The 136,408-nt window shown below is 44.0% G+C and overlaps 1 protein-coding gene across 13 annotated transcripts; it reads left to right on the top strand.

Annotated features, from left to right (window-relative positions):
* The first annotated feature begins 63,805 nt into the window (after positions 1-63,805).
* Positions 63,806-135,805, top strand: ZBTB38 (zinc finger and BTB domain containing 38). 13 transcript variants are annotated; one of them, XM_080674615.1, is made up of 6 exons: positions 63,806-63,979; positions 64,479-64,641; positions 65,958-66,032; positions 81,674-81,739; positions 97,834-97,938; positions 129,489-135,805. In XM_080674615.1, the coding sequence occupies exon 6, from the start codon at positions 129,489-129,491 to the stop codon at positions 133,077-133,079; it is 3,591 nt and encodes a 1,196-aa protein (XP_080530741.1). In that variant the 5' UTR covers positions 63,806-63,979; positions 64,479-64,641; positions 65,958-66,032; positions 81,674-81,739; positions 97,834-97,938; the 3' UTR covers positions 133,080-135,805. The 13 variants fall into 13 exon arrangements, with proteins under 13 accessions (XP_080530741.1, XP_080530742.1, XP_080530740.1 ...); XM_080674616.1 differs by lacking the exon at positions 63,806-63,979 and adding an exon at positions 128,773-128,982 and having other exon boundaries at positions 64,337-64,641; XM_080674614.1 differs by lacking the exon at positions 63,806-63,979 and adding an exon at positions 82,321-82,676 and having other exon boundaries at positions 64,337-64,641.
* Positions 135,806-136,408: the final 603 nt, after the last annotated feature.

Genomic DNA, 136,408 nt, shown 5'->3' with positions numbered 1-136,408 from the left:
GTGAGAAAAACAACCTTTGAGGAAAACAGCTTTGTTTTTCTGAATTGTTGCCACGGCCTTTCACAACATGGCAGCCCTGCTCACACCCAGAGTCCGGACACTTAGGTAAGAACTTGAGCTTGGGACGCCCATCGTCAGTTCCCGCTTTCCTTTTCCATGGCACCTCTGAAAATAACCGCTTAGAGTTAAGCCTGCAAAGGGTGAGTGGCCCCCGCCCCAGCCACCTTATAAGCCATAGGTGTTTGCTCCGCTGCTCTCTGCCTCCTGCTGCACATGACCCGGATGGAGGACTGCCATTCCCCCAGCTCAGTGGCATCCCCCTAACTGGGATCTGTAAGTAATAAATCTTGTGACTACTTCCTTTGTGTGGATGTATTGAAACTGCGCCTTCAATCAAAACAACCCGTGGGTGGGTTTCACTTCCCGAAAGTGGGCGCTTGGATGCTGGGGGAGCTACCTGCTGCCTCCGTGGGGGTGGCTCGTGCTTCCTCATTCAACAGATCACAATCTGTGTTCTTCCCTCCCCCTCCCCCAGATTTTTAAATTTTTATTTTTTAAATTATGGTTCACATACAATATTACACTAGTTTTAGGTATACAACATAATGATTACACATTTATATACTATTCTTTCTTATTTTTACTAGAGAGAGAGAAACATCAATGATAAGGGAGAATCATTAATCGGCTGCCTCCTGCACGCCCCACACTGGGTATCCAGCCCACAACCCAAGCATGTGCCCTGACCAGGAATTGAACCGTGACCTCCTGGTTCATAGGTCGATGCTCAACCACTAAGCCACCGCGGCTGGGCTATACCAGTGGTCAGCAAACCAAGGCTCGCGAGCCACATGCGGCTCTTTGGCCCCTTGAGTGTGGCTCTTCCACAAAATACCATGGCCTGGGCGAGTCTATTTTGAAGAAGTGGCATTAGAAGAAGTTTAAGTTTAAAAAATCTGGCTCTCAAAAGAAATTTCAATCGTTGTACTGTTGATATTTGGCTCTGTTGACTAATGAGTTTGCCGACCACTGGGCTATACTATTCTTAATATACAGCTCCAGCTTCTCAACACAGCCTCCCAAGACATTGTATGTGCACAGCATTAAAATATCTTCCTTCGGATCAAGTTCTAAGACATTTCATTCCATAAACAAACACTGAGCATTGAGCTGAGCTGAGTGGATTTCATTCTTGGTGTCTGGGCAATGGGCTCAGTGCCTTAGTTCATAGCAAGTGTGTGTACATGGGTATATTCAGCTTTCTGTTTTTTATGATTAAAATTAACACAATGCACATTGGAAAACAATCAAATAATGCTGAAAACTTCTAAGTGAAATTCTCTTCTAATCCCTCCTCCAGAGGGAACACTGTGAGAGCCTGGCAGATATTCTTACAGAAATTTTCCATGCAGATGCAGAAATGTATAATTTTTAAATAGGAATCATTTTATATATATTCTATGACTTGCTTTCCTTAACAATATTTTTATCTGGTTGTTTCCTTTAATGATGTGCCTTATTAACTTGCTCCTCTTAATCTGGGAGATATTTCCACATTGAGATAGATGATAGATAGATAGATAGTAGATAGATAATAGAATAAGCTCTTTTATAGCCACTGTATAATATTTCATGATAGAGATGAAACATTTTTAAATCTTTAAAGATGTATGAAATTGAACCTTAAAACCAAGGCACCAAAACAGGATGACAAGACTTTTGATCAAAGTTACACAGAACAAAGCAGAGGCCAGCAAATGTATGAGTTGATTTTCTAGCTTACCTGAGCAGTTAACCCCTTTCCAGTGTAGCTATAGGTATTAACTAATATAAGCGGTGCATTTTTCTAATTTCACTAGTAAACAGAATTGAAGAACTTAATCTGATATTGCTATGAAGCCTTTTTGAGGATCTTCGCAGCTATAGCAGAATTAGGCTTTTGAAAGATTTGAGGGAGTCCCTTCTGTAGAGCTCATAAAGACTGCTGCAGGAGCTGCATGGATGCAGGCTTCTGTTTCTCCGAGTCTTCGGAAGCCTTCAGAATGGACTGAGCCGCCCAGGCCATGGTGGGTGTACCTAGTGTGCTTAAACACAACCGCAGCAGAAAGCAGAAAACAGGTGGGGTTTACACTGCAGTCCCGGCTTTGATAGTGGCTGGCACGGAGTTCTGGCCTGGGTATCAGCTAGCTCCCACTGCTCAAGGCCACTGACCTGAGTGTTGGGGTTGTACGCCTGCGGAGTGCCTGCCCGGTGGCCAGCTCAGATGATTAATAATAGCTTCTGTTTAAGAGGAACCAGCTGAATTCATCAGAGTGGCTGGCCAGGCCTTCCTGGTCTCTGGAGCTGAGAGTGGCCTTGAGGAGGAGGAGAAGGTATGTCCCTGAGGGGCCAGCACGGAGCTGCAGGGCCCCAGCCCCTGGCAGAGTGAGGGCCGGAGGCCTGGCCTCCAGATAACTGTCAGTAGTAAAGGCATGTCTATCAGTTTAAACAACTTTCTGAGGAAGGTCCTGTTACCGCTAATACAAATGAGGAAACGGGCTCAGAGGTGTGAAGTCACTTTCCTAAAGGAAAAGTCAAAGCCCAGAGAATAACACAAATTCATTAATCTTCCCAATAGCCATACAAGATACTGTATTTGCTGGTGAATATCAATGAATATTAAAACATAGTAGGGCTGCAACAGTTATAAATTTAAAACTAAATGGTTAGGACAATATCCCTACTCTGCTTCTTAACGTCAGTGGTTGCTGTTTTTTGAAATATATTTTTATTGATTTCAGGGAGGAAGGGAGAGAGAGATAGAAACATCAATGATGAGAGAGAATCATTAATAGGCTGCCTCCTGCACACCTCCTACTGGGGATTGAGCCACAACTGGGGCATGTGCCCTTGACCAGAATCGAACCAGGGACCCTTCAGTCTGCAGGTCGACACTCTGTCACTCATTGAGCCAAACCGGCTAGGCTAGTGGTTGCTGGTTGTTTTGTTGTTGTTGTTGGGGTTTATTTTTTGTTGCTATTTTGTTTTTTTTGGTTGCTGATTTTAAGAAAAAACTTATCATGTAAATCTAGCCTTTTCAGTGGTGTTATATTATATTCAGCCACTAGGGGGCAGCATTAAATATAATTTTTAGCCTTCAGGACCCAGTCTTCCACGTAAAGGAGGTAGGGTAGTTTTATGACGTTTAATAGGGCAGTCATCTCGGTTTGTCTGGGGCTGAGGGATGAAGGAGTTCCAGTGCTAAAAATAGTAAAGTTCCTGACAAACCGGGACAAGTTGATGACTTTAGTGTTGACATGCATTAGATGCCACTGTTAGACTTCATAGAAATGGGGAAGCTTGATGGAGTGACTAATCTGAGGTTTCACATAGCTAACTAGTATGCATCAGAGCTTGGACTCAAAGCTGTTGTCCATTAACTTGAAGGACCATATTCTTAAGCAAGATATGAGAACGCCTCTCTCAACCATTTGGGACTGTTTGGTCACGTGCAACGCCTGAAACCATGGACAATACTGAGTCCTCTATCTTTTTTCCTACACATTCAGACCTGTGATAAAGTTTAACGTATAATTATGCACAGCAAGAGACTAACAACAATAACTAATAGGACAATTATAGCAATATACTACTGTAATAAAAGTTATGTGAATGTGGTCTCTCTCTCTCAAAAATGTAATCTTTTAAAACTTTCCACCCACAAATATAATGCCTTTTCCATCTTAACTACGGACTTACCATGCACTGTGGCTACAACTTTTGAGTTTGAGGTGCGACAGCAAAACTAGTATGAATTTCTTTATTACCAGAGATCTTAGCAACCTCAGCATACAATTTTTTTCATTCCCTATTAAGTCAAGAACTTTCACCTTTTCACTGAAAGGAAGTATTTTACGGCTTCTCTTTGGCATTATCTGAATTGCCAGCATCACTACTCTTGCACTTTGGGGTCATTATTAAATAAAATAAGGGTGACTTGAACGCAAGCACTGTGATACCACGACAGTCCATCTGATAACCGAGATGGTTACTAAGTGACTAACAGGCGAGTAGTGGATACACTGGACAAAGGGATGATTCATGTCCTGGGTGGGATGGAGCAGGTTGGTGCGAAATTTCACCATACCACTCACAATAGTGGGAAATTTAAAACGTATAAAGCTTATTTCTGGAATTTTCCCTTTAATATTTTCAGAGCATGGGTAACTGAAACTGGAGAGTGAAACCGCGGATAAGTGGGAGACTCCTGTCCCATTACAGTAAACATTTCTCACAGGGCCAAATTTAAGGACGTATGATGGCTTACTAATACATACTAAATGTATACTCAATATTTCTATCCAACATATATAGGTTGTACATTTGTGTCGGCACAAATCAAATCATGCCACTCCTTGTTAAAAATCCTTGGCCCTCCGCTGCCTTCTAGAGAAAATCCATGCTCCCTCAGCTGACTCACAAGGCCCTTCATGACCTGGCTCCCACTCACCTCTGCAGCTTCATTACCTGCAATAGCACAACGCGGAAGGGGCTGTGCCGAGACGGCGGTGTTGCATTTCTTGCTCGCCTGGGAGAGAGAAAAAGGGGTGTCAGTACCATCACATGGCATATGGGGATAGGCCTATCCAGAGCCACCTCAGGACCTAGATACCTCCCCAACTTTCCTCCGCCTCCCTTTCCCATCCGTGTCTGGAGTGTGGTATCCAGGCAAAGGAAAGAACTTGGGAACTGTGCAGACTTAGTTCAAATCCGGTTCTGTGCCCTCCCAGCTGTGGGAGCTCAGGCATGATAGCAAGCCTAGGCCTCAGATTCCTCCTCTGTAAACCAGGAATGACACCTCTCACAAGAGATGGTAGATAAAGTGTGAGGCACACGGGGTGCCTCTACCATGGCAGCACTCATTGTGCCCCAAGTTACTCTTTTCTTTTAACTGCTCTGAGTCACAAAAACCGGCTAGAACCAGAGTATGTTCCTGGCCACTTTTGTAAGCCAGGAGGCCCCCCTGGAGGCCTAGCATTACGATCTAAGCATGACTGGGAGACACTACTTTCTGGCCTCATGCACTTCCCTTTGCGGGAGAAAAGAACTCAAATTTTCTGATTCTTGCCTTTGTGCCCAGTGGCATGTTTGACACCTTATGAAAATACTAGAGGCCCAGTGCATGAATTCATGCACAGGTGGGGTCCCTCGGCCTGGCCAGTGATCGGGCCTGATCCGGGCTGGCCGGCCACCGGGAGGGACCTCAGGAGGCTGGCCGGCCGCAGGAGGTCGGCTGTGGGAGTGCACTGACCACCAGGGGCAGCTCCTCCATTGAGCGTCTGGCCCCTGGTGATCAGTGTGCGACATAGCTACTGGCCGGTTGTCCGGTCCTAACGGTTTTCTAGGCTTTTATATATATAGATCTGTGATTCCCAAGGTAAGTGAAACTCACTGTGTGTCCTTTCCCCATGTTTCCTTCATTGTCGGTAGCTAACCTCCAAGCTCCTGCTGTAGTTAGACTTGCCATCCATTGCAAAAGCAGCAGCTAATCATGGAATTCAGCCAAGGAATGGGAGTCTGGAGGTTTCAGGCCATTGGTCTGGCTCCTCCTTGGCCCCTAGAGATGCTGAAGGAGATGCAGCCTGGGAGGTGATAGGTCCTGCCCTCCATGCCTCAGCTTCAGGGAGCTGCCCCCCTCCTTGCTCCTGGGACAGACTGGTGAGGCGCTCCTCCCACTCCGTTCCTGCTCTTCCCCGGTGCTGGCGTGCCCCTGGCCGCAGCAGTGCCCAGGAAAGGCAAGTCCTCCTCCTGGTGGGCAGCTAACCAGTTTCCTCCCAGCTCAGAGCCAAGTTTGTCTTCCTTGGTTAGGCATTCCTCAGATGAGAAGTCCTTTCAGGAGCCTTTCTTCAGAGGCTAGCCGGAGACTGGAGCTCCAAAAGCCTGAAGTTGAACCCCCAGTGTGTCCAGCGTGGAAATTAAGGGACGCCACACTGCCCTCTAGTGACAGCTCGGCCTGGCCCTTGCTCTGCAGCTTTTCCTCTTTTGTTCCCGGCACCAGTTGAGCCTTATTTCCCAGCAAACTAGAGCCTCCTCTGGTGGCCTCAGAGTCTGTTCCTCTCTCCACCTTCCTACATTGCCTTCAGGATGTAAAAGTAGAAACACTAGCCAGATGTCCTCACCCCAACTGCCCTTTTGTCTCACTGCTGAACCAGCTGTTTAGCGTTCCCAACCACTGGCTCCCTGATGGACAGACGAACCACTAAATTGACTGATGGATACTGTCCATCTGAAAAATTAATCCTGAGTGACTAACAGGATGGTTGGCTGATTAAGTTTTTAAACTACAAGTGATTTGTTTGATCTACTGGCTCTCTAATTGACCTACTAACCCTAAATAACCAAACATCTGATAAGTCTGAACTGCTTGCCCGGCCGACTCTCCCACTCACCCGCTGAATGACAATGCCCAGCAGAGGGCTGCAAGACTGACAGCCTGGGTGCACAGCTAAGAGTAACATAGATGGGAAAAGAAGGTGCCCTTTTCTCACACCCCGACTCCTCTAGGTGCTTGGAGCCCTCCTCTTCTTCCCTCTAGAGCCACCGGAAGGCTGCAGAGAGGGCAACCAGGAAAATGCCTTCTGACCTACCTCTGGTGAGGTTCTAATCAGAGCCTCACAGATGGGTTTTCAGAGTATGGATATGAAGATGTGGTTTACCTGGGAAGAGGGCTCAGAGCTTTCAGCGGACTCTGAAGAGTCCAGCACATACAAATACGTTCAGAACTACTGCTCTGGGAAGACTCGCAGCAAATCCATTCAGATATACAAAACCTTTGCCTGAATTCAAGCGCCATTTCTCCCTCCCATCAGGCCATGTGGCAGGACAGTGACTAGGAAGAGTCAAAGTCTTAGTGGACATGGATGTAGTAGGAAGGACAAAGGCTGAGCTCTATGTGACATTTCCAGAAAGAGGCCCAAAGAAATCAACAACTGTCCTTTTGGGCAAACACACTTAGCCCAAGATGGCAGGGCATGCTCAGCTCTGGGCAGACTGTCTTTGAGCTGAGATGAAAGATACATTTACCAGGACCCGTGTCTGAGGCAATAAGTATGTGTGTGTGATCATGAGTAGCTATGTGGCTGTGTGTATTGTCATACCAGTGTGCTCACAAGGGTGGGTATAGCTGGGAGTTGTGTAGCTCTGTGCATGAATGCCCTTTGGGTCAAAGTGTGCATCTCAGTAGTTTTGTGAATGGATTTGCACATGTGTGCTCAGTCCTTGACCCCTCAAGTGTTTTTTTGGAGGGGAGGGGTTGAGACAGATTATGAGTAAGAATTTCACTAAGTGTAAATATCTGCAAACATGCAAATATTTCCAGAAATCTGGAAATCCTCAACATGTCCCTCTCCCTGAGTCATCGTCACACTGCCATTGCCACGGTTGGCTCTTATCTCCCTGGACTAGTAGTGATAGGTCCTCAATGCCCTCCCCTCCCGACCCTGCGGAAAACAGCCACAGTGACCTCAGTAACATGATGTTAGGGTCACAGCGCACCCCTGCCTAAACCAACAACATCTTTACAATTTCGGGGGATAGCGCCCATCTCTACAGTCTGTGTCTCAAGGGTCCTTTCAAGGTCATAGCCTTGCTCATTGGTGACTCTGCAATCTCGAGGCCCCAGAATTTGGGTGTGTCTCCCCTCAATCTGGTCCTATGCCACCAAAATTTGGCTCAGATGCCTCTTCTGACAATAACACGATGCCGCTAGGTCCTGCATCTCGGAGTTAGCACATGCCGCTGTAATTGCCCAATTACAATTGGCAATTGTAATTGACAGGCACCCAAGTCCATCTGTCATATTCCACCCCGGGTCCCCTCCCCAACGGACAAGGAACCCGAAGAGCAGACGGTCGGAGGCCGGGTGGGCTTGGACGCACAGGTCTCTTCCCTTTCCCTGGCCCCCTGCCCCACGCCCTGGAGCAATAGAACCTCTGCCGTAAAAACGGAAATGAATGAACAGTGTGAACTACGACTCCCAGAATCCTCTTGACCGAGACTCCATTTCCCAGAAAGCTCCTGGAGTTCCTACTCCGGAAGTACGCTCTTTTTTCCAAAGCGGAAAATGAAGCAAACCTTACAGTAGAGACGGTTTCTGAAAGGGGTAGAACGCTGCGAGGTGCCGCGGAGTATTACCTCCAGGGGTCGTGCTTGAGTCAGAGAGACCCGAGCTCAGGGGAAAGGACCGGGCGCATCCCTTCCCGCGCTTCGCCTGGGAGAGATGAATACTTTCCTGGTTCCCTCAGCCGCGCCAGCCGCCCGCAGTCCGAAGCTGCTCCGGCTTTGTCGGCCTGAAGCCGCTGCAAACTCTCTGCCCACCTCCGGGTGTCTCTGGAGACAGAGGCCAATAGCTAATGCACATGTTTTCCTGGGACCCCTTGTTCCCACCCCGCATGGCCTGTTTTCCAGAGGGAAGAAGTGAAGACCTTGGCCCTAAGGGCATGACCCACAGGGCTCCACGTGTGAGTCCTTCAGCTCTTCTGCTACTTCCAGCCATGGCCGCGGGAGTGGGAGCTATGGGGAGTGGGGGCGGTGTGGACACTAGCGGGGAGGGGGAAGATCTATGGTTCCTGACTGCCGCCTCTGTACTCAAGAAGATGACTTCCTGTGACACTGGCCCTGTGGCTTTATACAGCCCGTCCACCACGTTTCAAATGCCTGGGTTCTGGAGAAAGCCTCCTTCCTCAGACCCCAGCAACGCCTGGGGTCCTACTGCCTGTTTCTCATTTCCCCCCTCAGAGGCCACTTAGGTCACCGACCGAGAAATGAGAGCAACTGGTGGGATTGGGATTGGGATTGAGATAGGGAGTCTGGAGCATTGGAAGGAAGGAGTGGGCTGAGAGGGAACAACTGCAGGACATTTGGACTGAAAGTTACTGGGTCAAAATAGGAGGGTTAGGGCACGGGGGTGAAGGAGTGAGGGAATGTGACCTACCATCACTGTATATCCCAAAAGGAAGAAATATAGGCAGGCAGAGGATGAACACATTTTTCAGAGCTCTGTTTCTTTATGAGAGACACAAGTCAGTAATTTAGTTTTGTTCCAGACATTTTAAGTGAAGTAAACACTTGCCCATGGGCCTGTGGAGTTAAAACCACTTCCCCCACCTTCTGCTAGTAATTCTAAGTTTCTCAATATTGCCACACTCCTCCATGCTAGCTGTGGAGGTCCCAGAGACCCTTTTAGGGGACCTGCAAGGTTAAAACTGTTTCACAGTAATACAAAGATTTATTTGTATTTTTCATTGTATTGACATTTACATTTAAAATGGTGTGTACCCCCCTCCCCAATAAGGGGCGTGCAGGAAGCAGACAATTTATGTTTCTCCCAATCTCTGAAATCAATAAAAATGTATTTTTTAAAATTAATAAAATGGTATGTAGGCCCTGGTGGGGTAGTTCAGATGGTTAGAGCATTGTCCTGATACACTAAAGTTGGGTTTAACCCCAGTCAGGGCACATACAAGAATCAACCAATGAATGCATTAATAAGTGGAACAATAAATTTCCCCCTCTCTCAAATCAATAAATAAGAAAACTTTTTAAATAAATAAAATGGTATATAAAACTGCTAGCACCTTGGCATGAATCAAGGCAATGGCATTGAGCTATATTTGCAGTTATTGTGTTTTTCACCAATGCTCTTGGAGGGAGGGAGAGCCAATTTCACCTAAGAATGTCCTTAATGAAGCTGTTGAAAGCAGTCATTATACTAAATTTTGAACCTTGAGTACATGTCCTTCCATATTCTGTGTGGCAGGATGAAAAATAGGCGTAAAGCGAGTCTGCTGCATACCCGTGTTCTATATTTGTCTTGAGGAAAAGTGCTGGGAAAAGCAATCACGTACGCAGTCTTTCAATCCCTGTACAGTTGCATAAGAATATGCCTTGTGCCTAGAGCATTTCCTTACAAAGAGAAAGGGCTCTCAGAGCCCGTGCTGGCCACCTCTCTTTTGGGGACATCTTTCCCTGTTCTGGACTTGATGTGTACTTCCTCCTTCTGCTAAAGCACGTGTGTCATATGGCACCTGACCAGCCCTACTGCTATATCTGTTCCTAGCAGGGAGGGAAGGGGGGTCCTTCAGTTGCAGCCAAAGAGGAGTACATGCAGTTCATACATGCTGGCCCAGGGGGAAACTCACTATTGAAGTTGATCTTGCTCTTTCTCTTCTCTAGGTGAGTGAAGTGTTGCTCCGTCTAGTGCCTGTGTGAGTCTTGCCTTCCTTGGCAACCCCAACACCTGCAGACTATGGAGTGGGTTGATGTCCTGGGACTGCTGGTCCTGATGGCAGGTATTGTTAAGCTATTTGCAGTGGGATTCCTCCTCCTGTGGAGGTAGTCATAGGTATCGCTTGGTTGGCAAAAAGCAGTCCTGTGCTTGTTCAATGCGCTAGCTGAACTAGACTCCCAAAACACACCTCTTTTACTTGGATGACTGACAGTGTGATTATTTGGACTTGGTGTTTGGTAGACATTCTCCACCAAATGAACAAAATGAGATTGTCACTTCAAGGGAAATAACTGACATTATTTGTTGCTAATGATAAAATTTTATCTTTCAAGCATAAATTAGAATTTTGAAAACCACATCTGCCACATAACTTGACAGTTTCCCAATGTTTAAAAGATTCTTCTGATGAGCTGGGTGATGATATCTGCAAGTGTGATTTTTTTTTTCTTACATTGAATAATGTGTCAACATTTGGAAGATCTGCATAATTCAGATATCTGTTGTTGCAGAACAAATTACTCCAAACATAGTGATTTAAAACAGCAAACATTTATTATCTCTCCATTTCTTTGGGTCAAGAATTTGACTTAGGTAGACGGTTCTGACTTAGGGTTTCTCCTGCAGCTGCAGTGAAGATGTCTGTTGAGGATGCCGTCATCTGAAAGCTTGGCTGCATGCAGCTCATGTGCGTCCAAGAGGCACACTTACATGGCTGTTGGCAGGTGGCCCCAGTCCCTCACCACCTGGACTTCTCCATGGGCTTTGTGTATCCTCACAACATGGCAGCCAGCTTCCCCCAGAGCAAAGTGACCCAAGAGAGAGGGAGGAAAATAGAAGCCTTATGATCTACTCTCAGAAGACACACTGTGTAATTTCCACCACATTCTGTTCATTAGAAGTGAGTCCACACGCAAGGAGAGGAAAAATAAGCTCTGTCTCTTAAAGGGAGAGGTACCAAAGAATTTGTGGACATGTTCTAATAACACTTCACTTAGTGATCCAGTGTTTTCCAAATGACCTTCATGAAATGACAGAACCAAGATGCATGGATAAAAACTATATTCCAATTCAAAATGGCCCAGTGGATTTTTATTGTAACAGCTTGAAAAGTTCGTTGATATAGTTTTAGATTCCACATTGCTACTAACCAATAAGAAGCTATCATTTTTGTGTTTTGGTATAGTATCAAAAAAGAGTATCCATACTTATCTGAAAAGGCTATTAAAACACTCCTATCAATTCCAACTACATATCCCTGTGAGGCCAAATTTTTTTCATGTACTTCAACCAAAGCAACATTAGAACAGACTGGAATGCAGAATCAGATATTGAACCAAACAGAGATTTGCAAAAATGTAAAACTGAGGCTCTTCTCACTAATTATTTTTTGCTTTGGAAAATATGTGGGTGTTTTTTTTTTTTATGTGGGGTATGTGTGTGTGCATGCACATGTGTATTAACATGTATTGGATTTATTATTGGATTTTTTAAATGAATTAAATATTTTTAAATGTTCTGTTTTAATTTCTAATATGGTAATTACTGCTAGATATAACCAATCCTATATAATAAAAGGCTAATACGCAAATAGACCAAACAGCAGAACAACTGGTTGCTATGACATGCACTGACCACCAGGGTGCAGATGCTCAAACAGGAGCTGCCCCCTGGTGGTCAGTGTGCTCCCACAGGGGGAGTGCCACTCAGCCAGAAGCTGGGCTCACGGGTGGTGAGCGCAGCTGCGGTAGCAGGAGCCTCTCCCACCTCCGTGGCAGGGTTAAGGATGTTTGACTGCCAGCTTAGGCCCGCTCCCTGCACAGGCCTAAACTGGCAGTCAGATATCCCCTGAGGGCTCCCAGACTGTGAGAAGGCACAGACCAGGCTGAGGGACCCCCCGCCCCCGAGTGCATGAATTTCATACACTGGGCCTCTAGTATAAACAGAAGCTCTTTGGGGTCCTCAGTAATTTTTAAGAATGTAAAGGGGTTTGCAAACCAAAAAATTTAAAAACCTCTTGTTTAAGCAATCCTGATGGTCCTGTCACCATTGAAATAATATGTTTTGGTATGGGCATGTGGTGCAACTCTGCCGATGACATACAAAGTGAAGGTGTGGTGTTCAGTTTTCAGTTTAGAGTATTAAATAGAAAAATATACCTGGGTCTTCAAAGAGATTGATAATGTTCTGTCTCTTAAGCCAGATGATTGATGTTTATTAGCCTTCTTTATCTCTTACATATTAAATTATTTGAGGTGTGAAGATGGCGGCATAGGTAAACACCTAAACTGCTGCCTTGCACAACAATTTCAAAACTACAACTAAAAGACAGAACGGACACCATCCAGAACCACAGTAAAGCTGGCTGAGTGAAAATTCTACAACTAGAAGGAAATAGAAAAGCTCACATAGAATTGGAGGTACGGCAAAGGGTCTTTGTGCGCGCAGAGAGGAAGGGCGGCTGAGAGCCTGGCTGACTTTCTCTGGCGGAAAGGGGAAAGAAGCCCCCGACCGCACTGAACCCCAGTTCTGACTGCACTGAACCCCAGTTCCGGGCGAGCCCCTGGGGACCCACACTCTTACGGGGGGAGTCTGGACTCTCGGGCGGAGACTCGGGAGCCGGGGAAGGCGGAGGACTGAAAGCGCACACGCGCCAGTGCGCACAAAGGCTGCAGAGGTTGCCACAGGCTTTCCCTAGTGGAAGGGAGTCAGAGGCTCCTGAATGCACTGAGCCCCAGTTCTGACTGCAGTGAACCCCAGTTCCAGGCGAGCCCCTGGGGACCCACGCTCTTGTGGGGGGAGTCTGGACTCTCGGGCGGAGACTTGGGAGCCAGGAAGGCAGAGGTCTGAAGTCCGCAAGGGCAAGGCTGACGGGAAGCCAAGACTGAGACTCCACCCCATCCAAGCTGAGCACAGAGGCTATTGCAATTTGGCAAGTCTAATCCTATAAGGCTGTCTCCAGCACCGAACTTCTCCCAGCATAGACACAGCTGATCCTTACAGCCAACTGGCCTGGGGGTCAATTCTTCCCAGTGATACCAACAACAATAAAGACTTAATTACAACAAGGCTGTACACACAGTCCACAAAGGGGTGCACCAAGAGTGTCCACCTCAGGTTAACTGGGGAGGCAGACCCACTGGGCCATATTGGAAACCTAGCACACAAATCTACCTTACCAACTCAGGGAATCAATGAAAATGCGGGGTCAAAGAATCAGATCACAAACGAAAGAAATGGAGGAAAACAAACGACTGGATATAGAATTCAAAACCACGGTGATAAGACTTTTTAAGAATATCCTAGAAAAGGCCGATAAATATAACGAGACCCTCGAAGATATGAAAAAGGACCAACTAGAAATTAAACATACACTGACTGAAATAAAAAATATTATACAGAGACCCAAAAACAGACAAGAGGAACACAAAAATCAAGTCAAAGAATTGAATTACAAAGAAGCAAAAAACACTCAACCGAAAAAGCAAAAAGCAAAAAAAAAAATCCAAAAAATTGAAGATAATGTAAGAAGACTCTGGGACAACTTCAAGCGTACCAACATCAGAATTATGGGGGTGCCAGAAGAAGAGAGAGAGCAAGATACTGAAAACCTATTTGAAGAAATAATGACCGAAAACTTCCCCCACCTGGTGAAAGAAATAGACTTACAAGTCCAGGAAGCCCACAGAACCCCAAACAAAAGGAATCCAAAGAGGACCACACCAAGACACATCATAATTAAAATGCCAAGAGCAAAAGACAAAGAGAGAATATTAAAAGCAGCAAGAGAAAAACAGTTAGTTACCTACAAGGGAGCACCCATACGACTGTCAGCTGACTTCTCAACAGAAACTATGCAGGCCAGACGGGAGTGGCAAGAAATTTTCAATGTGATGAATAGCAAGAACCTACAACCAAGATTACTCTACCCAGCAAAGCTATCATTCAGAATTGAAGGGCAGATAAAGAGTTTCACAGACAAGAAAAAGCTGAAGGAGTTCATCACCACCAAACCAGTATTATATGAAATGCTGAAAGGTATTCTTAAAGAAGAGGAAGAAGAAAAAAGTAAAGATAAAAATTACGAACAACAAATACATATCTATCAACAAGTGAACCTAAAAATCAAGTGAATTAAAAACCTGAGGGACAGACTAATCTGGTGAATATAATAGAATCAGGGGCATAGAAAGGGAGTGGACTGATAATTCTCAGGGGGAAAGGGGTATGGGGGGTTCATGAAGAGAATGGACAAAAATCATACACCTATGGATGAGGACAGTGGGGGGGAGGTAAGGGCAGAAGGTGGGGTGGGAAATGGGTGGAGGGGAGCTATGGGGGGGGAAAAGGAGAAATAATTGTAATAATCTGAATAAAGATTTATTTAAAAAAAATAAATAAATTATTTGAGGTGTGAAATATTTTATAAGAAAAAGATTAAAAGAACCTGTGGAAGAAGAGTCCCCACCTTCTATGTAAGCATCGTGTCTATTTTGCAGCATATTCATCCGGTATATTGGACCTGAATGTGCATTGTTTGGCTCTAAAGAATTTTGTGCACATTTCATGGCTCTCTGAATCTGTGTCTGCAACATGTTTGTGATATTTTACTTGTAACCTGAGAGCCAGTCCCCAGACCTCTAGCCACATAGGCAATCTCATCACATTAACAAGACTACCATTTCAAGCCATACAGAGTCCCTCATAAAAAGACGTTCTCCGCTTCTGGCTTAGTCCTTCTCTTCCCTAGGGTCAGGCAAGATACCAACATCTGTCCTATGTCACATTGCATGCCAAGTTCTCTCACCTAATACCCTCATAAGAGTAGATGTCTACTGGGCTTGCCAGTCCACCAGTTCTGAAAACTGCCCCACTCAGAATCCACTTTAGACCTTTTTTAGGAATTTATTGAGCACCTTCTAACTGGAACCACAACAGATAGAAAGGCAGGCTCTCTACACTGTTAAATGTAAACTTCTCCCTGTATGCTCACCCCCGCCCCCCCAATAGTTCCAGGCCCCTCAGTCTCACTGAAGGACCTGAGGCTAGGTTTTTCGGTTTATCCTACCCCTCCCCTTAATGTAACTTTTTCAGAACTTCATAAATCAAATAATAAAATTAGAGAATTACATAATCCAATTAACAAGTTTGAGAGGCTGCCTGAACAAAATCTAGGCTTTACCACCATGGATGAAGGGGGAATGACTATTGGGTAGGCAGAAAGAAATGTCTGTTATTGTCTATACATACGCATATTTTAAATCTTTCCATGTGGCGCGCCGGCACAGCCATGGCACACTCAGCCCCAGGGCGCCTATGTGCTGCACCAGCACGGCCAAGGGTGAACCTGAGTGGGGGTGGCTGAAAGGCTTAGAAAAGACAGACAAGAGAATGAAAGCTGGGTCTCGGTGGGACGCTGCTTCCCTGATGGAGAGACAGCGCCACGGACTACAAGCCGTGTCTTTATTTTATAGCAGATGCCATGAGGCAAAGTAAGGGCGTGGTCAAGATGTTTACAACATTCTCATGGGTTTCAATCCTACTCAATTACATGCACCTGATCAAGCTTTGTTTACTTGCAGTCTATATCACTTAGGCATGTGGGGCCACGTGTTCGGACCATAGGTTCAAGCTTACAACTATAGCTGTTGGCTATAATAGTGCGGGGAGGGGTCTGCCCTCCAAGCTGGGACTTGCATGTGGCCACAAGAGGACTGTGCCAAGGCTTGAACCTGTCCAAACACTGTAGCCGCGCCCCACATTTCCACAATAAAATATATTGCTTGTGTGATTAAAAAAGAAAAGAAAGGTAATGAATATGAGGGGGAAATGCATATATAAAACTAAGAAATGCAGTCCCAAACTGTGATTTTAAGACATATATACTGGAAAGGAAGCAGACCCATTTGTTGAAATCCAATTCACTGATCAATGTACCATATTTACTTGTTTCTTTTACCTTATAAAGTTTACAGCAATTCATACTGGATGGATTCTTTTTTTTTAATATATTGTTTTATTGATTTCAGAGAGGAGGGGAGAGGGAGAGAGAGATAGAAACATCAATGATGAGAGAGAATTATTGATCAGCTGCCTCATGCATGTCTCACACTGAGGATTGAGCCTGCAACCCAGAATGTGCCCTGACAAGGAATTGAACCATGACCTCCTGGTTCAGAGGTCAATGTCCAACCACTGAGCCAAGCCGGCCAGGCTCATTTAATAGCATTTTAAGGAATATTCAGTCTGTCAGCCCAGATAGTTAGAAGACAAGGGACATCAAGGAAAAAATATTCATGAGATATATAAATGATAAAAGTCTAATAATCCAAATATATATATCAATGAAAAAGGCAACCCAATTGAAAAATGGACAAATACGAACAGGCAATTCACAGAATTAGAAATACAGTTAACCAAAAAACATATGACAATATTTTCAACATTACTAGTAAGAAAATTACAAGACAAAACAGCAGTAAGATGTTTATTTTCACAAAAATATTATCAGCTTGTTATAAAAGAGTAATAATGTTGGTGAAGAGGTTTCTGAGATCAAGCGCTTTCATAATTTTCTGTTGATGTGAGCACAAATTGGTACAGTGTTTTTGATAGGCAACTGGGCTTTATTTATCACCATTAAAATGCCTCTGTTCCCTTTGAGGTAGTGGGAGAGTCAAGGACTAGTGGGAGGTGCTAGCAGTGGTCGGCAAACTCATTAGTCAACAGAACCAAATATCAACAGTACGACTATTGAAATTTCTTTTGAGAGCCGAAAACCGACTTCTGCGCATGGGCCACAAAGTTTCAGTCGCGCTGTACATGCACGCCCGCACATGGTATTTTGTGGAAGAGCCACACTCAAGGGGCCAAAGAGCCGCAGGTGGCTTGCGAGCCACGGTTTGCCTACCACTGTGCTAGAGGAATGGATGTAATGCAAGCACGTCAAACTCAAAGGCTAACTCTGGCCAAATAAACAAAATTTAAGTTTATGTGGGCCTCAAAAAAAAAAAGCTTCAACTTTTATAGAAACGTAGATTTATTTCAGTAGAGACATGCTGAATACAAAGAGCTGAAATAAATGAGTAATCATTAACATAAAATAATAGAACATTTTAATAAAAATTAATATTTTTTCTTGAACATTAACTTACCAGACACTGAATAACTGAACAAGATAATAACCGTAACACAAATAAACCTATTTTTCTTGTTCTCCGAAAGCAAAGTATTTCCTGTTGTGCACACCAAACAAGTCAGTCCAAGACTAATGACATGGCAATCGGCTGCTAAAATGTTCGCTGCTAGTATTAGTGGAGAGAAATGGTGTGCCTGTGCGTAAGGCGCGTAAGGGAAATGAATGCAACACAATTATAGTAATCAGTCATTAGCAAACATTGTAGTTCGTTATTAATAATTATGTATAACAGGATATTGTAAAAATTAAGTTATGAAATTCTTATTAAAACGTTTCTTACATACCGTTATATTGGCTGGGCCACAAAAATATTCGTTATGGGTCACATGCAGACCACGGGTTGCTATTTGACATGCTTAATGTAATGGGAGATCCTAGACTAGAGGAAATAGGTTTAATGCGAGGGGCTAAAGACGGGGGTATAAAGGGAGGGCTCTGTGGGGCTGGGAGTGATTTAGGACCAGGATTGATAAAGCAAGTGAGAAAGCGACAAAGGCTTGGAGGAACCCAGAGGTACTTGAAAGGATTGGGGAAAGTGAAAACAAATGGCAATGGGAGGATTAGAAACAATGAAGAAACTTGTTGGGAAGGACAAGAAGGGAAGGGGTGGGGTTGGCCCAGATGACATAGGTCAGTGGTCGGCAAACTGCGGCTCGCGAGCCACATGCGGCTCACGAGCCGAGGTTTGCTGCTCTGTTGACTAATGAGTTTGCCGACTACTGACCTAGACTCTCGATTCCAATAATTAGAGGCTGTTGTTGTTCCTTGTGATTAAGCCCCTATCCCAGTGGTCGGCAAACTCATTAGTCAACAGAGCAGCAAACCGCGGTTTGCGAGCCCCATGTGGCTCGCGAGCCGCAGTTTGCCGATCACTGACATAGGTGAAATGGAAACAACTGGTTTTCAGTAAATTGACTCGGAGCCACTGGCAAACAGGACCTGTTAATGCTGAACAAGGCCCCTTTGGAAGAATGAGGTTTGTTAGCAAACAGGAAACAGTAACTTTCATAGTGCTGCTAACTGTGCCTTGCAGAGTTCTTTTTGCTTCCTCTCCTCTTGACTCTGTTTTCACATTGTAGTTTGCTTATGAAAGCAACCTGAGATCTTTGAAGACTCCTTAGTCTGAAGCCTCTGATAGTCATTGGTTTGTATCTTTCCCATGTGATCCTAAAGTGTAAAATACAGAGACATTTGAGCTGTCTCTAGTAGAAACTGTCAGGGAGATGCCCCAAATCCTGGAAGGTCATGAAAGGAGGTTCTCTCTGCAATATAGTGCAGGTATGCAAAAGGGGGTGCAGAACCCAAGACTTCCACTTCTCTCTTGGTTTGAGGTAGGCATTCTCTCATGAAGTAGAGGGCCCTATGGCCACTGGCTTTCTCTGTGGCGCATGCTGCTTTCCACACAATGAATCACAAGGCAATCAGCAAGAATCTGCAGAGGGGGCTGTTATGGACTGAATTGTGTCTCCCCCAAATCTACATGTTGAAATCCTAATCTATAATAATAAAAGCATAGTATGCTAATTACACTGGACGTCCTTCCGGATGACCTTCCAGAGGAAGCCGGGGCTGCGAGGGAAGCCCGGGTCCCAGGTGCCAGAGGGAAGCTGGTGCTGGCAGCCGGGGGAAGGAAGGCCTACTCTTGCACAAATTTCGTGCATCGGGCCTCTAGTACTTTAGAATGTGACTACATTTGGAGATAGGCCTTTAAAGAGGTGATTTAGTTAAAATGAGGCCATGAGCGTGAACCCCAATTCAAGCTTACCTGTCTCTTTATAAGAAGGGTGAGTTTGAGCACAAAAAGATACACTAGGGATGTGTACACACAGAGAAAAGGCATGTTAGGACACAGTAACAGGACAGCTATCTGCAAGCCAAGGGGAGAGACCTCAGAGGACATCAACCCTGCTGACACCTGATCTTGGACTTCCAGCCTCCAGAACATAAGAAAATTAATTTCTGTTGTTTAAACCTGTGGTATTTTGTTATGACAGCCCTAGCAAACTAATACAGGGCCTTCGGGTATGAAGGCTTAGGCACCAGGGAAAATAAAAATTAATTCAAGTCCCCCCGCTATTACTGGGAACTATTTGGAAGTGCTTCCTTTAAGTGTGTAAGAGCCCCTGCTGCATCCCCATACACATTTTACTTTTAGTTCTGGAAATGTGGAGCTTGCTCTTACATTTCCCTAAAGCTCCCAGGTTGAGCCAGTTACCAATCATAAATTGGTAAAGAGAAATAAGGATGTCTGACCAATCAGGCCAGGTCTCTCAGTTACTATGTCTTCTAATGCTGCTTAAGGATTTAGCCCTTGATTTTGGAGATTCAAAAACTTTTTTTCAGTTCCGGCCCAAGTGAGTGATTTCCATACTGGTTCTAAAAATGAACTGGAATTTTAGTTTAACAATGAGAGCTATACTTGCCAAAAAAAACTGTACTATTCGTGTAGACTAGTTCTTAAACAATCTTTTCCCATTAGGAAGAGCTAAATGGAGATACACACACACACAAAAAAAAATTCCACCATGGAAAAACCCTGTTCTTTGGAACTCTACAGAAAGGTCTATTCCTTGGGAATGCTTTCTTTGACCTTTCTGCAAAGTAAGGATTGCCTACCTTCTGAGGTCCCAAGGAACCTTGAATCAAAAACCCTAATTTATAGTATTTTAATTAGTTGTTTATAAGCCTGCATTACTCATTAGTCTGCGAGCTCCAATAGGGAAGACAATACCTTGTCTGTTGACTTATCTTCTATGGTATCTGGACCACACAGTATATGCTCAAAAAACAAAACAAAAACTAGGGGAATGAATAAATGAAATAAATTATTATATTACATGTCTCTTGTATGGGATATGCCTTCCAGATGGACCAGAAGACCAGTCATCTCCCCACTGGCATAGTATTGGAGACATAATGATAAAACCCTCCTCCTCAGTTTCTCCTTCTCTGTTCTCTTCAGTGATGGTCACCTTTCCACAAGTAGTTTTCCATCCTATATTCTTTGTTTTGTTTGAATTTACAAGAGGTCTTTTTCCCCAATTTTATTTACAAAGAGACCCTTACTCTTACCACTAAAGTATCTCCAAACCCCGGTATAGGATGGATTATTTCCAGGAATGTCTTTCTAGAAGCAACAAGTCCCTACAAATAGATTCCTATGGACTATTCTTACGTTTGGGTTTGCTCACCTCTGTCCCTGGCTATACTCCCTAGGCACTGCCCAGGCTAATACTCCACACTCCAGTTCTTCAGGGCTAGGTTAGGGATTTGAGTGGGATCATGTAGATTGATGGGTATCAGTTAAACAGAGGATGTTGAGTAAATATTGAATCTGGATGTCCAGGAACTTGAACTCAATTTGTAGAAGTCAAAAAGAGTGAAGAAATTAGAAATTAGGGAAGGACTGGAGGCCTGAGCACAGAGGGACCGGACCCTACAGACATGACAGGTCTTGCTAAGCTGAAAGAATAAAAAAAAACGGGGGGGTGGGGGAGACAACCTCAGACTAGGGAAAGGATGAGGGGGTAAGGGACAGCTTGTTACACTGGAAGGTTTTTGGAGCTCTGGTATTCAAAACACTAACCAAACTCAGACTTAAGTTTGAACATCGCCATTTTCCTTATAGAATCTCTACCTAAATTCCAGTTGATTATTCAGTGTGCCTTCCACATGTTGCTGAATTTTAAGGTCCATGAGGGCATTCTCACTGCTGTATCCTCAACACCATAATCTAAAAACAATAGAACTCAACAAGTATTTAATGAAATTATCAATAGATGTATGCATGAATATGTAGAGAGCAATGAATGTCCAGATCTATGATGGTCCAGTTTACAGTGCCTGCTCCTACTTCTCACAGCAATTTGTGATTCTCTCTGTGATGGTTTCATTTCTCCATCCACCTGCCCCCTCATGGCTATGAAAGCCCTTAGTCATTTGGTTCAAATACCCTAGCTTTGGAGACTAGCTATTTATTAACTAAACCGTTGCACCACTCGCTCTTATAGCCTTAAATGAATTTGGGTTAATTCTTAACTGTTTCCTTTCTGTACATGTGTCATTTAATGGCTTGCCTTTATCTGATTTTCTCCAATTTCCTGTGCATTTGTGGTTTTCTACAGGAGCTCTCTACCAGAGGCCTCAAGCAGCCACTCCAAGCTAGTGTGGGCACCTACGTTTTCTAGGAAGGCTCTCCTGCTGCTCTGGGTTTCATCAAACTGGTGTCCATCCAAGTATTCCCACCCAATGTTATTTATGCTAGAAGAGGAGGAATGCCCTCCCCAGGGCCAGTTCTTGGAGAAAAGAAGAATTGTTGATATAGCCAGAGCCCCAACAGAAGAAAGATTACTCTGCAACAGCTAAAGGTTGGTGACTTATTTTTTTTCCAACTCAGTGAAAGCTGCCCATGTTTGCTTTCTTTCCCGTGAATTTCATTAGTGTATTTTCTCTACATGACCTTTGGAATAAACAGGAAGGAAAGGTGTTAAATCAATAAATAGCTTCATGGGGGACAGAGAGTTTATCCATCATCGATTCCCTGCATCTAGCATAGTGCCAGACATGTAGATTCTCAATAAATGTTTGATGAAGGAAGGAAAGCGAGGTAGGAGGGAAAGAGAGAGAGGAAGAGACTTAAAGAATTGGCATGAATGGAAAGGATGTGAATGTATTATTCAGAAATAATATGACGATAACAGTTGTGTTTTCAAAGTTAATCAAGTCCATTGTCACTGACACCTAGAATCAATAAAACAAATAAAGTCACTTTGTAAAATGAAGGGTGTATTTATAAAGGTAGAAGAACAGTAGACAACCAGAATAGCAACAAATATACTCTGTTTTTTTTTTTATTTTTTTATTGTTTAAAGTATTACATATATTAGTACATATATCTCCTTTTTTTTCCCCCATTGACCTTCCCCCAGCCTCCCCTACCCCCTGTTGCATGCCCTCATCCCACCCCCCGCCCAGTGTCTTGTGTCCATTGGTGTGCTTATATGCATGCATACAAGTCCTTTGGTTGATCTATTTCCCTCCCTCCCCAACACTCCCCAACCTTCCCGCTGTAATTTGACAGTCAATTCGGTGCTTTACTGCCACTGTATCTATCTTTTTATTCATCAGGTTATAATGTTCTTTATTTTCCATAAATGAGTGAGATCATGTGGTATTTTTCTTTCATTTCCTGGCTTATTTCACTTAACATAATGCTCTCCAGGTCCATCCATGCTGCTGCAAATGGTAAGAATTCCTTCTTTTTTATAGCAGCGTAGTATTCTATTGTGTAGATGTACCATAGCTTTCTAATCCACTCATCTGCTGATAGGCATTTAGGCTGTTTCCAAATCTTAGCTATGGTGATTTGTGCTGCTATGAACATAGGGGTGCATATATCCTTTCTGATTGGTGTTTCTAGTTTCTTGGGATATATTCCTAGAAGTGGGATTACTGGGTCAAATGGGAGCTCCATTTTTAGTTTTTTGAGGGAACTCCATACTGTTCTCCACAGTGGCTGCACCAGTCTGCATTCCCACCAGCAGTGCAGGAGGGTTCCTTTTTCTCCACATCCTCACCAGCACTTGTCGTTTGTTGATTTATTGATGATTGCCATTCTAACAGGTGTGAGATGGTACCGCATTGTCGTTTTGATTTGCATCTCTTGGATAATTAGTGACTTTGAACATGTTTTCATATGTCTCTTGGCCTTCCTTCTGTCTTCTTTCAAAAAGATTCTATTTAGGTCCGTTGCCCATTTTTTTGATTGGATCATTTATCTTCCTTTTATTAAGTTGTATAAGTTCCCTGTAGATGTTGAAAATTAAACCTTTATCAGTGATAACATTTGCAAATATGTTCTCTCATACAGTGGGCTTTCTTGTTGTTTTGTTGATGGTGTCTTTTGCTGTGCAGAAGCTTTTTATTTTGATGTAGTCCCATTTGTTTATTTTCTCTTTAGCTTCCATTGCCCTAGGAGCAGTATCGGTGAAGAAATTGCTTTGGCATATGTCTGAGGTTTCTCTGCCTGTGGATTCCTCTACTATTTTTATGGTTTCCCGTCTTATGTTTAAGTCCTGTATCCATTTTGAGTTTATTTTTGTGTATGGTGTAAGTTGGTGGTCTAGTTTCATTTTTTTGCATGTATCTGTCCAATTTTCCCAACACCATTTATTGAAGCGACTGTCTTGACTCCATTGTATGTTCATGCCTCCTTTGTCGAATATTAATTGAACATAGTGGTTTGAGTCAATATCTGGATTCTCTATTCTATTCCATTGGTCTATATGTCTGTTCTTGTGCCAGTACCAGGCTGTTTTGAGAACAGTGGCTTTGTAATACAGCTTGAAATCTTGTCTTGAGATCCCACCTACTTGGTTCTTCTTTCACAGATCTGGAACAAATATACTCTGGAACATAGGCATAACGATAAATAACTGGTTGTATTTTAGGATAAATTCAAAACTCTGTGATGTGATAGTAATTTGTTCTGTCTATGCCCAATTTTCAAAAGCAAATTAAAACAACCAAGAACTTTATTTATGGATAGATCCAAGGTGATCAGGGAGGTGATAGAATTGATGGCAACTGGTCGGTTTGGTATTTAGAAAAGGTTAACTTAAACAGAAATGGTGCACTGAGGAAATTTACAAATATCTAGGCTTCCTGCAGTTGAGAGGGATTAACCACATAGTAATTCACCAAACGTTCAAACATATGTAATTATTTGTTAAGGAAGAACATCTTGGTGCAGAAAAATATTAAGGAAATTAGCATCTTCTTAATATTAGTCTTGCAGTTATTTGATATCATATGGGCTACACAATTCAGGTCCAGAAAGCCAACTCTAAATGACACATACATCACAAAAGAAAACACCACCATGGTGGAGGTAGAGAGGAACAAGTAAGACAGATCATTTTTATAAAATCAAGATCTCAAAACTAAGGGATAGATTCTTCAGCAACATAACTAATGTTAGGAATTTTCACTATAATCTTATATTATTTAAATTTGTGGCAAATAAAATGTAGCCTAGGAGGAAATCTAAAAGCATATCCAAAGCAAATGCAGAGAAACCTCCCTTTTTCATACCAACCTTGCAAAGATTGTGTTCATGAGGCATGTGATTTGTTTTCAAGGATTTGCCTGAGTGATTTAGATTCTAGCAATCAGGACAATTGTATTATAAAGGAAAACTGTTGCTAATGTGTTTAGATGATGACTGGTGACTAGCAAAAAAATATAAAGGTACCATCTTAGCTGCTATGGGTTCTTCCCAAAGTTATAATAAGATGATTCAGGCTTTCTGTGTGCATTAAGTTGGACCTGTGAAACTGATTAATGTAAGAGTTCAGTGGGGGAAGAAAACCAAGATGGCAGTATAGGTAAACACCTAAACTGCTGCCTCGCACAATTTCAAAACTACAACTAAAAGACAAAATGGACATCATCCAGAACCACAGGAAGGCTGGCTGAGTGGAAATTCTACAACTAGAAGGAAAGAGAAAAGCACACTGAGACTCAGAGGAGCTGCAGAAGGCAGAGATACAGAGGCGTGCGCACAGAGAGGGCTGGCAACTGAGTATGCAGCTGGCTTTCTCAATCGGGAGGGAGACAAAAGCTCCCGACTCCTCTGAACTCCAGTTCCAGGCGAGACTCTGGGGACCCAGACTCATACGAGGAGAAACTGGACTGTCAGGAAAGAGAAAAGCACACTGAGACTCAAAGGAACTACGGAAAGCAGAGGTACGCAGGCGTACGTGCGGAGAGGACTGGCAACTGAGTACGCGGCTGGCTTTCTCAATCAGGAGGGTGACAAAAGCTCCCGACTGCTCTGAACTCCAGTTCTGGTCGAGACTCTGGAGACCCAGACTCATTCGGGGAGAAACTGGACTGTCTGGCTGTGGGTGAAACTCGAGGGCAGCTTTCTCTCAGAGGTGCTTGCAGCGATTACTACGGGACACTGAGACCCAGGGGCCTCTTAGGGCAGGGCTGACAGGAAGCCATTGCTGTCTTCTCCGCCCTGAGACTCCGCTCCATCCAAGCTGAGCACAGAGGCTTTTGCAAGTCATGTCTCATAAGGGTGTCTCCAGGATAGAACTTCTCCCAGCATAGACACAGCTGATCCTCACAGCCACTTGGCCTGGAGGTCAATTCCTCCCAGTGACACCAACAACAATCAAGGCTTAACTACAACAACACTGTGCACACAGCCCACAAAGGGGTGCACCAAGAGTGTCCACCTCAGGTAACTGGGGAGGCTGAACCACTGGGCCCTATAGGACACCTAGCACACAAAGCCACTCTATCAACTCAAGGAAGCAGCCAAAATGTGGAGACAAAGAAACAGGTCACAAATGAAAGAAATGGAGGAAAGCAAACAACTGGATATAGAGTTCAAAACCACGGTTATAAGGTTTTTCAAGAATTTTCTAGAAAAGGCCGATAAATTTAGTGAGATCCTCGAGGATATGAAAAAGGACCAACTAGAAATTAAGCATACACTGACTGAAATAAAGAATAATATACAGAGATCCAACAGCAGACTAGAGGATAGCAAGAATCAAGTCAAAGATTTGAAATACAAAGAAGCAAAAAACATTCAACCGGAAAAGCAAAAAGAAAAAAGAATCCAAAAATATGAAAATAGTGTAAGGAGCCTCTGAGACAACTTCAAGCGTACCAACATCAGAATTATGGGGATGAAGAAGAGGAGAGCAAGATTCTGAAAACCTATTTGAAGAAATAATGACTGAAAACTTCCCCACCTGGTGAAAGAAATAGACTTACAAGTCCAGGAAGCGCACAGAACCCCAAACAAAAAGAATCCAAAGGGGACCACACCAAGACACATCATAATTAAAATGCCAAGGGCAAAAGACAAAGAGAGAATATTAAAAGCAGCAAGAGAAAAACAGTTAGTTACCTACAAGGGAGCACCCATACGATTGTCAGCTGATTTCTCAACAGAAACTATGCAGGCCAGACGGGAGTGGCAAGAAATATTCAACGTGATGAATAGCAAGAACCTACTACCAAGATTACTCTACCCAGCAAAGTTATCATTCAGAATTGAAGGTCAGATAAAGAGCTTCAGAGATAAGAAAAAGCTAAAGGAGTTCATCACCTCCAAACCAGTATTATATGAAATGCTGAAAGGTATTCTTTAAGAAGAAGAAGAAAAAGGGAAAGATAAAAATTATGAACAACAAATACATATCTATCAACAAGTGAATCTCTAAATCAAGTGAATAAAAAATCTGATGAACAGAATAAACTGGTGAATATAATAGAATCAGGGGCATAGAAAGGGAATGGACTGACAATTCTTGGGGGTAAAGGAGTGTGGGGGTGTGGGAAGAGACTGAACAAAAATCGTACACCTATGGATGAGGACAGTGGGGGGGGGTAAGGGCAGAGGGTGGGGTGGGAACTGGGTGGAGGGGAGCTATGGGGGGAAAAATGAGGAACAATTGTAATAATCTGAGCAATAAAGATTTATTTTTTTTTTAAAAAAAAAGAGTTCAGTGGGTTCCAAACTTTAGCCAGTGTGATCAGTTTTGCCCATTTGTACTGCTATTTAACATGCTTTTTTAAAAATCGAATTACTATTTTTTTTACTTTAAATATATTTAAAAAGCAACTTAATAGATATTTCCATCTAAAATCAACTCTGATAGACATTCTTTGGAAAACACTTCAATTACAATAATAATAATGATGATAAGTAAAGACTATTTTAAAACTAATTCTATGCGATAGAGACATGATGGCAGAGAGAAAATTAGAATCCTTAGAGCTCATGGGAAAGTATTTAGATAAATCATATGCTCAGGTCACAGTTTGCTCTTTGTGGCTTTATTTAAGAAGCTAGTTAATGTTTATATGACATTGAACTTCAAGGTCCCGGCAATAAGGAGGAAAACGAGTGGAAGAGAAAAACGGTTTATGTTTGTTACCTCCTTGCTTTTCCTTACTCTGTGGAGAGGCCCCAGAGGGCAGGAGGACACAAACTCTGGAGGAAACCAAAATAGGGTGGTAGGATCTTAGCTTACCAGAGTACAATAATTTTTTAATTAAGTTATAAAAATTTATTATGCTACGTTTCCTTACTCACATGGCAAATATTCTTGTTGGAGTGTCATTATGTTTTTAAATTATAGTCTTCTTTCCTACAATCTTGGTATAAAAATTTTTTTAATCCTCACCCAACGATATGTTTATTGATTTTTAGAGAGGAAGGGAAGGAGAGAGAGAGAGAAACATTGATGTGAGAGAGAAACATTGATCAGTTGCCTCCCATACATGCCCCAACCAGGTATCAAACCTGCAGTCTATGTGTGTGCTCTGACTGGTAATCAAACTGGCAACCTTTGGTGTATGGGATGATGCTCCAACCATGGATGATTCATCCTGCCAGGGTGAAATTCTTTACCTTACTTTTTTTGTAGTGATATAAAAGTCTCTGATCACATTGTGTGCCCTTATTGTGATGCTCTTGGTTTATAGAAGTGAGTGCTGTTAATGTAATAAAGAAGGACATTATGTGCAAAACACAATGAAACATCCTTATTTTTCTCAAGTACTTCTTTCCGATTCCTCCTCTTTTGGGGGTTCTTAACTTATTCCTGACTTTTAAGTTAGGCCCGCCTCATGCATGACAATTCAGTAGACAACCAGAATAGCAACAGATATACTCTGGAGGGCTTGCCAGATGGGTCCCTAGACAAGACATCCTTCCAGGTTCGCCCCCTACCAAGGATCCAGCCTGTAATGCCATCATGTGCCCTGACTGGGAGTCAAACCGGCAACCTTTTGGTGCACAGGACGATGCCCAGCTAACTGAGCCACACCGGCCGGGGCAAGGCAGGATGAGATTTAGAAAGCTAACTTCCTCCTCCCTCAAGAAGGGGAAAGAAAACTCTTTACTCCGTAAGTGTGGTCTGCACATAGTGACCTTCCAAAGAGCACAGTGTGGGAGGGGGTGGGCAGTAACTGTACAGTGGAGAGACCTGACAGACAGGACTCAACCAGGTGACCAATGTCAACATCAACTGTGATAACTCATGTTGACAGCATGTACCTTGATATGATATGATGAAAATGGCACCTGATCTCTATGTGCTTCCTCTTGATAACTTATAACCCCAGTCTGATAATGAGAAAAACATCATAAAAATCTAAACTGAATGAAATTCTATAAAACTTGACCAGTACTCATTAAAACTGGAAAGATCATCAAAAACAAAGAAAATGTGAGAAACTATCACAGCCCAGAGGCACCTAAGGAGACATGACAACCAAATGTAATGTGGTATCCTGGGTGCTTTCCTAGAACAACAGAGGACATTGCTTAAAAACTAAGGAAATCTGAACAATGTATGGACGTTATTTAATAATGCATCAAAATTAGCGTACTAGTTATGACGAAGGTAGCACACTAAGGTAAGGTGTTAAGAATAGGGAAAACTTGGGTGTTGGATATATGGGAATTCTCTGTACTGTCTTTTCTACTTTTCTCTATACCTAAACTATTTTAAAATTAAAAGACTTTTTTTAAAAAACCAAAACGAAGTAACAGAGAAACCCATGGTTGGAGAACCCATGGTTGACTTCCAACATTTCCTAAAAATCCTAGAGAAACTTTATAATCACATCCAGAACTAAGTTGTGTCTCTCATGGCTGTTAATCCAAGATTAACGGGGACAGATTCTAGTTTACAATCTAGTGCTTGAAGCTACTTCAGGGAGGGAAACCCAGAAGGAGAGGCAGGGATGAGATATACAGGGTGGGACAAAGTAGGTTTACATTTGTTCATATAGAAAATAATACAGCAATTAATAAATAATAACACAATAGTAAACTTTGTATTCTGAGTAGTCACAACTGTAAACCTACCCTTGTCCCACACTGTACTCATTCCTTTATTCATACACCCTGCACCAAAACAGTGACACCCTCTCCCAGTTCAGCAATCCCAGTCTACTACGTGGACTTCTCTGAGTCTGTCCATCCTTATAGGTAGTGTTTCTCATTCACTTTCATACTACCCTACAGCTTTCTGTCTGTGGCTTTACCTACCACTTACTTGCCAATAATTCTCTGATATGTAAATAGATCCACCTGTCTAAAGACATCCCCAGCCCTGGCCGGTTTTGCTCAGTGATTAGAGCCTCAGTCCTCGGACCAAACGGTCTCGAGTTTGATTCCTGGTCAAAGGCACGCACGTACCTCAGTTGCAGGTTTGATCCCTGGCCCCCGGTCGGGCTGCAAGCAAGAAGCAACCAAATGATATGTCTCTCTCTCTCTCTCTCTCTCTCTCTCTCTCTCTCTCTCTCTTCCCCTCCTCAATCCCTCCCACTCTCTCTAAAAATCAATGGAAAAAATATCCTCAGTTGAGGATAAAAAAAAAAAATAGAGACATCCCTAGTTGGATATCCCATGTACATAACATACAGTGGTACTTACTGATTTCAGAGAGGAAGGGAGAGGGAGAGAGAGATAGAAACATCAATGATGAGAGAGAATCATTGATTAGCTATCTGCTGTACACCCCCTTCTGGGGATTGAGCCCGTAGCCCAGACATGTGCCCTGACCAGGAATCGAACCTCGACCTCCTGGCTCATAGGTCAGTGCTCAACCACTGAGCCACATCGATCGGACCCACTGCTCTTCTTTCAGTCCTTCTCTTTATGAATGATGCCACCACCCCACCAGATCAGGAGCTCACCCACAAAGCCCCTCAGCTACCAAACTGTCTGGATTCTACCTTCTCCATGTTTTTAGGGCTGAGCTCTTCTCTCCATTCTCAGGCGCCTTAGTTCAGCTTCTTACCTTGTCTCATTCCAGAGACAGCTTCATCCCCTAGCTGGACTCCCACCTCCAGCCCCATCTACCCCAAACCTGCCCAAGCAGAGGGGTCTCTAAAACACAGACCTGACCATGCTGCTCCCCTGCTGACAGTCCTTCAGGATTCTTCCTCTCACCCCTGGAGTAAAGCAAGTCTTGTCAGCCCAGCACACAAGTCCCTTCATGAAATGCTCTCTCTTGTCATTCTCACCTCATTTCCTGCCATGTTCCCATACTCACCTTCTGCTTCTATCCCACTACTGGGAATTACCTTTCCCATTTCTGCCTCCTACTTGGTCTTCAGTATTCAACCCAAACTCTCTTTGGGAACTGTCTCTAAGCATTCAGGCCTGAATCACGTGCCCTCCATACCTTCTCTTACTGATGTCATAGGCATCCCCCTCCCTCATTCTCCCTTCCACATTCCCTAACCTCCCTCCACTATTAACTCTGGCATTCATTCATTCATTCATTCACTTATTCATTAAGTCATTGGCTAGTCTAACTACAAAAAATACAACAATGAACAAAATAGAAAAAAAAAATTCCTGCCTTCTAGGAACTTTCACTCTTTGTACACTCTTTGATTTTTCTTTCTCTTCTTTAGGAGCTCTTTGTAGGCAAGAAATGTTCTCCTATGCATATTAAGTGCTTCTCATTGTATCTTGCACAGAGTTGGTGTTTGAAAAATAAAGAGGAATATGTAAATGAGGGCCCCTAGTTTTGTTCCTTCCATCCTTCATGATCAGAGTTAGAGAAATACTTTCAACTTCTGAGGAAAAATAACTTTCATACACTCTCCCATCCCCTCCCCAAGTCCTCCTCCCAACTCAGCTGGTTTTATTTCCTCTGGGCAGCACAACTTCAGTGACTTGTCTGCATGTCTTCCTCAGGGTCTCCACTTGCCTCTGGAGGGAGCAACTGGCACAATCAAAATATTATAAATGCTGATTATTGTTGTTTTTTTTATTTTAAGAATCAAGCTCTAGCCTTAGTTGGTTTGGCTTAGTGGATAGAGCATCAATCTGCAGACCAAAGGGTCCCGGTTCAATTCCAGTCAAAGGCACGCACCTCGGTTGCAGGCTCCTGCCCTGCCTGGGCCCTAGTTGGGGCTCGTGCAAGAGGCAACCAATCGATGTATTTTTCTCACAGCAATGTTTCTCTCTGTCTTTCCCTCTCTCTTCCACTCTCCCTAAAAATCAATGGAAAAATAATCTTGGGTGAGGATTTAAAAAAAAGAATCAAGCTCTAGATGAAGCACAAATAGCTATATTTCTAGAACAGAACATAGAAGTTGTAAACCTTGGTGCCATGTAGCAGTGATGGTAAAGAGGCCAGCGATTAGGGGCAGGACAGGGTGGAGGAGAGCAGAAATGGAAGAACACACAAAGCGGGTTAATTTCTTCATCTACAAAAATGAGGTCACATGATGCTGCCTTAAATGGATGCACCGAGAACTAGAAAATTATACTTAAACCCTTGCTTTTCTATTGGACTGCCTTTGGTGCTGTTTGAAATTTTTAAAAACCAGGTATACATTATTGTATTAATAAATTTTGGAAAACTAATTGGCACATAAAACCAGTGAAGGAGAGATGGCATGTTCATTGTGGAAGAGGGCCTCAGTCACCAGGAAGTTGGTTTAAGAGTTTCCTCCTGAGTGTGGGACCGGCGCCGGGTGAGTCCAGTGTTGACAGCAGATGGTGATATCAGAGAGGTCGCAACTTCCCAACAGTGCTGAGTCACTGGCTGAACTGTGGTTGACATGCTCTCCTGACTGTAAGGCCACCACAGGTGCTCCCTCCCCTGGGCCCCCAGAGCCTCAGGAACAGGCTCCTGCGAATTCAGAGGGAGGTGCTGGGAAGTCCAGTGCGACCTCCTGGAAGGCCTTCCTCTGCTGACAGAGGATGTACGGGCAGCTCTCTTCTTTCTGCTTTGCCCCTTTTCTGATGACGTCATTCTCATCCGCCCTGCAGAGCTCTTAGACAGCGTCTGGGACTAGAGGACTGTGACAAGAGGGTGGCCATTCACCACCTCGTCCATGAGCCTTGTGTAGGGCATTCAGACTTTTGATGCCTTATCCCCACCCCAAAATGTGCCCTCTTCATGTTTCTGGGTTCTCAATTATGGAGAGAGGAAGGGAAGGAGGGAAGGAAGGGGAGAGAGAGAGAGAGAGTGAGCTGGCCAACCCAAACGTGTAACCATCAAATTGTGTCTAGTGAGGGAACATCTTATACCATATTCCCACGGAAGTTTGTAGCATCCGGCCCTTCCTTTGGGGCAGGCCGGAAAGAGTGCAGCCCCTACCTTTCCCAGTTCAGCAATGATGCTCATGCCTGCTTCAGGGATGACTGTGTGCACCGGCATGTGTGCTCCACTGTGATGGTTTGGGCCATTTTTCTTTGAATGCTTTGGCTCTAAATGTGTCGTAGTTGGCTCAGGCTGAGGCTGGGAGAGGGTTTGGGTGTTTCCCTTTCCCCAATTTGAAAAGAAGGAAACAGATCTGGGAAGCACGGGTCACAGACTGTTCTCACTGCTGCTGAACACGTGGCTGGTGACCAGGTGTTCTTGTTGGAGAGGATTCTTCTGGGAAGGATTGTGAGTCAGGACCCCCGGAGTCCTCTAATGGGTGACTTCAAATGAGTCAGCTTGCTCTGCCATGCCTGATGAATAGGGGAAGATGATGCAGTTTGCCTTCACCAGTCCAGAAGGCTCGTTACCCTTTTGGGGGGAGAGTCAGCAATGGGGAAATGTGTCATCACCGTTGACCCTCCGTCTTTCAAACACCACATCTGAGCAGCTTCATGTCTGATTTTGGTCTTATCTTGTTTTTCTTTTTTTTAATGTGTTTTTCCTCCTAAGTTGAATCATGCAGGGCTCTTGCTGGTCTCCCAGATGAGTTGGATTTTCCTAACCTGTCATTCAAAATATGGCCCCTTCTCATTTTCCCAGTTGGAATGCCCTCTTATCTGACCTAATTCACAAGCTAACTGGTCCCTTTTTCACCCTTATTGTTGCTTCTCCTCCTGTCTGGATGCACCCATTACCCCCACCCCTCAGTTTACTTTCTCTTTTTATGTAAATCTGTTGAAATCCTACTGAAGCACCACTAGCTTTGTGGAGCTGCCAGCTGCTCTAGCCCTGGCCACTTCTCCCATCTCTGAGCCTGGAGGCCTACCTGTACTTGTGACTGCCTTGTAACTGGGCACAGGCTGTGTTTGCGGGCCATTGGCATCTTATCTACCCCTCCTCTCCTTTGTGTTGGGGACATGTCTTTCATTTCACTGTGTTTCCAGAGCATTTCCAGAGCTTGGGATGGGCTATAGTATGTCTATAACATGTAATGGGTGCCCCTGGGTATTTGTGAGATAGGATGAAAGGATCTGCCACCCTGACAAGTGCACCAAACGTTTGTTCTCAGAGCACTTGGGTTCTAGAAGAACCTTTGGCTGAGAGTGCGGGGAGGGGTGCAGAGAGAAGAAACCCAGCGGTGGTTTGTCTTATATCACTTCTGTACTGAGGTTTCAAGTAACATTAATTAATTTTTAAAAAAAGATTCTGTGCTGGAAATTAAAGAACCATTGGACTCACTATTATTATTTCCATGCCTAATGTGGGGAGGAGAAATTCATGCTCGCCATTAAAGAGCGTGCATGCAGGTAGCACTGAAAAACCATCAGAAAAGGAAGTATTTGGTCCAAAGAGTTGGCATTATAATAGTACCAAGAAAAAAATATCTGTCCCATAGAATGGGATTTCTTAGGCAAAGGCACTTGCCCAAGACCATCTAAATTCTAGAAGTTTTCATTTTAGGTGACAAGTGATTGAAGCTTCACAGTGAATCATCCAAGTGGTTAGAAGACCTGTCTCTTCAGTACAGGCCTTCACAGGCCTTTGAATCCCCAGGGAATAGTGTGAAGTCCAGGCCTCATACTGTTCGCTCCAGTAAAACCATGTTTGTATGCAGGAGACAGAATCCGAGGCCAACCAGCTCCATAACAAAGGGGTGAGGTGGTATAAGGACATAGGTAAAGGAGACCTAGGACAGTGAGTGAGGTGCACCCAGGCATGGAGAACTAGGTGGGAAAGCCGCTCACAGGATGATTGCTCCCTGCATCTCTGCCTCTCTCTGTTTGCCTCTGCTTGTCATTCATCCACCTCTGTGTGCTTATGGTGACCACCAGCCCAGAGACTACAGGTCCTCCTGGCTGCAGAGCCTGCTGCCATCTGATCATCTCTCAGATCTCATTTGAACGAGGGTAATCCTGGATTGACTAGGTGCAGTCCATGCTAAGTGGTTCACTTCCTGCCCAATCAGTGGAGGGGGAGGAGTTGCACAGGGTCACGAAGCACAAATGGGGCAGGCCAGCAGCAGAAGGTGAAGGGTGGGAGCCCTGGTTGTCCAGCACAAGAGAAGTGTGGTGGGAAAACCATGCTTAGAGTGGCAGTGATCCCTTGTCCGGCACTTTCACGGACACAGACACTGGTACTGCAATTTGCTTGGGTTTTGAGCACCTCTACTGGGCAAGTACAGTGATGTCGCAGCCAATATTTTCACTGCCAGATTTCATCAACGATTGGAAGGCTCTTCCTCCAAGCCTTCATCTCCTCCTCACAGTATGGACTTTGCAGCATAGGTTGGGGCCTGCTGGCTAGTTTCTCTGCTTTGGCAACATAAAAAGTCAGAAAATATGAGGCCTCATCCAAAGTTGCATCTTTACATAAAGGGTAGTGACTCTGGACCATGATTGGAGAAACAGTCCCATGTTCTCATGCAAGAACTACTAGGAATGATAATAATACTCCTCAGTGTCTTGCATTCAGGTTTGTTGTGACAACAAAATGATTTAACATTTGCAAAGTGTTAAGAGCAGTGCCTGATACAAAATAAGTTCCATATAAGTGTTAATTATTAAAGTAACAATAATTTTTGAAATCCCATGCCAGTTACACTCTATTCCTACATCTTCGATTCAAATGAAATCAGCTTCTTCAAGATGTGTGTGAAACCTTGGGTGGAATCAGCTGGAAAATAAAATAAGAAGCAGCATGAATGTTCCTGTAATGAGTTTACAATGAACTGCCCAGGAGCACAGACCACCCACAAGATGTGAGCCACATCTGCTGTCCCAGATGGCAGGATGCCCTGTCTGGGCTGCAAGAGACAGGAACAGCCCCCACAGGCATAAGCCTTCCACAGTGGCCACCCCCTGTACAATTATTCTCCCCAGAACCCAGCCCATGGCCTCAGCTCCCCTCCCAGAGTGGTCTCTGCTGAACTCTCTCATATGCTGTTCCTGCCAGTCTTTGTCAATCACATTACTCATGTTGTTTCATCATAACAATTATCATTATTTAACATCATCTGAGCCCTGGCCAGTTTTGCTCAGCAGATAGAGCGTCAGCCTGTAGACTGAAGGGTCCTGGATTCGATTCTGGTCAAGGGCATATACCTCAGTTGCAGGCTCGATCCCTGGCCCTGGTCAGGGCACGTTCGATGTGTCTCTCTCACATCGATGTTTCTCTCTCTGTGTCTCTTCCCCTCCCTTACACTCTCTAAAAATTTAATGGGAAAAAAGATCCTCAGGTGATTAACAACAACAACAACAACAAATTTTAAATCATCTGATTACATATATCTGTTTATGATGTCTTCGCCAATAGAATGTAAGCATATCTGTCCCATTCTCTGTGTCCCAGCACCTGATACAGTGCTGACACTTAGCAGATGCTCCATAAATATTTGTTGAATGCCTATACCACAGTAGTGTCAGAGAGTATGGAATTGAAAGGGCACATAGAACACATTCTTCTGTTTTGCCTGTTATCACCATTCTATCTCTCATCACTGGGTGCTAAGAGCTGGGGGTCTGAGGGCAGACGGTCCTGTGTGGAAACAGCTAACCACTGGAGAAGGGCCCTCCCAACTTTCTCTTGAAGGCTCTCAGCTTTTGCCTGACTACTGCTCCATGGGACATATGCCTTAAAGTCCTAGCTAAGTACAGAGTTGCTGGATGGTGCCTGGACAACCCTTTTTCTTAAAGTTTTGGCATACTCCTGAAAGGAGGCATGAAACCCAGGCCACTTGGGCTTCCTGGCCAGAGCACCTGCCATGCTTTTCAACTCACTTCTCTAGCCCATTTGTTATGAAATTTTATATGTCCACATGGAACATGGGCTGGCATCTCAGTAGTCAAATCAAAGACAGGAAATTCTTAATTAGGGGTCACAGATGAGTTTATAAGTACAACCAAGCCAAGTTTTTGTTGCTGTGCCTGGGATGCTACCTTGTGGAGTGGAACTTTGTCTCACGCTCGTCCCTGGGGAACTAAATGGCAGCAGCCTGGCAGTCAATTACTGCCAGCAAGCATTCCTATACACCCACTGGGGTGAGATGCCCCATCTGAGGACTGCTAGTTAGGGGAAAGTAAATTGCTTCACTTTACTTTAAAGGTGGTGTTTTGGTATCATCTTGTTTGGGCAGTTTTAAAAATTGGTTACTTATAGAAGAAATACATTCTCTTGAAAAAGTCTGTTTCAGATAAAGCTGAAGCCTTCTTTGATATCTGCTTCCAGTTTTAATAACGGCCTCACTTTTCTGAGGAAATGAGTGTCACTGGTTAGTTTCTATCCCTCCAGACCTTTTTCGGTATGTTTACATACATATATAGAAACCTGTATACAAAACAAGTATAGTGGAGCGTTCTGTGTGTGTGTTTGTACTGTGCGTTTCATCTCAACTCGAGCTTCGTAGCAGCAGCACCGTATTGTACTGTGTCAGTAAGTCTCCTGGTGAGAGCTGCAAAGGAAATGGCTACCCTGGATGAGGTGTCCCCTGAGGTCTAGTCACAGGACCGGATTAGACAAAAGCTGAGGTCATTTTGAATCATTGCCTCTAACCATGCTGCTGTCCCCAGGACAAAGCGGTGACTTGACTTGAATCTGAAGTAGCATCTCCAAGCTCGGGTATTCCAGCTGCTGTATACACCCAGCTCTGCATCTCCTGCACCAAAATGGGTTCATTTCCTGCCCTAGCCTCTCATGTGCCGCTTTCTGTCAATAGGTTCTGGCTCTACGAGTGCAGGTTTGATGATCAGCTTTGTCCCTTAACCAAGTAATGCATAAAGAGGAATGTTTGCTTTCATGGTTAATTATTTGTCTATGAAGTGAGCGCTTAATCTCAGGCACTTTCATCCCATCTCTAAGCCTCACAGCCGTCTTTCCCAGTAGGTATTACTAGCTCATTTTTATAGATGAGAAAACTGAGACAGAGAGAGATTAGGTGATTTATCTAAGTCTGTTTAGTTAGTAAGTGGAGAGCCAGGGAACAAACCCTGGGCTTGATCTCGGATGATTAGTAATGATCCATCAATTTATTTACTTATTCAACAGTATTAATGAGTCTGTATAACGTGCTGGAAATGGTACTCGGCACTAGGAATAGAGCAGTAAACAAAGTAATAAACAAACATGAGATCTCTGTCCTCATAGAGCTTACATCCTAGTGAGGGAGACAATTAAGAAGCAAACAAACACATACTGTAATTTAGGGACTGTTAAGTACCATGAATGAACATAAAGCAAAATAAGAAAATAGTGAGCTGCAGAGGGGGCTTCTTTAGAAAGAGTGTTGATAAGGCCTCCCTGAGGAGGAGACCTGAATAAAGCAAGAGAGTGAGCCATGCTGCAATCTCAGGTGAGCCATGTTGCAGGCAGAGAGCAGTAGGTGCAAAGGCCCTGAGGTAGGGCCTGCTGGACATGTTCAAGGAACATAAGAAGCTGGTAAGACCAGATTGGAGTTGGCGAGGCAGAGAGGTGGAGGGGAATCAGAGAGGAAACTGGGCCCTGATCACTTGAGCTTTCTAGACCATGGTTAGGACTTTGGATTGATTCTGACTGTGATGGGAAGTCTCTGGAGAGTTTTGAACAGGGGAGTGGTATGATCTGGCTTCAGATTTTAGAGAATCATCCTGGCTCTTGTGTGAAGAAAAGATTGTAGGTGGAGTAGACTAGATTCGGGGACATAAGTTAGGAGGCCACCGTAGGAATCCAGGGAAGAGAAGATAGTGTCATGGGCCAGAGTGGTCAACTCTAAGTGTGGTTGGATTTGAGATGTTTTGAAGGTAGAAACTGGTAAGGCTTTTTGATAAATTATAACCTTTAAGGAGGAAGAAGAGCAGTTAAGAATGACTGCTAGGTTTTTGCCTGAGCATCTCATTGGAGGTGGTACCATCTACTGAAATTAGAAAGCCTGGTCTGGGGTAGGGAGTCGGGGAGCAAGTTTGGGGAGGTGGAGAAACAAGAGTTCTATTTTTGACACATTAAGATTATACCTGCAGATTGAAGTGCTAAGATGGCAGTGAGTCCATCGGGAAAAGAGTCCAGGCTAGAGAGAGAAGTTTAGGAGTCATCAACATATTTACAGGTATGGGACTTAATGAGTTTAATGGGGACTGAACAGAACTATTAATTTAGTTTATTGCCTACTGTGTGTAGGTCACAGTGTTTTGTACTGGGAACATAGCAGCAAGAAAAACAGACATGCTGATTATTCATAGTGGCTTGCCCTTAGCCCAGCATGCCACCAGGAGTGGTCTTGACTTTTGTTATTATTAAACTTATTAAATGTTAGAGTAAAAACAAGCTTAGAGATGATCAAGTAGAAACTACAAAACCTCTCTACAACACTCTTTCTAAAGAAGCCCCCTCTGCAGCTCACTATTCTCTCTTCAGTTTACAGCTGAGGAAACTTGGGCCCGGAGAGGTTAGGTGATTTATTATTAAGTAATAATAAATCTATTTAAAATCTACTATTTCAAAACTGCTTACATGGCTCTCACAGTAAGTCCAAAGCACAAAATCTATTTACATGTCTCATTTACCTTCGGACCCCAAGTGTACTTGTATTCTAGTAATAGCGGTAGAGGAGACCTCAAACTGTGGTCAGCTTTAGCCATGTTTTAATCAACTCTGCATTAGTTTTCCATTGCTGCTTTAATAAATCACCATGAACTTGGTGGCTTAAAACACACATTTATTATCTTATAGTTCTATGGGTCATAAGTCTGACATGGGTCCCACTGGGCTAAAGTCAGGGAGTCTGCAGAGCTGTGTGTATCTTTCTGGAGACTCTAGGGGAGAATCCGGTTCCCTCCCCACCCGAATTTTAGAAGCTGTATCCATTCCTTGGCTCATGGCTCTCTTCCTTCATCTTCAAAGCCAGCGATGCTGTGTCCCTGTGGCCCTTCTTCCATAGTTACATCTCCCTCTCACTGACCACAGCTGGGAAAGGGTCTCTGCTTTTAAGGACTCCTGTGATTACATTGTGCTCCCTCAGATCACCTAGGACCATGGTGGGCAAACTGCGGCTCTCGAGCCACATGCGGCTCTTTGGCCCCTTGAGTGTGGCTCTTCCACAAAATACCACGGCCTGGACGAGTCTATTTTGAAGAAGTGGCGTTAGAAGAAGTTTAAGTTTAAAAAATTTGGCTCTCAAAAGAAATTTCAATCTTTGTACTGTTGATATTTGGCTCTGTTGACTAATGAGTTTGCCGACCACTGACCTAGGATAATCTTCCATCTCAAGGTTTATGACCTTAATGATGTCTGCAAAGCCCCCTTCTCCAGGTAAAGTGACATATTCACAGGTTCTTGGGATTAGGATGTGGACATCTCCGGGGAGCCATTATTCTGCCTACCACAGCTGCTTTTGCCAATCCTAGGGAAGAAATAAAGGTAATTTCCCATCATCTCAAGAGGATAGGCAAACCTGATGTATTTCTAGACCCTTCTTGTAATCATGGATCTAGAATTTACTGTATATTGTCAAGAGTTAGCAACCTCCTGTAGATGTGCTACTGAGGACTTTTGCGAAAGAAAGAAACTGGATAAAACTGTGTTTGGCTGAGTTGAAAAGATGGGGCTCCACTCTCGTTAGATGTCTGGCCCTGAAAAAAGCTCTGGTGGTTTCCATGGGAAAGAAAGATGCAATGTTCTTAGGATGGCAGAACATAAAAAAAGGCTTTGGGGAGGTTGGTCAGGGTCAGTCCTGGGGACACAGGTATGGAGTGATAACAGGGCTGCCTGTGGGTGAATGTATGGGCCTGGGCAGCTGGTATTGGACTATGTGTTGAAAAGGTGAACTCTGGCTCAGGGGGGATGCAGGGATGTGAGCATTAAGGAATGATGGATTTCTGCTTGGACTGCAGCTCATGCTGTCCTGTGCATCTAAAATGAAGCAGACCTCATGCTGCAGGATAGATTTTTCTTTTCCCAACCCCTTCCATCTGCATTTGAGATTCACAGGGCGTCTGTTAATTCAACTTTGACCCTATTTCATGTGCATAATTATCCTGGCCTTATTATGCAAGGACAGTGTTCTCTCATCTCTCCCCTGGGTTCCATCTCTGAGCTTCCCTGCACTGGCATATTACTTTCCCCTGAACTTAGAAGAGCTGTATAGTGTGAGGTGTGTGAGTTTGTGTTGGGATGAAGAAGTGGGAGGGTGGACCTCTCTCAAGGGCCCATCCATAGTGCCTAACAAACAATAATAGGTTTCCAATGTTAGTTTCCTTCTGAGGCCCTGCCCTCACCCATTCTGGCAGCTTAGCTTTTCCCCATCCCTGGCCCACTAATTATGGTGGCAACTAAAAACAGCCCCAAGGGGAGTTGCCAAGGCCTCCTGGGGGCAAGATCATTCCTACTAAGCACTTCTGTTCAGAGCACATGAGTGGAAGGCAATGCCAGTCCTCAGCAGGGCTGGGGGTGGCACTTTCTGGCTTACTGAGGGCGCCGTGTGGGGAAAAATTTCCTAGGACAACTCCCAACTGGGAGCCATTGCTCTAAATAGCTATTGTGATCTCTCACCCCCAAAATTCCTGCTACTCATGTTTGGCCACGCTGTACCCAAGTGGGGCTCACCTCCGAGGATCTCTTAAAAAATACTGACACTTGGACCTCACCCTAGAGAATCTGATTGAACTGCTTGGAGCAACTATTTTCATGTTCCTGGTGACTAGTTAGCAGGAGACTTCCTTTGTGAATAGTGTTAAGGCTGGGGTGAGGGTGAGGGTAGCAGCATTGAAATAAACACTTCCCTTTGACTAGCCAAGTTTTTCATTAGCTCCTTCCTTTAATTTATTCTACTCTTTCTTCTTTCTTCCCTTCTACCCATTTTTATTATAATTATTTAGAATTCATTGTACAGGTCCCTTTTGTTCATCCAAGCTATTATTTCATTGCAACAAAAGGTGAATGAAAAGGCAGCACAATCTACAGCTTCTTTAATGTCTTTGTTTCCTTTTGGCTTTAAGTCTAGCCGAGGGAGCAGAGGGAAAGTTGGGGTGAGATGCTCGACTCAGAGTAAATAGGAAATGAGTCAATGTCCAGCTGGGCTCAGCCTGGGCCACTCCACATAGCCAGCCAGCCGACTTTCTAAAAAGCACAGGTTGAAGGCATTTCTCAAACGCTCCAGGTTTCCTTTATGACTTTATGCTCAAATCTGAAGGAGACCAAGACTCAAGACTTCTCCATGTACCCGTATATTTCTGAGTCTCTGAAAGAGGGCACTATCTACTGTGACTGTTTTATTCTGCCATCTGCCAGGAGGAAAGGAGTGTGGGAAAACAGCCAGCTCAGCACTTCTACCACTCGCATTTATAAAGAAGGAATCAAAGATTCTTCTTATTATTTGTGAAAAGTTTTCATTGTATTATTATTTTATAGTCTCATGAAGTTTACCAAAGGATCTTAAATGTAGGTGATGTTGGTTTTAAAAGCCATACAGGCCCTTGCTGGTTTGGCTCAGTGGATAGAGTGTTGGCCTGCAGACTGAAGGGTCCCAGGTTCAATTCCAGTCAAGGGCACATGCTCAGGTTGCGGGCTCAACCCCCAGTGGGTGGCGTGCAGGAGGCAGCTGATCAATGTGTCTCTCTCATCATTGATGTTTCTATCTTTCTCTCCCTCTCCATTCCTCTCTGAAAACAATAAAAAAAAAACACATTTTTTTTTAAAAGCCATTCAGTCTGTGAGTTCTATATGGGTGGGCATTTATAGGAATTGTAGTTTTGCATCTTAGACTATATGCCTGCCCCTAGTGTAGGATTAGAGATAAAATGAGAGGAGGAAAAGTTGCCATGTCCAAAGGTAGCTGGTTGATATGTTTCCTGCATTAAAAAAATAAATTGTCATTTAATTGATAGATATATTAGCAATAGTCTATGTGGGGTAGGCAGTTAGACAAACATGAGCAGAGCTAGTACAATGGGCCAGTACAGAAAGTCACCAGGACAGAAAGCTCCAGGTGCCTAGCAATAGGCAAAACTGGGAAAACAAGGCCCTTGCCCCAGGTTTACCCTCCCTCCCCTCGCCCCCTCCCCCCAAGCCCCAACACATCGCTGGGTCATTCGATTTAGACTCCCTGACCTTTCATATCTCTGGTCATGCAGTTCAGACCCTCCCCTAAACTTTCCTCCCCTGGCATGTTGCTAGTCATGTGGGTTAGATCCCCTTAGAGGGGAACAAATGAGAGTGCTGGAGAATAGCCACTAAGCATCAAACCCCCAGGACAAGGAGGTTCTGACCCTCATCAAATACATCTAGACCTCAGTTGCATTTCAGCTCTAGGCCCAGAAAAGCAGCAAAACTAGGCAAGCGGTGCCATGGCTAACATCAGGACCAGCTCCATTAACAATGACCCCTTGCCCTGGCGCTGAGCAAGTGGAGACCAGGACCCTGAAAGGTCACACCTGGAAAGCTGATTGGGGTCCTCCCCTGAGACCTCCAGATGAATACCTTTAAGCCGGAGGACCCAGGCAGCTCTCCCTTCTGGCAGCATGCCCATGCCTTTCCCTACCCTTACTCCCTCCCCCCAGGAATGTTTTCTTTGCCTCTCTCTTTTTCCTAAGCTCCAAGGGCCCTTCTTTTGCCTCTGTAACTTGTTTCCTGAGCCCACTTATTCTACAGCTTACTTCTTCTACCTCTCTGACTTTCTAAATAAACTTTCTCTTACAACACCTAGTGCTGTTTTCATTTTGCTGCCAACATATGGATCATTTGAACCAGATCTTAATCCATTAAGATAGTCCTGCCTCGCCCTTGGATCAGTGGATAAGAGCATTAGCCTGCGGACTGAAGAATCCCAGGTTTGATTCCGGCCAAGGGCACATGCCTGGGTTGCGGGCTCGATCTCCATTGGGGGGTGTGCAGGAAGCAGCCGATCAGTAATTCTCTCTCATCATTGATGTTTCTATCTCTCTCTCTCATTCTCCCTTCCTCTCTGAAATCAATAAAGAAATATATTAAAAAAAAAAAAAAAGTCCTGCCTCAACTGACCAAGACTATGGCTCCAATTTAATCTGAGTACATACAGAGCTGCAGAAGTATATGTACATATACTTATAATTAGACATCCACACTTGTCATCTATCTTAAAGAATATTCATACTGTGTAGAATACTACGTATATGCTGTGCAGGTGGTGGGCCCATTTGCTTTCAGATCCATTTCTCACCTTCACTTGCTCTGCTCCGTGTCTCAGTGGAGCTGACCACTGCAGCCGCTGAGAAGCAGTGGAGGAAGGGAAAGGCCAGGCTGCTTCTCAATAAGCTTCCTGCCCTTGGATGACATCTCTCACAGTAGCTGTAGCAAGGCTCCAGCCCCAGCCAGAAAGGCCTTCTGTGTCTCCAGCTGTGACGCCCACCCCTGGGCTCCCGTGACGCCATCTCTTCTGCCCAGGGTTGGGAGTGACTTCCCGCTGTCACTAAACTCCATAGGTCATCATCAAATGTGTAACCAATCCCCTGCACTGGATTCCTTCTTTTATCAATATGTTTGTGGTTTCTGTTATTCTGGTTAGACCCTGACTTATAACATGTGTCAGGCTTAAAACACCTTTTCCTTTAACATAGATTAGCTATTAGCAAATTGTTTAATTAGGGTTGTGGTTACCAATCTATTATTATCTGTAATTGTTCGTTTGAAGGGTAGTATGTAATTGGTTGACGTTAATATTACTTGCCAGTAAGATTTTGAAATACTTACATTTCATAAATGTGTGTGAAATTCCACCATCTAGAGCTTCAAAGCAGTGTCCTAATTTTACTCAATATGTTCATATGATAAATGTAATGGAAATAGTGAGTCATAAGCCATTATTATGTTATTCATAATAGAACTACTATTGTATTTTGCAGAAATAGCCCACATCCATTCTTGAGTTGATATACATACTGGCTTCCAGCAATAACATCCTGGAGGAATGACCGGGTAGTAGTTACAGTAAAATGCTCATAATAACTTGCAACTCAGAAGTACTTTATATCTCCCTCTTTAAGTGATTTATTTTGATCATTACTTGCAAGATCTTTTCTGAACCTTTGCCTAAAACCCTCTCTCCTGCTAACTGCAAATTCATATCGACTGTATCATTCCAGGAGGGGAATGCATTAGTAGACTGTTTTCTAAGAGCCCTCAACAAAAGCAAGTCATTTTGGCTACCACTTCCTTTCTCTCCACCCTTCCTCATCTTGCCCAAGCTTAAAAGATCCTACAAGTGTAGCAGGTAAAAGAGCCAGGATTTCAAACATGGGACCTGGCCCTGTATCTGTCAAGAGAGTATATGACTATGTGATTAAAGATGCCAGATTAAGCATGCTTGATTTTATCCTCACTGAGATTCCCCCAAAAGATAATAAGTGCATTTAAGAGGTGATAAATACCCAGTTATGGCAGAGGAACTCTCAACAGATAAAGAGATGTCAAAGAATTTCTGGTGGGTAAACAGCAGATGGAGGAGTAGTGGCAGAAGAAAGAGAACAGAGGAAGCTAAACTTATATTACGTAAGTGGAAGGTTGGAAAAGGATAAAAACGAGAAGGAAATCTTTGGCAAAGCAGAACTTGGGACACTAGGCAATTCATTAACATCAACTGAGTGAGTGATGGGGCTGAAATTATGGTGATTGACAAAATAGCACAAAGGAGCAGTTGGCTTCTCACCCCACTTGGCAGCCAGATGGGCTCTCCCCTCTACATCCCCTCCCACAATAAAACACAACAACCTTATTCTCTAAAAAATGCAGTGGTCCCAAGGATAAACCTCCTGACATACTGGCATTTAGGAGTTCCTTAGCTAACAGCAGGGTGTCTGCCAAATAGTCATAGTAAAAGTAATAGAAGTAGCAAATAGTTACATAGCACTATAGTAAATAATTATACTAGTAGCCCTGTGCACGAATCCGTGCGCCAGTAGCTCACCAGTAGCTCGCTGCTGCCCTCCAGTAGCTCTCTGCCCACTGCCCCACCCTTCTGTAGCTCCTCCCATCCCCCCTCTCCCTGCACCTCCCTCATAACTTGCTGCCCTGCCCCTTCCTGTAGCTCTCCGCAGCCCACTTGTAGCTCACTGCCCCACCCTCCTGCTGATCCCTGATCCAGTCATTACATGGTCGGTCGTTACACTTCATGGCGTAATGACCATTTGCATATTACATCTTTATTATATAGGATATTAATTCATTTAATGCTCACAACAACTATAGGAAGAAACCGAAGCACAGAGTGCTTTGATAAGTTGCCTAACACCACACAGCAAGGAACTGGTGGAGCTAAAGTACCACAAGTAAAGGCCCAACTAACAAGCCCCACCCAGGTGCAAAAAGCACAAAATATCCATTAGCATCTTATAGCTTCATTTTGAAGTAAAGACAACTGAAGATGACCAGATATTTGAAGAAAGACCACAACAGGAAAAATATGTAAAAATCAACACAAGAGTGACCCAAAGGAAAGAGTAAAGATAAGAAACAGAAAAGAAGCAAGAAGCCTCCAATTAATATTCTCAGAGATATCTGAGGATATATTGCATCCTGAGAGAACAGGATGCAATGAAAATATTGTTTGCTGTATGGTTAATAATCACTGAAAATAGCCCTAGCTGGTTTGGCTCAGTGGATAGAGCATTGGCCTGCGGACTGAAAGGTCCTGGGTTTGATTCCAGTCAAGGGCATGTGCCTTGGTTGCGGGCACATCCCCAGTAGGAGGTATGTAGGAGGCAGCTGATCTATGTTTCTCTCTCATCAATGTTTCTAACTCTCTATCCCTCTCCCTTTCTCTCTGTAAAAAATCAATAAAATATATTAAAAAATAATAATCACTGAAAATATATATCTTATCTTGTGATCCCTCTTCTCCAGCCTGTTTCATTTTGCATCCCTTACCTCAGCTCAGACAAACCAAGACCCTTCCTCCAACCCACACCCCTTAGAAAGAAGGGAAAAGTAAGGAATTCTAGAAACTTCTCATTGAATGTCCCCACGCATGTTACTAACCAAAAAGCAAAAGTTGACATTGGAACTCATGGAGGAAAACTGAGAACCAATCACCTACCAACACAACAAATATTTCACTTTTCCAGTGCATGGGGGAGATGGGGATGGGACACAGGGGTATGAAGGAAAGTGGCTCTGAACTGCCACTATTCATGTGCATGTCTGTCTCTGCCATTGATTGTTGAAGTCTGTACCATTCACAGTGCCTCAGCAGATATAAATACTTGAATGAATGAATGAATTTGAGTGAATGAGCAAATGAATAACTGAACATGGCAAAATCTGACACTGAATGCAGTGAGGCTGCTCCCAGATGTTACGTTACTTGCCTTTATCTTAGACTAGTGACCCAGTGCACATATTCATGCACATTGAAAGGAAATTAATTAGAAGGTGGCTGGTGGGGTGGGACTGGGCGAGATGGGCTGGACATGCCCTAGAGCCATCCTCCCTTGGTCCTTCCCTGGCCAGCCAGCTGAGTGCAGCCATGGCTCAAAAGGCTTCTGTGGAGTGAGCAGGGACCCTCCAGCAGGTGGGTCCCTCGACCTGGTCTGTGGGGAGTGGGCCAAAACCGGCTCTCTGATATCCCCAGAGGGGTCCCAGAGTGTGAGAGGGCACTCTGCAAAGTTGCTGTCATACAGGGTGTGGAATGCAAATGCAAGTGTGCAGTAAACCAGATTCGGGGCCAACAGTGCCCAGCAACAACATAACCCACGGCCAAAGGTGGAATTGCACGGCCGCTCTCTGGTTTCAGGGTGCATCACCCGAGAACTGCCGCTGCGAAGTCACTGCAGCTCAGCAGCTCCTGTGTTGAGCATCTGCCCCTGGTGGTCAGTGTGCATCATAGCGACCAGTTGGACAGACACTTAGCATATTAGCCTTTTATATACTAGTATATCGATGGTTTCTCAGGAGCTATCCTGGACTCCAGCAGTTGTCTCTAGGGACACTCCAGTTGTTCCTCCTGCCAGTGTGGTCTTACAGAACAACATGGTGTCAGCCAACTTCTGCAGTTTTTCATAACCTCCTAATGAAGTCAATACTTGTGCACCTGGTCTAATGCTAGCTCCCAAATTTCTTCAACCCAGCTCCGCCTGATTGCACTTGTTGATTTCGTAAGTCAATAATTCCTCCATTCTCTCTTACTAATTGCATGGATTAAGTCATATCTTGGTATAAACCTCTTTAGAAGTTCTATGCACAAACACACACAATGTTTGCATCCCAAAGTCAACTTTTAAGAAACACCATAAGCATTATTACAAAGAAATCATTATAAACCCAGGGAACTGCTAACACTTGGTCTCTCCCATGGGAGCTGCCTGCTAATCACCCTTAAATCCTGCTCATCATGTAATTCCCATGCTGTAAACCCAACTGCTTATGTCTGAACTTTTCTGCCTAGTGATGAAAGCCATCTACAAGATGGTCCCACGTTCCAGGTCTAACTCCATGTATTCCCCTTTACTCCCAACATGCATTGTCTACCTCATAACCAAGCAATGACCTTTCTCACATCTGTCACTTTGTTCAAGTCCTTGAAAAGTCCTCCTCTTTCCCTTCTACTTTCTCTTCCAGCCAACCGAAATCAGGACATTGGATGGTCAATTGTTTTTTCCCAGTACCCCTCCTCTAGGAAGACATTCCTGACTCATCCAGTCCTTTTGGCTCCCCATGTCCTACCTACAAGCTCAGCCCCATTGAGGACTTCATGGTTCACAGTCTTATATCTCCAGTGAGCCGGTGCCTTCCTCCTGGCAGGACCCATGTCTTTTTCTTCTCGGTATCTCCGGAGTGCCTAGCACTTTGCCTTTTTGTGTAGTGCTGTTACTTTAAAACTCAGAGTCAAAGGAACTCAATCCATTTGCCTAGGGACTTGCAGTCCACTTAGTTGTTCCCCGGTTGGTTCCTACTGGGCACTGGGGGAATCGCTAGTGTAATCGAGATCTAGGTGTAGGCTGGCGGGCCCCAATTTCAGGCCGCGTTTTCATGATTCTTCTTGAAGATCTCTTTTTATCTATTTTTAAATGGGGATTAGAGCACTTGGGAAGGTCCTGAGAATTCGTGTTTCTGATAAATTAATATATGCATATTATAATATGCATAACTATATCTGTTGTTTAGAAAAGGGAGGATTTCTATGAGGTAAAGATTATGATGAGAGGAAGGAGTGAAGGAAGCTCTGCTCAAAATGCAGGAGCCCCTCTCTTTCCAAGGAGACATTCCGTAGATTACATTATAGAGAGAAAAGTGGGTACCAGGTAAGAATTGCTACACAATACCCAGGTGCAAAGCATGCCACATTTCTATATGTATCTAAAATAAAATTAAACTTGGCTTCAAGTTCTTACTCCCCAAGGTTGGGGACGAGTTTAATATCAGGATTACAGGGTCTCCCTGTCCCTGTCTCCCAGGCTTTCATGGGCCCAGGAAAGTGGGGGCATCCTGATGGGTACCATGGTGGGTGCTATGGTTACCACTGCTTCTTCCTCTAACCCATGTGATACCCTCTTCCGCCAGTCAGGGCAGGCCCTGGGAGGGCCATGGAGAGGCTTTCTGGTGCTGTGCTCCTCTCTCCACTGGCCACAGTTTATCCATGGAAACCCTCACCCAGGCTGTCAAGCAGGAGAGTGCAGTGTCCAGCCTCCACAGGCTTCTAGGTAGCCTCCCACCTGAATTCTTGTAGGGGTGGGGATACACAGACCCCTGCCACCCTGGAAACCTGCACCCACTCCCCTCCCCGCCCTCCTCCCCCCCCACCCCCCCCCACCCCCCCCCCCCACACACACAGGGATTTCTCCATCTCAGGGAAGCACCATAGGGCTGGGTCACACTTCTCTTCTTTAATTGCAGCAACTGTCTTCCGCATCCTGAGTACTTCTTAATAAATATAGTTTCCGAACAAAGATCTGAGTGGAGGGGCCTAGAAACTTCTCTGTTTAAGACTCTGAAGCACAAAGGGCCATTTGTTTTTCCCCGAGGAAGGAAGCCTAGAACTTAAAACTCAAGGCCAAAAAGCAAATTACCTTATCATTCCTCTTTGCTGATAAGAGCTCAGCAGTAAAAGGATGAGATACCAGTTAACTTCTCCATCACATTCTGTCTCTTGGGTGAACACTGAGCCTGTAAGGGGTGTGTTAGTGTGTGTGTGATGGAGGTAGGGGCTGGGGGACTAAACGCATTAACAAAGGACCCCTGATGAAATCTCAGAAGGCCCCTTAGAAGGAGAAGCCATGGAAAGAAACCTGAGCCACGTGTCTGCAGCATTAACTGTAGCAGGTGCCACTGTGTCCTGTGACCATTTGAGATGAGGAAATGGCAATTGGCAAAGATTTCCTGTGCAGCAGTTGGACTGTGGCTGGTGTGAGGAATAGGATTGCTAGTACAGAGGCCCGTGAACAAGGGGGCCTGGACTCCCTCCCCTCACAGAGCCCTGCAGCCTGGCTGACACTTTTCTAGCTCATATAAAGAAAGGCATTATAGGGCTGATACGATCCTGTTTAGAAAGGATAGTGGGTTAAGGGAATGTGCCAGGCTCAGGAAAAGTCTGGGTATTTGGTTGACTGTAAAGATTGTTAAAACTCTGTTCTAAGACCCAGCCTTATATTAAAGCTCAACCAAACAGCAGGGAAACAAAAAGCATTTATACAACTGAATGTTGATAGAGGGAAGCCAGGGAGAGAGAAACCCAGACACAGTAGCTCTGCCCATCCTCCCCTCCCCTTCCCCCAGCCCTCATCCTGCACCCTCCTTCCTCCCCTCCCACCCAATCCTCCTCTTTCTGGACAGCCAATCAGTGGGTGATGAACCCTGTTAAGAGCCAGGTAACAGGGCTAATATTGCTCCAGGCAAATATGGAGAATGCTTATAAGGAATTCTCACTTAGAGTTGGGCTGTTTTTTTCTTTTAATATTTTTATTGATTTCACAGAGGAAGGGAGTGGGAGAGAGATAGAAATATCAATGATGAGTGAGAATCGTTGATTGGCTGCCTCCTGCATGCCCTCTACTAGGGATAAAGCCTGCAACCCATGCAGGTGCCCTTGACCGGAATCTAACCCAGGATCCTTCAGTCCGCAGGCCGACATTCTATCCACTAAGCCAAACTGGCTAGGGCTAGAGTTGGGCTTTTAAAGATGATTATCACTGCCAGACTTCCTTACTCAGTATTAGAAGCAACCTGAAAATTATCTCTAAGAGTATGTTCTATATAAACCTCTAAGAATGAGGGAATTGGAAAAGAAAGGATTTGAGATTTCCTTCATTAATCATTAAGAGTGGCTTTTTAGAAGTTCACTTGGGAATTATGAATGTACTACTGTTCATTGTAGAAAATAATTAGATCCTACCAAATAGTTCTTGAAAAAAATTATATATGTTATAATATAATATATTCAACACTACTATTTATGTGAGATCTTTTCCCCATACACTCGACACCTATGGATAATCTCAGTCTTTTCCATGTTTGCCTGTCTGATAGGCAGATGACCCTCATTGTATTATTCTCTGTTTCCCTGATGCTGCCGATGTTGAATTTCTATTCTATGATATTTTGTCATTTCTGTTTTTTTCTACACAAATTACTTGTTCATATTCTTTGCCCTTTTTAAAAAAATGTGTTATTTGTTCAGTTAGTATTGATGTCCATCTTAACCAAACTTAAATCAGTCTTAAAACATTTTTATTTAAATTGGCTCCAGCGTTCTCCTGAGAAACAGAACTAATAGACACATATAAAATATAGGCAGGGAGGGAGAGAGGGGGATTGATAATTGATTATGAGGATTTGGCTCACACTTTTGTGGAGGCTGAGACATCCAATGTTCCACCATCGGCAAGCTATAGACCCAGGAAAGCCATTGTAGTCCCAAGAACCAGGCGAGACCATAGTGTAAGTGTGTAAATCTCAGCCTGTGGGCGCGAGAATAGGATGACTTCGCTCAAGCAGTCAGGCAGAGAGGCCAGATTCCCCCTGCCTCTGCCTTTTTGTTCTATTCAGGACCTCAACGAATTGTATGAAGCCCACCCACACTGGGGAGGGCCATCTGCTTTTACTCAGTCCACCCATTCAAATGCTCATCTCATCCAGAAACACCCTCACAGACACACTCTGAAATAATATTTAGCCAAATATCTGGGTACCCTGTGATCCAGTCAAATTGACACATAACATTAACCAGTACATGTAAATTTGTTATAAAACGAAGTTTTATAATACCACAGTCAGTAGAAAACCAGCATTACTTTATCAAACTAGAAAGTTCCTATAATAATAAATACAAAGGCAAAAAAAGGATGTTACTCATTACTAATTAGATAGCGTGGCCTACAGTAGATTCTAATCGTGAGCCAAGCTTTCTAGAAAAGTGTGAAATCTCAAGTGTCAGAGAGATGAATATTAAAGACACACACCAGGTGACTCAGTGTCATTTGAATGCCCTGCAATAAACCATCTTAGCTCCTTGGAACCCATATTACTGAGCATTCCAAACTTCTGGAAACGTATAGGAGATCCTTATTTTTTATTTTACAATTTATTAAATAAAAAAAAGTAAGTTGTAAAATAATGTGTGTTTTTAATCCAACTTTTGTACAACAAGCAAAATCAAACGAATCCTTTTGTTTGGTGTACATTGGAGAAGTGGATGAACATCTTAAATATAACCAGAGGAAATTGCCATTATTGTAAGTCAAAAATGATCTAAAGTTGGGATTTCAATATAGTCCCACCTAATAAATCACCAGGGATGTTAACATTGATTATGGGAAGCAGTGATAGAAAGACTTATAATATATTGCTTTAAATTAAAAGCATGTATTGCTTTTGAATTTTTCACAATCCTAATAAAAACATTTTAAAAGAAATTTTTTTAAAAAGAAAGCACTTAGCCTAAACTGCCAAAAGCTCTGAATAAGCTGCAAATCTTTGGTTATATGTCAATCTACACTAATAAAAGAGTAAGATGCAAATTGACCGTACCTTTGCGATGCCCACCAGCCAATCAGGAGTGAGTATGCAAATTAACCCTGCAAAGATGGCGGGTTAATTTGCATATACAGGCTCCAAGCGGCTGGGGGCGTGACGCTTGCATCATTGCCATGGCGCTGACGCAGGCATTCCACACCATCCCAGCCGCTCCAGGCCTCTGGGCAGCGTGGGAAGGCAGAAAGGCAGCTGGCAGCCAGGGGAAGGAAGGCCCATTCTTGCATGAATCCTTGTGCATTGGGCCTCTAGTTATCTATAATAATAAAAGCATAAAATGCTAATTAGACTGGACAAAGCCGGGGCCATAAGGGAAGCCTGGGTCCCAGGTGCCAGAGGGAAGCCGGTGCTGGCAGCAGGGGAAGGAAGGCCTACTCTTGCACAAATTTCATGCATTGGGCCTCTAGTATCTTCATAAAACTGGTGGGGAAAGCTGCAAGGCCTGGGTTAGATCACACCATTTCTTTAACCCACCTAACTATTGACATATTGGGCCAGATAATTCTTTGTTGTGGGGCATTGTCCTGTGTATTGTAGGATGTTTAGCAGCATGCCTGGCCTCTACTTATTGATAACCACAGCATCCCTATTCCCTAGCCAAATAACAGCTAAAAATGTCTGCAGAAGTTGTCAAATGTTCCTTGGGGGCAGGGTCAACCCTGGTTAAGAACCACTGCTCTGCCCTCAAGTTTTCATCAATGACAGGAGACCTGCAACCAAGTGCTCCTGCGCTGCCTGGAAGCACCAACATCCTCTGATTGCATCAGCATTGACTCTATAAATGTTTCCAGAGGCTGTTTTCCTCCAGAGCCACTAGAGGGGACACTGCCACACAAAGGACAGAGCAGGGCACTCAGGGAACTTTGTTTTCCTCTCCTCTCAGACTCGGTTGTCTCTGTTTCCGGTGGCCTGGCCTTTAATAAATAGTCCTTGATGTTAAGAGTGGTAACCTTTAACCACAAGGCATGAGGAGCTATCTGTCTTTGTGCTTTGTGCCATAAAAGTCTGCGTTTTTTAGATTTGGTGAAAGGGAGCCAAATGTTATTTGCTTTTTAAACATTCTTCATCAGGCAGTCACAGATGAGTCATAGCTCTAAAAAGTTAGGCCTTATAAATACAGGAAAAGTCTTCAATGCCCCCAAATCCTTCACTGCTGCTGAAACTTCATCACTGGGACAAAAGGGTTTGATCCGCATCAAAATGAACAGACCACTTGGTGGAGTGTTATTTTATGCTCTTGTGAGTTGTTTAAATATTGTAATACTGAAAACAATGAAAGTGAAAGATCTCCAACACTGTTTTTTAAACATGTTTTAAAACCCGAACAACAGTAAAAAATGTTTCACAGAGAGACCCAGCTTACACACACATTACAAAACTGAAACAGAAGTCTTACTTATAATGAATGCACTTGGACACTTTATGTTCTGCTTTATTTTGTCACTTGAATCAATGCTTATTCTGACTCAATAAGCAATGGGTCCTAACCTATAGTTTTTTTTTTTAATAATTTGTTTTCATTACAGTTGACATACAATATTATATTAGTGTCAGGTGTACACTCCAGTGATTAGACATTATAAAACTTACTAAGTGATCATCCTGAATAATCTCACAGCTATCTGAGACCATACATAATTATTAGCATACTAGAAGCCCGATGCACGAAATTCATGCAAGAGTAGGCCTTCCTTCCCCTGGCTGCCGGCACTGGCTTCCCTCTGGCATCCAGGACCCAGACTTCGCTCTGCCCCGGCTTCGTCCAGAAGGACGTCCAGTCTGATTAGCATATTACCCTTTTATTATTATAGATTATTGACTATATAACCTAAGCTGTACTTTACAACCCCATGACTATTCTGTAACTATTAATTTGTACTTATAAATACCTTCACCTTTTTCACCCATCCCCCCAACTCCCCTCCCATCTGGCAACCATCAAAATGTTCTCTGTTTCTATGAGTCTGTTTCTGTTCTGCTTATTTATTTATTTTGATTTTTGGATTCAGTTGTTGATAGATATGCATTTATTGCCATATTATTGTTCATATTTTTTACCTTTTTCTTTTTTTAAAAAAAGACCTTTAACATTTCATGTAATACTGATTTGGTGGTGATGAACTACTTCAGCTTTCTCTTGTCTGGGAAGCTCTTTATCTGACCTTTGATTTTAAATGACAACTTTGCTGGGTAGAGTAATCTTGGTTGTATTTCATCAATTTGAATATTTCTTGCCACTCCCTTCTGGCCTGCAACGTTTCTTTTGAGAAATCAGCTGACAGTCTTATGGGAGCTCCCTTGTAGGTTACTAACTGCTTTTCTCTTACTGCTTTTAAGATTTTCTCTTTATCTTTAAACTTTTGCATTTTAATTATGCTGTGTCTTGGTGTGGGCCTCTTTGGGTTCATCTTGTTTGAGACTCTCTGCAGTTCCTGGATTTGTATGGAAGTTTTCTGTAATGATTTTTTTTCACTTAGGTTTCCATTTCCTTGCTCTGTCTCTTCTTTCGGCACCCCCATGATGCAAATATTGGTACACTTGAAGTTGTCCCAGAGTCGCCTTACATTAACTTCATATTTTGTTGTGTGTGTTTTTTTTTGTTTTTTTTGTTTTTGGTGCTATTCTGATTGGTTGTTTTTTGCTTCTTCATATTCCAAATCACTGATTAGATTCTTGGCATCCTCTACTCTAGTGTTGATTCCCTGTAAATCATTCTTTATTTCAGTTAGTTATTGTTCATTTCTGACTAGGTTTTTAAATAGTGCCTATGCCCTTTTTCATGCTGTTGAAGTTCTCACTGAGTTCCTTGAAGTTATCACTAAGTTCTTTGAGCATCCTTAAAACTATTGTTTTGAACTTTGAATCTGGTAGTTTGCTTACCTCCATTTAATTTAGTTTTTCTGTATATTTTTTCTGTTCTTTCGTTTGGGACATGTTTCTTTTTCTCTGCATTTTGGCTGCTTCCCTGTGTTTGTTTCTATGTATTAAGTAGAGCTGCTATGGTTCCTGGAATTGGTAGAGTGGCCTTGTATGGTAAGTGTCCTGTAGGGCCCAGGGACGCAGCCTCCCTCGTCAACTGAGCTGATAGCTCTGGGTGCACCCCTGTGTGGGCTGTGTGCACTATCCTGTTGTAGTTGAGCCTTGATTGCTGTTGACATCACTAGGAATAATTAACCTTCAGGCCAATCAGCTGTGAGGACCAGATGTGACTACAGGGGAAGAGCTGCTGTGCAAGAGTTGACCCTATAGAGCAGGACTTGCTTCAGTGGGGCTCTGGTGCTCACCGAGTTTGCCCCTTGAATGTGTCACTCATGGAGGCAGTAGGGTTGTAATCCAGTGTGGTCTAAAGTTGTCCACTGGATGCCCTGGCTTTGGGGCATCCTGGGAGGTGCCTGGGGACACTTGGCACAAGCTATAGAGTGATCTACAGATGCCTGCTAATTGTGTTGGGCTTGGAGTTGCCTAGGAGAGGCTAAGCTGGAACCAAGGCTGACTGCCACTAGCATCAGACCTGGGGCCACTTAGCAAGAAGTACAGGGTATGCAGAGGCTAGATGCTGCTTGTTTGAGAGATTTTAGGAAAGTTTGAAGCATGAGCCAAGACAGGCCAATTGTATGGAAAAGCCACTGGAAACAGCTTAGTTGAGCACAAAATAGATTGGGGCAGGGTCTCAGGGAATTGCCAGAGTGGGGCAAACAGTGTGAGCCAGGTTGATAATGACTCAGATATGGCACCTGCTTGTCGGCCTTTGGGGGAGAGGGCTCAACAAAGGAACAGTGGCATGTGCCAGCACTTTTGTCTGGCAGAAAGCTGCTCCCTTCCAGCTTTCACTCCGATAACTAAACAATTGAGTACCTCCTCATATGTCCCTGGTTCCTTTCAAGCTGCTGCCCCAACACTGGAATTTGAGTAAGTCCTCACATGGGCCCTTTAAGAGGAACTGCCTGGGACTCCAGCAGCCTCTGTGTCATTCAGCCACAATAACCCACTAGTTTTTACAGCCTAAAGTTATGGGGACCTCTCTTCCTGGCACTGAAACCCTGGGCTGGGGGGTCTGGTATGGGGCTGAGACCCCTTGCTCCTCAGGGGGGGCCTCCACAGCCAAGATATCCCTCTCAATTATAAATTACCACACATGGGTGTGGGACCAGCCTGTCCTGTGTCTCCACCCCTCCTACTAGTCTCCATGTGGCTTCTCTTTTAATACCCTAGTTGTAGGACTTCCATTTAGCTAGATTTCAGGCAGTTCTGAATGATGGTTGTTCTCAAGTTTAGTTGTATCTTTGATGTGATTGTGGGAGGATTCAAGTACTGCATTTACCTATGCCACCATCTTGACCGGAAGCCCCTGATGTGCAGTTTTAGAAGCACTGTGCTAGGAGGTTTTGTGAGAGAAGAGAAGGAAGCATAGGGTTCTGGTGCTGGGTGGGTGGAAAGAAATAGGAGATAGGTCCCCAAACATTACTCAGGAAGCTTGAAGATAAACTTTTTAAAATATATATTTTTTATTGATTTCAGAGAGGAAGGGAGAGGGAGAGAGAGATAGAAACATCTATATATATAAAAGGCTAATATACAAAGTGTCCCCTCAGGAGTTCAAGCGGGAGAATGGGAGTTTGATTGCTTGCTATGACATGCGCTGATCACTAGGGGGTGGCACAGAACATGGCAGGTGACCAGTGGCGGGGCGCTGAGGGAGTGAGGGAAGGAGGAGGTGAGGAGTTGGGAGGCAGGGGGAACCACATGGTGGTGGCGCGTGGGCGGCGAGGGAAGGCAGGGAACATGATTGACCTTGATTGCCAGCCAGGCCTAGGGACCCTACCTGTGCACAAATTTTGTGCATTGGGCCTCTAGTCAATGATGAGAGAGAATCATTGATCGGCTGCCTCCTGCACTCCCCCTACTGGGGACCAAGCGTGCAACCCCGGCATGTGCCCTTGATGGGAATCAAACCTGGGACCCTTCAGTCCACAGGCTGACGCTCTAGCCCAGGGGTGGGCAAACTTTTTGACTCGAGGGCCACAATAGGTTCTTTAACTGGACCGGAGTGCCGGAACAAAAGCATGGATGGAGTGTTTGTGTGAACTAATATAAATTCAAAGTAAAGGAGTGGAGGGGAGAGCAAGAGAACCGGATAGAACAGCCGGATCCAGCCCGCGGGCCGTAGTTTGCCCACGGCTGCTCTAGCCACTGAGTCAAACCAGCTAGGGTGAAGATAAACTTTGAACAATTTTCTAGGAGTGATTCTCTGAGGAATGATTTAAGACAAACATGTCAAACTCAAAGGCTAACACAGGCCAAATAAACAAGGCATGTGGCCCACAGGCCGCGAGTTTGACATGCTTGATGTAAGAGGAGGAAAGATGAACAACAACCCCAAATTCATCTGAATGAGTAGCCTGGGTGGTAGCCTCTAGGCTAGATTCTCAGAAGCCATGATCTAAAGCCCACACAATTAACAGAAAGTATAGATGGGCATAATGCAACCATTTTCAACCTTTTTTATCTCATGGCACACATAACTAATTACTAAAATTCTGCAGCACACCAAAAAAATGTCTTTTGCCAATATTACAAAAAAATAGGTATAATTTTGATTCATTCACACCGGACCGCTAAGGTTGTGTTGGCTGTTGTCATTTTTTAATACGACAGTCTAAGGGAAAAGAGGTCAGTGCTCCTGACTAAATAGTCAGGTATTGCATTTAAAAAATTCTTGCATCACACCAGTTGAAAATCACTGACATAATGCAACCACCACCACAACAAAATTAAAGCCCGAACATTTATTGAGCCCTTATGATATATCAGACATTACACTAAACACTCTATATAAGTGATGAGACATAAGTTAAGTTTGAGTGCTTCTTTTCTTTTTTCCTGCCTACTAACAAGGGTCCTGGCTTTGTCCAGTTTCTTCTCCTGCCCCATCAGTATTGGGCAGAAGGAGAAGGACTCGAGAAACATTGGTTAGGGCTGGAGAAGAAGCTTTGTAGGGAGCTTGGGAGAAAGGAGAGGCTGAAGCTGTGGGATGTAAGAGGCTTAGGTAGAAGGAAAAAACACGTCAGGAAGGATTTCAGGGGCCTTTGTATAGTGCTTGAGAAATGCAAGTATTGAATATGAGTTAATTTAAAATTACTTCTTGGTGACTGGACTGGGTTTCTTAGATTGCAGCACCACGCTGAGACTGGCCCGTGTGGGTCATGGTTTCAATAGGATAGCATAGCATTATCTTATTTTATCTGCATAACAAACCCATGAGGTGATATATTATTTCCTTAGCTCAGATTAAAGAAAGGAGGCTGGCACAGGCTAAATAATCTTAAGGTCATAGAGCTTCCATAAATGGTAGAGCCAGGACTAAAATTTAGGTCTTTCAATCCCCAAATTATAAACTCTTAACAAGATCATAAGCAAAGATTATACTATCAATTAAGAATAAAATACATAGGATGAGATTTAACAAAAGGAGGGTAAGACTTGTACACAGAAAATGACCAAACATTGAAATTAAAGATCTAAATAAATGGAAAGGCTACCCAGGTTCATGGATCAGAGGACTTAATATTGTTAAGACAGATATCCTTCCCAAATTTATCTACAAATAGAATACAATCTCTATCAAAATCCCAGCTAGATTTTTTTCATAACTTGAAAAGATAATCCTAAAAAACATATGCAAATGCAAGGAATCCAGAATAGCCAACACAGACTTGAAAAAGAACAAAGTTGGTGGATATGAAATTATAGGAATTAAAACAGCATGGTACTAGCATAACAACAAATATCTAGGTCAATGGAATAGAATTAAAAGTCCAAACATAACCTTTAATATTTATAGTTGGTTGATTTTTGACAAAGGGCCAAGGTACTTTAATGGGGAAGAGAATACATAGCGTGTACCAAAAAAATATATATACACACTTGGATTATAAAGTCAGTGTTTATTAACATAAGTTTATTTTCAAATCTAAAATAATCTACAGAAATTAAAAAAAATTTTTTTTGGTCAATGTCTGTTTTCAAACTGATGACCCTTCTGGTCCAGACTGCTGATAACATGAAGCAATGGAATCACAAAACATCAAGAATCATTTCGTTTGGTATTTGTATGCCCTCAATTTGTCAACTGTTGCTGGTTTTGTACTGTAAACTTTATCTTTTATGTATCTCCATAAAAAAGTCTAATGGATAAATTTTCTTTGTTCAAAGTTTAGTCTGGCTTCACCCATTATTTGAAGTCAGTTAAACCTGAAAAGGAGTGAAAATTAAGTGAGTTATCAGCTGTTAAAGTAAATGTTTTTTTGGGACAGAGGGTGTCCCAAAATAATTATAAAGGCAGTGTTTGTACTTTAACTGCATTTTCAATTTTCCAGTAGCATTTTAGGATGAATTTCCTTTGTTCAAAGCTTAGTATGGCTGAAAAGAAAGAAACATCAATTGAGTTATCAGCTATTGAAGTGTGTATATATGAGAACACCCTGTATTATTTTTTAAATAAACTTTTAATTTCAGAACAGTTTTAGATGTACAGAATTATTGTGAGAATAGTTTTTTTCAACAAATGCTTTTGGGACAACTGGATATCCACATGATAAGAATAATTTGAATTCCTACAATACACCATAATAATTACCTTAAAGTGGATCACACACCTAAATGTAAGACTAAAACTATGAAACTCTTAGAAGAAAACTCAGGTGTAATTCTTTACAACCTTGGGTTAGACAATGGTTTCTCAGATTTGATGCCAAAAGCACAAGTGGTAAAAGAGAAAACTGATAAGTTAGACTTCGTCAAAATGAAAAACTTTTCTACTTCAAAGAATACCATAAAGAAAGTGAAATGGTAACCCACAGACAGGGAGATAATATTTATAAAGCATATGTATTTATCTCTGGAATATATAAAGAATCCCTACAACTCAAAAAAATAAGACAATTAATCCAATTTAAAAATAAACAAAGGATTTGAATAGATAATTCAGCAAAGAAGATATACAAATGGCCAATAAGTTCATGAAAAGATGCTCAGCATCATTAGTCTTTAGGGAAATGCAAATCAAAGTCAAAATGAGATACCACATCATACCCACTAGGATGGCTAGAATAAAAAAGATAGACAATAAGAGTATAGGTGAGGGGAGGGGCATGGAGGGATGGGTGAAAATGTAAAGAGGAATAAGAGGTACAAAATTCCAGTTATAAAATAAATAAGTCATGGGAATGTAATGTATAGCATAGGGAAAATAGGCCATGGTATCGTAATAACTTTGTAAGGTACAGATGGTTATTAGACTTATTGCGGTGATCACATCACAAGGTATAGAAATGTCAAATCACTATGTTGTATACCTGAAACTAATATAATATTGTATGTCAACTATACTTTAATAAAAATAATTTTTGGTGAGGATGTGGAGAAATCAGAACTCTCACATATCACTAATGGGAATGTAAAATGATGCAGCACTTAGGGAAACAGTTTGTCCTCAAAATGTTAAACATAGAGTTAGTTACCTTATAACCCAGCAATTCTATTCCCAAGAGACATGAACACATATGTCCTTATAAATACTTGTACTCAAACATTTGTGGCAATATAATTCATAACTGCCAAAAATAAAAACAACTTCAATGTTTATCAATCAGTGTATGAATAAACAAAATGTGGTCTATCCACACAATGGAATATTATGTGAGCATAAAGAGGAATGAAATACTGATATCATCTACATGAATGAACCTGGATAACATTATGCTAAGTGAAAGTAGGCAGACATAAAAGACCATATTGTATGAATCCATTTATATGAAATGTCCAGAAGAGGCAAATCTATAGAGACAGAAAGAAAATTAATGTTTACTTAAGGCTGGGGGTGGAGGCAAAGGAGGCATGACTGATAATGGGTACAAGGTTTCTTTTTGGAGTGATAAAAATGTTCTAAAATTAGATTATGGGTCACACAATTCTGTAAATACGTATACTAAAATCCATTAAATGACACATTTTAAATGGGTTAATTTTATGGTGTGTAAATGATATCTTATCAAATTGGGTGTGTTTTTTAGTGAATGGGATGAGAGAAATTGGGGGCAGCAAGTATAAACAAGTCTTTCAAGGAATTCCTTGAACTTGTAAACATTTTATTTTTATAATTATCAGTATAACTTCATTTTCATAACCAAGGAGGTGGGTTCTCCAGATGGAGTAGAGGTTAAGGGTGTCATCACTTACTCCTCTTTGTCCCCAAATTGTCCAGTTCTTTGATTTTTATCCTCTGTTCAAACCAACCCCAGAGCATGCAGTGCAAGGATCTACACTGAGTGGCCAGATTATTATGATCTCTGAATGCATAATAATCTGGCCACTCAGTATATATATATATTAGAGGCCTGGTGCATGAATTCGTGCATGGGTGGGGTCCAGCCAGCCTGGCCAGGGGAGGGGACATGGGCGGTTGGCCGGCCTGCCTACTGGTCGAACTCCTGTCGAGGGGACAATTTACATATTAGCTTTTTATTATATGGGATATACACTGAGTGGCCAGATTATTATGCGTTCAGAGATCATAATAATCTGGCCACTCAGTGTATGTCTCACTTAAGCTTTCATTCATCATTTCTTCTCTCCTTTCTTCTTCTCTTCACGTTATCCTGGTCCCACAAGAGAGGCTAAAAAAATAATCAGCCTCTGTTCATTTAAAGGAATAAATACCTGTGTATGTGAAGCAAGCAAGGCCACTGAGCCTTTGCGGAAACAGAGTAGGGAGGTGCCCATAGGCATGTTCTGCAGAGAGAGTAGAGAAGAATAAACAAGTCCTTCTGCCAAAAATGCCTGGAACTTAAAGCGCTTTCCTCAGCCCAAGGTCAGGCTCTGTGTGCATGTTGACAGTGACCCTGGCCAGTTGTTGCTACTCTCTTGATTAAATGGCGGTGAATTTCTCCCTTCTGAAATTCACTTCTGCTGATCCCATCTGCTGGGGAGTCTGGCCCCATGGCACAAGTTTAATTCCTCAGAGTGGCAACTAGCAGAGCTCGCAGCACAAGGTAACTGCATCGATTTCCTCAGCCAAGGAGAGGGGTCCTGTGACCAGCCATTTGCCCCACCGTGGGAAGGAAAGCTATGGCGTGACATTACTGAAGCCACCAACAATTCCCTACCCCCTTTCGTAAGGGTCTGGAACTTCCTGGCTTTTCCTAGAAGAATTGTGGAAAAGTACAAACCACAGAATCATAAACCACAGAGGGAGAAGTTACCTCCAAAGCCACCCCTTCTCGCCTGGGCTTGAGCACTGCCATTGACAGCACGCTCACCCAGTCCCAGAAAGGCAGCTGAGTCCTGGTAGGACGGTGTTAAGGACAGTAACTGCTGTGTCAGGTCCCGTCTTGCTCCCTGTCACTTCCAGCCCCACCCCACACTTTGAAGCCACGTCATTGTTTCGTCTCTCTCTCATTTTCAGGCTTTGAGCTATCATGTAGTCTTTGGGCCTGCCCCAAACTTGTGCCTTTAGCTTCACAGACCCTCCAGCCACACCTCTGAGGGACTGTGTCCACTGTGCCCTCGACTTCTCATCCACCACATGCCACCAGACCTGCCTGGCTTTCTGTTCTCGTGCTAGCTTCTCACCCCCTCTTGGACCTAAAGACAGATTTGCCCTCCTGTCACTATGGGTATCCCACCAACTCTCAGACCCGGTGTTGACTTATGGAGAGGGCATGGCACCTTCTACCCCAGATAGGTCATCCCTAATTGCTCCACTGGTTTTTGAAGAATTTGGTTTTAAGACCCATCATTACCTTTCTCCCCCATCACCTGGACAGGCTGCCCTTGGTCATTCTTCATTGACTCACTCCAGCCACTCAGCATAGTGATTAAGAACACAGGATTTGAGACCAGACCATCCAGGCTCTGCCACTCACCAGCTCTGAGGCTTCAGAGACGTGTCTGCGTCTCTCTGAGCATTCACTTTCTCAGCTAGAGAACGGGAAATGATTACAGGGTAATAAATGAAATAATCTTTATGAAGTACTTGGCACAAAAGCTCAAACATTCACCGTAAGTATTCCATATATGTTCTCTCCTACGTTTTAAAATAATCGTCCATTCACTCATCATGTACTTACTGAGCCCCGCGCCGAGCCCTGGGATATAAATACCCCTCCTAAAGAGCGGTTCCCTCTTAAATCCAGGAAGTGCCAGCTCACACCAGCACCCAGAGAGCAGAGAACGGAAGCCCAGGACCATCGCATGCAAGCAGACAAGAATAGACACTGACCCCTGGGTACTGCCCAGTGAGGGCGACAAGACTGTCCTCTACATTGCCACGTCTCCTTTAATACCCCAGCAACTCCCTGGGTGAGTGAGTGCCACCAGGAAGAGGGGGAGGTGAGAATCCCCAGAGAAACACTCTCCCTTGCTCCTCTCTGACAGAGAGCGGCCATGCCTCTGCCACGCAGGAGGGCGACATCCCTTGGGGAGGCCTTGCTGAATTGCCTGGTACTGTTCCGGAAGGAGGAAGGGTGGCCGGGGGTGGGGAAGCGGCTGGAATGTTCTAGCCTGCTGCTCAGTACAGCCGAGAGGAGGGCCCTGGACATCAAAGGTTCCTTTTGTCCCCTTCCGAGTGGCAGGGCAGCCCGGCCTCTGGTGATGACTCAGGCCTGGCCCTGACGTCACCCACGCAGGCCACTGGCCTCCCTCTGCAGCCAGGAAACTGCCTGGGGAGTGGCACTCGCAGCTGCAGCAAACCTCAAAATCAGGAGGCACTGCCTCTCTGCTCCTCGCCATCTCCCCACAGCACACTTTTCTTTTCTTTTTTATATATTTTTTAAAGCCTCATGGAAGGTTTTACTTGTAGATTAACTTTCAAAATGTAAGGAGTCAGAATGGTTGACATCATGAGAAAAATATGTGGAGCTGATTTCGACGAGAAGTGAAGAACCCAGAGCAAGAAAGCGGTTCTCACTCCTGAGCCCAGGGAATTGGCAGCATCTGGGTTTCAGAAGAGACAGCGCCTCTGAGTAAGTGAAGGCCCACCTGGGCCCCCTCACTCCGTGCCCCTCACGTGGGCACCTTCACGTGGGTGCCATCTTGTTCCCTGACACCTAAGGCTCAGCAGGCCCAGGCCAGAGGGGTGAGTGGGGACCCTCCAAATACAGCACTGAAGGGACCTATCTAATCTCTCTCTTCTCCACAGGCCCAGACAAGGACACATTTCCTCTCAAAAATATTTCTATTCACTAAGACTGAAACCCTGGGGGAAATGGCCCAAGCCGAGCCTTCCCCATCGCCACTCTTGTTTTGTCTCCTCTTCCTCCTCCCGCCCGCCCCGGCGGTCTGTGTTGGACTGCCAGAGTTCTGAACTATTTGCTTCCTGGAGCTTTTACTGAGTAATCAGATACAAAAATAAACCCTGTTCTAGGCAAATATGTGCCCTGTGCCGTCAAATGGTATTTTCGCACTTGATCTGGTAAACGATGGCAGCTCTGATAAGACAACATCCCCAACCTGCCGCCTTTACAGAGCGTGTCTCTGGTTGTCTCTGTTTGTCCCTGGTCGTCCTGGTGCGGGCACCTCCATGTCACATTGCCCTGTTTACACAGAGCTTATTTTCATTCCTTCTTGTGCCGTCTAGGGTGATATAAAACACAAAGACACTATAATGTATCCCTGGAGTCTGTTTTAACTTCACCTATAAAAATCTAAGCCTTTGCATGGCCTATAATTTTACAAGCTCTGGAAGCTCCTACCCAGGAAAGGTAAGTTCCTGAGAGAAAAGTCTTAATGTGTAAAAAAGAACTGCAGAGCACGTAGGCATGGAAATCATACCTAGTTTTCCTAGCTTCCAAAACCATTCCCTCAGTCAACATCTACTCTTTGTATAGCTTATTTAGCTCAGTAGAATTGTTCTTTATAAATTCTGTTTTAGCCCTAGCCAGTTTGGCTCAGTGGATAGAGCGTCAGCCTGCGGATTGAAGGGTCCTGGGTTCGATTCCGGCCAAGGGCACATGCCTGGGTTGTGGGCTCGATCCCCAGAGTGGGGTGTGCAGGAGGCAGCTGATCAATGATTCTCTCTCATCACTGATGTTTCTATCTTTCTCTCCCTCTCCCTTCCTCTCTGAGATAATAAAAAAATAAAATAAATTCTGTTTTATTGGTGTGTGGAAGGTATATTAAAAAATGAATCTTTAAAAAGGCGATGGGGAAACTTGTCATTTACTGCAAAACAGTGGTGAATTCCTTTGGAAACTGGCAATTCCCTTTAGGAATTAACCATTACACTCTAAAATATCTGTTTTGTAGATCTTACAGTTTACTTTTTGTTTTAATATATCAGGTTGTCTTGAAGCGAGGCTCTGCTAAACTCCTGTTCATCTGGCTACAAGATCTGAATACTGTGACCACCAACTTGGTGAGTGTCATTTGCATCTAATGGCTGCTTAAATTAAGTTTACTAATTCACTTCTTTTGGTTTGCAGTGAAATTTAGAGAAAAGGGAGAAGGCATGGGGACTTCTGCACACAATGATAACAACTGAGTATCAGAAAGGATATGTAGCCATGGCTGGTGTGCTCAATGGTTAGATCTTTGGCCCAGGCACCGAAGGGTCACAGGTTCAATTCCTGATCAAGGGCATGTACCTGGGTGGCAGGTTCCATCCCCATTTCAGTCAGGGGCAACCAATCCATGTGTCTCTCTCACATAGATGTTTCTCTCTCACTCTCTCTCTTTCCCCTTCCCTCCTTCCCTTCTTCTCTCTCTAAAAATCAATGGGAAAAAATATCCTCTGATGAAGATTAACCAAAAAAGAAGAAGAAGATAAAAAAAGATATGTAATAATTAGAATAGGCTAATTTCTGTAATAGACCGAAAAATGTTTTTAATGGCTCTAATAGAAGTTTATTTCTTTTTTCTCTTCTTTTTTTTTTTTAATTGTTTAAAGTATTATATATGTCTCCTTTTTCTCCGATTGACCCCCCCCCCCGCCACTCTCGCCCCCCAGGACAAGCCCCCACCGCCCCAGTGTCCATGTCCATTGGTTATGCTAATAAGAGAAGTTTATTTCTTGTTCATGTGACAGTGCAAGTTAGTGGGGCATCTCTCTTTCATACATTCAGAGACAGAGATTGAGAGAGGCCCCACCTTCTTCAGCATGTGGTTTTCAAGGTCATCTGGGACCATTTCCACTTCCCAGTAGAAAAGGAAAAAAGCATGAAAAAGTGCACACGGGAGGTTTTCATGGGCCATGCCTAGATGTGATGCACATCACTTCCGCTCACATTCGGTTGACTAACAGTCTATCACATGGCCACAGTTGACTGCAAATGGGTCTGAGAAATGTAGTCCCTGGGTGGGGGTGGGAGCCACTTCCCAGAGATGCTCTGGAGAGTTTCTGGAGAGGAGGTAGTCCTCTTTGGCCCAGCATAATACAGAACTTAGAGATTCTCAAGGATAAGATAGCAGAATGAAGCAGCGAGAGAGGTAAAAAAATTATCAGATATTTAGAATTCCTTTAACTGACACTCTTAGGTAACATCTGGCTATGTGGACAAAGAGCAGTGGGTAAGATTTTTCAAGATGCCTCTGTCCATTCTGACCCTGAGTCTTTCCATGAGCGCCACCATGTCACCAGTGGCCAGTGAGCCAGGAAGGACATTCTTCCCCTTATTTTCCTGTACAGGATCCCCTTGGGGTAGGATCATTCTGGCTTTGTCCCCTACTCCTGGGTCTAGTCATGCTAGTTGGAATTGTCCAACAGAATTCTGTTCCCCAAACTTGGAGCCCGGTGGACTATAGGAAAGCTCATGGTTTCTTTACCTTACTGGTATGGTCTGGCTGCCCCTAGTAGCTCAGGAATCTACTCTGACTGACTGATCTGCTCCAGATCTTGTCACACTTTTTAATGTTAGCATGGGGGGTGGGTGGGTGTTGAGACAGGGAGGAGAGGAAACCCCTGACTAAGATCAGATCTCCAAACCAAGTTGTGAGAGAAACATTTAAAAGTAGACCAGAAAGGCAAAGGCTGGGGAGATTATTGCTACCCTAAGGATTTGATATACACTGAGTGGCCAGATTATTATGATCTCTGAATGCATAATAATCTGGCCACTCAGTGTATATCCCATATAATAAAAGGCTAATATGCAAATTGTCCCCTCGACCAGGAGTTCGACCAGTAGGCAGGCCGGCCAACTGCCCATGTCCCCTCCCCTGGCAAGGCTGGCCAGACCCCACCCATGCACAAATTCATGCACCGGGCCTCTAATACACACACACACACACACACACACACACACACACACACACACATACTCACACACTAAGTGGCCAGATTATTATGTGTTCAGAGATCATCGTAATCTGGCCACTCAGTGTATAATTCTAGCTTTTTTCTCTTCAGGACAAGGTTTGAAATATTTACTGAAACAATGAATGATAAAGTTATAGGCCCTATTTGGAGAACCCTGAAACTAATTTAATATATTATTTAGCCTTTCCACCATTGTGGGTCTTAGTGCAGTATTCCCCTCACTGGAGGATGCCTTGTGATGCCCCTAAGGCATCATAAAGATCTGCAATAAAAATGGACTATATATGCTTGCTTCAGCAGCACATATACTAAAAGTGGACAACAGGCTTTGCCTTAGCTGTCTGGTACCTAATTCTCCAGTTGTGTTGTCAATATCTGGCTAGACACTCTGGTTTCTGATTTAATTTCACCCTGGACTGGACATCTCTGGCAACCACACCCACACCCTGAAGAATACACATTGTCCATGTGCGGGAAGGCCAGCTACTGGCTGATGTGACACAGCCCCTCAGACTCTCATGGAGTCTGATGTCTGATCTCCTAGTACTGCTGCCTGGCCTTAGCCCAGGCCCTGTCCCCCCACCCTCCATGGGAACGGGCTGAGAAGGAGTGGAACAGAATAACAAGTTGAAGTGTTACAGAAATGCTACAACCTCTGAAAGTCCATTTTCTTGGGTTGCTGGGTCCTGAAAGTGTCTACTGAGCCAGAGCTGGCTGGGCTAGCAGGGTAAGCTAAAGATAAGACCAGGTTGATCGGGGAATGCAATGCCTGCTGGATGGATTCAGCCAAAGGAGTAAGTTGAGAACAAGGGCCAGGTTTCAAAAGCTGGAGCCAAGTGGGGATGATCTGTTGTTGAAAGTCCCAGCCTAACGGAGTCCACCAGGAAAGGCAGGGCCAAAGGCCACAGTCAAGGAGGAAGAGTGTCAGGGTCCATTCAGCTTGTTCATTTCAACTGCCATGTGATCATGACTCCTGCAAGCACTTAATATGCAGGAATTGACCGAGGAGTGTGTGTCAGGTGTAGGCAGGGTGAAGTCAACCTCCTGATTTCTAATGTTGAGCTGAATGGCATGGCAGGGAGAGGTATGTGACCGCCAAATCAGACTTCCACTACTGTCAACATGACCCCTCCGCAGTGTTGGTACAGACACACCAGCAAGGCAGGGGTGACAAAATACCCGCGTTGTAAATATTTGGATCTCCCACATTTTCAAAAAAGCGTCAAAGTAGACACCATGGGAAAAGCTAGATTTTCTTGAGCTTTTTAAATTTTATTATTTTTAAACTTTTAATTCCACATGAGGAGTAGAGTTTAAATTTGAGGCACCATTGTCTTTTCAGAACCTTGATCATCCAAGGGGCTTAGCCTGCACTCGTTGATTCACGATGAGCAGATGTGGACTGAGCGTAGCAGCTAACATAGGCCGTGTCCACAGACTAGTCGGTTCTTTTTTACCCCCAGAGTTTTTATAGTTTTTATAGCACATAAGTACAAGCTCCCTTCTTACCCTGGGTCAGCATATAAATCTTCTATTGCTCCCTTTAGAGAATTTTGCAATAAGGCCACATCATAGTCCCCAAAGCTAAGAATTCATGGTAATAGGGCTTCGTAATGTCTCATGCTGAAATCCCCTGATTTCTTGTCAAGAACTCAGTTGGAAAACACCACACGAAGACTTCAGGGTTTTGTTTTTAACTCAAAAAGCGTCTGGTTTTCATGAGAAATTTAAAGCTTCCTCCCGCCTCTGAAATGGTATTTTTTAAAAATGTAAAACTGAGATTCTGTCAGAGTAAGTAATGTAATAAATGTGAAATGCTGTGGGCAACTTAGAAAAATGCATGGCAAGTCAAGGTGTTAATGAAAATAATTACCATAATTATGGTCAGCATTGGTATTTTGGCTTTTGATATTGCTATTAGTATTGTAAGTATCATTATTTTAATTTTTTTGTTTTGGTCTTTCTAAATTGACTTTCATCTGAGATCTTTGGCACCACTCCCTAACTCACCAAAGCATGCGGTGTGAAAATTTCAAGGCTGTTTGGCAAGGTTTGACTCTAGGCCAGAGGCCTAACTGCAAGTCTTCTAATCTCATCAGAGAGAGTTCTGACCAGGATTCACTGAAATCTGTGAGGAGGACATCTCTCTGCCAAAAACATTTGTTTCCTGGCATTTTCTGGAGCTCCCAGTGCATTGGCCAAAGGAGGCTTTGAAACACCCCATAGAAGCATTGACCCTGGGTGGTGTCTCTCATGCCAGAAAGGAGCCCACCATCTGTCCGAACCCCGTAGTCATGACTGCAGTCTGTCTGCTTGGCGTTATGGGGTAAGGGTGTGTGTAAGGGGCGGGGGAGGCGGGGGGAGGGGGTTAGACACAGAGGCAGCAAGCATGAGTTCAACCCAAGAGCAGTGAAGATGTCATTTCAGCTGTGTCCCAGACCCTATAATCTGTTATCCTTGAATGTAGCAGAAAGTAGTATCCAGTGAAAACAACTTTCTCCTTGACCCAAATGCCTGGGCATCGACTATACCAAACTACTTTGCAAAAGAGAATGTAGCTCAAAATTCACTCCAGACACTGGACTCAGTCTGTCCATCATGTGAGTCCTCAGCAGCCAGGCTATTGCTGGCCTGGACTCCTAAGAGACCTCTCTTCTCTCTATTTTCATTCTACATGAGACAAATTCCTTGTCTTTTCTCTTAAAAAAATTTATCACTGTGTTTCAAATAAAAAGAGCCATAACTAGTCACTACACAAAATCTGGAAAATACAGGAAAATATTGAGAAGAAAACCACCACCAAACAACAAACAAATCATTATTGACATTTCAATGTATTTCTTTCCAATTTTTCATATATTTTTTTTCTTCTTTTAAAAATTATTGAAATGATATTTTACATGCTTTTTCTCACTCCACTTAACTGGTATGTTGTAAACATTTTCCAAGTGACTAAATGGTCTTTGAAAATGTGACTTTTAGCAACTGTGCTTTCATTGGACTGATATGTCTTAATTTATTCATTCTTTTTGTTGACGACCATTTTGATTGCCTCTAGTGCTCTGTTATTACAAATATGTAAACATTCTTAAAGATAAATCTTTTTGGACATCTTAGGGAAAATTTCTAGAATTGAATCAGTAGGTCAAATGACCTATGTTTAAGGTTCCTAATACATATTGATAAATTAGCCTCTAAAAAGTTACCAGTGTCTATTTCAAATCCTAGATCCTCTTCAGTTTCTCATGTTAAAATGCGTGCTCCTAGGCTCCAGTGGTCCCAGATGCTCTGAGGAGAGGGCCTAGGAACACGCATTTTAATGTAGCCTCCCAATCCTTATACACATTAGAGCTTGAGAACTATTGGTATGTTGTGTGCAAGTCAACGTTCATTTCAGCAGATACTTATTAGAGAAAAAGTTAGAGAACCCTGAGCTAGTATATCTAAACCAGAATTTAACTTTAAGATTCTTTTTTGGCTTCTAAATTTTAGATTTTCCCTTATTCGTGGTATGGTATAGTTCAGTGGTCAGCAAACTGCGGCTCGCGAGCCACATGCGGCTCTTTGGCCCCTTGAGTGTGGCTCTTCCACAAAATACCACATGCAGGCGCGCACGTACAGTGCGATTGAAACTTCGTGGCCCATGCGCAGAAGTCGGTTTTCGGCTCTCAAAAGAAATTTCAGTCATTGTACTGTTGATATTTGGCTCTGTTGACTAATGAGTTTGCCGACCACTGATATAGTTGAAAGAGTCTCAGCTAGGAAGTCAGAAAACCTTATTATAAATATGAGATAACTGAGACCCAGAATAGTTCACTTACCTCCTTGTGGTTACCCAGAGATTTAGTGGCAGAGGTAGAACTGGAACTTGAGTAGACAAAGGACTCGGATCCACCCAGCCTCAGAGGAGCAGAGACAAGGCACGAGCGAGAAGACTAACTCCTGAAGTGAGCTCCTGCCTCAGCTAGAGGACTTCTTACCTGCCTTCTGATGGGCCATATCTCGGGACATGTGTGGGCAGCCCTCTGGGGTCGTCCACTTTAGTCCCTAAAAGAGGTCAGCCGACAGTATGCCCTAACCAGAGGTGGTGACACTAAAGCTAGATGGAGGAGGACATAGTCAGCCATGCACATCCATGCTAGGAGAGCAGAGTAAGAGGTGGAGTCCAGAGTCAGAAGCCAAGAGAGCAAGGACAGGGCAAGGGCAAGACCCACATTGTGGGCAAATTTTAGGTCAAGGCAGGCATGAGTTGAAAAGAAGACAAACTTAGAGCTAGACGGGAACTGCCATGGAGTCAGCCTCAACGATGGGAGCTCCCGTTACATAACTTCATGATCAGGGGAGGCACCTGCCCCCAAGTTGCACCTGCCTTTTTAAATCTGAAAGGTGCTATGCACTAGGCTGCCTTCAGCTCATCTGGCTGAAGGAGGGGCAATGGGACAGAGAAGAGGCACCTGAAAATGAAAATTTGGAACATTCTGTTACAGCAGAGAACATGGTAAACAAACAACAACCAAACTGAAAAATTCTCACCAGCATCTAAATTTTAGATTCTAAAAAGAAGTATGACTATTTGTCCTGTCTGCATAACTCTGCTTAAACCCATCAGCGCACACCCACTGGTCACCTGACAATATCTGGCTGCCCTTCTCACTCTACTACCTCAGCTTCTGGGGGCCAAGTGATCAGATCCATTTGACTTTCAAGTTCAACCTCCAGACTGTTCAGCTGCTGACAGTCCCATTTATGTTCAGGTTCTGTCAATCACCATCCCCAAGTCCACATCCATCTCCTGTGATGGCACCGGGTGAAGCACAGGAGCTAGAACCCAAAGGTAACGGCTGCACCCATTGTTTCACAGTCTTGGGCCCCAAAGGATTTGCCTATGGTCGCCACACTATTTTTGTGACTTTTTGTGAATCTTAAAGTATTTCCAAAAAAACGTTATTAAAAGCAAATTTTTTAAAGCTTTTTTTTTTTTTAAGTTAAAAAAAAAATAGGGAGTTCCCTGCCCCAGGAAACGGGGATCGGCCTCTGGTTTCTCTTTCACAAGCAACTCCTATTGTTTATTTTGCCGCTTTCTGATTTATGGGTAGGCTTCTATGGCAGTTCTCCGGTGGCTTTAACTTCACCCTCTGCTTCTCAGAGACGCCCATCTCAGAGGGATTCAAAGCTCACGTATTCCAGCCCTGAGTGTGAATATGCCCCCTTCCCCTCCCTGAGACTGTAACTTCAAAGTGAGGTAAAGACTCAGATCTAAGAAATGGCCTCATGGTGAAAATCTAGGACAAATCATCCTTCTCGCCCTGCACAATCATTTCTTTTCCGGAATGGCGCTTTGTCTTCTCTGCTCTTCATACAGATTATTCTCTTCACCTTTGCCAAATGGCCCCTCCTCTAATGGAAGCAGATTAACCCTTCTTTGCCCCCTCTCCATCTCATTCAGCGGAGGGCTTTCTGTTAACTGCACGGCTCTCTCTCCGGGCCGTGTGCCCAGCTGAATACTAGTGTGAGGTGGCTGCCTTCCCTTTGAAGCTCTTAGCCTCTGTCAAACACCTTTTTGCCACACTTGGCCCTGGAAAGACAGTTTTGAAATTAACCGTATCGTGAGCCGCCTGGGTGTGCAGTATGGAATTGCACAAGGCCATGGGCATTTAGGGCAAGGGGTACTTGCCACGCTCACTACATTAGGGCCGCATATTAATGAAATTCTGGCTTTATTAACTCCCTTGTTCTGCAAAGGGGTCCATAGCGTCACCTAATATTGAGGCTGAGCAAATAACGCTGATGTCTATGTGGCATCCTGTCCGGATATAAGACACACACAAGCCACTGTCCCCCAAGACTGGCCTCAGCCCCCAATTTCCTGCCATGCCTTATTTATTAGGGGGATTCATCTCAAGAGACCATGCTGAGATGGACAGTAGTGTACATTTCTTGGGCTGGCTGTGAGTTGCAGATCAGGACGGCGTGCTAGAAAGGTAACAGTTTGAATTGTTGAACTTCAGTAGGCATTGGTGAATCTCCTAGTTATGTACCTTTTGGTTTCAAAACCATACTGAAGGGTGGAAAATGAAACCTGCAACTTATTTTTAGCTGCTCATGATAACTCATGAGATTTTTCTTTGCAAACCAAATAGGATAAAGGCTACTTCCGCTGGCTAAACTTAATCTGATTGACTTAATATAGCAATCAAGCCTATGTCTCTGATATTCTCAAGGGACTCTTGGTCCCAGGTGATACTTTGGCCGATATTTACTATTTTGCTTAAAATTATATTTAGTTGAGCCTTTTTATTAAACAAAATTAAACAAGTATAACATTTTTCTTCTGAGAGGAAATGGGAAATAAGTTATAAGCCCTCTATATTGGCATCTATTCATTAATTCACTTATTCTATTGCCATTTATTAAGTACCTATTTAAGTGAAAGTTTGGAATAAAAATCTTCAAAAGTCGAGCCAGTATGTTGAATTACAAATAGCAGAATGCCAGAAATTAAGTAATATGGCTTTTATCCTCAGCTTTTGCTGAGAACTTCAGTTTCAACAGGCTCTTTGGACCTGACTTTCTCCTCCCTCAGAGAATTTCAGTGACATGCTCTATAAAACACTGTGAAGCATGCTGTGCCACCGAGGGCCTGAGGAAAGGTTGAAGCATCTTGTGAAGGCAGTGGTATTGCTGATGTCTATGTGGGGTCACTCTGACTTCTGTCTCCCTTTCCCTGTTCTAGAAGGGACAGATTTCAACAAAGCCTGTGGTCAGCTTTCCAGACAACTTGTGGCTCCCCTGAGTAAACAGTGATTAAGTGTTTGAAAGACTTCCATTGGTAATGTCAGTCCCCCGGTCCATGCCTTAACTCACGGAGTGAGTTCTCTAATCCTAGGAAGTGGCTTCATGGCACAGAGCTGAAGATTCCACTGGTAGCAGTGGAAGCAGAGAAAGCCATCCCCCGCCAAGTTTGGTGTTGATCGGTGAAGACCATACCCACTTGAGCCCCTTTGTTGCACCCGTCAATGCTCTGTGTACCATGGGAGACGCATAGATCTTGCCGGAGGCAACCCTGAGATACGAGTAACGATAGATAATCCGATACAACATACACTTCTTGTGCTTTTATCTTCAGCCCAAAGGAAGTGGAAATTCACTGAGGCTTGTTAAGCTGCTCTGTGGAGAAGTGCATGGCTGTGGCCCTTCTGAACCACAAAGTCATTTATCTGGGAAAAAAAGAAAGCAAATGAGTTTGTTCCCAGGGCAAGTCTTGGAATATTTGTTGCCCAGGATGAAGAAAGATACAAAGAAAGGATTATGCACTCACATGGGGTGGATCTTACTAATCTGTAAGAATTCTTCCTTCTCCACCTTCATTTACAGCTAACCTCCCTTTTCAACTTAGTAGCCAATCTCTCTAGAAAGAAGAAACTCAATCTTCTTGCTGAATATGTTTTTTATTTATGTATTTATTTTTTATTTATTTTTGCCAATTCAGGATCTAGAAGACGCTGTTGTTCTACTTGCTCTCCATTTGGGGAGTGGCAAACGGTCATGACCGCAGATGAGCATGTGATTAGGGATGCAGGAAAGCTCTGGGTCTCCGAGAGCATGCAAGGCCTTTATTAGTGCCACATTTCAAGTGCACTGAGAAATGAAAGCAGGAACTATTCTGTTGCTAAAGCTGAGGTAGTGATATCGGAAATGGTGGTGAGACATTGATGATATTCCCACAGGAGAGTCTGAGCTAAATTTAGGGTAGGGTGGGATGGAATCCACCACAGTCTCCCTTGCAACCCGAAGTCACTTACCACTTTTTCTCTGTTGCAAACCACATGATCCACATTCCCCTTCTCCCTCCAGCTCTTTCCTGGAGGGTAACTTTAGTTTGGTCCTCAAGGCTTGCTGCCAGATCCTTGCCACCAAATGTGTGGTCCCTTCCCACGTCGTATACACAGAAGCTCATGGATGGGAGTGTGAAAGCTCCTGTCTGAGACCTGGAGGGGGCTTCCTGGAATTCAGACTTCTCCGGCATGTCTATTCACCCAACCCTTCCTTCTCCTGCCTCACGAGCAGAGGAAGATAATCCTCCTCTCGTATTCCCAGGCAGGGTGGAACTGATAGAGTTGATTAGAAAGCCCCCTTTGAGAGCCATCTGGTTGGCATATAAAATTACTGCCAATGAGGGAGATAGTCAGCTGGCCATATAACCAGGCAGCAGGGGACTTGGAGTCCAGCGCTTGGCCTAACTGACCTAGAAAGCAAGCAGGGCTGGAATTTTTAGAATCACACACTTTCCGAGGTGGAAGGGATCTTAGAAACGGGCAAAATGTACAGATGTCAGCAGAGAGTCAATCATTAAAATGATGCATTTGAGACACTGACCGTGATGGAGAAACATCTCTTATTCAAAATTTAGGCTTTTTAAAAGCCCATTTTCAAAATATATTGGGGAAGGAACTCATAATACCAACTTGGATTATCTGTTCAGGCCCAAAGCACTATTTGTGGAAACCAGGTCAGTCCTGATTGTTACACTGATTTTTCTTTAATTGATCATATGCTTTTTAATACAGCAAATGGGTCAACTCACTTATTATGTGTGTGATCTTATGCAAATGACCAGATTTCTCTCAGCCTCAGTTTCCCCATCTGTAACATGAAAATATTGGGCTTTACCAGGGGAGGTAGTTTGCTCAGATGGAAATGTAAGCTGTTCCACTTATTCTGTCTCATGAAACATTTCCAAATTATGACAAACCTCTGAAAAAAATTGTTACTGCTTATTTGTTACTGCTTTCTAACCTTAACTTTCCAACACAGTCTAGTTCAGTGGTCAGCAAACTGCAGCTCGCGAGCCACATGCGGCTCTTTGGCCCCTCGAGTGTGGCTCTTCCACAAAAACGTACAGTGCGATTGAAACTTCGTGGCCCATGTGCAGAAGTCGGTTTTTGGCCTGGGCGAGTCTATTTTGAAGAAGTGGCGTTAGAACACTCAAGGGGCCAAAGAGCCGCATGTGGCTCGCGAGCCGCGGTTTGCCGACCACTGGTCTAGTTCATTCCTCCTCTTTTATTCTGTCTTTTCCACCTTCTGGTCCAGTATAATGGGTACCCCAAATTCTCAGGAACTGGGAGTTGAGGCTGGTTCTTATAAACCTGGGTGGTTGTGGCTTCAGGGAGGGCGTTCCCCTGGACTAGGCGTCTACACAGTAAAAAGATTCCTACATCAGGGCAGAATGCAGAGGAGGAGGTTTTATCCTGTCAGAATTGGTGGAAAGACCACAAATGAGCGTGTGACTTTGGAATTAGTCAGACTTAGGTTTAAGTCCTCACTGAGCTATTTACTGTGTGACTAGCAATCTCATTTGTTCCTCATCTAAAGTTGATGATAACTAAGTTCCACCTTGTAGAATTACTGGTTTAGAATTAAATAATATAGCTAAAATATTGAGAATATAGTAGGTTCTCAATAAATGGTAGTTCTAATAGACAGCTCTGATCAAGGTAGAAAATAGAAGTTTCTGCCCAGATCTCTAGGCAAAATGTAGATGATCGAAGTAGCACTGGACTTTCCAAAATATTTAGGCTAAAATATCATCCAAATGCACATTTTCAGCCATTGAGAGATTGTAACCTTGTTGCTTCCAAGGCTAAATACACTCTAGATAGATATAATAACCAAGCTCATCAAAAGTTTTTAAAACTTATAAATTCTAAGAATTTAAACAAAAATGTTATATTTGGTAAGTATTTTATTTTTAAACATTTAGATCAAAACAGCCTAACCCGATAACAAACTTACCCACAAATGTTGAATATCTATATTAGGTAAAAACGGAAACCAGCTATAATTTTTAATGCAGTGAGTGGAATAAAGAAATGTGCAAACCGATCCAAATGTTTATCAACTAAGGATCCCTCTGGGACTCCGTGCCCTGACTACATTTTTTTAAAACATGGAGACTCAAGCTTGGCTCGTACTTGAATTATGTTCTTTTCGTAAGCCATGCAATTTAATTTTAACCTACAGGACTGAAACTAAAATGAGCTCAGACGGCAGAACAATGTGACTGGGAGCAAGTGAGAACCTTAATCTAAGTGAAAGACGCTTCCTCACTGCTGCTCTGCCTTCTCCCGCCTGCTCCTGCCAGATTATTTGGGGTTCCCAGTGCAAAAACAGGTCAACATTTACAACATGGGAAAAGGGATTTGTCTTTTACATTAATATTTGTGCGTAAGCCCGAGGATGTTGGTGAGGAGCATGAATTTTTAAAAATCATTATGCTAAGTGAAATAAGTCAGTCAGAAAAAGCTAAAAAGCTTTTGTATGTGGGATATAAAACTGAAACTTATGAACACAAACAGCAGTGTGATGGTTGCCAGAGGGAAAGGGGTGGGGTGGGGGGAGGTGAATAGGGTCCTAATATAAGGTGACAGGAGAAGATGTAACTTTGGGTGGCGGGCACGGTGCAATATACAGATCTTATAATATAGAAACCCACATGCCCTAACTAGTTTGACTCAGTGGATAGCATCGGCCTGCGGACTGAAGGGTCCCAGGTTCGATTCCGGTCAAGGGCATGTACCTTGGTTGTGGGCACATCCCCAGTAGGGGGTGTGCAGGAGGCAGCTGATCGATGTTTCTAACTCTCCCTCTCCCTTCCTCTCTGTAAAAAATCAATAAAATATATTTTTTTCAAAAAAGAAATCCACACCTGAAATCTATATGTTCATGTTGACCAGTGTCACCCCACTCAATTTAATAAATAAAACAAAAGAAAGACAAAAATCATAAGTGAATGCATACCCTTGCCACTTGTAATCATGACAAAGCTTGCGTAATTCAGGCATGCACATGATTTTTTTAAAGTACAAAACAGGATTTACTAGTCAGAGAATGTCTGCCTAAACAAGCTCATCCATCTGAGCGCTTTCAGCTACAGTTCAAATTCGTTTAACACAATCAGGTTTGGTAAACAGAACACGTTAGCTCGTGGAGTGTTTTTGGAACACCACAAAATAACCAACACGTAGCTTTTAGGCTCGTCTTGGCAGAGCGTGGACACAGAACCTCACAAGGAGGTTTGGAAACCACTTGCCCAGGCAACGGCTTACCCGTACCAGTAGGGGACCTGACCACATTCACCACCCTGCTCCTGTGAAGGGGCCATAACACTGTTCACTCATCTCCTGGGAGCCTGATATGGATTACTGTCCTTGTCGCTGTCATTTATTTTTCCAGGAAGAGGCGGCGTCGACTCAGTTCCAAGGGGTTAGAGTTGATTCTAGTTAGCCTACATGATAATAATTTCTGAGTATTTTAATGTGAATGTTTAGCTTTCAGATGTTATTCATGGGAAATATCTGAACAGACACTAATCGAACCAAATGCCTAGGTGTTCGCTTCAGCCTCCTCCGCCCCCACTCTCAGGACTCGGCTTTACAGATGACCTTCTATTAAACTGGTACCTTGTAACTCAGAGTGATCGTCTCTAATTCCCGATCCCCATGGTGCAGCAGGAATTAGCCTAAGGACACTCCATTCTAATTTTCTGTCGCTGTCAATGCTAACCAGAGCTCATAGGGCAACGAGGTGGGGGTGGGGAAGATGGTTCCACCATGGGTGTTTCCGTTAGAGCCACGTTTATTTCTGGAATAGTGGTAGGAGGGAGAGATGTGCTCCAAAGAGAAGAGGACTCAGTGTGGTTCAGGTATGATCGACCATTTGGACAACCCCATTCGGATACTTTGAAATGTATGGGAGAGAGCTGGGCGGGGTACTTTCCACACATTGAGCTAAAAATCACTTGGATTCTGGGAGAGGAGAAAGATGAAAACCAGAAACAAAAGGTCGGTTGTGAAACCTAGTACCGAAGTAAGATGTTCGAATACATTTTCTCCTTTAAAAAAAATTCTGGGGAGCTTGAATGTTTTGCTAACCCAATTATTTTTAGCCAGTTCTTATAGAAAATAGAGGCGCTGGAAAACTAGCAACTCCAGAAAATATTAATTTCTTTTTGCACGAGTTAAAATTAACTAACATGAGCATATTCAGTGATGCAATAGGCAGTGAAAGACTTGAAGAGATAAGAAGACGAAAAGTAAATATTATGTATTCAAAATCAGTCTCATAGCATTTTATAAAAATGTTAGCTTATGTCCAGGATCCAAGGGTGGGGGTGGGTATGGTTTTTTTGTAGCTGAAGAAGGAATGGAAAAGAATCTGCTCTATTTCCTTAAAAATGAAAGACTTCTTGTTTTATGCAGCGTGGTAAATGCTTTTCTGTTTTTTACCTGCCGGCAGGAAATGGAGGAAATTTTTCTAGCAAGCTATGCTGTTTTCCTCTCTTTGGGGACATGGTGACACTGGTTCTGTAGCAAAACAGTATTTGCTTATTAGGCATTACTTCAAAATCCTGAATAAGCAGCTCTTTCCACATTTTTTTTGTTCCACATGTTAAACATTTCATTGCAATTTGAGCTTCAATTGTGTGTGTGTGTGTGTGTGTGTCTGTGTGTGTGTCTGTGTGCGCGTGCGTGCTTGTGTGCGTTGATAGAAAAGATTGAAAGGGGATGCATAAGAATTCTTAAAGGTTTTTGTTTTAAAAAATTAATTCCTACAATTATGTGTTGGAATCTCTATAGAAAGCGATTCCAATTTATTACATACAGCCAAACTAGATCCCATCAATCTTGTGCAGCGAGAGTAGAGAGGTGGTATTGAAGAAGACATGAAATTTGGTGTTCGAGTAGATGAGATTTAATTTTCAGAAAACATTTCACTCATAAAACGGATAGCACCCCAGTGTCAGCCCTGACCTCCATGATGTCAATGTCATCGTGCAAGCGTAGCTAAGATAAGCCTCAAAGTGAAACAAAGAAACGTTGCATCTCAGCACCACACCATTTCTTCTCTTACAGTATGTACTCTCCCTTCTATAAATATAGCCTTTTGGATTTCTGTTAATGGCTTGTTACTTTACAATTTAGCTTTTGCAGGGGGAGGGAGGAGAAAAATAATTTTGCACGTCCTATGTTTTGAGCAAGTACAGTAGGCTGCTGCAAGTCAACATTATTTAGGTCAGTATCCTGGTTAGCTTTTATCGTCCGTGCTGGTCAGCTATGTATCCAAACGAACTCAGCATCAATTTATTTTTCTGTCCTGATTGTATTCTGCTTCTAAGTTTAAGCAAATTTATTCACATTAGAATACCATTCCAGCTGAGGAGGTATCTGCCGTTCTGTACTGCAGATACATTTAGCAGGATACATTTACACGCCTGTGGTTAGAGGTTATAGCACTGATACAGACAGCTGATCATGCATTCTTCTACAAGCCTGCCGGCACCAATTAGGATTTTTAAAAATAATCTAGAAATGCTACACCTTTTATAATATTTTTGACTTTGCTACAGCCTAACAGTTTTGGTTTTTTTGTTGTTGTTATTATTAGCAGTTCTATGAAATTAACAGTCTATAAAATGCATCCCAAACCAGATACATACTGTATTGAAAGCTTTCTTCAAGATGACATGACAGTATCCGTTCCAGCTGATTTTCTTCCTTAGCAAAAGGATTATTTGATTCTCAGAAGCAGAAGGACACAGTCATTGTGCAGCAGCTCTGCTTAAATGTATGAAATGCCTTCTACTGTCTGGTTGCAGAATTTGGAGTTGGCTAAATAGTGTTTAGTGATTGGGCTCATCTTGCATCACCAGTTGATGACATTTTTCTTTGTTCCCTCCTACCCAGTTGAACCAGGACTCTGAGGCTGATATGCAATGTCACTTCCAACATTAATCAGATACTGCATTTAAGGTGAGCCGTTCCTTGCCTCCTCCTTCCCCAGTGCTCGTGTGCTGCATGCATTGCGTATCTTGCTCCTGCGAGCCTAAGATGGCAGGCAGGATTAGCTGTGCTGGTGCTGTGTGCATGCTGTGTATAGAATTCATTACACGTTGCCTAGTATTTCAGATGTGAGTATGTAAATGCTCTGTATGCCATATCATCTGGTAGTGAAGACTTGTTTTTGCCTCATTACAGCTTCAGATATTTCAACATCACCTTTCAGTTCCGATTCATTTGCTTCTGGATGTTTGCTTTTCATCACATTCAAAATAGGATTTTACCTTTTTTTTTTTTTAAACAAAGCCAAAAAAAAAAGCCCTAAAAACAGAAACAACAACAAAACTCTGCTACCAGATGGTGTCTCCCCTTTCTTCTTGCATTTGCTGTCTTTTAAATAATGTATGTTGTATTGTTAATTAATGTGAATATCAAATTAAACACTTGAAACTTCCGTGTTTATTATGCAGGTAGGAGGTAAGGTGGGACCTATTTTTAACTCTTATGCACGCCACGGTGTGCAAACAACTTGGTTCTCAAATTTGTATTTTCAGTGCTGGTCTCAGTGGTTTGATTTTCAGCAAATGTGACAGTGGCCTTTGCAGTGGTCAGCTTCGGGCTTTGAACTCTCAGAGGAGGAAGGGGGAAAATTCAACACACCACCTTCTTGGTTGCAGCCTCAGAGAAACCTTGGATGAGAAACTTCCTTTTTTCAATCCTGTTTTCCTGTTGATAAATTCAGTTCTCGTGATCACAGTGCATCCAAGCTGTTCTGCGTATGATTTTTTTGTGTGTGACAATTGCATCTAAAACTTGTGAGCAAGAAGACGGAGAAATCGGTCTCCATCGCTGCACATAAAAATGGCTGAGTGTCTTGTCATGCTAGCATTGCACTAAGTGATACATACAGGTAGGTTGAAATTTGCATGTTTTATAGAATTTGAGCCATGCAGCAAGAATATTATGGATTAAAATATGACTTTTAAAAAAATTAAATAAGACAGTTGTAATTTTTTTGGAGGGGGGGTATTAAATTGGATAGCCTTTTCTATTCAGATAGTATAGAAATATATAGCTTTTATAAACTTATGAAATGATTCTGCAATAAGATGATTTCTTTTTAAAAAACCATATGTATAGTAGGTGTGGCGCCGTTAGACAACAAAAGAATTTTTTGGAAAAGTCTGTTGATTCAGCTCCATTTTAGCTAGAAACTAAAAATAAGTGGGTTTCTGGAGATAATTTCGATGAGCGCAAACAAGCTTAATATGAAACATTTAAATTTTAAGAAGCGGTCTTTAAACGTGTTATATGAAAAATGAAAATAACATATACTTAAAAATTAATTTTAGATAATATGCAAAAATAAATACACTTTTATATACCTATTACCAGGGAGAGGAAGAGTTACAATTTTTAAAGGGGGAAATACTAAATGTAGATGGTCCTGTTAGAAGAAAAAGAGCTTCATTGAATGAAACAGTGTCTAGGCTGGTTCATTGCAGACCACACAGCTATGGTTCTGCAAGTACCAAATTCTGGCACTATTCAAAATAATTTCATGGGCTCTCCTTTGAGGTTAACTTCTCAAATATATTTTAGTTTTTCAAATTAACACTGGGCCAGAACCTGTTTCCTTGGTAACCAAATCTTATTTTTAAATGCAATAACAGATATGCAAAAGATTGTCTTAAAAAAAGAAACCAATGTTTAATGAAAATTTTATAGTTCTTTTTCCTCTGATATAGAGTCTGAATTGGTTTTAGACATTTTTAAAATGCGGTCTTCAAGCCTTAAAAACAAGACATATTTCTGCACATATAGAGAAAGCTTGCACAGTGAGAGCTTTTTTCCTCCCTCCTTTGTGCCCAGTACTTTCAAAATTAAGGTTTTCTTTGAAATGTGCTCTAGAATGCTGGTCAAGGTTTGTGTACAAAGGTGTAGTTTCATTATCATGAGTTCACCAGCGCCACCGAAACAAAAGCATCTCAGAAATTCTGAGAATCAGAAAATGCTTATGCTCTTGTTTTCCTTGATGCCTCCATTGGTAACCTCGGAGCTCTCGATAGAGAAAGACCCAAAGCCAAGCCCACCCCAATGATAAGTGCACATTGAGCCTTGTAGATGTGTTCGGAGAAAGATGCTGTAAACCCCAAACCTCCCTGAGGTTTGCTCCGATGTGAAGAACCTTGAGATTCAGAACCATTTGTGCAAATAGTTGCTGTATTCTAGCAGCTTGTCATATTCGAAAGCACTGTCTGTAAAATCTAACCTCTTACGGGCTAAAGGTTTGTTGTTGCTGTTGTTTAGAGGCCAACTTAAATATTTTGCTTAGAGTCTTTGTTTGGCTCAGTTATATGAGATCATGATTCATCTCCCAGTGATTTTGTTCTTTGGGTTGCCATGAAAATATCCTTCCTACAATACCTCAACACCCCTCCCCCCCCTTTTTTTTTGGTTGTTCGGGAGCCATTTTCCTTCTTGCCTGTGACTTAAATGACTAAGTACATTTTTAATATAGCATCAATCAGAAGATCATAAACTGAAGGGAACTGTCAGAAACCTGATTCAGTATTTCCTACTTATTTTAATACCAGTAGCATTAACAGTTGCACTAGGAGCAAGCTAATTGTCATTCGCTCTTGAGCAAATAATGAGCTAGGCATTTGTAATTAATGTACTATTGCTACTCAGAAAGATACAACTACAATGCCTTCTGTTTTGATAGGCTGGTACAGATTAATAATTTTCAATCTTAAGCACAAGATTAGATGGATGCAATGGAATTGTTTTACCATAAAAATGGATGCCTGATAGATTCAACAGTGTATTTCTTCTTTATAAAATGTCAATCATTTTGTTTATAACTCCAGCATGATTGCATCTTCTTGGAGACTTTCATCCCTAATAATTTTTTTGAGGCATTATTCATTTATGTTGCTCTGGTCTTGCCTAGAAGAATTTTAAACACAATTCAAGGAGCTTGAAGTATATTGTACTATTGTCATTCTAATAAATAGAGCAGTGAATGGAAGACTAATTATTATTTATTACATTGTGTGTTTCGCCTTAATGTCTTGCCTTCATATTTCACAGAAATCTTTACAAGGCACAATACTTTTCTAAACTTACCCATTTACAATTATTATTGAATTTGCTAGATTAATAAAAAACACTGCCTGTCAATTATTAAGGGTGGCACTTAGTCGTTCTCATTGTTCGGAAGGCTATGCTTAACTAATTTACCCTTTTTGGCTAAGGTGTTTATACCGGGCAGGCCAGAGCAGGTGCGACATGAAGAATGTGCAAACAACTGCTTTGTTCTCACCCAAATGAAATGGGAAAATCTGTGGTTTTCTGCCTGAATGATTTATAGTATAAAATTCTCAATTCTTTTTTTCTTTGGAATATAGGAAATGTTTTCCCAAACCTTAACCTGGGCTTTTTTTTTCTTTTTAACCTGTCTCTAGTAATGATCTGTTTAGTCATGTAAATGGGAAATATTACATTTAGTCATCCAAAATATATTCATCCAGGTTGATATTTATTGTGTTATATCTTCTAATTAAAAGATTTCATCTCACCCAGCCAGCATGGCTCAGTGGTTGAGCGTCATCCTATGAACCAGGAGGTCACAGTTCAATTCCTGGTCAGGGCACATGCCCGGGTTGTGGGCTCAATCTCCAGTGTGGGGCGTGCAGGAGGCAGCTGATCAATGATTCCCTCTCATCATTGATGTTTCTATCTCTCTCTCCCTCTCCCTTCCTCTCTGAAATCAATCCTATCTGATAAAAGAGTAATATGCAAATTGACCATCACTCCAACACACAAGATGGCTACCCCCATGTGGTCAAAGATGGCTGCCCCCATGTGGACACAAGATGGCCACCACAAGATGGCCAGCAGGGGAGGGCAGTTGGGAGGGACCAGGCCTGCAAGGGAGGGCAGTTGGGGGCGATCAAGCCTGCAGGGGAGAGCAGTTAGGGGTGACTAGGCTGGCAGAGAAGGGAAGTTGGGGGGGACTCAGACCTGCAGGGGAGAGCAGTTAAGGGTGACCAGGCCTGCAGGGGAGGGCAGTTAGGGATGACCAGGCCTGCAGGGGAGGGCAGTTAGGGGCAAACAGGCTGGCAGGGGAGCAGTTAGGCATCAATCAGGCTGGCAGGGGAGTGGTTAGGGGGTGATCAGGCTGGCAGGCAGAAGTGGTTAAGGGAAATCAGGAAGGCAAGCAGGCGAGCAATTGGGAGCCAGCAGTCCTGGATTGTGAGAGAGATGTCCTGGTAGGATCGGGCCTAAACGGGCAGTCGGACATCCCTCGAGGGGTCCCAGATTGGAGAGGGTGCAGGCTGGGCTGAGGGACACACCCCCCCAATGCACGAATTTCGTGCACCAGGCCTCTAGTAAAAATATATTTTTCTAAAAAAGAGATTTCATCTCTTCCTGCTAGAATGATGTTGATCTACCTCAACCATTACTATGGCTTCCTCATAGACAGATGGTAGCCAGGCCATGTTTTAGAGCTGGTTGATATAAGGAAAAGAATCTGGACATCTACATCTTTTCCCTTAATGGCTTCCTTGCTCCTGCAGTTATTCCTGCTAGCATCTTTCTCTTTAGTACTAAATCATGCTAAGCCTTTGAGTTCCTGGTTGACACACTTATTGAGCACCTGCTATATATGCCAGGCATATTTTAGAGGCTGGAAATACAGTAATGAAGAAGAGATACCAGGGCCTGCTTCTCAATGACCTGCCTCTAGTGTGATAGAGGAAAATAAATATGTAAACAATTAATTAAAGAAGACAAGTGCAAAGACAAAAAATTAAATTAAATTTAAAAAAGCAATGTGATCCCCAGCAGATATGACTCAGTGGTTGAGTGTCAACCCATGCACCAAGATGTCACCGGTTTAATTCCCAGTCAGGGCACTTGCCTGGGTTTTGGGCTCAATCCCCAGTAGGCGGCATGCTGGAGGCAGCTGATTGAGGTTTCTCTCCCATTGATATTTTGATCTCTCTATTCCTCTCCCTTCCTCTCTCTTAAAAAATAAATAAGAAACATTTAAAAAATGAAAAGCAATGTGACATGTTGGGAGGAAGAGAGACACGATAGAATGGTGAGCCAGGGAAAGCCTTCTTAAAGAGAAGGCATTTAAGTGGAGAGACCTATATGGTAAGATAGATCCAGCCAGGAGAGAACATTACCAGCCAGAGGGGTGCTCATGCTCAAACTACAAACTTTCCTTTCCTAGTGTAACTACCATGATATCAGAGCCAATTTTGATGACTGTGGATTGAGCCTTATTCAGGTAAGCTTCCCCTGCAGTGAGAAGGTGGGTCAGGCCCTCCTAGCTGGTTTTAATCAAATTCCCAGGACTTGGTGCCTGTGGGGTCATTGCCTGTACCCCCGTCCCATCTGGAGACACCTAAGAAGGTGCACTGAAATTCTGCACATTGCCGTCCCAGGTGGCGATGAAATTTTGGTGCAGGCTCAGTGCTAACTCAAGAAATACACCAAAGAAAGGCTTCTCAGAGCAAAATAACTTTCTGGGAAGCTTTTTGTTTTATTTTTCATATGAATCCCAGAGTTTACACTTAGGGCCAAACATTGAGCTAGCCATCACCTTTAATTTTTTTCAAAGGCAGAAAGGTCTATCCCATCTTGCCAAAAAATTGTCATTGTCTCCCATTGCCTAAAACTCTTCAGTTCTGCAGACCTCTTTGACAGCTGGTGGCTTTCTAAAGACCTTACTACTTGGAGTGATATTTCTCTACTTCAGGAATAAGAAAATTCTTCCTAAGAACCGGAACTCTTTCATACCTTATAGGTTAGTCTGTTGCCTGATGAAGGCCCAAGAACAAAGGGATAGGTTTGCTATATATATGTTTCAGAAGTGTCTTCTAAAATGGATTCATAATTTAGTGGACTTTCCTTATCACACGTTAGAGATGGCCTGGCTGACTCTTTACACTTTGGTTTTGACTAGCCATGAAACGTTCCACTGCATGAAGATTGTTCTAGTCCTTCATGGTAGAGTATCACCCATTAGTGGGAGAGGGAGCTCCAACAATTCAGTTCACTTCCTCAAGCATTTGTTGAGCTTCTGCTGTGTGCCAGACCCTGCTCTTACTCAGGCAGAGTGGAATCTGACATGAAACGCCCTATGGAGCTCTAGTCTAGGCTCCTACACAAGGCCAGAACATTGTACGGACAGGCACAATTGTGTGTCCTCTCTGTTCCAGAAAGAATGAATAGTGTGCTGTTCTCTTAGCGGCCTTTTATACTGTCCCCTGAAAGCCAGCCTTCCGTTTGGGGCATCTCAGCTAATAGCAATTACGGTTCTTCCCTGGGTCACAGTGTCTCGTCCTCATTACCTCCCCAAGATGTCTTGGCTCCTAATAAGCCACCGTATGCCTGGCTGCCCTGCTGCAGGCTGGTCTGCCTGTATTGCCAGGTGACCTGGATAACGGTTGCCACTCTTCCGCATTCATGAGCAGATGTTAAGTTGAGAAGCCCTTGAATGCAAAAATTTGAATTTGTGATGCAGGCAAGATGCTTCTGTTTTTTCACCTTCCCTGGCTGACAGTGAGGGGTCTCCCTGCTGACTGTTCTGCTGCAGGCTTTGTGGGCAGCAGGTAAATCAAAGACCAGTCACCAAAGCACTTGTCTTTGTGAGGTGATCCCAGCATGGCTCTCTGTGGCCTTAAATGTCTCAATGACCAGGAAATTGCTCTTTTGATCTTATAACTCATTCTACATCTTTTCCCTTAATGGCTTCCTTGCTCCTGCAGTTATACCTGCTCAGGGTTCAAGACTAGCACTTGCGTCTACCCTCACTGTCTTTGGCCTGCGGAGGGGGGTTGTTTCCTGGTTCTGTTTTGTTTTAAAAATGTAAAGTGTACATATTCTTTCTGTGTTCATGAAAAGAGTGAGACCTTCCATGATTTTCTTTACATAATGAAATAAACTTCTTTCTTCCTTGCCCTGTGGTCATTGCTGCCAAATGGATATTCTGAAATTTATTTTCCTTTTGCCTGCTAAAATATTCTACCCTGGCTGAGGCCTTGCTCTAATTAAGGCCTAACAGTCCTGCGCCTCTTCCCAAGCGCTGAGCACGACGTGGAGTCCCTGCCCCGAGGGCCTTACAAGCCAGTGAGATGAGAAAACAAAAGCCACCAGCTGAGAATGTGGTTAAATCCCAGAAGGGCAGTGCCCTTGTAGTTCCCCCCCCCCCTCCCCGCTTCCACATGTTTCTTGAGCTGTGGAAGAGAAGAGGGGAACCTTTAGTAGGGAAAGAAAAGGGTCACACCATTGAAAGAGTCTCTAGAAATTGCAGGATATCAGGAAACAATGTAGAACAGAACAGGGTGGTCATCTGAGAGGCAAAGTGGGGAGATGGAGATGACCGCAGACTGAGAGGACAGCAAGGGGGTGCAGAAACTAAGAAAGAGGGAACAAAGGGAGCGGTCAGGAGGCAGGCAGGCAGTGGGCAAACAAAAGCAGATGCTGCTGTGCTGCACCAGAAGCTGGGGGGTGTGATCCCCGCCCCGGTCCCAGGGAGAAAGAATGGGGAGGAGTTTCAACTAGAAAACAAGGCTTGGGAGAGCCCCTGAAAGGCAGGCTGCCGGCCTGCTGCATAGGGACTGGGTGTTCTGTTGTTCTCTCTGGCTTTGGTCATAATATTGGCCTTGGTGCTTAATTGCCCCACGTGGGCTATTATGAAGAACCTGCAGTCTTGGAGGTGATTTATCTGAGTCTTAAGAAGTCTCCATCCCAAGGCCCCCATTCCACATGCTGAGGATGCCAGAGAGCCCCACCCCATATCGCTTGACTAAATCTGGTTTAACCTTTAAATTAAATGAGCCGAGTTTTCACATGGGCTGTGACCTAGTGCTTTTGGTCTTCTACGAAGCTCAGGCTGGAGACAGACCCAAAATACCTGCATTAAGGTGCAGAGTTTAGAAACGCCTTTCCCCAAAGTCATGTTGCCCACAGCAGGCATGCTGCTCTGCTTTTGCAGCGCCCAAAGCTGGTCCTTCCCTGCTCTTCACCAGCCTTTTCCAGTCCCTGGTCTGAGTGCCTAGCGAGCCATCTGAAGGGGATATTTCGAATGTCTTTTTTGGTCTCCCGGAGACCCATACCTGGCTGGCACACTAGCACTGAATGTTGTCATCATCCCTGTACTTCTTGCTTAGCTCTTGCAGGAATGGGAACCACAAACTTCAGTTGCAGTGTGGACCTCAGGCCCACTTGTTCTATCGTTGAGAGAACTGTGGCCCAGGGAAGTTGCCACTCGGATAGTTAAGGAGCCATGCTTGACTCTTAGTCCAGTGCTCTTTCCACTAATGCTTTCAGATCACAGAGGAAGTCCAGTTCTAAGCTAGGGGTTTGGAAGCTTTTTCTATAAAGGGTAAATATTTTTTAAAATATTTTTATTGATTTCAGTGAGGAAGAGAGAGGGAGAGAGAGATAGAAACATCAATGATGAGAGAGAATCATCAATTGGCTACTTCCTGCAAGTCCCACGCTGGAGATGGAGCCCACAACCCAGGCATGTGCCCTAACCTGGACTCAAACCATGACTTCCTGGTTCATAGGTCGATGCTCAACCATTGAGCCACACCGGCTGGGCAAGGGTAAATATTTTAGGCTTTGTGGATTAAGGCAAAATTGAAGATATTATGTATTTATATAACAACAGAGAAAAATTTCCAAAAACTTTTTAATGGTGAAATTAAAAATATAATCTATACTAATAAAAGGGTAATATGCTAATTAGACCGAGTCAACTGGCCATTTTCCGGACATCCGACTTCCTTCTGGACAAAGCCATGGTGGTGGGGGCCGAGGCAGAGGCAGTTAGGGGCAAGATCAGGCTGGCAGTTGAGGGCAGTTGGGGGCGAACTGGCCTGCAGGGGAGGGTGGTTAGGGGCAATCAGACAGGCAGGCAGAGAGGTTAAGGGCGATCAGGCAGAGGGGCTAGGGGCAATCAGGCAGACAGGCAGAGGCAGTTAGGGTCAATCAGGCAGGCAGGCAGGCAGGTGAGTGGTTAGGAGCCAGCGATCCCAGATTACGAGAGGGATGTCCAACTGCCAGTTTAGGCCCGATCCCCCCAGGGGTCCCCGATTGGAGAGGGTGCAGGCTGGGCTGAGGGAACCCCCTCCTCCATGCATGAATTTCATGCACTGGGCCACTAGTATATAATACTAAGTATAACAATAATAATCTATGCACTGCCATAGATACAGAAATGACTGGCTGGGTCCCAATAAAACTTTATCTATGGACACTGAAATTTGAGTTTCATGTAATTTTCATGTCATGAAATATTATTCTCCTTTTGGTTTTTTCCCCCAAGCATTTAAAAATGTTAAGAACATCCTCAGCTTGTAGGTTATACACAAACAGGTGGCAGGCAAATTTGGTCCAGAGACCATAGTTTGTGTACCTATTTTCTAAGTCAAAACCTGTAAACTGGTGGCTCATTGGCCATTCTAGTCCACATATGTATTTTGTTTGACTTTTAACAATAGTTTTAATTGAATCAGTTACCATTGTTTTTGTTTTCTAATTTTTTGTTGTTGTTAATCCTCAACAGAGGATATTTTTCCATTGATTTTTAGAGAGAGTGGAAGGGAGAGGGAGAGACAAGAGAGAGAGACTTCAATGTGAGAGAGACACATGGATTGGTTGCCTCCTACATGCGGCGCCAGGGATTGAGCTTGCAACCCAGGTACGTGCCCTTGACCAGAATCGAACCCGGGACCCTTCAATCTGCAGGCTGCCACTTTATCCACTGAGCTAAACAGGCTAGGGCTCTAATATTTTAATTGTATTAACTTTTCTCTCCTAATTATAAAATTAAATTTTACTACTATGCAATAATATGGAATATTAACATTTTGGCATGTATTCTTTCAGTCTTTTATCTATGCCTTGTGATTTTTTTAAATAGTTGAGATAATATTTTGTGGACAATTTTGTATCTTTTTATTTATTTATATCATAAGCATTTTATGTCATTTTAAAGTCTTTCATTAACATAATCTTTCAAAACTTTATTATGAACATTTTAAACAGATAGAAACACCAGTTAAATGAACCCTTGTGTAGCCATCACACAGCTTCAACAATTTTCAACTGCTGGCCAATCTTGTTTCATTGTAAATCCTCTCTTGTAGTATTTTAAAGCAAATCCCAGATCATATAAGTTTTTCTCGAAATATTTTTGTATCATTCTCTAAAAGATAAAGATACTAAGAGAAAGCCCTTCTTTGGGGGCGGGGAGAGAATAAATGCTGATGTATTTAGGTATAAAAGAGAATGATGTCTGCAACTTACAAATGACAGGAAAAAAAAATCTACCTAATAAAAGAGTAATATGCTAATTGACCATACCTTCGCGATGCCCACCAGCCAATCAGGAGTGAGTATGCAAATCAACCCAACAAAGATGGGGCCTCTGAGCAGTGTGGGAAGGCAGAAAGGCAGCTCCGAGCTGGAGCGCAGGCGGTGCCCGCAGCCAGGGAAAGAAAGGCCCATTCTGGCACAAATCTTCATGCATTGGGCTTCTAGTAGATAAACAGATATGGGTAGAGTATTTTTGGTACTATTAAGTATTTTTGCAACTTTTCTATAACTGAAATATTTCTAAAATAGTTTTTAAAGTGTAGATTACTAAAAAATACATTTTAAAATGTGGGTTACTAAGAAACAAAAATAACCACAGTGTCATTACCACACCAACAAAAACAATAATTCTCTAATAACATCAGATATTGCCCTAACTGGTTTGGCTCAGTGGATAGAGGTCGGCCTGCAGACTGAAAGGTCCGAGGTTCGATTCCGGTCAAGGGCATGTACCTTGGTTGTGGGCACATTCCCTGTAAGAGGTGTGCAGGAGGCAGCTGATTGATGTTTCTCTCTCATTGATGTTTCCAACTCTCTATCCTTCTCCCTTCTTCTCTATAAAAAAGTCAATAAAATATATTTTTTTAAAAAATAACATCAGATATCATAGTCAGCATTCATATTTGTCCAGTTTGGTCATTTTAAAAAAAAACAATTTAGAATTGTTCAAAATACAATTCTAGATAAGGTTCATACAGTGCAATTAATATTTCCTCAAATTTCATTTAATCTATAGATTTTCCTACCTCTTTTTCTTTTATTCTTGCTATCGCTATAAAAAATTTGTTGAAAAAAACATTTGACCCATAGTTTCCCACAATCTGAAATGTGATGATTGCGTTTCTTGGTGCTGTTTTATATGTTCCTCTGTCTCAGAAATTTCTTGTAAATGGCTAGTTACAAGAAGAGACTTGATCAGATTCAGATTCCTTTTGTTTTTTAAGTATTCAACATTTCATATATTTTATAAAATTCCTGGTTTGGGCTTCATTGGAAAATTGTGCAGACCTGGGATTCCCACTGGCAGCAGTTGCTCTGGGACTGGGTGGTGACCACCCGCACGCCCCATTAGGTGGGACACCGGTTATCCTGTTGGCCTCGGTTCACATTACGTCCTGCTGGCTCCCGTGGGCATTGGAAGTTGACACCCCTTTTCTAAACACTGTCTCTTCCTGGGCTTTGGTAGACTTCTCAACACAGTATCACAAGAGGCCTTTCAGGAACGTGGTGGAGATTAGAGAAAATGGTTTAGACAGGCACTTTCTTAAAATGCTTGAAGAAAAGAGATAAGCAGCCACATCAAGGGAGGCCAAGTGATAGAATCTGTACCCAGGATGGGGGAAAGAGAGGAAAAGTAAAACAATAAATTGAGTTCACAGAGTGCTGCAAATATGGGAGGCAGAATGAGTCTAAGGAAGCAAGTGGATTTAATAGAGACACCACTTACATCTATTTATATATTATGATAATATTGAAACCTTAAAAAATAAAGAGAAGGGGCAATAAATGTTAAATTGGCCAATACTCCTAAATCAAAAAGTGCGAGCAGACAGTTGTAACATAACGGAAATAGTGGGAATTAAAAGAAATTAGGTAGAAAACAAGAAACGCCTAAAAAGGCCACTGGAAAAGGATCAGGAGCCATGCTGTGGAGATGTTGAAGAATGGATAGAAATTTAAGGAGAGAGGAGAAAATCTTAAAGTCTTAGGTATTTTTTGGTGATTAGCAAATGTATTACAATGAAAAGTATTCCAAAGCTATAGAAAAAGAAATCGCATTGAGTTGTTTTGAAAAGAATAAACCTTTCCAGAAAAGAATAAAATCATGACAAGTTAGGACGTTTCGGGAAATTTCCAGCTAGTTCCCCATAGTCAGAAGAATGATTAAGAGAGAGAATCTGCGACTGGTTATGAGGAAGGGTGGAAATTTTTGAAGGACAGGCTGATTATGTAAGGTTTAGGTAGTGGTGTTTAAAACTGTTGCCATGATATTTTAGTTATTAATAACAATTTGGGGAAATCTACTCACTTCTGGAGAAACATTTAGCTCTAAAGAGAAAGAAATGCCACTGTTTGTGAATTCCCAAGTGGATGTTAGGAGCCATTCATTTGCTAAGCCTCTTAGGAAAGCCAGAGCCGATTTCACCCTTAACAAGCTGTTGACAGCTTCTGATCAAGGTACCACCTTGGAACATGTTAGCAGCACAGAAAGTGGACTGTGGAGTCAGACCTGTGTTTAAATCCCTTTATGTCAGTCACCATGTGACCCTGGCAGCTTACCCGTGGAAAATTTCTAGGGTATAAAGGTTGCTTTACACACTGAAGCTATGGTTCTGACCGCTTGGACTTAGAGCTCTGAATACTTAACTTGCAGCACTAAGAGCCACAACTGTTTACACTTACAGAGCACTTACTATGTGCCAGGCACTACTGTAGATGCTTCTTGTGTGCTATCCCATTTAATCATCAAAAAGCCCTACGAGGTAAGTGTAATATTAAAAACAGCCTCATTTTACAGACGAGGAAGCCAAGGCTCGGGGAAAGTGAGTACTTTGCCTAAAGTTACATAGTGAGTGACCTTGTAAGTGACAAAGCTGGGCTTTAAACCCCGGCAGACAGAATCCAAAGGCCAAATTATTTTGCTGTACCACCTCCCACCTTCCAATCTCAGAGAAGCCCAGAAAGCAATGCCCGTGGCTGCCAATTCAGGTGCCTCCATTTTGTTGGAGGTCCATATGATTTTCTGTTTCCAAAAGCCTCAATAGAAAACACATAAACTTGCAATCAAACCACAGGTTTCATTAGGCTGGAATCCACAATTAACAACAGGTTAGCTCAAGTTTTGTAGAAGCTCTGATTGGCAGTTACTATTACATTAACAAAAACACTGCAGGATCATTTTTCTAAGTGGGAAGATGAATCATTAGTTAATACATGCAATTTGGTGGAATAGATCTTTCTAGACATGTGGCCTAGGCAGAGAGAATAAAGGGTGCTTGGCTTTGAGTGGGTTGGGAGCTGCTAGTGTACATGTGTATGCATGTTGTCCAACCTGCCAGTCTTCAAACCCTGCCTACTTATTTATTTAGTTATGAGGTCTGGTGATAAGATTTATTTGTGGCACCAAATCCTGCCCTTATTTTTTTAAATTTCATGACCCTTTAATTTGATTTTAAGGCAATATATTTTCCCTGATTATTTAAAATCAAAAAAGTTTTATTGGTTTTGTATTTAATGTTGGAATCTACTTTATTCATCAAAATGATCATGTACTGAAAACATGGTCAGGACCTGGGATGCAGAATTGTGAACACGGCACTCCAAGCTAAAAACAGGATATAAGCGAAGCAAAGAATAGACTTCCCATCCTAAATTGTCACCTGGGAGTGAATCTTTTCTAAACAAAATTTTAAAATAAGACTCATACTACCAAGACACAGGACACATGGGTGGGTTTTTAAAAACAAGCAAACAAAACCTGTACGTTAGTGCACTAGGCTGTTAGCTACATGACGAGTGTGTGGCAGGCCTCCCTCAGTAAATACTTTCTCAAAGAGCAGTCCCTGGATCTCAGAAGAAAGAGCCTAGCAGTCAGTAGCCTTTATATAAGGAAGAGAGCTGGATCTTTTGCGTGAAATAACTTTTATACCACGTGCGGAAAATCAATCTAGGCCCTGACAGCCATGGGAAAGCGCAGGTGACACCCCTTGTCCTGAGAATTTAACTAAATTACAACTGCACTTGGCTTTCTCCGATTCCTGCCTCTCTCCAATGCGCAGGATTTGGCTGCTGTCTGGGATCTGGGTCAGGGACCCAGGGACCCTTCTGCGGGCCCAGGCCTTGTTCTGATGGCCACTGTGCTCCTCGGCGGCAGATCCCTAAGCGGGTTGTCCTTCCGCCGGTTCTGGCTTATGTTTTCCCCGGAGAAGGTGGAGGCGGAGGCGTTGTCCGCTGGGTAGGTTTGGGGCCTCGTGAGGCCTCCGTGGGTGCCCCCGGGTCCCGCTGCTGCCCTCCCGGGGCCCCGGTCAGGGCGCGGCGGGCCCCCTGCAGCACCGGCCCGCGGTGCAGAGGGTCGGACCGACCTTCTCCCGGCCGCGGCCAGTACCCAGCGCCGGGGGCGGGCCGGGCTGGCAGAGCCCAGCCGGCGTCCATTTTCTGGGCGGTGCTGCGCGGCGCCGCGGCCTGGCGGGTCCGGAAGCGCCATGGACCCCCCGGGAAACGCGCGCGCGGCGGCTGAGTTCAACCCCGTAAGTGCCAGTCGCTGGGTCTGCGTGCGCGGCCGGTGGGCGCTGGGCTCCGAGCGCGGCCGGCCTGCCCCTCCCGTCCCCGGAGGGAGATCGAGACCTGGCTGGGGAGCCTGGCGCGGGCTGTGGGCTCCGCCGGCGCCGGGAGCTGAGCCGCTGCAGGGACCGCGCGCCCGCAGGTGCCCGGGCTCCGGGCCTGCGCCGCCGGGGAGGGGGCTCCGCTGCGGAGTCGGCCAGGTTGCGCTGCAACTAGCGGCCCAACTGCGCAGCTGTGCCGGAGGGCGGGGGGCCGGGGAGAAATGCGCACCCAAGGGACGTTCTGGGCGCGGATCCAACAGGCTCGGGCGCTGCGCTGACAGTCGCACCTCCCCACCCTCAGACTGCGACTTGGACCCCGGACCTCACCCTGCGGAGACCTGATGATTTCCCTGGTTCAACATCAAAACCCTGGAATTGAATGGAAAATGCAAAGGCAGGGCCCTGCCCCCCACGGGGGTGCAATCCCAGCCTCCTACTTGTGCAGTAGAGTTAGGTCTGCTCACAGTTGGTCCAACCCAGCCGCCCGCTGTTAGCCACTTTTTTGCAGAGTGTATACTAATCACCTTAGATTTTAGTCCATCTGCGATTCCGCTATATAACTTCCGCTCTGCTATAGGTAAGTGATTAATGCCATTCTGGACTTTGGCCCTAATTGAATATAGCTTTTAAGGATTCGTTATAGATGATATGCGTTATGGTGCCTTATATCTATTTTAACGGTTAAAGGCTTTTCTCCTAATTAGAAAGCTCAACTACTGGGTCAGGTTCTCAAGGTTGAAAAGCATAGGAGGGTTTAGTGCGTGCTTTCAGAGAAACTTCTAGTGAGGTGCTGTATCTAAGCGTGGTGTTTTTCCAATGGAGTAGGGACCCATTAGAAGAGTGTGAAATCAGTTTAATGGGTTACTCTTGGAATTTTTGAAAAGATATAGAGAAGAATCGAGTCTTAATGCATTGCACACAGTAAGAGTAAGCATTGTTTTGATGTTTGAGATTTTGGAGTTTGTTTATATAATTTTTAAAAACGGTGGGTCACTGTCAAAAAATTTTTAAAAACCCCGACTTACAGGTTAATAACCCAGGCTTTGGAATCAGTTGGACCTGGATTTAAGTCCCAAATCAGCATAACCTAGTTGTGTGACCTTGAGCATATTCTGTGACCTCTCAGAGTCTCTTAGTATGGCTGTAAAGTGGGGAATGTCTGCTATATTTCAGGGGTGTTATAAAGACTATATGAGGTCGCATATGTCAATCACTTTGCTCAGTGCTTGACTTATAGTAGGTGTTCAATACGCATGCTAATTGTAATTACTATTGTTGCCAACACATCAAATCCTGGCAGCTAATCTTGAGACACTGCGCTTTTCTTTTCTTTTTTAGATCTTGATGTGGAAGAGATGGAGGACTCGGAACCAAGGATTTCCAAGTGATTTCTTCCAAAGCACGAGAAACTAATTTCGTTAAGGCTGATCCGTTCTACCTGAGGTAACTAAATTTGTGTGTCTCCGAAGTCTACCTGAAAGAGGAAATGGTTTTTCTAAGGGACTGAAGGACTCCCCAGGGGCATGTGATTTGTGCCCGTGATCCACCAGGTTTGGGGATTACACAAAGTGACAATGATATTTAAGCGAATTGTTATTAAGGAGACGTGTGTAAGGCCTCTGTGACGAAGGGTGAACTAAGTGAACGAGACTCCAGGATCTGGTTTCTCCTCTCAGTTCTGCCAGTGACTGTCATGGGAGCTTCCGTAAGTCTCCTTATAGATTGCTAGCTTCTCGAGGCTGGAAGGACCGACAGACATCATTGAGGCCCAGATAGTTTAAATGACTCTTCAAGGTGACCCAGTGGGCTGGGATAGAGGCATGCCTTGAACCTGGACCTCGATTGCTTAGTCATGCAACCAGCCTCAGGGCCTGCTGTGGAGTGAGCACCGTGCTAGGCACTGAGCATAAAAGGATGAAAAGCCCGCTCCAGGACACTTGCAACTTGTGCAGACAAGTACGGACAACACAGTCCAGTAAATGCTACCTTGAGGCATATACAGATCCTCAAAGATGATGATGATAACAACTACCAGTTGTCAAGTACGTGTGTGTGTGTGTGTGTGTGTGTGTGTGTGTGTGTGTGTAAGGCAGTGTGTCATGGGATTAAGTGTTGTATTTTTAACTATTCCTATACGGTAAGGACGAATAGATGTGAAGGACTGAAAAGTAAACATGCACAGGCAGCTCATGAAGGTCTTTGCATCTCATACTATGTGTATGGTGCACATTTTATATGCAAAGCACAGTGCTAGGGCCACAGAGTGCTTGCCCTGGAGGAACTTGCAACCTAAACTCCAAAGAGACCTAGTCAGACAGGCAGTGCCTGACATTCACCCCTCCTCCACCTGCTTCTCCAGCAGCCAGAGCAGGATCCATCACAAGAAGAGTTGACATATCACAGTTCTTGCCCCTCAATGCACTTTCCCCCTTTTTTTTCAGATTTAACATATCCTTCCATTCATCTATGAAATTTACACTTTCAACTTACAAACAATAGGAAGGCCTTCTCTGAATTCATTCATTTACTTGTTCATTCAACAAGTGTTAATTGAGCTCCTCCAAGGCACTTGGATATTCAAGACCATCATGTTATTAGCCATATTCAGTCTCTTAGCAAGGATCGTTCAACAGTTAGAGGTTTTTTATTGTTAATATGCTAGAATACCAACTCCAAGAATGTTGGAGACTGATGCAGAAATAGGATTCCAACTGGATAGATAGGAAAATCTTTTCAGAAAGGAATTTCTTCTCTTTAAAATTTTGATTTTGCCATTACTCTTATCTGCTTATAGAGGCCTTTCATTTGTGCACTTAACCTGTAGGCAGAGAGGAAAACCAGTTTGGCAAGTGGGCTTTCTTTGACTCAAAATGCTGTTTTTTAGCTTTGGAGGCCACATGGCACCATGAGTGTTCAAAGTAAAGCAATTTAAGAGATACTTTCACTTAAAGGTACAAAGTTATACTAAACACTTGCAACTTGTGCCTCAGTGGATAGAGCGTCGGCCTGTGGGCCAAAGGATCCTGGGTTTGATTCCGGTCAATAGCCCGTACCTTGGTTGCGGGCTCCTCCCCAGCCCAGGCGCTGGTCAGGGCTCATGCAGGAGACAACCAATCAATGTTTCTCTCACATTGATGTTTCTTTGTCTTTCCCTCTCTCTTCCACTCTCCCTAAAAATCAACAGAAAAATATCCTCGGGTGAGGATTAACAACAACAAAAATTACAAAGTTAGAGATAGTGCCAATAATTGCATTAAGCAACAGAAATCAAATTGTAAGTCTTGAATGCTACTTGTAGTACACTTAAGCTCCAAATAGAACAAACGAGATGTTGAATGTAAATGTGCTTTGCAAACTTTTAGGAGTCCTATCAATGAAATGCAGCAAATCCCCCTTGAGTAATTGCTATGAGTGTGGCACTGTGCTAGAGAGAACGGAGGATTCAGCATCAAAAAGATCTGGTTCCTTCCCTCTCAGACTGCTTGTGTGTGTGTTTGATATGTTCTTACTGATTTCAGAGAGAGGAAGGGAGAGAGAAAGAGAAACATCAATGGGGATTGAGCCTAAAACCCAGGCATGTATTCTGATTGGGAATGGAACCGTGACCTCCTGGTTCATGAGTCGACGCTCAACCACTGAGCCACAGGGGCTGGGCCTGTCAGACAGTTTTGTAGGTGAGGAAATAAAATACACAAAAATAACTGCATGGTAAATGCCAAAAATATATCTATATTGGTGATTTGAAGAGAAAGAGGTCCTCTGGGAGTCAGGGGACTCTTTTTTGAGGGAAAAAAAACAACACATTTAAGCAAGTCCTTGAAGAATGTGGTTTCCATCAAAGAGATGAGGAGGAGGCATTTGAATAGTAAAGCACGGAGCGTATTCAGGGAAAGGTAATACTGGTCTATGGAGGCATTTGGTGGGAAATACAACTGGAGAACATTTGGTACCAAATGATACTGGTCTTGAATGCCAAGCTAGGAAATATGAGTGGGTTAACCAGTAGGAGACATTGAAGATATTTGGACAGTGGAGTATCATGGCTGCACATGAGGAGTGTCCTTGTGGTAGCTGTGGGGACATCGGGAGGAACGGCAGGGCAGAGACTAGAGACAGGAAGACCAGTTAGAAAGGATGGGGGAAGGCCTGAAATGGGTGATGGCAGTGAAATGGGAAAGGAACTGATGCAAAAGGAAGAATTGATACAATCTGCCATCTCAGTAGAGAAGAAACAACTAACGCCAACAGATTTCCAGAGCAGTGATACCTGTGGAAGGAGCATGGAGGGAGGTGAGGGGCTGTGCTTTGGAGGTGCTGAGTTTGAAGTGTTGGAGTATGGCATCCCCCGGACAGATGGGGGTTTTATGCTCCAGAGGAAGGCCGGGGCTAGTTTGGCAGTCCTTGCAATATAAATAAGTCAAGAGGTGGGAGAAGAGATTGTTTTCAGAAAGACTATCTGGAGGCAGAAGTTGAGGATGGAGCCTTATGAGAAAAGAAGGAAGGACCTAGACAGGCTCTAGAGAGAATTTTGGCAAAAGAGCAAGGAAGAACCACGGGAGAACATGACCCCGTAAGCCAGCAGAAGGAGGTTTCCCAGTGGAGGGGACCTGGAGTGTCAGATGCTGGAGCGGGGGGGGGGGGGGGGGGGGGGGAATGGTCATTGGGGTCATTGGATTGACACGTGCTAGATCACGTTTGTTGGCGTTTTCCTTTGTAAGGTAATACGACTTACAGAATGAATATGAAGATGTTTCATTTGCAAAAAATTTTGTAGCTTGAGCAAACCAAGAATCGCTGTTAAATTTGACCCTAGCAAGCCTCAAAACACACTTCTGATTACTAACATTCAGGCTGTTAAATGTGGTTTTTATAGTAGTCATACCCTTTATTCTGTTGTCAGCAGATAGACCAAAGAATATTCGTTGATATTGTATTGTAAGTTCTTTAAAACTACATTTCTGTTGATGCAAAAAAAGTTCTAAAAATAGTTTAATTCCTATGCCTTTTTACCATATGGCTATCTTATGACGTGTGTGTGTGTGTGTGTGTGTGTGTGTGTGTGTGTGTGTGTGATTTCAAAGGCACATGAGCTTAATACAATGGAATGAGAAGACTGGGTCAGATAAATCTAGTTTCACAACCGTGCTGGTCCCTATCCCAGGCTTGTGACTTCAGAAAAGTTACTCTGTCTAAGCCTTAACTTTTTTCATTCATAACTCAAATAGGATTATTTTGAAGATTGAGTAATATGCCATAATTTGGTCAAGAGCTATACTATCATAGGCAGTTAGTAAATGTTGATTCCCTTCCCTTGACAGCCTTCTGTGTGTATGCAAATTTCTGCATAATGTGCATCTATACACAAAGCCTTATCTTTATGACTCATTTTAATGTGTTAGTTTTATCATAGAAAGAGCATACCTCCCACCACACTAATCTATCCTGGGATAGTTCAGGTGGATTACAGTTTAATATGGATAAGAATCAACCTAAGGAACTTGCTAAAATGTAGGTTTCCAGAGAGATTCTGATTTAGTCGATTTAGGGTGGGTGGGGCCCCTGGGAATTTTCATTTTAAAGGATCACTGCTGTGATGAATATTAACAAATGCCAATTGCTAGGAAGGGATAAACTTGAGACTTGATATGCTGATTACAACTCCAATTTCTATTAGAGACGTTCTGTACTTAAAAGTTCTATATTTGTATCATAATGTTTATGGATTATATCTGTAATAAGATAAACACGAACAGACCCCAGATAATCAAGGAATGGAGGGGCCCCGTGGTGCGGGTGGGACTGGCCTGGGCCCACCGGCGCCACCCCGCCTCTTCCGGGCCACCGGCTCTTGGCCCTCGCAGCTGCTGCAGCTTTGTCCAGAAGGACATTCGGAAGACATCCAGTCTAATTAGTATATTACCCTTTTGTTAGTATAGATGGCAGCAACATTGTACAGTCATACCACTAAAACATTTTAGTGCATTTATCTATCTGACTCTGTCTTCTGGTCAATAAACATCTGTCATTATATCATAGTTCCCTCATTCTCTGCATCTTGGGATCATGTAATTTTGAAGCTAGTTCATGTTGTTCATCTATCCCAACCTCATTTTATGAGATGAGAAAATAATTATTTCCCTCCTAGTCCTTGCTCTCTGCTTACTCACAAGAAAAGGTTGAGGCATACATATATGTTTGGTGTCTAAGCTATGTATGGAAGATGTAAAACCTGTTTACTTGTATATATTGAATTGTGTTTTATGCTTCTTGTACACGTTTGAAAAATCAGATGACTTAATGGGAATATATTTATTAAAACGATACTGAATCATTTTATAATGTTGTTGGCATCCGTTGATGGTTTGTTTCTCTTGGAAGAGGATGCCAGTGGCCTGGAGCTTTGCCTAGAAACAGGGTTTCTCTGTCTATACCCATAGCTCCTGAGAGGAGAAGACAGACTGACGTTCATGGAGTCGGCTCTGCACCTTGTGTGCATTATCCCAGCCATCTTATTAGAAACTCAGGATAACTGGGTGTGGTGGACTCGAGGCGGAGAGGCTCAGTGATGCGGCCAATGTTGTCGAGATTTTCACACCCTGGGTTTTATCTGACTCCAAAGTCCTACCTCTTCTCTCCACACCCGGGTGGTTTCCCCAGCCACATACTGAGAGTATGCGCAGTAGGTCATTGTTTCTGGTTTTAGGTTAGAGACTTAGAGACCCTTGTCTCTGGTGTTATTCTAAGCTCAGATTTTTTTACAAGGAGCAAGTGGAGCGGAGGTATTGTGCAGACTTGAATCTGTCCAGTAAATATCAACTCTCTGTGCCAGGTACCAGAGCAGGACCCCACCCTCGTGGGGCCTCCTATATCTCCCTCACAGGCCCTTATCTACCACCTAGGTGCTGCTGCAAGCTTTTCTTATGGTCAGAATACTAACGGATTTCTGCACTGATAAGATCAGCCAGTTTGTGTCTCTCTAGAGCTGTTGCTGTCCCTGTGCCTGTCTAAATGTTCCGAGTGGCCAGGCCAGTTGAAAGTTTAAGAGAGTTCCCTGAGGTATTGCCCAGAGGTGTTCGGGAAGGGTTTTGTCGGTTACCCTCTGAGGCCCTGGGGAGGGCGGTGAAAAGTCCTCTGTGTGAGAGAGCAGCCTGGAGGCCTGGACTTGCTCCCTTGCCCCATCTGCAACGTTGGGAAAGAAAGTCGAGGAATTTTGCTGGCTTGGTTTCCTCACCTGTCACCATAGGTTTGGCTCAATGATGGCTAAGGTTCCTTCCAGCAGTGCTTCCTTTCCTCTCCAGCAGAAAAAGCAGATAAAATCCACATCTGAGGCCTTCTGTGGTCCCCATTTCAGGATTTCCTCTGACTGTCCTCATGGATGCCCTACTTAGCTGGGAGTCCATCAAAAGGTAGCAAAATGGGAGGTAGGAAATCATGGTTTTCACACGTTATGGCTACAAAGAACCTGAGACATAAACCTCCTCACATTCCAGACTGGGAAGTGGGAGTCCCGGGAAGTCATAGGACTTGTTCAAGGTCACACCGTTACTGGGCAACTGGGAGCAGAACCCAGTGTCCTGTACCCAGTCCCGTACGCTCTGCAGAAACTGTCCTAAGGCAGGTTATCAGGAGAGCGGGAGGTGGCCGCCTGCAAGCAGAGCTTAAAGGGACTGCCTGTCCCGCTGGAGAGGGCTTCTAGCAGCCACAGTGCATGATGCAGACTTCCATCCTGCTGAACCGCTGAAACTCTGGGATGGTTGCCATTTAAGGCGGTAAAGAAAAGGTCTTTTAAACTGGGAGTAGCAGAAGGCTCTTTCCTATTTTGTTAAAGCATTTTTTCTTTCATTTAAATGAAAATTACTAAGCCATACACTAATTGTGGAAGGAATTAAACATTCTCAGGGAGGGGGAGGAAGAAGACCCAGCTTGCACAACCCAGCTTGCTGGCTACTTCCTTGAGCCATGTTCAGCCTGGGGTGCGTTTTTCATGAGAAATTCAGTGACGGTTTACCTCCTGGAGGGGCATCCTGGGGCTATTTCAGCAGCGGTGAAGGCATGCTGTGTGCTAGCCAGGTGGAGATGAGCTGTCACTTCCTGCTTTGTGCGTTAACTAGTGTTTCTAGGCCCCGTTTTGTTTGTGTTCTTCTTCCTGTTCCCGAGTCAGAACAACTTTTGGTTATTTGTAGAGTTGATTACAGTTAGATCAGAAGGCCAGCAATTCAGTAAGCACAGAGCTGAATGTATTACCTTACTAGGCATGAGAGGCTCACGTTCAAACTTGGAGGTTTCTGATTAGCTCTAATAGGACGTTGGTTCGCTCCTAGACCAAAGTGAGATTTCCTTTTTACAAACCTACTCAGCATTCTGGTCTATCCCTGCTTTATGCTGGTTTATCTGGCCCTGTAGTCCCTGCCATGAACTCGGAGAGCAGTTTCTTGGGGGCTCACTGCTGGGAGCAATGTCACAGTGGCCACAGTCACCCCTGCGGCCTGGGTGCCTGTGGTGTGTTCTGCCCTTTGCTTGGACTTATGCGAGTTCCACCTCTGCCTTAATGGGAGAAGAAGGGAGGACCATTTTGCGGAAGCAGAAAGCACTAGGATAGACGGAAAAAGCGATGACGTGGCAGTGAAATGAAGCCCCGGATGGGGTTTTACTCACACGTTAGAGCAATTCTGGAGTTTCTTAAGCCACTACATGCTGTAGGTTGACTTTGCACAGAAGCACCATAAATTTCCCGAGAGAACATTTTTTTTCCCCTAAATGAATATAGACTACAAAGTGAGTTTCTCATTGTCCAAGTTAGAGTATATGGGGCATTGATCGATGTCTGAATTCAGGGACCCGTTTTCTAAGTCTGTTCTGGCCCACAGCAGTCTAGGTGGCTTTCAGTAACATACGTCATCACACAAGTGTTAATGTACAAGCTGGTTATCAGTAACATGTGTCATTCCTATGGATGGAGTACAGAAGGAATATGGGGTAAGTTTTATCTATGTCACACACGCACACAGGGAGGTGGCTACCTAAGTGGTCAAGTCTGACCCTTAATATGTCACTCTAAAATTATAAACTTATAAACTAGAAAATTATTACTATTACACTCATCCTATTTGTTGTATATGTATATATTTTTAATCCTCATCCATGGATATGTTTTTATTTTTGTTTTGTTTTTTATTGATTTGAGAGAGAGAGACATCGATTGGTTGCCTGCTGTACGCACCCTGACCAGGAATTGAACCTGCAACCTTTTGGTGTATAAGATGGTGCTTCAACCAACTGAGTCACCTGGCCAGGATCTGTTTGTTGTATATTTAATATTCCTAATATTTGTTTTTTATTTTGACATTTAAAAATAACCAAGAGCTTTTTGCCACATCCGACTGATCTATTTTAATACTTTCTTCCCTATTTAATGATACGAGTTTCTGATAAGATGATTTGCACTTCTGTATTTTAGGAAATACTTTTTGAGGTCTTTTTTTCTTTCTTTCTTTTATTAAGTTTGAATGGGAGTCTTACCTCCGAACCCAGCAGCTACCTTACTTTTAAAATGACCTCTTTGCCCCCCAGGAGTTTCCCTGAGCAGGGAGGATAAAAGTGGGGTGATTAGTCACTGTGGCGTTCAGCAAACCCTTTGGAGACCATGATTTATGTTTCTGGTCGGGGGGGAGGATGGGGGGGCGGGACGGGAGTTATCGCTGTCCCTAGATAATGACTCTTGTGAAAGGTAAGTGGCCTGTATTCCCAGAGAGTCCATCCAGTGCCCTGTTGGTTGTATTCAGTTTCCAGAACCGGGGGCCATTTTCTGTGAGTTTGAATCCCCGTGTGGAGCTCCTCCCACTGTGGCGTCTGAGTGTTTGTTTTCTAAAATGAAAGCACAAGCAGAAACTCGAGCTGTTCTACAGAACAGCCTGTTCTTTAGATTTTTTCAGGTCAGTATATTTAAAGCCTAATTTTTCTAAACAGCCTGTTGTGTGTGTTTATCTGCAGTGGGTTTGGATTTGTTTGGTGAATTTTTACTTTTTAAAATCTAAACAACTTATTATGTCATTGCTCCCTGGTCCTCCTGCCCCCAGATAATTTCACTCTAACACAGGTGAACAGGGTAACTGTTTGGACACCTGACTAGGGCCAGAAATCGTCTTTTCGTTTTAATTACATTTGTTTTGGGGTAAAGTTGTCAAAAGCTAACTGGAACTTTAATATTCTTCCCTCTCCCCGCCCAAGCACTTACCCCGTCGATTTCTTTTGTCTAAACCAGTGGTCATCAAATTGCGGCTCTCGAGCCACATGCGGCTCGCAAGCCGCGGTTTGCCGCTCTGTTGACTAATGAGTTTGCCGACCACTGGTCTAAACCATTGTGCGTCCATTTGTGTGGCCAGCTGGAGCTTTTGCAGCATTTTCACGCTAGGAAAGCTGTTGTGCTTCTAATTGTCCGTCAGACCTACCTGGGCTGCTTGACAGCTCTGCCAGTCACCTGCATCTCCTGACCCCTAGGCAGGGTGGCTGTCTCACATTCCTGGGCTGCCTCAGCCGCAAGGCCACGCCTGGCCTCCCTCCAGAGATTGCAGTTTTGCCAGCAGTGGCTTCAAACTGGAAAAATGGGAGGTGGAAGAGACGTGATGGAAAACACGGGAGGAGGAATGGTGGAAAACGGGAGAAGGAAGTGCGTGGACAAGGAGAGCATGTACGTGGACTCAGGTGACTATAGGAGAGCCCAGGCTCATAGAAATGATCTCTGTACATTTTGCAGCTGGAGCCAGGTGGGAAGCTGCTGCAAATGGAGGGCCGTTTGCTGACAGTGTGGGAGGGGACAAGGCAGAACCGGCAGCCTTTCTCCAAGGGGTCCCCACCAGCACGAGATGTTAGGCTGCGCTCCATACCAAGCTGTGCGCCCTCTACCCCCCATCCTACGTCCCTAGAGCAGAATTTACTTCCTCGGGTTGGCCACCATTGTCCGCTTCTCGAAGATTCCCCGAGGACATTGGTGATCTTGGTGGGTGCATTTCATTGTGTTGACCCCATTGTTTGAAGTCCCAACTACCAGGTAGTCCATGCTCCAATTCTGTGATCTAGTTTCTGGAATTGTTGTTGCGTGTCGCAATGATGGAGCGTGATGTCAACTCGGAATGCTCTGACCGAGCAAGCAGCTACTGAGAAAGGTCTGTGCATTCTCAGCGATTGCTGCTTTTCTCGTTGCATCACCTGCTAATGATGAAGATGGGACCCTCCTTTAAAAATGAGAGCTGCGTGCCTCTGGGAGGAGGAGTTTGATTTTTTGGAGTGCTGATTAGGAGTTGAGTATCATTTCCTTCTCAAAGCTTGAGCTGACTCCGTCGTTAAAGTGACTTTTGAAGCAAAGTGAAGAGCTTGGTATTTGCCCCTCTGCCTCCTAGGATTCATATATTAAGAAATGTTCCACACGGCAATGAACAGCTGGTGGGGTCCTGAAGAACTGTTATATGGTTGTTTTGAAAGCTTGAGTACTTATACCTCATCATTTACATTTTAGGGGAACAATGAATCATTGTATAGATATTGAAATGTTACAAGCAGAACAAAACTTATAAATGATTTATTCTTATGTTATTATAGATTAGAGTCTGAAATTCAGATACATTACAGGGACAGGAAGGTGACATGAATGTTCAATGTGGGCTGGGTATGAGAGGAAAGAGTGATTAGAATGTGGCAAACCGGAGGAGATGAAATTTTAGAAAAATAATGTGGGGCTGAGTGAAACAGGTCAGCAGTTGACAGTTACAGAGTTACACCATCTGACTCAATCCACCAGTCTGGATTTCCTCAGTGGCAGCCTGCCCAGTCTTTTCCCGCCGAGTGTTGGGTTTGACGATCTCCAAGACCCGGCCCAAGGAAAAGTCGTAGCAAATAAAGAAGCCACTTTGGATATAAACCATGTTCATCTCATCCAGGCAAAGTGATTTGTCAGTCGAGTCAGCAGCAAAACACAGCATGTATGTCCAAGGACACCTGGGAGACACCTGGAAAGAATCAGACATAGCCTTGATTAAGCTGCCCAGGGCTGAGTGTGCCCATCCTAGGATGGAACAGAGGAGCCCACCAAAGGAAGCGCTCCCTATGCGGGCATGTCACTCCCAAGGCAGCTGAATGGAGCCAAGCCCACAGAGGCTAACCAGGATGGCACTAAAAGGCAGCAGGCATATCTTAATATACCTGGTCTGTGTATTGACCTGTTTGGCCCAAGGATGCTTTCTGGAATATCAAGCACTTAGAACTTGCTAACTAGTCCTGGACTGGGACAATGTGAGAATCGTCCTCTCTCTCTCTGGTGACACTTGATTGACCTTCTGCACATCCTGGAATTTGTAATATGTTTCCTTTTTTTCTAAACATCTTTTAACCACTCCCATTTTCCTCAGCTCTCTTGGTGCTAAGGGAGTCATAATGTCTGTAAAGCACGTAACCCAGGGCCTGGCACGTGGAAAGTGCTCAGTAAATATTAGCTTTTGTTGTCATTGGCATCATCATCACCATTATAGCTATCATTTCACCAGCAGGTAAGGAACTCTGGTTTCCTCCCCCCTGACTTAAATGAAGATGGGCCACACATACCTGGCCCACTGTGTCAGAAAATGCACTTACAATCAATCCCCAGCTGACTCTTGCATGTTAATATTCGGGGAGCTCTGCTCTGGATGCTGTGGTCAAACACAGAGACAGACTGGCCTAGAGACTGGTCCTTGCAGATTGCTAGCTAAGGGGTGCTTTGGGACAGTGTTTGTGGGTAGGGGTTAGGGGTGTGCCCTTTACATTATACTGTAGGGACATATGATGAAATCACTAGGAATCTGATTCTGAAAGCTGTTGTCTCCTGCCTGTGACTTTAACTTCAACATAGAACCTGATTCCTTTCCACCCTCTCCCTACCCACTGGCCTTCTGGCCTGCAAACCTTGTTGCCAAGCAGGGCAATTCCTTTGTGAGAGGAAAGAAGACCTTTGCAAGTCTGGGAACTGACAAATAATTATACTGTAGGACTTTAATGGTAGTACATGAATCAATGTAAAAATGAGGGGCAATCCACTCTCAGTGAAGATTTGGGGCCGCTAGTGGGTGGGTGGTAAGAAGGGAGGTGTAACATTGGTGACCAAAAATATTGCCTGCACCTAAGGAAACAATTTGAAAGACAAAAATAGCCATTCCCATGCTACCACAGTGAATTGTCTGGACCGGAAGCTGCTGGGTGGTGAGGAGGAAGTGTCCACAGTATCTTAAGGATGAAATCCTAACTTCATATAAAATTAATTTAGTTTAGAAAGTGAATTAACTAAAAGCCTTTTCAACCCTTCAAAGCTCTCACCTAGCCCTGGCCAGTGGGGCTCAGTGGTTGGAGCGTCACCCCTCTCACCAAAGGGTCGAGGGTTCGATTCCTGGTAAAGGGCACGTACCTGAGTTGCAGGTCCACTCCCTGTTCCCAGTGGGGGCATGTGCAGGAGGCAACTAGTCTCTATTTCTCTTTCTCCCCCCCTCCCTGCCTTTCTTCTACTCTGAAAAGCAATGGGAAAAATATCCTCAGGTGAGGATTTAAAAAAAAAAGCTCTCCCCTATATTTTGAGGGTAACATAGTCTAGCATTTTGTTAATTTAGATTGTGGTCATTGTTTACATCCCACATATAGTACATTCTATGTGCCTGAGACTTAGACGTGTAGCCGTGGGTCTGAGTAGTCCTGAATTGCTCTCTCCCCCTTTCTTCCTCTCTCCCTGCCACTGTCAGGGAGCTTAGCTTAGACCTCTGCATCCTCATCCCCTCTCACACTCATCCAGATGAACTGCTGCCATGGTGGTTGAATGGTGGCCATCCCAAAAGATAGGTCCCAACGCTATGAATGTGACCTTATTTGGAAAAAAAAGGCTTTTGCAGAGGTAAGTTAGTTAAGGATCGTGAGATGAGTCCATTCTGGATTATGGGGCGGGCCCTGTGAGAAACACACAGAGGAAAGACACATACCGAGGAGAAGGCCATGTGGAGATGGAGGCAGAGATGGGCGTTGTGCAGCCATGAGCCAAGGAACTCCTGGATCCACCAGGAGCACGGCCCTGCAGGCACCTTGACTTTGGACTTCTGGCCTCCAGAACTGTGCGAGAATAACTTTGTGTTGTTCTGAGTCACCAAGCTCATGGCAATGTGTTATGGCAGCCGCAGGAAACTGATACGGTGTCCAAACCTAGCCTTGATTCTGAAGCGCCTGGGAACTTGCTACTCCTGGCTGTTCCGATTCAGCCAGTCTGGGGTGGCACCCAGAAACTAAATTTTTTTTCTCAATTACAGTTTACAGTCAATATTATTTTGTATTAGTTTCAGGTGTACAGCATAGTGGGTAGACAATCACATACTTTACAAAGTGATCCCCCCAATATTTCAAGTACGCACCTGGCACCATACAAGTTATTACAATATTATTGACCATATTCTCTATGCTATACGTTACATCCCCTGACTGTTTTGTAACTACCAATTTGCGATTCTTAATCCCTTCAACTTTTTCACCCAACCCCCCAATCCCTCTCCCATCTGGCAGCCATCAGTCTGTTCTCTGTATGAGTCTGTTTCTGTTTCGTTCGTTTATTTTGTTTTTAGATTCCACATATAAGTGAAATTATACAGTATTTGTCTTTCGCTGTTTGACTTATTTCTCTTATGCTCCCTGTCTTTCAAGACTCAGTTCCACCTCTTTTCTCTGACCCTTTCCCCGAACTCAGTTTAAGCTGCCTCTCGCTAGAGCGTTTCAGACATTAGGGAGGGGCTGTTAAGTCTGCTTGTCTGTTTTCTCCCCTGGACTGTGGACTCCAGAGATTGCTGGATGTGGGAAGAACTAAAGAATTACAGGCCAAGGGGATGAAATAGTTGTTCTGCTTTTCTGAGTTATTGGACCTTGCTACCTTATACCTCATCAGACACTTGTTAAGAAAACAAAAGTACTTGGTTTGAATGAATATAATGAAGATGTAGTAGTAGTATACAGTGGTCATATGTATGTTTGTGAGTAATACCATTAATTGAACATTTGATAGCTAAAGTCTTGATAGTCATTGCTTCATCTAAGTACGACAGTAATCATCTCAGGAGTCATTCCCATTTTACAGCGTGAATGCAGCACCATGCTGTGCAGTCGGGCAACGCAGGACGGCAGAGTTCACAAAGTGGAATGCGCAGATGATCACCTAGCCAGCAGTGTGTTAACGGTGAATAGACTGGTCAGGAAAAATCGGTTTTATTGGTAAAAAAAAAAAAAAAAATACCTAATGATATATAGGTGCTTGGTTTTTTTTTTTGGTTTTTTTTTTTTTTGAATGGCAAATACAAATACATTTATGGCATGAAATTTGCATAAAACAAGCACAACCATAAAACATCAAAGGATGAGATTGGTGACTTATGTCTCCTAACATGTGAAATCACATAAATGTGGCCTCCTTTAAGTGCGCTGAGAAAAGTTTGTGACCCAAAGTCACAAGACCAGGGGTGGAAACCCAGCCCTGCCAACGACAAGCTATGTGTGTTTGGGGTTTTGGCTTCGTTTCTCTGAGCCTCAGTGTCTTCATCTTTGAAATGGAAATATTTCACAGTCCATAGGGGTGTTGTGGGAAAGAAAATGAGATGGTGTGCATGCAAATAATTTGTAAATGGTAGAGGGTTAAACAGGAATTAAAGGACAGGTGTTCATGAGGTAGAAAATGTAATGGTGTGCATGAAAGTGATTTGTAAATGGTAGAGGGTTAAGCCGGAATAAGGACAGGTGTTCGTGAGGTAGAAAATGCACTGGTGTGCATGAAAGTGATTTGTAAATGGTAGAGGGTTAAGCAGGAATAAGGACAGGTACTCTTGCTTTTGTTTGGTGCTTGGGTCCAAGAAATTGGCCTTGGGGAAGGTGATGTTCTGGGGACGTGGATGTGGGTACTGGGCCACTGCAGACTGTCTGAACTCCCTGCTGAGGTAGGGCACGATGATGCTGGGATAAGAACCCCAGAAAAACAAACAGCATGAGCTAGTTAGGGACGATGCAGGGATGGAGAAGAATGGTCAGAAAATTAGAGGCTTGCTGTGCTTCCTGAAGCAATAGTAAGAGAGAATGTAACTAGTCAGGGGTTAGATCCGGTCACCTGTGACCAAGGACCAGCCGGAGGACCACAGTCAGCTCCTGGGAACTTGACATCTTGTTCTTTTACTCTTAGGTTATTCCCAGTCATTTTGTTTTCAGCAGCTCTTACGTTTCCCGGATCTCAGTGCAAGCGCTCACTCACCCCGTGGTCTCAGCTTCTCCATCCCAAACATATGAATGTATTGACATGGCCCCAGCTGCTCCTCACAGGGCCACTTCCTGCTAATGTGGATTCAACCCCCTCCCTCTTTAAAGATGAAACCAAGGCTTTATTTTTTTATTCTAACCGGTTTAAAAATATTTTCCAAGTTGTCATTAGTATAACAGTCTTGATCTTGAAATAATGAACTGAGTGGGAGGTGAGCATAGAGAACAGTCATGCCTTTTTGTCACAGACATCACCATCCTAATCTTACCTGGAAGTTTCTAGAGCAGAAATCAGCATAACGTGTCGAAGGAGTCAGTAGATATATTTTAAGATAGAATTGACATTGTAAACCTTCCATCAGACTGGAGGTAATGGACTCAATGGACTTGATAAAATTTAACCAGAATAGAGAAGGGAGTTTTTGAGTTTCGGTTAAAAATTTCAGCCTTGTTAGATCGGAAGTGAAGGAGGAAAAAGAAAACAAGGGGAGCAGGGAGCCAGCCATTGGAGGAGGATGGTATAGGAAGGCGTGTGGAACCAGAAGTCTAGACACATGTTTTGGTCACACACGGAATCTTAGGCAAGTCATTTAACTTCTCTGTGCTTTAATTTTCTCATCTCGGAAATGAAAGGATTGGAATAAAAAAACCTGTAAAGTTCCTTTTGTCAGTAACATTCTTTTTACCAGGGAACAGTTGAAGGAATTTGCGATGCGTAGCCCAGGGTATGAATAAGCAGAGTAAACTTTCAAAGGGGTGTTGTGTGGCAGAGGTGACTGTTCAGGGCGCCTTGATTGTTCCCAGTGAATACTGCTCCTCTAAGGAGGAAATTCCCGCACTGGGTGGAGTGGCCCCCACCCCAGATCTGAAGAATCTCTAGAATCCATTTATGGCAAATCAAGACGAGTTAGAGTGCACGCTCCACTAACAAGCACGCTCTTTGCTCCTTGTTATCGAAAACACCCGATGTCTGTTTATTTGGAAGTGGTGCTTACTCATCTGCCCATGTTGAGAATGAATTCGGGGACTGGATTCCCGGTTCCATGGAACGTAAGAGCATTTCTTTGTGTGGGCTCAGCACCATCTGGTGGGCTCAGCACCATCTTGTGGGCTGGAATGGGCTGTGGCCCTCCAACGTAAAGGAACCAGAAAACACAGCCCTGAAAAAGCCTCTGCCAGGGAAAGACTGTCTAAGGGGTCGTGTTTTTAAGAGGGGCTGCTCACTCTCAGAGCTAGGAACTGCCTGTGGAACTTCCTTTTGTGACTAACCCCACGGCAGCTGGAAGAGCAGAGTGGGCAGGCTCAGTGACACAGTAAGCCAGACCTTCCCACGAGTTGCGTGCACCTGCGGTTCTGTTTATTGGGGTTCTATTTACTAGGGAGGGCATTGATACAGAGGGAAGGAGTCCCAAACCCTTTCCTCCGTGGCCTCCCTCCCCCTGTACCCTGCCTCCAGCCCTGCCGCTCCTGGTCCAGGACACCCCTCTGCCCTCCCTCCTCTTTCTCCTCCCTGCTGGCATAGATTGACACTCAGAGCATAACTTGAATTACGTGCTTAAAGGTCCCCTTCCCAGCAGCTGAGGATGGAACAGAATGAGGTGTGATGGGAACAGAACACTCGGGTTGTAACACACTTTGCCTTCTCCAGCTTTGTCTCCTAACTCTATGTTTGTGTTGTTTCTCTGTGTGAAGAAACTTAGTAATAATGCAATCTGGGGCTAAGATGCTGGTCTGAGGGCCGTCTCACTGCTTTAACCCAGACAGGAAGGAGCAATCTGTGGACCTAGAGAAACCACCTAAGGGATAGGAGCTCTCTGGCTGTTCAGAGTTCTTATTCTCTACTTGCCCTTCCCAGTAGGGCTTCAGGGCGGTAGAGGGGGAGGCAGTATCTTCAATGGGCATGCAGGATTCCCGGGAACAATATGTTACTGATTTTGTATCAGTTAATGCACAATTATTGGCTTTATTTATTGTAATATTATATCCATGTGCCTATTCTTTAAACATAAATGTTCTTTCAATTACATTACCATATCTATAATTAACCCACACTAAATGAACATGATAAAATTTAACCAGGATTTTATTTTGCTAAATATTTACTTTTTAAAAAATATTTTTTATTCCTATCAGAGAGGGAAAGAGAGAGAGAGAAACATCAGTGATGAGAGAATCATTGTTCAGCTGTCTCCTGCATGCCCCACACTGGAGATGGAGCCTGTAACACAGGCATGTGCCCTGACCAGGAATCGAACCGTAACCTCCTGGTTCATAGGTCGATGCTCAGCCACTGAGCCACGCCCGGCTAGGCCTAAATATTTGCTTTTGCACTTACCTTCCTCCAGCATGTTTTAGCTGACTCCCTTCTTTTGGGGTCAGCCTGGCCTGAGCCCAGTGGCTCCTGACAGTCCAGCCTGCAGAGCTAATCTGCCCGGCTCACTGAAGACCTGGAAGCTTGAGACTCTCCAAGCCACTCATTCTCCACTTCAGCTGCAGGGAAATCCCAACTTACACAATACCCCTGCTTCCAACACCCTTTCCACCAACAAGCATTAAATTGGTTGCTGTTATCATAATGAGATGGGCTAGAGAAAGAGTTGACCGGTATTGTTTTGTTTTCTGGAATTTTCATAGAAAATCATCAGGGTGAAAAAGAGCAATAGAATGAGATGCTACAGTGTGTCTGTATTGTCTTATCTAATCCTATTAAGAACTAAGTTGCACTTTTCTCCCATTTAATGGATTAGAAAAACAAAACAAAAGACAAAAACAATGGGTCTTGAGATGGTAATCAGCTACTAAGTGGCAGAACTGGAATTTGAACCCAGGAGTGTGTGAGCAGCGGCCCTGCTCTACCCTCTGAGGCCAGAGATAACCAACTAGGAGGAGTGGAACAGGAAAAGGGAAGCTTGCAACTATTGACTATTTCTGAAAGTTGTCAAACATTTTAATCAAGGGCTTCAGTGGAAACCTGAGCCAAAATCTAAAATAAGCACATAAGTGTGCTAAGCCCCGAACGGAACCAAAATTTTTTTCATATTTTTTCCTGAACAAATGACAATCTAAATGAATCCATTAAACTGAGACTTAAGCTAAAAAGAAAAAACAACAAAGTATTCACTAAAAAAAAAATCATACCAAAACTGACATCTTATTAGGTCCTGGTTTAAAGTCAGAGAGAAGAGATCCCAAGACTTTGCCTTCCAAACATCCCCTTGGTGTGAGGGGAGAGGAGCAAATGGTTGGCCAGAAATCGGTAAACAGATGGGAGAGGGGATCAGCAGGGCCCAGGGAGCCTTTTCTTATGAAGGTGAAGATGACGCTATGTAAAACAGGCACGTGATCCAGTAAACAGTAGCCTAGCCTTGTTTTATCTGGCCAGGTTGGAATGACCTTCTGGCTCAGGGGCGGGGAGGGGGCGGGGAGGGGGGAGGGACAAGTAAGTACACTTGATGGAACTTTATCCGTGATTTAAGTATTTGTCTTCAACAGATTATGTTGGTCTCCTTCCTATTGAGCTTCTTACCAGAATGAGTAGTAAGTAGCTAATTTGAATGATTTTTATTTAAATTCTGTTTTTAATCCTCACCCGAGGATATGGAGAGAGGTGGAGGGAGAGGGAGAGAGGGAGAGAGAAAGAAAGAGAGAAGAGAGTGAAGAGAGGAGAGAGGAACATTGATGGGAGAGAGAAATATAGATCAGTTGCCTCCTGTATGAGTCCCCACTGGGGATTGAACCCGAAATCTAGGTATGTGCCTCGACCAGGAATTGAACCCACAACCTTCTGGGAAACAGGGCAACAGATGCTCCAACCAACTGAGCCCCCCTACCAGAGCTATTTAAATTCTTAACGCCTTTTTCTGCATGCAAAGAAGTGTTAACAAACAGTGCAACTAAAGAAAATCATTAGATGATAATTGCAATTGAATGCCCAAATATGAGCTGAGTCTCAGATGTCCCCGCCCTCTGCTTCAGGGAAGAACGCAGTGAGCCCCTTGGGGTGTGAAGCACTGTGAGGGGCATGGGAGCCTGGCACACAGAAGTAAAGCATTTTCCCTGCCATTGAGGAGCTTCACTGTTTCTAGATTTAAGGCCTGGGATGAGGCGACTAAGAAGAATTAGTAACAGTCATTCCAATAATAGCTGATATTTATTAAAGCTTGATTTTGTGCATGTCACTACGCCAAACATTTCATAAGTATTACCGTTTAATCCTCACGTTAACCCTGGTAGATTCTTTTATTAGCTCCATTTTGCAGATGAAGAAACTTGTCCTGCCCTAGCTTTGTGGCTCATTTGGTTCCAGTATACCAGAGGTGGTCGTTCGATTCCCAGTCAGGGCACATACTCAGATTGCAGGTTCGATCCCCAGTCAGGACGTGTCTGTCTGTCTGTCTGTCTGTCTCTTTCTCTCTCTCTCTCTCTCTCCCCCTTTCTCTCTCTGAGATCAATAAAAACAAACAAAAACATTTTTAAGAAAGAAATGTGTCCAAGGTCACAGCCAGAGGTGACAGAGCCAGGTCCACCTGACAACGAAGTTGAGGCTCTTCGCCACTGTGCAGGACTGGACATGGTCTGGCTGACCCTAAATTAACCTAAATTACCCTTAGGGAGAGCCCTGTTTCATGAATGGACTAATCCAGTGCCTTGGGGTCTCAGTTTGCCTCGTTCAGTAGCTTTAGTCTCCCCATTACGCCTTTTCTGTACCTCCATCCGGTAGTAGCTCCTGTGTTATACTCAGTGACTGGTGGATGATAGGCAGTCGATAAATATGATTTTGAGATGGAAGTGGATCAAAATCAAAATAATATCTTTGCATGTTATACATTACTTTGAAGCTTATATTTTTTAAGAAAATAAAAGTAGAATGTTATGGAATATTATCAATTTCCCGTTAAGTGTTCACCCCAGGGCCACTGGGTGGTCCGTATTAAAGGCGTGGCCCCTTCTGGCAGGGGATGCAGCCCTCACCAGGGCACTGTACTGGCCACGCCTCCCTCGCCCCCACAGCACACCACAGGCATAACCTGCCCGCCTGTGCGTGGCAGCCCTGCTCAGGTCCAGGCTGGGTCGTGAGCTGATGAGGCTTCGATAGTAAGAAGGTGTGGAAAAGCCACGTTTATTTCCTGGTGCCCCTGAACCCGACACGGAGAGTGTGGTTTTGAATCATAGCGTCGGGTGTGGACCCCAGCTCTGCCGCACAGGAGCTAAATGACCTTGGTCAGGTTGCACAACTTCTCTGGGTCTGGGTGTCCTCGTTTGCTAAGTAAGGTTGCTGTGAGGCTTAAACGGGCTGGGGTGTGTGAACGGCACTGGGCACGGCACGTGCGCGTGCCTGTTAGGTATCAGAGGCGCAGCGCGTGGCTGGCATATTTAGGTGACCTTCGCCTGCCAGAGGAGTAAGTCACGTTGGGGACATTGACGCAAGTGTGGTGGGGTGGCAGTGTCCCTCTACGGCAACCCTCAGGAAAGCTGCTGGGAGGGGCTCCGTCACAAGCAAGGGACATCACGGCCTGTTTCTGCATAGTGTAGTTAGAAGCCATGGGCCAGCTCTTCTGCACAGCATAACGCGGTCATTTTCAGCAGAATGCAGAAAGCACCCCTCCCCAGACCCTATCTGCCAAAACTCCGACTCAGTGCCGGGGGCCACCTAGCTCATGTTCTGTCTGTGGCTCCACGGGTGAGTCTGCCATGCAGCTCTGCTGAGAACTACCATCATAGGCACACGTTCTAATGCCTTTTCCATCTGACTGTTGGTTGCCTAGTGGGGGAAGAGGGTTTGTGTCTGCTTCTGAGTGGGTCACATATCGGTGCGCCGGGAAGCACAAGCACCCAAGGTCAGTGACCCAGAAGCAGGCCACAGGCCCAGGGGTGCTTTGCTCAGCCCAGCACCCTCTCCCAATTAGCTGCTTGTGAGAGGAGGCTGAGTGAGGGGGACGTAGGAAGGGCCCGAAAAGGAGGTCTAGGGAGGGAGACCTCTGGGGGTGCTGGGCGGGAAAACATCGGGTGGAAACAAGGTTCTTCACAAACACACCACACCGAGGCCTCACACCCACGTGTTGCCAACTTTAAATTTTTAGTATTAAAAAAAAAAGTTGATTTTTAAAAAGTCCATTGCCAATTCATTCCAAGCAGTCAGGAGACGAAGGCCAAACCCTTGGAGTCTAAAGGGTAAAAGAACAAAATTCAACAGAGTAAAATGTAAAGGTCTTATTGGATTTATTCCGTGACTCACGAATAGAGCAGCATCCAATCTGATTGAAAGGCGCCCCTAAAATACAAGGCAAGAGATGTTACGGGCAGAAGGGAGCAAATCAAGGGAATTACACGGAGCCAGAATGCAGGCTGGTTATTGCAAGGTTACTTTCCACACAGGCGACAGCAGGGGTGTGTCAGGAAGGTGACCTCACTAAAGCTGGTCAGTCCATTTCCGATGGACTTGTCTAAGATGCCACTTCTGGGAGAACCTAAGCTAAGTTTCGTTTTGGTGACGTGAGGGAGACATAGGAAGGACCTGAGCAACTCCGTGTTGGGCCTGTTGTCTTGTCTTTAACAGAACAAAGCATATCAGTAAAGCCTGAAGGATTGCTCTTTTCCTTCCTTTGAGCCCAGCCAATAAGAAGACGACATTTTTGGTGTTTCCAAGTTGTGTTTCAGTGTTTTAACTTATTTGAAGAGGAACGACTTTTTGGGTAATGGATGGCCCTGGCTTGTCTTTATCAAGCTCAGCTTTAGGCAGTGTTGATTGGGGTGTGGGGGGTGTGGGGTGTGTGTGTTTCTTTTTCCTTTTACCAGATCAGAACAGCCCTCTTGACTTTTTTTTATGTTCGTCGAATATATTCTCCCTTTCAGCATAGTTGACAAACAGCATTGACCTACCACTGGATCCAGAAAGCTCGGTGACAGTGCCAAGGGTGGTGGGTCAAGCTTAGTGTGTGGCTGCCTTTTCTGTTTGCATTCATCTGATCAAGGCCTGTTAACACCTGGTATGTGCCACATGCGGTGCTGGGAGCTAGGGAGGCTGTGGCAGACAGTCTCAGTCCTCGCAGAGTTCATCCTCCTGTGATAAAAGCACACATTTGTCAGAGGACCTTATGAGCCTTGGTAAAGATGCTGGACTTTGGATTTAAGGTTTTCACAAGCCTTGCAGACTGTATCTCAGCTTCATGTTGGCAGGGAGACCCTCCCTCTGTCCTAGAGAAGGCTCAAACCCAAAGCTCATGCCCACGGATCTCATTCTGTGCCCTGACTGACGGGTCCCCAGCAGGGCCCCTGGTCCGGCTGCACCATCCCCAGGCCTCTAGTGAGAGAGAAAGCTCAACACTCGTGGTGGGGAGGGGAGGCACATGAATTCACTTCAGATTAGCAAATCCTGATCCTCTGTCTCCTGAATTCTCCGACTGAATTGGCAGCAAGCTGTTAAATATCAACTTTTCTAATACTAAAAATGTTACGTCGACAACATACGGGTATAGTGTAAGGGCCTGGCATTGGGAACATTCTGTGCTGTAAGCGAGGCTATGATTGACGGCATGTTCAGGTGGCACCTTGAAAAGGCCACTTGTGCCAACCCGCTGCAAAGGGTCCCTGGCCCGAGGCTCGTCATCCAGCACTGCTCAGGTTGCCCTGGTACCCGCTGCCCCTGGTCAGGAGTCTGCTTGCCTTACTTAACTCTGACCCTCAGCTGCCCTTCTTGGGGGCCTCTCTGGAACATTCTGCTCATGACAGGCAGCATTTCTCAGTGACTTCCTGGCACGTGACCCAGGCTGGCTGCCCCGGCAGCCCTAGCTCGTGAATCTCAGCCTGGGTCTGTTCCTGCTGCGGGCTTCCGCAGTGCTGACCCTGCCCAGTGAGCCTGCAGCTGGCCTCAGCGCAAGGCCGCTGTGTGCCAGATGGAGCAGGTCAGCTGCTCTGACTTCACTGCTGCTGCATGTGCAGGTGCACGTGAGGCGGGGGATGAGCAGGGCGCAGAGCAGGGTGCTGCCGTCAGAAGGCACGGCTCTGCCGCCAGCCAGGCACTTCCCTGGGGGTGGGATAAGGTCAGCTTCCGTGCATGGGGCTCGGACTCTGGTAATTCATTTAACCCTGTGAATACGCAGTCGTTTCTCCATATTATATGCCTGCAGGATTGTGAAGGGGATTAAATGAAGGAATATGGGGAGTGGATCACACAAAAGCAATTTTATTCCAAACCGATGGGGGAAATTCTGGCAGAGGAAAATGGCAATGGCTATGTTTACGGTGCCTATCCATGTAGAATGCTCATTTACAAAAACATGTCTATTTGCAGTACAGATTGTTCATTTAGGAAATGAGCATGTATTGGGGGCCTACTATGTGTCAGGCCTGTTCTAGAGCATTCCGATACATCAGGGCAGATACGTTACCGCCCTGTAGGGCTTCAGTCTGGCAGGCAGCTGGACAATAAATAATGACAAATGGTGTGCTCTACGGGAACGTTGTGAGTGCTGTGGGAGACATGGAGGCAGAGCAGGCTAAAGGGATCAGGAGCGCACGGTGGGAGCAGGCTGCTTTGTTAGTCGGGGTGAGCCTTTTCTGTTTTATGTGCATAGCCACCCCACGTATTCATTCAACAACTGTTTCCTGAGTGCCTGCCACGTGCCGCGGCCCGAGGTGCAGTGGTAAACAGGACGGCTAAGGTCCTTCTCCTCGTGGAGTTTCCTTTCTGGTGGGCTGAGTAGACAGTGAGCCTGCAAACAAACCCACGTGATCATTGTAGGTGAGGTTAAGTAGTACGGAGGAAATAAGTCAGACAGTTTGAGGGCAAGTAGAGGCCAGGCCGGAGCAGAGATGGGGGGGTCCCTCAGGTGACGTTTGAGCTGGGCCTGAAGCAGGAGAGTGAGGCTGCCACGGGTGGTGCTGGGACCAGCGTTTGAAGGACCAGGGCCGGTGGCACCTTGGCAAGTAGAACAAGCGGAGCAAGTGAAGGGAGGCCTATGTGGCGAGCACAGAGAGTGGACAGGACCCATGCACAGCGCAAGCCTTGCAGTCCACAGTGAAGGGTTTGGGTTGTATCCTAACATCAGGGGAATTTGACCTCCCTTGTGCTTTTAAAAGATCGCCCTGCATGGGGCATGCAGTGCGGACGGCATGAGCGGTTCTCTCCAGGGCCACCCGCTGAGCCGGACAGTCAGTTCTCAAGCTGATTCCAGCCGACACGCACTGAACCCTTACTGTGTGTCCAGCACTGCGCCTTGTGCTTTCAGTGACCTTTATCCCGTTCACTCCTCTCTGCCCAGTTTCTGGTACACCAGGAAGAGCCAGTCTAAAGTGGATTCGTTGCCTTGCAGGAGTCCCCAGAAAGCCGGGGTGCAGAGCGCGTTGTGAGTGGGGAAGGAGGGTGCAATGGGGGGTGAATGTAGATAGTTTGACACCAAAGAAGCAATTGGTGCTCGGTCCATATTTGGATAGCCCGTCCTTGCCACTAGCTGGAGGTTCATTCCTGTGCAGAAGCCAAAACGTACGCAGTTCTTCCCTCCGCCTCCCTGTGAGGTAGCGGGCAACTGAGGGGAACAGGCCCCTTTAGGTTCACAAGGAAGTGGAGTTTGGCTCTCGAAACCAATTCTTGATGGTTTAGGGTTCACCCCCAAAATGAAAAATCCCAAGGGTCAGGAATCCTGTCCTGGCCATTTTGGTAACTCGGTCCCTACCGCATTCAGAGTGAAAATGCCTTCGTCAGGGACTTGGAGTGCCAGTGGAATTTGGTTGAGACAAGAAACGGTTACATCTCTCCAGGGCTTCAGAGAAAAGCTCGAAGCCTGTTTGCCAGGTTTCTTAAGCAAGCGGAGTCTGGGCAAGCTTGATCCTGAGGTGAACCCAAGGTACCCGGGCCGCCCTGAAATACTTTTTCCAAAAGAAAAAGGAAACCAAGGACTTCCCCCCGCCTCCTTTCATCTTTCCAGCAAGCAGCCTGAATATTTAGCTGGACACATTGCATCATTCATGAATCTGGAAATACTCGTTCTCACAATCCATATGCACACAACTACAAGTCCAGAGAGCGAATGTTTACCTTTTCAAAATAATATATTCAGGTAAGGTCGTGCGAGCCAGTTTCCCTCTCTGTTGAATACACTCCAGCAGCTTCCTGATTTTAGCCTTTTGAAGGGCCCGGATTTCAGTTGAAAAACAAAATTCCCTTGTCATACTACGCCTTCTTGAATCTGATAGCTTAAGTGCATGGAGGTCTGATAAACCCAGCTCTTCTCGGCCCCTTTTGGGCTGCCCGGAGATGGCAAACCGAGAGGATTTGCCTTTTCCTAGACACAGCTGAATTCTATAAAGGGCTTCTGTTTTGTAATCTGTTTTCGAGATCTGATGCGTGTGTTTCTAACACCCCGTCACGTGGGGCGGTCTGACGCAGGCACCCGACATGACTATGAGAAAATGTCCTGCGAGGATGTGTGGGAAGGCGGAGCCAGGCCACTGAAGCACTCAGTGTCCGTTGTCAGGAACTTTCCACAGGGGACGGCAGACCCAGGCAGTAGATTCCATTGCGACATGGGCCTCACACGGGCCCAAAATGGACTGTGGGTTTGACTTTTGCAGGATTCCAGGTCAGTATCCTAATGCAGCATGTTCTTTTTTTAGTTGGGTTTTATTTCTAAGTTTCTTTTTATAGAAGAGGACTCGCAGGAGAGAGAGGAGAAAGTTGCTCTGTCTGTGCAGTTTTGTTATCACGTATGTACGTGCGTGAGGGATTGAGCGGCCCCGGGTGCCGCGGAACTCTCGGCCTTTCCCTCTGATCAGAAGCTTCAGGAAAATGGGGTTCAGTCTGGCCCAGGAGCGTGGCCTCGAATGAGTGACTTCTGGTTCTCGCTAAGAATGCGTACGGGATAGGGTTACTTCACTCTCTGTCTGCCATGTCTTAAAAAATGTACTAATGAAAGTACACCAAATTTTATTAACAAGCTCTATGGAGTTCTACAGAGTGGATATGTTGGTTATCAACTTAAAGAGGTTTTTCAAGATTGGGTTTTTTTTTTTGCATGATGAGAATTAGAATTTACATAGAAACTATCATTATAAGGTTTTTGACATCTGCGTATTTAATAAAGTTGCCTTGAGTAATTGGGGGAAGGAAGATTTAAATAAGCTGGAAATACTGGAATTTAGTTGGTCAGATCATTGCCAAAAATTTGTTTCTTTTTTTTAATCCTCACTCAAGGATATTTTTTAAAATGTATTTTAGAGAGAGAGGAAGGGAGAGAGAGAGAGAGAGCACGAAGCATCGATATGAGAGAGAAACATCTAATAGTTGCCTCCTATGTGCGCCCCAACCAGGGATCCAACCCACAACCTAGGTATGTGCCCTGGCTGGGAATTGAACCCACAACCTTTGTTTCTTTTGTTTTCAAGTTCAATCCCAGAATACTAAAAGCAGTATCTGGGATATACTGGGGAGGAGGCTAATTTAATAGATGAGTGCAGCCTGGGGGTAGAAGGGAGGGGAGTGGGCTGGGGTAGGTTGATGGGGAAAAAAGGATGACTTATGTAATACTTTCAACAATAAAGATTTTTTAAAAAAAGAATCATTTAGGCAAACAATGCTGTGATCAAGCTAACCTTGGAGACGGAGGCAAGGGTGCAAGCCATGACAGATGGCGCAAACAGAATATGGGCAGCGGCCCTGCAAATCAAGGCACCGTTTGCACCCGAGTGCCATGTGGAAAGGACTGTCCGTCCACCTGGCTTTTCAGCCAGGCTCAAATTCAAGTGCAGCAAGTCCTCGAATAAGGTTCCATTATAACATTGACCAAAAGAAAATCCCGATTCCTGTCTGGGGCCACTGTCTGTACGGAGCTTGCACATTCTCTCATGTCTGTGTGGGTTTTCTCTGGGGATCCGGTTTCCTCCCACATCCTGAAGATGTGCACGTGATGTGAAGTGTCCACATTGTCCCCGTCTGAACGTGGGTGGGTGTGGGAGTGAGAGCGCCCTGCTGTGGAAGGACATCCTGTCCAGTGTGGGTCCCGCCTTGTGCCCTAAGCTGCTGGGAGAGTCCTTGGTCACCCGACACCCTGGACTGAAATGAGTGGGTTGGAAAAGAATGATCTCACTATTTTTTATAAATCTTTTAAAAATGTATGTATAGCTCACATTTACTTAAATGATTAAGTGTTTTGGGTCTTTATTTAGAAGTTTGGTGATGTTTTTGTGACCAGAAATATGCTGGAGGAACGTAACTCTTGTTTATATCAATTAGCCTAGGGTAAAATTGTTTTCCTTATATGTCATTTTGTTTAAAATTGCAGTTTTCAAGAACCTACCGATGACATTAAGTGCTGGGGTGAGGAGTTGCAATTTTATTATTTATTTATTTATTTATTTATTTGTTTATTTGTTGTTGTTAATCCTTACTGAGGACATTTTCCCATTTATTTTTTTAGAGATTGAAAGGGATGGGGGGGGGTGGGGAGAGAGAAACATATCGATGTGAGAGGGGCGCATCGATTGGTTGCCTCCTGCATGTGCCCAGCCAGGGTGGGGGATGGAGCCTGCAACCAAGGTGCATGCCCTTGTCTGCAGTCGAACCCAGGACCCTTCAATCCACAGGCCAACACTCTATCCACTGAGCAATTTAAAATAAGGTGGGCACTGTGGGCCTCACCGTGAAGGTCATGCTTGATGATGCAAGGCAGCTGAGGGAGCCCTGTGGGTATCTAGTAAGAACATGCATTCAAGGAGAAGGAACAGCACATGCCAAGGTCCTGAGCGGGGGGCATGCCAGCTTCTTCAAGAAACAGCAAGGAGGCCAGTGAGGGAGGCAGAGAAATAGCAGGCAGGAAGGTCATAGTGGTTGGGACAGACATGCTTTCACGGGGAGTGAGATGGTGGAGGTTAGGAGAGCAGCATGAAGGCGCAGGAGTTCCAGTTTGGATGGAGGTCCTTGTGTTCCCTCCTGTTCTGAGAAGGCCTCCAGTGTTTTGCTGGCGAGAGCTCTGGAGAGTTAGTGAGGACTTGACTGTGATACTTCGGACCTGGAAAATTAGCGTGTGAATCTGTGTGACTGGGTGTATCCATCTGTGTTTCTCTGTTCCTTGGTCTCTCCTGTCTCCTGAGGATTTCTGCCTGGTATTTGACCACACTTGCATTCGCTTTGTCTTCAGTTCTTTTGGGCTTACAAGTATATATGACTTATTTTACTGAGTAAAATACTTTTAAAATATTTTCTTTTAAAATGATTTTGAACATTTTCTCATTGACTATAGCAACAGTTCTCAAATTTTTCTGGTCCCAGAACTCCCTTATACTCTTACAAATCATTGAGGGTCCAAAGAGCTTTTGTTTATCTGAGTTATAGCTATCAGTATTTACCATATTCAAATTTTAAAATAAGAGTTAAAAAAACTATTAACTTCTGAAAAAATGCTATGATAAAACCAGGCGTCTGACAAATAACATTTTATTTTAAAAAATAACTACTTTCTAAAGCAAAAAACATATAGTGGGAAAAGTGATATTGTTTTACATTTTTGCAGCTGGATTTTCAAATCTGCTTCTGGATTCGGTTGCAATATATTATTTTAGTTGAAATATGTAAAGAAAATCTAGCCATACATGAATAGGTAATTGGATAAGGGAGGAGTTTTTTTTAATCTTTTCAGTTACTTGTGGATATTCTTTGATACCACACTAAAACTCGATTAGTGCTAGTTTCTTAAAGGGTTCTACCACACAATGGTAGATAGTCTCATGAAAGATGTCATACTTGAATTTTCCAAAGTTATGAGGATGTTTCAATGACAAATATAATGATGCTTTCTATCTATCTATATAAAAGCCTAAACGACCGGTCGACCGGTCACTATGGCTCACACTGACCACCAGGGGACAGACACTCAACGCACAGGATCAGGCTCCCTCCTGTCTGGATCGGGCCTGTGGGGATTGGGCCGAAACTGGCGATCTGACATCCCCTGGGGTGTCCTGGATTGTGAGAGGGTGCAGGCCAGGCTGAGGGACCCCACCAGTGCACGAATCCATGCACCGGGCCTCTAGGTATGTATGTTATTCTAACTGTAAGTGAGACTAAGATCTTATACAATGTTAACAGTTGGCATTTTGCTAACCATTCTAACACAACAGTCTAAGAGAAGGATCAGACAATCCCACAGAAGTCAGTGGGGGCTTATAATCTGACACCCTGGAGCTCAATGTGAAATACCGTATTCCCCAGATGAAGGCAGAGGCTTGTGGAAGGTTCAGAGTGCTGTGAAGTGGGTGTTTTGGAACAAGCAGTAATTTTGAGGTGAAAGGACAAAATAGATGACACAGCATAGAACTAAGCCAAGACGGAAGGCAGCTTTTTTAATCACTTAGCAGGTGTTTCACCAGATCTGAGACTATCCAGTCAGGCTGGATAAAGAATTGAAATAATAAAAGAAAGAAAAGCCCTAACCGGTTTGGCTCAGTGGATAGAGCATCGGTCTGCGGACTCAAGGGTCCCAGGTTCGATTCCAGTCAAGGGCATGTACCTTGGTTGCAGGCACATACCCAGCAGGGAGTGTGCAGGAGGCAGCTGATCGATGTTTCTGTCTCATCGATGTATCTGACTCTCTATCCCTCTCCCTTCCTCTCTGTAAAAAAATCAATAAAATATATTTTAAAAATAAATAAATAAAATAAAGAAAAATAAAAAGAATTGAAGTAATGTATGGGCCTTACAAAAACCAAACTGCATGAGAATATATGAGTCAGGAGAGAAAATAGGCCCTACAGGGCCCAGAACAGAGAGACCTCAAGGAAGGCAAAAGAAACATCGACAGAGTGTGTTAATGGTTTACAACCTAATACATGTGAAGGACACACTCCTGTGATCTGTTCGGGGGCACAGAGGAAGCCATAAAGATTTCATTTCATTTTTATTATAGATTTAACCTCCCCCCCCCCCTCCAGAGTTCTAGAAAAGATGCATGGGAGACGAAAAGTAAAGGCAGGGTAAACCAGAGTAGAAGAACTAACGTTAACTAAAGACAGCGAGACAGTTGTCACACCAGGAACCCAGGCTCACAGTGGCTATCACAACTGATGATAAAGGTTAATTCTAACTTGTCTCAAGAATTAAGAGAAACATGGGGAATATACTGTTCTCATTATCTGAATTGAAGAAGTTGTTAGTAGAAGAGTACTTTTTCTTATGGCTGAATGAAATTTAACCAGTTAACTGCCACAATATTTTGAATTTAATTTAAAAAGGTCTGCCGCTTGCATCTATAGACACTTATGGCGTACAAGTGGTTAAAAATTATCAAATGGACCCTTACATAAAGGATGTTGAGTAACATAATGGACACAACTTATATCAGTTGTACAAAAGGGTAAAAAGAGATTGTTTATGTGGCCATCTGGCCTTTCCAACTGAATCAGCGCCGTGAGCTAAACGTAAGACTCCATTGCCACTGGGAGATAAAGAAATACCACCAAGCTCCGTGGCTTTCTGGGTGTCACTTGACAAGGGATAGAGAGACTGAATGAGTGGCTGGTTAGTGTATCCTGTGGACCAGAGGGGGTTTTTGTTAGTTTTTGTGGGGGATTTTTTTAACTGCAGGGGTGATATCTTATTGTACAGTGAAATTAGTTTAGTGAGTTGCTGTTGGCATTTTTTAAATGAAAGATAATAGAACAGAACAGACTGCGTCACACACAGTAAGGTCACGTTTTAATTTCATTTGTGTCTTAGGTCACTGGCGTGCCTGTATTTATTGTACACGCTCGGCACGAACACGGCTGCTTTTGACTGCCCCTCACAAGGGTACGAGTTGGCAGGCCCTGGCCATTCCAGACTGATTATAGAAATGTGTGGAGAATAACAAGAACTCGTCTCTGGGGAAAAACAGAGCTAGGATCCTCAGACCAGAGCCACTGTGCCTTTAAATTGTGCTAATTTAGGAGCCTGTGATTAGACTCAGTATCGTGGGCTCAGAAACATACTTTCCTGGCTTCATATTTTTTGTTTGTCTTCAGTACCTCACAGAGTTCTATTTGAAAACCCTACTCGCCTTTGGCTGTAATGAAAGGGAAATCAGAGAAGGAACCAGGTGGGTCCCAAAGAGGGGCAGGGTGCCCCTGTTGGTCAGATGTGGTCATGCAGGCTGTGACTTTCCATTGAGAGACCCTTGGAAGCCACCAATTAGGAACGGCTGCTCCTCCAGATCTTGCTTCTTCTCTGAGCAGGTAATAATACCTTTACATACAGGCACTGATTACTTAGGGAAAACTTAAAGAAAAATCATTTTCCTGCTTCATGAACTCTGTTTGGATCAGATCATCAGGCCATCTTTGGAAATGATAGGAGGCTTGTGGCAGGACCATGGCATTGCCCAGCTCTAGGAGTTCCACGCAGCAGCCTGGAGTGATGATGAGACCCTTAACATTTTGGGAGGGGACCCTGCTCCCCCCAATTTGGACATGTATATATAGCTACAACTTCGGAGAAAGTTCTGAGAGGATTTCCAACTATGCAGCTCTTAGCAATGGTCTGAGAAACAGGCTGGGGGCGCGATAAAGATTTAGCTTCTCATGTTGATTCCCAAGTCTTGGAAGCAACAACAGAATGACATAAAAACCTGTCTTTTCATGCAAAAAAAAAAAATTTTTTTTTCAAAGAGGTTGAAAATAATCTAGACACAAAGAAGGTCCTTGTGGAAGGGTCTCTGACCATTTCTCTCCTCTCATTTCAGATGACAGTCATGTCCCTTTCCAGGGACCTCAAGGACGACTTTCACAGTGACACAGTGCTCTCCATTTTAAATGAGCAGCGCATCCGGGGCATTTTGTGTGATGTCACTATCATTGTGGAAGACACCAAATTTAAAGCCCACAGCAATGTCCTGGCTGCTTCAAGCCTTTATTTCAAAAATATCTTCTGGAGCCATACCATCTGCATTTCCAGCCACGTCCTGGAGCTGGATGATCTCAAAGCCGAAGTGTTTACAGAAATCCTTAATTATATCTACAGCTCCACGGTAGTCGTCAAGAGACAGGAAACAGTCACTGATCTTGCAGCTGCAGGGAAAAAGCTGGGGATATCCTTCTTGGAAGATCTGACCAATCGCAACTTCTGCAATTCCCCAGGGCCCTATGTATACTGCATTACTGAAAAGGGAGTGGTTAAAGAAGAAAGAAATGAAAAAAGACAGCATGAAGAACCAGCCATCACTAACGGGCCAAGGATCACAAATGCGTTTTCCATCATCGAAACGGAAAATAGTAATAACATGTTTTCTCCACTGGACTTGAGGGCGAGTTTCAAAAAGGTCTCCGACTCCATGAGAAACGCTAGCCTCTGCCTAGAGAGAACTGACGTCTGTCACGAGGCGGAGCCCGTGCGGACCCTGGCCGAGCACTCCTACGCCGTTTCCTCCGTGGCGGAGGCTTACCGGAGTCAGCCCATATGCGAACCTGCCAGCAGCCCACCTGGCAAGACAGGTGAAGAAAATGGGGACGCTGTTGCCGAAAAACCGACAGCATGCCGGAAGCCCAAGGCCCTCTCCATCCCCCAGGATTCTGAACCAGCCACTGAAAAGACACCACCCCCTCCAGGAACCAACGTGGAGGCTAACCAAGAAAGGAGCCCACAGCCAGCCGCAGCTCTTTCTGGCTCAAAATCTCCCAACACTGAAGGAGAGGTCCGTCTCCCCAGGGAAGATGAAAACGTATCCTCCGCGGTCCCTGGGCCGCCAGCAGCCGAGATCCCGCCTCTGGTTTACAATTGCAGCTCCTGCTCCAAGTCCTTTGATAGCAGCACTTTGCTCGGTGCCCATATGCAGCTGCACAAGCCCACCCAGCAGCCGCTGGTGTGCAAGTACTGCAACAAGGAATTCAGCACCCCGAACAGGCTGGATCGGCACGAGCAGATCTGCATGAGGTCCAGCCACATACCCGTTCCAGGAGGAAATCAATGCTTTTTAGAAAACTATCCTACCATTGGACAAAACAGAGGTTCCTTCCCAGGTCCAGAGTCTTTATTATCTGGAAGTAGGATTGGTGACTTTTCCAGTACCGGAAGCACCTTGCCAGAGATGGACCACCTGGTTAAATTTGTTAACGGGCAGATGCTCTACAGCTGTACTGTATGTAAGCGCAGTTATGTGACTTTATCCAGCCTCCGCCGACATGCAAATGTCCACTCCTGGAGAAGAACGTACCCTTGCCATTACTGCAACAAAGTGTTCGCATTGGCTGAGTACAGGACAAGACACGAAATCTGGCACACGGGAGAGAGGCGGTATCAGTGCATTTTCTGCCTTGAAACTTTCATGACCTACTATATACTCAAAAACCATCAGAAGTCTTTCCATGCCATAGATCACAGACTTTCCATCAGTAAAAAAACGGCAAACGGAGGCTTGAAACCTAGTGTCTATCCATATAAACTGTATAGGCTGCTGCCCATGAAATGCAAGAGAGCCCCTTACAAGAGCTACCGAAATGCTTCCTATGAAAATGCTCGAGAGAACAGGCAGCTGAATGAGCCCGCAGCTGGTCCCTATGTTGTTCAGAATCCGCGCAGCTCTGCGTTACCTGCTCTGAATTTCCCAGAGAGCATGCACACCGTGGCGCACAGTCCAGCCGTCCCACTGGAGACAGCCACAGGTCAGAACAGACCCACTTCTGCCAACGTTCAGAACGCAGAGGGGTCCAAATGGGGAGAGGAGACATTGAAAGCTGATCTTGACAATAACTTTTATTCAAAGGAGATGTCCCTTCCTTTCTCTGAAAATGCTGTCAGTTCCAACCTCCCGGCCGGGGGGATGCCTGCTTTGTCTTTGAGTCATGGCAGTGAGAACTCGGCGTCTGTGATCAGCTACAGTGGCTCAGCGCCCTCGGTCATTGTGCACAGTAGCCAGTTCTCGTCGGTCATCGTGCACAGCGGCATGGTGGCTGCCCTGTCCAGCAACAACCACAGAGCCCCTTCAGGCTCGGCCGTCGGTCAGACCGTGAAAGAGGACAGCAAACCCGAGCCAGACAAAGTGGGGAGAGTGGTCGGCAGACACAGAGGCATTAAGGAGAAAAAGAAAACCATCCCCTGTGACAGGGGAGACGTACCAGAGGAATCAAGATACGCTGCTGATCCCGGAGGGTCGCTGAGCAAAACCACGAATGTCAGTAAAGAAACCAGTAAAATCGAAACCTACATCGCGAAGCCTGCTCTCCCTGGCACCTCCACAAACAGCAACGTTGCGCCCCTTTGCCAAATAACAGTCAAAATCGGGAACGAAGCCATTGTGAAAAGGCATATCTTAGGATCCAAGTTGTTCTATAAAAGAGGGAGAAGACCCAAGTACGAAGCGCAGGAGGAGACTTTGCCACAAGAGAATGACCTGGACACCAAGGGCGACAGCCCGCTCGACCTCTGCCAGTCCGAGTGCATGGAAATGAGTGAGATGTTCGACGATGCAAGTGACCAGGATTCCACGGACAAACCATGGCGCCCTTACTACAACTACAAACCCAAAAAGAAATCGAGACAGTTGAGGAAAATGAGGAAAGTCAACTGGAGGAAAGAGCACGGGAGTAGGAGCCCAGGCACCAAGTATAAATACCCGGCAGAACTGGACTGTGCCGTGGGCAAGGCTCCTCCGGAGAAGGCCTTCGAGGAGGAAGAAAATAAAGAGATGCCCAAGTTGCAGTGTGAGCTCTGTGACGGAGACAAGGCCTTGGGGACTGGGAACCTGGGAAGGCCCCACCGGCATCTCACCGCCAGGCCGTACGCCTGCGAGTTCTGCGCCAAGCAGTTTCAGAACCCTTCCACGCTCAAGATGCACATGAGGTGTCACACCGGAGAGAAGCCGTACCCGTGCAAGACCTGTGGGCGGTGCTTTTCGGTGCAAGGAAACTTACAGAAACACGAACGCATCCACCTGGGCGTCAAGGAGTTCATCTGCCAGTATTGCAACAAGGCGTTCACACTGAACGAGACCCTCAAAATCCACGAGCGGATCCACACTGGCGAAAAGCGTTACCACTGTCAGTTCTGCTTTCAGAGCTTTTTGTACCTCTCCACAAAAAGGAATCATGAGCAGAGGCACATTCGAGAGCACGACGGGAAGGGCTTTGCCTGCTTCCAGTGCCCCAAAATTTGCAAAACAGCTGCTGCCCTTGGAATGCACCAGAAGAAACACTTATTCAAAAGCCCGAGTCAGCAGGAGAAAATAGAAGGTGATATGTACCACGAAAACTCAAATCCGCTGGAGAATCCACATTTCATGGATTCAGAAGACAGTGACCAAAAGGATCATCTACAAACCATTGTTGGAAATGTCCTTTGAGTAGTGAAAAAAAAAATCTTCAAAAATATAAATTGGTGGGGTTTTTTTGTTTGTTTTTTCAATTAGCTGTTTTGTGTGTGTGTGTGTTAAGTTTAGTTTTGTTTTGTTCACATAACAGTCATGAAGGAGTGAATTGTAAAAAAGAAAATCTCATTTGTGAAAATTTCAGAAAAAGGATCCCAATATCTACATTGGGTTTTAGCATTAACGTCTTACAAAGTGCGCAAAAATGAAATAGCTGACTCCGCCAATATCCCAAGTATCTTGTGAAAGTTTATGAAGTTCTTAGCTGTGGTATTTCTGCCAGTGGCGGGGGAAGAGTTTAACTTTAGCCTAATTTAAAACTTTCTGGTTAGTGCTGTTCAGAACTGGCTGCTAAACTGTCTTTAGTCACTGGAGAAAAAGGTCAGACATCATGAAAATGTCAACTGCATAAGCAAGTTCAAAGGTAAATGGGCTCTGACAGTCATTCCCATTCAGCTTCTGCACTATTGAAAATGGTTTAAATTTAATGGGTACATATTAAATACTTAATATAGCTAAAAACTATGTGTGACATGAGTAACCTAAGTAGGACATTCATATATTAGAACTACTTTTCTGCAACACAAACCTTGTAAAATACATATGTAAATCACCCTAACTTTTAACTGTCCATGTCCCCTGTAGAGAATTATAACGATGAGCAATAGATCTGCAAATAATGAGGACTGGTGTAAAAACCAGTAGAAAGCATTTTGAGTATGACTTAAAAGAGCATGTCTATGCTTTTAGGTGGAATGCTGTTCTCTTGAGGTTATGGCTGAGCTGTTATTAGAATTGGTCTATTCAAGTCACAGAAAACATAGGTCATGCCTTATCTATGGGGGAAAGCCTTCCCAGACTTTACCTGTGGTTACCTGTGCTGTGTATTACTTTGCAATGGCCTCACCTCAGAAAATGAAGAAGGTTCACATTCTTCTGAAACTCCCTGCAGTCACCCATCCATCACAAGGCCATAAATGTGGAGGTCTGTTCCAGACAGACTTCACCCGTCTCAAGGGGTCAAGTAAAACCTGACACCTCCAGTTCCACTGAAGGAGTGTCTAGGAAATTTAACGCAAAGCACGCATACATTGGTGAGTGCCCAGCGCTTGAAAGGGACAGAAAGCCTAATCCCTACAATGACAGCTTTGCAGCCCACAAGCAGATACTAGTATAAAACAAAAGGACAGCAGAAACACACACTCTGCCCCACCCGTTCCGGACTTCAGTAGGCCCCCGGAAGGGATGACGGTCCTTGCCTCAAACAGCTTTGTTTGGGGTGATGAGGGAGGTAGAATATGGGGTGATAAGATTCCATCACTTATGTGACTCATATATATCCACAAAGTCAGATGCCTTGTCTTCATGTTTACAGACATCTAGCCCCCTTGCTAAAAAAGCCCACTTAAGTTTTTTTAATGTTCTTTTATGTTGACCCACACCATCAATATTGCCCTCAAAGTCTAATTGCCCTACAGGTGGTCCATCATCTGGACTAGGTCCCAAGAAACTGGAACTCATGATTCTTACTTTTTAAACTGCCATCATAGGAGGCGGAGAGAAAGCATTCCTATCCTTTGATCACCAGTATGAGCAGAATCCGGAAATCGGTTCAAGGGTGACCTGCAGCCATTCATGTTCATGGGATTTGATAGATGGAAACCCAAGGCTACCCAAGGTTGCAGAGTTACCATTATGAAGAAGTAGCTCAAAGGACTCCAGTTTCTCTCTCCAGATGGGATGTCTTCATGAAGAATGAATACGGATTTGGGTGGGCAAGAGCATTTAAACACCCAGAAAAAGACATGATCAAAGCTGACCTTGTAATACTGTAGTACTTTGCTGTTAACCCCAATATTGTATCTGCATTTATCTTTTGTTCAAACACATTCAGTTACATACAGTATTATATAGTAGAGGAAAATGGAAAAAATGCAAGCAAATTCAACTTTATTTTACACATTGTATATATGTATACCTGCACTATTCATTTGGTTTTGTTAAAAAGTCACAAAGGGCTGAAGAATTGATAATTAGAATATTGAATAAGCAATCCTGTGATCTACTAATTTGTTTGATCCCAATTAGGACTATGAATCAAGAAAAATAATTGTGTATTTTAGTCATTTTGATTTGAGGTAACTCCAAATAAGCAATTATTACATGTAGTGATGTCTCCCAGCCCTTACATGTGGATATTTTTTAAGTGGACTTGTATGCTGATAATTCTAGACCAAAGTAAATATGGCAGAATATTTATACATGAAAAAAATAATTTTGCAAATATTTTCTATAATTGTATTATTCGTTTAAAACGTTGACAGCTTGTGTTAGTTTCAGGGAGGGGTGTATATTTTGATAAAAAATACTTGACTTTGTAATTCTGTATATTCTACACAATTTATAGCAGAGCCGTTTTACGACAGCCTTGTCACATTTTTTTGTTAATTGTGAAAACTTTATTTTGAATGATGTTTAAGTATGCATTGAGTACATAACGACCAACTAGAATTCAAGTAAGTGTAAACAGTGAACATACTGTATGCTGTACAAGATAAATTGTAATTCGCTGTTTTAGCATCTGTATTTTGTTTAGAAGATATTATTAAATGCAGATGTTAAGGGTTGGAAAAAGTCTAATTTTATTTTTAGAAATAATGAATATAAATTTGCTTTTGCTTGATTAAAATAGCTTGTTCCTATGTTAAGTCTCTTTTTAATGTTTTAATGTTACTTCTTTTATGCAGCCAAGCAGCTATTTCATTGGTGTGCGTCACAGCATCCTGTTGCGTATTATTCGTCGATACATTTCTACCTCCTCACGTGTTTACATTCCGTGGTACCCACTTACATGCTTACTACTCAAATGCAATATGACATTTTTTTAAAAAAAGCAGCCCTAGCTGGTTTTGCTCAGTGGATAGCGCATCGGCCTGCAACTAAAGGGTCCTGGGTTCGATTCCGGTCAAGGGCACAGGCCGGGGTTGCAGGCTCGATCCCCAGTAGGGGGCATGCAGGAGGCAGCCAGTCAATGATTCTCTCTCATCGATGTTTCTGTTTCTATCTCTCCCTCTGCCTTCCTCTCTGAAATCAATAAAAAAAAATTTTTTTTTAAAGGCAGAATAAGAGAAGTTGAAGTCTTCTAGGAACTTAGTGCTTTGGATAGGCCTGATGGTATCATGATAAATCACAGAGTATTGGAAGTATTCTGCTGGACTCATCCACAGGAAACAAATTGCACTTGTGGAGTGCCAGGCACTTGACAAGGGTCTTTTCATGGGCTGTTTCATCCAGTCCTTCCCCAA

Source organism: Plecotus auritus (genome assembly GCF_963455305.1).
Source record: "Plecotus auritus genome assembly, chromosome: 6".
NCBI classification, from domain to species: domain Eukaryota; kingdom Metazoa; phylum Chordata; class Mammalia; order Chiroptera; family Vespertilionidae; genus Plecotus; species Plecotus auritus.
The sequence above is the reverse complement of the archived record's forward strand: the minus strand, read 5'-3'. Positions and strand labels throughout refer to the sequence as shown.

Coding starts and splice junctions, on each gene's coding strand:
- ZBTB38 (XM_080674609.1), top strand. CDS start 123,329: ATGGACTGTGGGTTTGACTTTTGCAGGATTCCAG. Junction 123,363..125,060: donor TGACTTTTGCAGGATTCCAG/GTCAGTATCCTA, acceptor TTAAAATTGCAG/TTTTCAAGAACCTACCGATG. Junction 125,096..128,772: donor CGATGACATTAAGTGCTGGG/GTGAGGAGTTGC, acceptor GTTTGTCTTCAG/TACCTCACAGAGTTCTATTT.